At 42.4% G+C, this 130,757-nt stretch overlaps 4 protein-coding genes and 1 long non-coding RNA gene across 7 annotated transcripts; 3 read left to right on the top strand and 2 right to left on the bottom strand.

Annotated features, from left to right (window-relative positions):
* Nucleotides 1-11,481: 11,481 nt before the first annotated feature.
* On the top strand, nucleotides 11,482-14,616 carry LOC115652485 (histone H2A.Z). Its single transcript, XM_030564524.1, has 5 exons — nucleotides 11,482-11,664; nucleotides 12,185-12,262; nucleotides 12,916-13,029; nucleotides 13,903-14,032; nucleotides 14,205-14,616. Exons 1-5 carry the CDS (start codon nucleotides 11,662-11,664, stop codon nucleotides 14,264-14,266), a joined length of 387 nt encoding a protein of 128 aa, XP_030420384.1. The 5' UTR covers nucleotides 11,482-11,661; the 3' UTR covers nucleotides 14,267-14,616.
* A 2,261-nt stretch (nucleotides 14,617-16,877) lies between these two features.
* DNAJB14 (DnaJ heat shock protein family (Hsp40) member B14) lies at nucleotides 16,878-50,252 on the top strand. 2 transcript variants are annotated; one of them, XM_030564433.1, is made up of 8 exons: nucleotides 16,878-17,194; nucleotides 29,064-29,238; nucleotides 36,296-36,441; nucleotides 39,229-39,414; nucleotides 39,823-39,917; nucleotides 41,504-41,613; nucleotides 42,605-42,781; nucleotides 47,475-50,252. In XM_030564433.1, the coding sequence occupies exons 1-8, from the start codon at nucleotides 17,062-17,064 to the stop codon at nucleotides 47,512-47,514; spliced, it is 1,062 nt and encodes a 353-aa protein (XP_030420293.1). In that variant the 5' UTR covers nucleotides 16,878-17,061; the 3' UTR covers nucleotides 47,515-50,252. The 2 variants fall into 2 exon arrangements, with proteins under 2 accessions (XP_030420293.1, XP_030420292.1); XM_030564432.1 differs by having other exon boundaries at nucleotides 16,879-17,194; nucleotides 42,605-42,777.
* On the bottom strand, nucleotides 42,789-59,438 carry LOC115652433. The gene is made up of 3 exons (XR_004000645.1): nucleotides 58,741-59,438; nucleotides 43,362-43,406; nucleotides 42,789-43,019 (listed from the first exon to the last, which is right to left on the bottom strand). It is a non-coding gene; the product is annotated as an uncharacterized LOC115652433 (long non-coding RNA).
* Nucleotides 59,439-59,466: 28 nt separating this feature from the next.
* Nucleotides 59,467-68,243, top strand: LAMTOR3 (late endosomal/lysosomal adaptor, MAPK and MTOR activator 3). 2 transcript variants are annotated; one of them, XM_030564437.1, is made up of 7 exons: nucleotides 59,467-59,614; nucleotides 61,998-62,054; nucleotides 62,978-63,012; nucleotides 63,739-63,797; nucleotides 64,735-64,799; nucleotides 65,900-65,963; nucleotides 67,127-68,243. In XM_030564437.1, exons 2-7 carry the CDS (start codon nucleotides 62,046-62,048, stop codon nucleotides 67,198-67,200), a joined length of 306 nt encoding a protein of 101 aa, XP_030420297.1. In that variant the 5' UTR covers nucleotides 59,467-59,614; nucleotides 61,998-62,045; the 3' UTR covers nucleotides 67,201-68,243. The 2 variants fall into 2 exon arrangements, with proteins under 2 accessions (XP_030420297.1, XP_030420296.1); XM_030564436.1 differs by having other exon boundaries at nucleotides 59,471-59,614; nucleotides 64,666-64,799; nucleotides 67,127-68,235.
* Nucleotides 68,244-68,395: 152 nt separating this feature from the next.
* On the bottom strand, nucleotides 68,396-127,488 carry DAPP1 (dual adaptor of phosphotyrosine and 3-phosphoinositides 1). The gene is made up of 9 exons (XM_030564435.1): nucleotides 127,063-127,488; nucleotides 94,742-94,864; nucleotides 89,841-89,974; nucleotides 81,405-81,535; nucleotides 78,446-78,493; nucleotides 74,476-74,538; nucleotides 73,109-73,194; nucleotides 72,373-72,460; nucleotides 68,396-70,313 (listed from the first exon to the last, which is right to left on the bottom strand). The coding sequence occupies exons 1-9, from the start codon at nucleotides 127,164-127,166 to the stop codon at nucleotides 70,263-70,265; spliced, it is 828 nt and encodes a 275-aa protein (XP_030420295.1). The 5' UTR covers nucleotides 127,167-127,488; the 3' UTR covers nucleotides 68,396-70,262.
* Between the last annotated feature and the right edge of the window lie 3,269 nt (nucleotides 127,489-130,757).

Below are 130,757 nucleotides of genomic sequence, written 5' to 3'. Positions count from 1 at the left end.
TGCAAATGCCATAGTCAGATTTACTGCAGATTCTTAAAGAACTGTTTGTTGATGCCAAACTAATAAATGTATCAGTTAAAACCAACTATTTTTTCCATGCACCATCACACATGATACAAGAGTGCCAGCAGAGGACATATGATCTTCCTGAACTCTGCTGTATGAGTCAGCAGGGAATGTTAACTAATGCAAAGCCCTATCATTTGACAAAGGTTCTGTCTATACTGCATAATCCGCCATGTCAGGGGAACTGTTACAACAGCAAAGCCCCTCAACATATGCTTCAGCCTGGCAGTGAAGGCAAGATCAAACCATGCTACAGTTTTGAACTTTGCAAGGTAGAAGCACAAATCAGGAACAGAGTTAAAATACAGTTTGGTTCCCTCTCTACTACAAGACCAACATGTTTTATCTGTTTTCAGTGAGAGGAGGATGGGAGACCAGATTGCTCCCTACTCCCTGCCTGGTTGATCTTACTGTGTAGAGGGGCCTAGGCCAAAAGTACTTCAAAAGTATTGAAATCAGTGGGTATTAGGAATCTCAATACCTTTGAGAATATGGGTCTAAATGATATGCAAACAGAAGCGACAAATTAAATAATGAAGAATGAAATAATGCTTCCTTAATAAAGGGACTTATTGTTGCATGAACATAATATGTCTGATAGCTAGAAACCATACATCTTCAGAAAAGATATGAGTTTAGGTCAGAAGTGTACAGAAACAAGATAACATGAGTTTCCTCCTTAGAGAGGAAGGATATTCTTCTGGTTGAGGCCCTGCACTAGCAGTTAAGAGATTTATGTTCAGCCTTTCTCTGAGACATTAGCCATGTCAATCAATCTCTCTGTGCCTTAGTTCCCCAGCCATAAAGTGGAAATAATAATTATTTCTCTGATCCTTGTCTATTTACACTAAGATTTTGGGACAGGGCCTGTCTCTCACTAGATGTTTATTTAACACCTAGTAAAATGTAGCCGGCCCTCTTCTCAGTTGGGGTTTCTAGGTGCTACAAAGATATAAATAATAATAATAATGTGCTAATGACACCACATGTTAATGAACAAAGCAGCTTAGCTAATATGGAAATGGTCTCATAATGGGAAGCATCAGGCAACCTTCATAATAGGCAATGATACCAGCCCTGTCCTAATAAAAGCAAGCTATAAAAACTCTACCATCACTGGCATCACAGCCTGGACACAGGTGCCTTTAGGCAGGCTGCCCCATTGTCTTTGATAGTATCAATACCATTACACAACCCCAGTTACCAGCCCTAATCTCTTTTCTTTACAGCTGCTAGCATCTCTTAGGTCTTGTCTATACAAACACTTAGTTCATGGCAAGCGGGGTGTAAATCTGCCTTGCACTAGCGTGGCCTGCACCAAATGTCTGTGTGGACCTTACTGCCATGTACTAAAAGTTCCCTAGTGTGCTTTAATCTATCCACTCTGAAACAGAAATAAGTTAAAGTACACTAAAAATCCTTCTGTGTGCAGCAGCAGGGTCGACAAAGACACAGTGCATTGCAGGGTAGGACCAGGTAGATTTAAACCCCATCTTGCCACAATTTGTTTTTGTATAGATGAGCCCTTAGACTCAACATTTAGTACTTTACCTCTTTCCCCATGAACCTTTAATTTTTAAGGGCTATTTTGCCTCTTTAAAGGGACCTCTTCTAATTATTATGTGACCAATCAACACCCATCATTCAGCCATCCCCTTCAAACAGCTGAATAACTCTGCTCCATGAGGCAGTGTATACTCATTATAAAAAGGGAATCAAGCCAATTGTTCTAGTGTTGTGTAATGAGAGAGGTTTTAGGAGTGCATTTCTGTAAGAACATGGATGTGGTAAGGTACCCTTATATCATATCATATCATATCATACAATATATAGTGCTTAGACTTCATTTGTTCTCGTGCAACATTTTTGTTTACAAACTTTCTCTTACTCTTTATCTAATTAGTTTGGCCTTTCACCATTAGAATATTGCTAGTTCCTTTTTCAATGTATCTTAGCTTTTTGTATTATGGTAGCACTAACAGTACTTTTTTGAATAATGCACTAGGCTTCTATAGACATACTCAAAAAGAGACTTGTTGGGTAGCTTAGGCTTTGTCTAAATAGAATTACACTTCTTTAGGTACAAATTTTTGCATGGATACTCCTTTTTGGTTTAAACATATCTTCTAACAGTAAGAAAAAATGGTATGTTAGGCTTAAATGGAGTTGAGTGATAACACACAATTAACTAAATCTGTTCAAGATAATACCTTTAGTTAGATTGAATCATGTGAAAGCAAAAAGTTTGGCTGAAGTAGCTATGTAAACCACCAAAGAAGTGGAGGGAAGGGAAGACAGTTTTACCACAGACAGGCTATTTTTGTTTTTTCAGCTCTGTTCTTACAGAGCTCTCTCCTATACTTCCCAACCCAGACTTGTAGGAAGAAAACAAGTTACCTTTTACTATGCCAACTGTACTATTTCTAGAATGTCCTGTGGAGCCCAGTTCCCAATCACTCTGTAGGGAAAAGAGAGGAACTAATCCTTTGAGGCATCTCATATTTGTAACTCCATATCCAAATCACTTGGCAAAACAAATCTAAAAGGTACTAATCCAAGCCAACATATTGCAGAACACATGCTTATGTGAGTAGCCTCAGTTTTAGCTTTCTACACAGCTGCAATAATTAGTAATACTTAGAGTACTAGTAAGCACTGATATGGAAGTGAATTTCCAAAATGGTGTTTGGAAAAGCATTTTGTTGTCTCTAATTTTTCATTAGATCCTGCTATTGTAATCAAGTTTTGCACTGGGTCTCTCATTCTGATACAGTAAGATTGGATAAATCTAGCATTAGCACAAAATCCTAGAATATGATCCCATACAGTGTGGACTACCATGCAGAAACAGCATGAAGTGTGACCTCCCAGTATTCTATTAGTGATGAGTAGTGGCTGGTGCCCAAAATAACTGGGCTTCAGTTAGCAAGGTGTGTGTGTGTATATATATATACACACACACACACCCCTGGAAATTTCCACTACATGTATCTGACAAAGTGGGTATTCACCCACGAAAGCTCATGCTCCAAAATGTCCCTTAATCTATAAGGTGCCACAGGATTCTTTGCTGCTTTTACAGATCCAGAGTAACACGGCTACCCCTCTGATACAAGGTGCCCCTTGTCTCACCTTCTACTGTCCCCAGCGGGCTGAATATATCTCAAAAGGGTAGGGGAAGAAAAAACCCTAGGAGATATTGTGGGAGAAGGGGGGAGATGTTATAGGGAAGAATTATGGTGGGGGACAAGGAAGGATGGTTGGCAGCTGAAAAGTAAAAGAATACCCTCTCATCTCATCCCCTTTTGGAACAGGGATATTTTTAATCTAAATTGTAGACTGAGGGCAAACAGTACTTCTCCTGTTAATCTTCTTTCATAGTTCCATGCTGTCCCCTGACTGCCTCCTTGCTGCTATCACCACCAATCTGCCCAAATCTTCATTCACAAGCTCATAGACTCATAGACTCTAGGACTGGAAGGGACCTCGAGAGGTCATCGAGTCCAGTCCCCTGCCCTCATGGCAGGACCAAATACTGTCTAGACCATCCCCGATAGACATTTATCTAACCTACTCTTAAATATCTCCAGCGATGGTATCTATTCCCTAGGCAATCTATTCCAGTGTTTGACTACCCTGACAGTTAGGAACTTTTTCCTAATGTCCAACCTAATTCTCCCTTGCTGCAGTTTAAGCCCATTGCTTCTTGTTCTATCATTGGAGGCTAAGGTGAACAAGTTTTCTCCCTCCTCCTGATGACACCCTTTTAGATACCTGAAAACTGCTATCAGGTCCCCTCTCAGTCTTCTCTTTTCCAAACTAAACAAACCCAATTCCTTCAGCCTTCCTTCATAGGTCATGTTCTCAAGACCTTTAATCATTCTTGTTGCTCTTCTCTGGACCCTCTCCAATTTCTCCACATCTTTCTTGAAATGCGGTGCCCAGAACTGGACACAATACTCCAGTTGAGGCCTAACCAGTGCAGAGTAAAGCGGAAGAATGACTTCTCGTGTCTTGTTTACAACACACCTGTTAATGCATCCCAGAATCATGTTTGCTTTTTTTGCAACAGTATCACACTGTTGACTCATATTAAGCTTGTGGTCCACTATGACCCCTAGATCTCTTTCTGCCCTACTCCTTCCTAGACAGTCTATTCCCATTCTGTATGTGTGAAACTGATTGTTCCTTCCTAAGTGGAGCACTTTGCATTTGTCTTTATTGAACTTCATCCTGTTTACCTCAGACCATTTCTCCAATTTGTCCAGATCGTTTTGAATTTTGACCCTGTCCTCCAGAGCAGTTGCAATCCCTCCCAGTTTGGTATCGTCCGCAAACTTAATAAGCGTACTTTCTATGCCAACATCTAAATCGTTGATGAAGATATTGAACAGAACCGGTCCCAAAACAGACCCCTGCGGAACCCCACTTGTTATACCTTTCCAGCAGGATTGGGAGCCATTAACAACTACTCTCTGAGTACGGTTATCCAGCCAGTTATGCACCCACCTTATAGTAGCCCCATCTAAATTGTACTTTCCTAGCTTATCTATAAGAATATCATGCGAAACTGTATCAAATGCCTTACTAAAGTCTAGGTATATCACATCCACCGCTTCTCCCTTATCCACAAGGCTCGTTATCTTATCAAAGAACGCTATCAGATTAGTTTGACATGATTTGTTCTTTACAAATCCATGCTGGCTATTCCCTATCACTTTACCACCTTCCAAGTGTTTGCAGATGATTTCTTTGATTACCTGTTCCATTATCTTCCCTGGCACAGAAGTTAAACTAACTGGTCTGTAGTTTCCCGGGTTGTTTTTATTTCCCTTTTTATAGATGGGCACTATATTTGCCCCCTTCCAGTCTTCTGGAATCTCCCCCGTCTCCCATGATTTCCCAAAGATAATAGCTAGAGGCTCAGATACCTCTTCCATTAACTCCTTGAGTATTCTAGGATGCATTCCATCAGGCCCTGGTGACTTGCAGGCATCTAACTTTTCTAAGTGATTTTTTTACTTGCTCTTTCCTTATTTTCTCTTCTAAACATACCCTCTTCCTGTAAGCATTCACTATACTAGACATTCCTTCAGACTTCTCAGTGAAGACCGAAACAAAGAAGTCATTAAGCATCTCTGCCATTTCCAAGTCTCCCGTTACTGTTACCCCCTCCTCATTGAGCATTGGGCCTACCCTGTCCTTAGTCTTCCTCTTGCTTCTAATGTATTGATAAAAAGTCTTCTTGTTTCCCTTTATTCCCATAGCTAGTTTGAGTTCATTTTGTGCCTTTGCTTTTCTAATCTTGCCTCTGCATTCCTATGTTATTTGCCTATATTCATCCTTCGTGATCTGACCTAGTTTCCATTTTTTATATGACGCCTTTTTATTTTGTAGGTCACGCAAGATCTCAAGGGTAAGCCAAGGTGGTCTTTTGCCACATTTTCTATCTTTCCTAACCATCGGAATAACTTGCTTTTGGGCCCTTAATAGCGTCCCTTTGAAAAACTGCCAACTTTCCTCAGTTGTTTTTCCCCTCAGTCTTAATTCCCATGGGACCTTGCCTATCAGCTCTCTGAGCTTACCAAAATCCGCCTTCCTGAAATCCATTGTCTCTATTCTGCTGTACTCCCTTCTACCTTTCCTTAGAATTGCAAATTCTATGATTTCATGATCACTTTCACCCAAGCTTCCTTCTACTTTTAAATTCTCAACAAGTTCCTCCCTATTGGTTAAAATCAAGTCTAGAACAGCTTCCCCCCTAGTAGCTTTTTCAACTTTCTGAAATAAAAAGTTGTCTGCAATGCAGTCCAGGAACTTATTGGATAGTCTGTGCCCCGCGATGTTATTTTCCCAACATATATCCGAATAGTTGAAGTCCCCCATCACCACCAAATCTTGGGCTTTGGATGATTTTGTTAGTTGTTTGAAAAAAGCCTCATCCACCTCTTCCGCCTGATTAGGTGGCCTGTAGTAGACTCCCAGCACGACATCACCTGTGTTTTTTACCCCTTTTAGCCTAACCCAGAGACTCTCCACCCTTCCGTCTCCTATGTCCATCTCCACCTCAGTCCAAGTGTGTACATTTTTAATATATAAGGCAACACCTCCTCCCTTTTTCCCCTGTCTATCCTTCCTGAGCAAACTATACCCATCCACACCAACATTCCAGTCGTGTGTATTATCCCACCAAGTTTCAGTAATGCCAATAATGTCATAGTTGTATTTATTTATTAGCACTTCCAGTTCTTCCTGCTTATTACCCATACTTCTTGCATTTGTATAAAGGCATCTAAGATACTGGTTTGATCTTGCCTCCCAGCTTTGCCCTGACCCTCCTTCCTCTCTGCCATTATAGCCCATGCTCCCTCCTGTTTCCAACCCATCTCCCAGGTCTTGTTCCCCACTTACCTGTGGGCTTTGCTCACCTGTCCCCGTTGAACCTAGTTTAAAGCCCTCCTTACTAGGTTAGCCTGATCCCATTGCACACAGCAAACCAATTTGTTCCCCTCCAGTTTAGACCCACCCCAAGCATCTTCCAACCAATCCCCCATTTGCTCAGAATATCTATGCTTTCTGGTTGGAAGCCCCTCCTCACACCTAATCTCTCCACCATTCAGAATCTCCCCCACTCCAAACACAAAGTATAGGATGTACACCTCTCCCACATACACACAACACTCCAGCTCAGAAGAGTTACAGTATCTGAACAACCTGCCCTGCTTGTTGCTGCACTTGGAGAAATGGGGAAGGGCTCTGGCTGCAGAAAGCCCTATATCTTCTCTGAAGTTGAAGAAAAGCCTGGTACTGTACTCTCTTATCGGTATCTCCTAGACATGTTTCCCTATGAGTTTCTGCCTTTCCTAGCTTGATAGCAGCACTAATTTTGATTGGGGCTCTAGGCACTAATGCAGTACAAATGTATTAAATATGTACTCCCCTTTGTAGAAGGAAGGTCTTACATTTTATTAAAGCAGAGGAGTCTGAGTCACACTTAGATTCTATTCATAAGCTCACACAGACTTTGTGCTTTTTAGGCAAATAACTATTCAGGACCAGCCCTGTAGGTGTACACTACACTCTTATTTGGGAACAAGAATGCCTTGTTCACATTTCGTTTAACCAGTTCCTGAATATCTCCATGTGTATACAAGCCCATAGACAACAGTGTTTAGTGTCTTTCTTGAAAATCAGGCCATAAATATATTTTTCACTTATCTGTTGAAAATGGTGATACTTGCCTATCTCACAAGTGTGTTCTGTCTGTCCAGACTGTCAGACTGATCTCTGGATGAAAAGCTATGTAAATACAATAGAATTATTTCTAACACTACTTTGCATCTGAGAAATAGAATGTGGATCCCATTAAAACTAACATTATAATATAAAAAGGCAGGATTAAGGTTTGAGTTGTCAGGAAATGCAAGTTAGGTTTTAAGTACCTAACTGTGCAACATCAATGTTGCATGAAGATCTGCACTTGATGGGGTTTTTTGTTGTCGGTTTTCTTGGAAGGGAAAAAAGAACAAACTTGCAAATAACTCTTGCAATTGGGGTTTGAAACATGCACCTTACTGAGGTGGGGCTCAGACATGCTGATGCAGTCTACTTTGACACACTTACATTCTTGTGTTTTGGTTCTGTCTATAGTAAAATTACAATTGTGGGGCTCCTGCTATAACATAGCCCATCTATATGCAATGATTGGGGAAGGAACTGATTCCTAAACAGTTAAATAGTTTCCTTAAGCATGGTTTATTCTTGCAGTGTCAATGTGACCTTATCTATCCATATTTTGGAACATCATCAGCCAGACTGATTGCACTATGGACTAAATTTACAATGAAACTTTGGCAAAGTGATATTCAGCTTCACAAAACTCCTAGGCAATTAGAAAATCACTGGCATTCACATAGCCTGAGTTAGGTGCTTAGGCTGTCTGTGGGATGGATGGGGAGAAGAGTGGGCATGCTAGGCAGCTCAGCTACTACAATGCCATGAGAGATGCCAAGCTGAGAGGGAGGATGTGCTAAGCCCCACACCTCTGTTGGAACTAGATGCTAAACACCAGGCTGCAGGGAGGTGCTGCCTTCTCCCTGTGTGGGATTCTCTGTTGCAAACCTTCTTTGGTGCGTTAGTAAGAGGCCTGTGAGGGACCTGACCCCCTTCATTACTTTTAGTCCAGTAACTAGGTTTCCCACCCAGGATGTGGAAGACCTGCAGTTAAAGTTCTCCCACACACTCACTGTAGGGTGAGAGGATTTGAACTGGGCTAACTGCTGGGCAATGGGGTATTTGGATATGGGGCTCCCTCAGACTCTCTCTCATTAAAGCTGTCCAATGTGGATAGACAACCTTTTTAAAAATCACTGGAGCAAGAAGATTGGATGTTGGGGGAGGGTGTCACATCCCAGGTGAGTGCTACAACCACCAGGCTGGCTACAAATTCTCATAATTGGACTTTCTCTGCCAAATAGCCCAGTGATTAGGGCACTCATCAATTATATAGGAGATGAAGTTCAAGTCTCTGCTCCAAATCGGGCAGTGTAGGGATTTGAAAACAGGTCTCTCTCATCCCAGGCAAGTGCCCTAACCACTGAGTTATTAGCTCTAATAGATGTGGGTGCTGACACAAGAAAAGGCTGACCTGCCTTAGGCACCTCACTCCAGAAGAGGATTTGTGGCTATGAATCCTGAGCCAAGACAGATATTTAATTCCTTTGAAGAATTTAGGCTTTGCCCCTGGACATTTCCTACTAGAGAGTTTAAGCAACTCCTGCTCAGAATGCTGGCTCTTTTGTGAATCCCATTCATAGGTACTTAACTTTCCCATGCCCTAAATGCCTCACTAGTGGCTGAGAATTCCATTGTTTGGCAGGACAAACATTTATCTGTGGATCTAACCCTAGGTATCTAAAGAAGCAGACAGGGGCCCAGAGCAGGGATTCTCAAACTGGGAGTCAGGACCCCTCAGGGGGTCATGAGGTTATTACATGGGGGGTCACGAGCTGTCACCCTCCAACCCAAACCCTGCTTTGCCTCTAGCATTTATAATGGTGCTAAATTAAAAAAAAACATTTTATATATTTATAAGGGGGGTTGCACTTAGAGGCTTGCTGTGTGAAAAGGAATCATCAGTACAAAAGTTTGAGAACCACTGGCCTAGAGGGATTCTCAAAAGTACCTGGGTGCCCATCTCCCATTGACTTCAGTGGAAACTGAGTGCTCATCTTTAGACATCCAACAAAGAGTCCTGTGGCACCTTACAGACTAACAGATGTATTGGAGCATAAGCTTTCCTGGGTGAAAACCCACTTCATCAGACCCATGTGAAAACCCACGAAAGCTTATGTTCCAATACATCTGTTAATCTATAAGGTGCCACAGGATCTGTCTGGATCTGTAAAAAGCAACAAAAACAGCTAACCCTCTGGTACTTTAGACATCCAAATACCTTTAAAAATGTGCCCCCTTGTCACCAGAGACACTTAACACAACCATCCAATAGTCTTCTCCCCCTAAAATAGAATTTATTATAAAGTGCTAATGGCACACTCAAGATGCAAATACTTGTAATACCTAGAAATGCCACCTACGTTTAGATTGTCAGATAATTGCAACTTTCATTAAGCAAGGTATGCTCAGGATCCACATAGAGTAACTTGTTACAATAATAAGCAGCCCTGGTATTTATATTGTAACTTATAAAACCCACCCATCACTAATTCTTTGGGGTGTATGTTCATAAAAATATACTACAACTTTTGACTAATGTTAATGACCCCTGCCTTCTCTGTCTCTCAGGCAAAAGTCTGAAAATGACCTTATCTTGTACTCAAAAATAGAACTGGTTGACTTTTTTTTCTGTCAGTATACTGATTTATCAAAATTTTAACCATTCTGTAGAGATGGTACCATTTTGATAAAGGCCAGATGGAGAGCAGGCAGAGTTCTAATGGAATCCTGCCAGGTTTTCTGCCTGTTGCTTGGTGGACTGATGAGGAGCCTGGGAGTGCTGACTCTCAAGCTCATGGTTCCTTGACAGCTTGAGCTTCCAGTATCCAGGATACCCAGCCAGAGTGACTACCCCTATGACAGCGACTCTGTGATTTTCCTTTTCATGGAGAACTTCAAAATTTTAGCTCTTGTTTTATTTCTGAAAAAATCAAACTTTAAGGTAAATAATCCCATCTGAGGATTTCAGTTTCTCAGCATAGCTATAATAATCTAGTAGGATGGGAAATGAATTCATAAATCAAGGGTGCTTCACTGAGAATATCTTGCCGCCACATGTTCCAATTTTATGACAGCTGACTTAGGAATTGCCATACTGCATCAAGCAGTAATGTTTTTGGTCTCCTATCCTGACGGTGGTTCATACCAGGTCATGCAAAGACTATTGCAAGATGTCTAATGGAGTTATGGAAAAATCTGTCCAGGACGGATTCCCCCCCAGCTCCTGGCAAAATGTCTACACAAGGTTTTAGCTGAGTTTAGATTGCCAAATGATTTTAACTGAAGGTTTGGGGGACTTCTTGTGTAGACATACACAGAGGCTGCAATATGCCTTCAAAGGTTTGAGCTTGAGAAGGGTGAGCAGTGAGAACCCTTATTAATGATGTTAAGCTAACTCAATTGGAAAGATCTTCCTTGCTCCTCAACACATAACTGGAGCCCTTATGGCTATGATACCCTGTGGCTACAATGAGTAACTGTCCTGAGCCTCTTTGGAAGAAATAGGCAGGTCCTGAAGAAATCCACCCTCATGTCTGAGTCAGGGTAAGCAGGCATCTGGTGGGCAGTTGCTGCAACAAACCCTGCAATAGCTGGTATCTTCTTTAAAGTCCTGCCCCATGGATTTATGTGATTACATGAGACTCTCATTGGCTTTTATTAAAACCTGTTTCGAGCTGCCCTGTTCAGGGCAGAAACCTAAAACGTGACCTATGAGCACTCTACAAGCTCAAGCTCCAGGGAAAATGACACCCCCAGCGTTTGATGCTCCTGATCTTTAAAGCCTGCCCATGTGGGGGAAGGGAGGGAGTGTGACTCATGCTTTCTGAACGACAGAGTTTTTGGCAACGCTGCTAGCGGCACCAGCAGGCACCCCCTGTGCTGAGATAAGCCCGCAGGGATGCGGAATACCTGGAGGGAGGCACAGGGCAGGAGCCCCCCAGCCTCTCCCAGGAACCGGTGTTGATGGAACAACAGTAAAGGCGCGCTCACCAGAAGCGAAAGCCCGGAGGGGTGTGGGTGACGTCACCTTAAATATGGGCGGAGTCTCCATGAAGGACTGGAGTGAGCGGGTTGCCCGCTCCTGTCAGTCAAACAACACCGCCAGCCCCTCCCCGTCGTTGGCATACGATTGGTTCCGGCGCCTCAGCTAAGGCTCGTCTCCACTCTGGTGATTGGCTAGTAGTGGGATCCGGGTTCCCGGATGCGGGCACGTCCAGCGGTTATAAAGCGCTCACGGAAGGCGGGAGTGGGCGCAGTTTGAATCGCGGTGGGTGCGGGAGAGCTGGTGTTAGGTAGGCTCGGGGTGTGTGGGACGCTCGCTTTCTCCTATCGCTGTGTGGCGCTGCAGCAGAACTCACAATGGTAAGGAAGCCGCGGGAATCGGCCTCGGTACGGCGTGCGGCTGCGTCGCCTTGCTGGGGCAACGGTAGACGCTGAGGTGAACGAACCGCAGAGGTGGGCGGCGGCAGCGGCAGGGGGTAGAAGCATGTGAGGGAAAGAGGTTAACGAGGGGACGGTTGGGGTTGTACGAATGGGAGGCGCTAGCTAGTGCTAAACCTGTCGGGGGGCGGGGGAGGAGACGGTGGTGCACGCGCACTAGTGCCGCCGCCGGGCGGGGGGGGAAGAGTGATTGAGGCGCATGCGCTCAGTTCGTGCCCCTAAGCGTGGAGGAGTAAGACGCGCGCGGATCAGTGCTGGCTATAGGTTGGAGGCGCATGCGCGAGGTGGGCGCGTCTTGAGGTTGGAGGCGCATGCGCGCGCGCTCGGTGCGGGGCGCGTCTGTGGCGCCGACTGCCTTGGCTGCTTCAGTTCCGTGTGGGGCAGGATGGGGCACGTCACGCTGGTGGCAGGTGCTGCTGCTCACAGTCTCTCTTTGCATTAGGCTGGCGGTAAAGCTGGGAAAGACTCTGGAAAGACCAAGACGAAGGCAGTGTCCCGCTCACAGAGAGCTGGTCTGCAGGTGAGGACTGGGCGAACTGTCTGCTTATAGCCACCTGCCCCAACTGGGAGGGGGGTTGTCTGAGGGCCCTCCAAAGTTACAGGGGAACATTGCATTTATTGCAATTCTTGTGATATTTGGTGGTTTACTTTAAAAGACCCAGCTTCTAACGTGATTACATGATCTCATTTTCCTAACATCAGCTTGTTTTCCTTCTCTTGAAACAAGAGTGCCAAGTTTTTCTGTACTATCTGGGCAGAATCTCTAGTGTCCTTGTTATAAGTATGTAAGAATCTCTATTTTTGGAAGAGGTTGACTCTTGACCCTCAGGTGGCTGGGTTTGGCTGAGACAGGCCCTCAGCAAGTTTTGCTGGGGGGAGGGACTGAAACTATGCTATTATGCAGCAGCAGCCACTGACCTCATTATACAGTGGGTGAAAGGATAGTGATTTTAGTGTATTCTCATACGGGGTGGTGATCCTGCTAGAAGTACACTCAAACTCCTACTGTAAATGCAGACATACTTATGCCATATATCCAACATCGCTTAGTCTGTTCTTTTTTGCTGCCTGGGTGCTATACACAAGCAAGAGGTGTAAGGATTGCAGCTTTACAGGCACTCTTTACCCAAGTGATGTCTGGAACATAGTCTTATCCATTCTGATCTCTTGCAGTTCCCTGTTGGCCGCATCCACCGACACTTGAAATCTAGGACTACCAGCCATGGACGTGTGGGAGCCACAGCTGCTGTATACAGTGCTGCCATTCTGGAGTACCTGACAGCTGAGGTGAAGTTGATGAGGGGGAGAGGTGGAAGACAGCTGACACTGCTGGCATTGCATAATGACCAGGGCTGTGTGTATTCTGCAATTCTGTGAGCATGGAATTTGCTGTAGAGTTGTGCTCTAGAACCTCTGCTTCAATCTTTATTTTGTTTTAGAAATTCACTTCATTTAGTAAAAATGTAAACTGATGTCCCTAAGGGCCTGGTCTCTTTTTTCAAAAAAAAAAAAAAAAAAAAGTTGGGTTGAGACAGCTACATGGCTCAAGGGTGTGAAGAATCCATGCCCCTGAGCAGTGTAGTTAAAACAATGTAATATGTTGTGTACATAATGCTAGGTCAATGAAAGGTCTCCTGTTGGTCTAGCTGCTGTTTCTCAGGGAGGTGGATTAATTATGCTGATGGGAGAACCCCTCCTGTTAGTGTAGGTAACATCTCCACTTGAAATGCTGCAATGACAGCACTGTAGCTGTGCTGCTGTAGCATTTAAAATGTAGTCAAGGCCTCATCGACAGACCTCAAACTGGCTTTAAGATGTGAGCTACCCCAGTTAGGTCATATGGAGGGGCATGGACTCCCTGACTGCAGTTGTGGAACTTGGTGTTTTTCCCCAAGATGCCACCAAACTCTGCATTTTTGTTGTAGAATGAGTATCTTCAACTATAAGCTCTCTTGTAGAAGGGGTGAGAATGAAGAGTATCTTGCAGTGCAGTCAGTTACAGAACTTAATGGTGCATGCCGCAGAACTTAGTTACACAAAGCCCTGATAACACTCTATGTAGCTTAGCCTATACTGCCTGCCTGATACTGTTTCAGAAATGTCATTAACTACTGCCATCTGTGCTTGATGGGTAGGGACTGAAAGTGTTTTTGTCTGCAGGTTCTTGAGCTGGCAGGAAATGCATCCAAAGACTTAAAAGTGAAGCGTATCACTCCCCGTCACTTGCAGCTTGCAATAAGAGGAGATGAAGAATTGGACTCTCTCATTAAAGCAACAATTGCTGGTGGTGGTATGTAACTCCAACTCATTACTATTCAAACTAAACTTAAAGTCAAATAGGCTTTTTGCTACTGATTGCTTTTTACAGACATCATAATACACAAATAAAATATAGTCTGTTTCAAATGATACAGGGAACATCCACTTCAACCTTGTTTTAATTCTTGTATTTTTCATCTTAGGTGTAATACCACATATCCACAAATCTCTTATTGGAAAGAAAGGACAACAGAAAACAGTCTAAAGGATACCAGTATTCCTTGTTATCTCAGGACTCTTACTACTTAACAGTTGTCCAGTGTTGGTGATTCCAGTGGACTGTATCTGTGAAACACAATTTTGCCTTTTATAACTTTGAGAAGCTAAAGCTCACTGAGCATTCTAACAAACCAAATTTCTGCATTGAAGTCTTAACCATATTTAAGTGTTACCATGGCTTCAAAGAAGCTGTATCTGTAGGGGTTTTTGATTGAGGTAACTGTTTTTAGATCTGTTTGATTTTAATGTGAAGCAGAAGTTTAAGAAATGTTTGGTTTTGTACAGACTCTTCATCCACTGGAGTGGAAGTATTCAATAAATGTTATATCAATACTAGACTGTGTGCATTAGCTATTGCTAAACTTTGATAGCAACTCTTAAGACCCATCAGACCCAGTTCTTGACCAAGGAAATGTTATCCTACTGCTGCTATAAATGGTAAAATGCCTTAATTTGATTCAAGCAAGCTCTGTTGGCAAAATATCATTCTGCTTCAATTCTGATCATGCTTAGGTGACCCCTTATTATCTGTAACTGTAATCAAGCAATGTAGATTGTAAGCTTAAAGCAGTTTATGGGACATACCAGTATGTGGCGTGGAGCTTGATTGCGGGAGGTGGGGGGCAATCTGTATTACAGAGGGCTCCCTTTGCTTATTGTCTTCAGTACGGTTCTGTATAAATGGCCTCAAAGCCTAAAAAATACAGCATTTAAAAAAAACACACCTTTGTCGTAGATTACTCAACTGTGGCAAAGATTTCTAATGCTTATTCTCACTTTTTATATAAACTCATGTTAACCTTAGCAAAAACATGCAGTATCTGGCATGACTAACAAGTGGTGCCTTTCAGTATTGCACTTTACAATCAATAGTAATGCATCACTAGTAATGATACAATATTGCACTAACCTTAATGGGCCCTTGAGCTTGTTTAACTGTACGCTACTTAACAGGAATAGTTCTAAACTAGAGTTACAGTGCCTGGCTACAACTACTAGGTTTTTACACTCTTTTTTTGTAGTAGAGGCATCTTAAAGTATACTACATGAGGTGTAAAATAAGAACAGTATGAAGCAAAGTAGTACATCCATTATTTAGATAAATCAAGTGTTCAAGATTAGAGTATACAGCCTCCCTTGGTTGTTGGGGAAATCTTAAAACTACTCAAGCATTTTTTTTTCCTGCTTCCCTGTCCTAAAGCCTCATAGGGCTAACTGTTGAAGGTGTCCATTAAAGCTGTGGTCAAATTTAGGAAGATGACCTATAGCTGAATTTTTCCAGTCATTTTTAAACTTAGTATAAGTTTATTTTGAGGCAAGCTTCTGCTCGAGGTGGCAGTTGTAATTTAGGCCAAGCCTGAGTGGTTGCTAGCTCTAAAGTGTCATCTGATCTTGCTCATATACATGAGAATGAGCAAGTACAAGAACCTTAGTCTAAGTAGGGTCTGTATTGCCACCACATGTGAAATTGCAGCATGTTTAGGTGGTATGAATCCCTGCAGATGCAGTGTGGAAGTAGGTGCATTCTGGAGATCAACTTTTACAGTGCTTCTAGTGCTGCTGCAAAGTGTACAGTACTGTATTCTCTCTACTAGGACAGAAGTAGCATTCAGCAGAGGATCAGTTTCCTGAGATTGAGCAGGTCACTTGAGCATACAGGATAAAGACCTGCTTTGTGAGGATAATCTGTCACTATAACCTCATAGCAACTTCTAAATCCTATAGCATATTCTAGTAGCTACACTGTAAAATAGTTTGACCCAATTCCTCAATTTGACTACATACATATTAAATGACAACCAAGTACTTTATTCTTTACTTTTAAAATGAGATGCATCACTCTTGTAAGTTGGTCTCTTCTACATGACCAGCATGTAGTGGCAAATGAATGATTTCTGGGTGGAAGAAAGAACAATTTAAGGTTAAAAGATGGCTGTTGCCATTTTAAAGAACTACTGCCCCCAATCTAAAGAATAAGGGGAAATGGAGTACTCAACCTAGAAACTAATTCTGCTGCTAATAACTGTGTGGTGCTTGGAAAACTGCAGGAATCTGAAAGGTTTCCATAATTACTATTAGCCCTTATACACATGCAGTGTGTTAGTCATAGTCTCCTGTAAAGGGTAGAAGTCGGGGCTGCAGTGTAGTCATCAAACCCTTAAACGAGATTCAGAGGTGGGTCTCCGCCCGGTTTTCACACCACCCCAGGACCGTAGCTTGCTATTGTCCCTTGCTCTCGCTTTGGTTTGTTTAGGAGGCATGTGCTATGGAGGCGGTACAAGCTGTCGCAAGTTCATAGGGCGCTGTAAGAGCGGGCCACGCCGGTTAGAGACACTTATCCCCCGCCTCTGCACTCCTGCCACCAGGTGCCCCTCAGCACGGCTATCTGCCCGTTGCTCCCCAGGCTAGCGCCGGGGGAGCGTCCCTGCGTGATTCCACTAGGAGCGCTGCTGGAGGAGGATGCGGCCGGGCAGGGAAGCGTTCAGGGGCCCGTGCCACGGAGGACACGAACCTTCCCCAGGGAAGGGCCACGCTCTCCCCCAGCCGGGGGCTGTGTCTGGCGGCGCAGTGCGCACGCGCGCCGCCCTCGCGCAGTTTGGCCCGGAAGCAGCCGGTGGGAGCCGCGCGCTGGTGTTGCCGTAGCGGCGGGGAGGATGCGGCGCGCCGGGATGGCTCGTACGGAGTGAGGCAAAGCCCGAACCTCCCACCCCCGGCTCCGCTCTGGCTTCAGGCCCCTTCTCTCTGCGCTGCGGCGGGCGGAGGCGGCGCAAGGAGAAGCCCATGGAGGGGAACCGGGACGAGGCGGAGAAATGCATCGAGATCGCCCGAGAGGCGCTGGAGGCCGCCAACCGCGACCGGGCGCTGCGCTTCCTCCACAAGGCCCAGAAGCTTTACCCGACTGAGACCGCCCGAGGTGAGGCCCGGATTCCCTCCCCGGCTGGCCGCCCCGCCACACTCCTCCCTTGGGCCGCGACCCACCGCCGCCCGGCTGCCGCCCCCGAGGGGCCAGTGGGGCCGGAGTCCTGCCCGAGCCGAGCCCCCCAGCCCTTGGGCAAACCCCAGACTAGCTCTCCTCGGCCTAGGGTTTCTGAGGCTCCATCTCGCCTGTTTGCTACTTCCCCTCCTCAAACATGATACCTTGGGTAGGGCCTGACCACCGGAAGGGAGACATTAGTGACCTCTGGGCCAGCTTCACCCAGTGTGCCCTCTTTGTGGCTGTGCCCATGAGCCCTGGTGCAGCCTGGTGATCAGAACATGGCAGTGGACTTTATGCCTGTGAAATCGCTCACCTCAGATTTCAGGTGATGTGCACAGAAAATTTCACATGTGTGACTATACGTGTGTGTGTGTGTGTGTGTGTGTGCATGCGTACAGATGGAGGCCAAGGCGAGAGCCCTAGAAGTGAATGATTAGCTTGTTTGTTCAGCTGTATTCAGACTGGTCTGGCTGTACACATGTAGCAGGGAAACCAAACAGTAAGAGGTTTTTAACTGTTGGGAGATTGGCTGTTCAGGTATTTAAAAGGAGAAAGTGGAGTTGGGAAGAGAATTCTTTGCCTGGAATCAGGAATTGAAGTCAGCCTAAGACAAGCACAAGTTCAGCTTTGTTCTACTGCACTGGATCATAGACTCCTATTTCGTACAAGTTGAAAAGGAGTATTTCTACCCAACAGCTAGACAGGGCCCGTGTCAGCTGCCGGTGTCTAGTTGCTGTGTAGACATACCTTAAAAGGCTTGAAGAGCTAGTTGAAATTCAGAGAAGCACTTCACTAAAACACTTAATACTTGGCTAAAACAATTGGAAGAAATATAACTTTGATTTATCAAGTTCTCTTTAGAGATGTAAAAAGTTAACCGGTAAGCCTTAACTGTTAACCCCAGGCTGGCTGGCTGGCCGGCCGGCCCCAGCGTCCCCGCGCTGGTTGGAATGGGCCCAGGCGCGCCAACCAGTGGGATTGGCCCAAGCCACTTAATTGGTTAACCATTTAAATCAGCAGTTCTTAATCGGGTCAGAGGCCCCCTGGTGGTCTGCAAGCAGGTTTCAGAGGGTCTGCCAAACTGAGCTGGCATTAGACTTATTGGGGCAGGAAGCCCATGCTGTCCTGACTCCATCACCTGGGGCTGAAGCCACAGCCTGAGCAGCTTAGCTTCACAGGCCCCCCGTGTTGAAGGGCCTCAGGCAGTTGTTCTGTTTGGTTCCCCCTTGTCAAGGTCTGATTCCCACTTTGAACTTTAGCGTCCAGAAAGTGGGGACCTGCATGTACCGCTCTAAACTTAATTCCTAGCTTAGATCTGATAATGCTGCCACCAACCAAAATATAGTGTTTGCTACACTTTCTGTTCCCCAAAACTCTTCCCTGGGGAACCCTGAGATATACACTGATCCAAACTCCTTGGATCCTAAAACAGAGAGGAACTAACCTTTTTCCCCCTTTTCTCCCCCTCTCAGACTTTCCCTGAGAGAGAGACAGATCCAAACTCTTTGGATCCTAAAACAGAAAGGAATTAACCTTTCCTTCCCCCTACCCCCTCCCAGACTTTCCCTCAGAGGTACACTGATCCAAACTCCTTGGATCCTAAAGCAGAGAGGAATTAACCTTTCCCTCCCCCTTCCCCCTCCCAGACTTTCCCTGGTGAGTTCAGACGCACTCCCCTTGGGTCTTACACAAGAATAAAAAAAATCAGTCAGGTTCTTAAAAAGAAAAGCTTTTAATTAAAGAAAATTTTTATTTTTTCTATCTCTGTAAAATCAAGATGGAAAAATGTTTACAGGGTCTCAGCTTTATATAGACCAGAGGGACTCCCTCCCCCCTAGCCTAAGTATAAGTTACAGCAAACAGAGGTAAAATATCCTTCCAGCAAAATACACATTTGCAAATCAAGAAAACAAATATAAAGACTAATTCACCTTCTATCTAGTGCTTACTAGTTAGAACATGAGACTGTTTCAGAAAGATTGGAGAAACCTGGTTGCATGTCTGGCTCCTCTTAATCCCAAGAGAGAACAAAGAACAACCCAAAAAGCACAAACAAAGCCTTCCCTTCACCAAGATTTGAAAGTATCTTGTCCCCTGATTGGTCTTCTGGTCAGGTGTCATCCAAGTTCACTGAGCTTGTTAACCCTTTACAGGTAAAAGAGACATTAACCCTTAACTATCTGTTTATGACACCCCTAATGCGAGTCCTGGCTTTTATATGCAGAAAAACAATAATTGTGGCACAGGTGGGCCATGGAGTTTTAAAAAGAAAAAGAAACCTTGTTTAAAAGACATACTTTTAATCATTTAAACGGTTAACTTTATAAACGGTATTTACATCCCTAATTCTCTTGTTGAAAGAATTTATTGTGCATTATTGTTTGCACTTTTAGCCACCAACATGGCTGAATTGGGGCAAACCATTACTGCAGATGTGCTTTACACCAGGATTCACTGCACTAGTGCAAGTTTGCTCTACTCCATTGTGAACTAGGTCTATACTAGTCTTTGGCCAGTTACGCACTGACATTTTAAAAAACATTAGCATCTTTCTGGCAGTTGTTTAAAAGATGGTTCTTTAGAGGAAACAATAGCATGGTTTCAGATTTCATTATCAGCAGGGTCATTGCCTGTCTAAGGGTATGTCTTCACTACTAATGTTAAAGCGCTGCCGCAGTGCCAGCAGTGGGAAAGAGCTCTCCCAGCACTGTAAAAAAACACTCCCATGAGGGAAGTAGCTACCAGTGCTGGGAGTGCGGCTGAGAGCACTGTACACTGTCACTTCACAGCACTGAAACTTGCATCGCTCGGGAGTGTTTTTTCACAGCCCTGAGCGAGAAAGTTTCAGCGCTGTAAAGTGACAGTGTAGACAAGGCCTTAGGGTCTACTAGTCATGCTATGCCATCAGTTTATTTTAGATGTTAGTGCATGCAATGACTTGCTGAGTTTCCAGTCTCCACTTAAATTCCCTTTATTTTCTTCAAAGGATAAGTAAGTTTCCTTTTACTGAAATGAAGATTTCCACACAGAATTAAATACTGCAGCATAGAATATTTCAAATTAAAATTGCACTCTAGGGTGCTGCTCCAAAAATATCCGCTCTAGGTGCTGCAGGTTCCTACTGAAATATCAGGTATATATTTACCAAACACTTTCCCTCCTCCTGTGCTTACCTGTTACTTTTTGCTTGCCCACAAAATTTAAGGGCTTACAACACCTGTGTTTTTTGTTTTTGTTTTTAAATTACAGTAGATAGCTATATTAGGGATCATTACGACAAGGGAAATCCATTGCCTCCTTATCTCTGAGCAGAGCCCTATGCAGAATTGATAGGTCACATACTTTGCACCTCTTCCACTTTGCCTATATGTCTTAAGTAAGTACTACCACAAGCCTGTGATAATCCAAAACGCTTGCCATGGCTTAGTTGGATGGCCTTCATGAAAATACTCTTTGCCTATAAAAAGGAATATTGGGCTGGAAGCCAGAAGACTGAGTTTATCTCCTCTCTTACACTGACTAGAGTTAATAATATTATACATTTCACAGTCCCTATGGCAGTGGTCACCAACTGTTGGATCACGATCAACTGGTTGATTCTGGAGACTCTCCAGTTCAATCGTGATCTCTGATAGTGCAGTGGGGCTGCCACTAAGGCAGGCTCATTGCCTACCCTGGCCCCACGCTGCTCCCGAAAGCTGCCATTGCGGCCCTGGGGGGGTGGGAGGAAAGGGGGTCTCTGCATGCTGCTCCTGCCTGCAAGCACCACCCCACAGCTCCCATTGGCCAATGAGAGCTGCGGGGGCAGTGCTTGCAGAGAGGGGTAGCACGCAGAGAGACACATACCGGGCCACATTGGCCATTTCCAGGAGCAGTGTGGGACCAGAACCACCCAAAATAAGTGCTGCTCCCTTCAATGGGCAGGTTCTGCATGGCTCTGCAGCATTAAGACCAGGAGTAGCATGAGTACAGCAGGCCGAGAAGCCTCCCAGAGCCAGCCCTCTCCTGCACCCAAACTCCCTTCCATAGCTTACACCACTTACCCCACCCTCTGCTCACTCGGAGCCCCTTCCTCACTGTGAACCCCTCAGCCCCAGCCCAGAGCCTGTCCCAGCCCAGTGAAAGTGAGTGAGGGTGGTGAAGAGCAAGTGATGGAAGAGGGGGGAGGGTGGAGTGGGCGGGGTTTGGGGGAAGAGGCAGGGCAGATCCTGGATTGCCCTTAAATTCAAAAAGTGATTTTGGGTGTAAAAAGGTTGGAGACCACTGCCCTATGGTCTTATGCTCCTACTTTAGGAGGCAGGCAACAATTTCCATTTTGTTTTTATAGATGAGGTTTCTGGGACTTGTGCAAGGCCACTTTTGGGAATACAACCTAAGACTAATATGGCAGACCTAAATTTCACCCACTTTGCCACACTGCCTCTCAGAATGAAGATGCCAAAAATGTGCTTGACTGTGATGTCTGTAAAATGAACTTTTACTTTCTTTGTAAAGTGTTTGTTTCATTGCACAGAGTGGATGCTTAATGAGGCTATAATGTATGGGACCCTTACTTTATTCATTGTGGAAACTGATATGTGTGTCATGAATGAAACAAGGCATTTTTCAGGTATCCAACTTGAGACACCTAGAGCCTGATTTGTTTGAGCACCTACAGTTCTATTTGAAGCCAATGAGAGTTGCAAATGCCCACTGTCTGTGAAATATCAGGCCCTAAGAGTATGTCTACAGGTGAACCCAGGGTTAGTGGGACTTGAGTAGTTGACTTGTAAGGGAACCTTGGGCTTGAGCATCTACCTTGTATTTTATTCTAGGTTAAGAATTTTCTGACCCATGCTCAAACCTAGGGCTCTGTTGTCCACACTGCGGTGCACAGACCTGAGTTAAAGTAACCATATCCCAGAGTCCCAAGCACTCTCTCCCCCACCCCAGAAAATGTGGCCACTCTAGCCCTAGGACTGTGGTGCACTTTGGGAAGACTTTACTGCTGCCCTGTAGATTATTAGGAAGCAAGTCACTTTACAAAAGGCTTGATTGGTTCACTCTCCATTGCAAACCCAGAAGGCTCTCTGATAACACTGCTCTACAGCCAAAATGCTTCTGAAGTAAATGTAGTTCAACTTGACTAATTCTGGGTCACTGAGAACGAAAATTATGCTTAAAATTGTTGATTGGCTCTAGTTTTCAAGATATGCTATTGGGTCAGTATATACAACCCTTGACTTGGGAATGGCGGAGGATAAGTGAGTTATAAAGGGAAGGGATCTCAATTTAAATCAGAAATGACTAAAATACATCTTTGACTGGATCTATGAATAAATCTATGACTGGATTTGGACAGTACTTGCTTTTTAGGCAAAACAATGAATGATGCAATCTGAAGCTGGTATTGCGTCATACATGATATGAATTGCATCATGTTATTCCTAGAAGTCATGGATGATGCAATCATAACGAAGCTTACATCACTCTGCTGAATAAATTGCCCTATATCAGCTCTAGAAATCATACAGTGTCGTGCTCTCTTATTTGTCAGTGTTTGATTTTGCAAAGGGACACATTTCTGTTCAGCCAAAGTGAGCAGAGATGCCTCGTACTTGTGTGAACAGTGCGGATAACTTCTGCTATGTTTGTGGTGAAGTGACTTTTGCCTCACAAAAGCGCAGTATAACCACTATGTTTAAGAGAGCCTATCGCCTTTCTTTTGGCTGCAAAATTGGAGATCAGGACAAGAGGTGGGCCCCACGCATATGCTGCAACACTTGTGCAAGAAATCTTCGCCAGTGGTTGAACAGGAAAAGGAAATCTATGCCTTTTGCAGTGCCAATGATTTGGAGAGAGCCAAAAGATCGTACCAGCAATTGTTACTTCTGCATGGTGGCTCCAGTTGGGAAAGACGTGTCAAAGACGAAAAAGTGGACTGTGCATTATCCAAACATTCCATCAGCTATACGCCCAGTACCCCACGGAGAAGGACTGCCGGTTCCTGATGCACCAGAATCATTCTCACTTGAGTCAGACGAGGAAGAGGATGAAACTTCTGGTCCTGAACCATCAATGTCACAGGACCCACATTTTCTCCCATCCTCCTCCTCTGAACCACACCTCATAACACAAGGTGAACTGAATGACCTTGTCAGGGATTTGGAACTACTCAAGAGTAAAATCGAGCAGTTGAGCTCCAGACTACAGCAGTGGAATCTCCTGGCAGGCTATCAGGGCAAATGGAGCCCATCAATGCTTGCAGACTGTTGCTGGACGGTGACAAGAGATGCTCCATTTAATGAATACAAGAGACAAGCCAAGAAGCGCCGAGTAGACACTGAATAGGACTAAACTATTTACATAATAGTTTTTTGCCTTTTGTTTCATAATAAATTTTATTTATATAACCCTTTTGCTGATTTTTAAAGTGTCACATAAACAGGATAGGTGAAATATCATGTAAAGCAACCATAAACACATTAAAAGACCTAGGTTTACAATTTATGATTAAAACTCTAATATGTACACAATATACATAGACATAAAATGTAAAAACTTAAATATCTTAGAAACAGTAGCCAATCAGTTGTTTTAATTGTCATATTTGAATTCAGCACATCAAAATACATAATAAATACCACATTTTATCTCTGAAGCAGACGACGTCTCAAAAATTGTAGACCAGTGTAATGTTTTTGCAGATCGCTAATCAGAAGAAAATCCGTTATCACTGACCTGAACTACTGCTTTGCAAAGAAAGTGTGGCTTCCATTTTCAATAGAGTGGATTGCAGAATTTTGGGATAGAGAGGACTAAGGAAGTTGTCCCAAGGAATTGTGTGATACTTAGGGCACAGACCCTCCAGCCCTGGCTTGACAGAATGTCAGACTCTCCAGCCCTGTCAGGTCCTGGGTCCGAGTCCTGGGTTAGCACAGTTAAAGTGCAGACACAAGTGGGGCTCATGCACAGGCTTAGTTTGCAGTGTAGACATACTCTTAAGTGTCTTAAACTGGGTACTCACAAATTAGTGGGCTCTTCCAAAAATAGGGATAATATCTCTCTATCTCACCAAGGTGTTGAAAAAAAATTGTGAGGTGCTATTACAGTGATGAGTGCAAGAGAAAAGCCTTTGAGTAAAATTTAAAAAAAAATCTATATTCAGGTAAGGATTTAGATGATGTGCAGTAGATAAGGAATTAAATCACATTGAATGATGAGGATAAAATGAAATATGGAATAGCTGCTTCATTATCAGAGTACCATTCCTTCTTTGCAGTGAATGAAGCAGGGGTCCTGTTTGAAAAATAGTGTGTTATCACGTAATTTAAAGATAATGCACACATACACAAACAGGCAAAATTAAGATTTCATGGGCAACATTAGTTCTGGCTCTTCCTAACTCTAGTGCTTGATTTGAGACCTTAATAATGTTCTTTTGAAGTTCTTTTTGTATGGATTATACTATTTATATTCTTAATTATATTTGGACCATCAGGTTCATGCTCTAGAATCTTAGAAGATCTGGAAACTATTGAGAAGTGTTTGGGACTTTTTAGTATGTCTACACTATTATTTTTTAGGAGATTTCCCACTGTCCCACCAGTGCAGCTCCCTCTGTGGTAATAATGATGAAAATGCTAGTATGGACAGGCCTTAGATGTTTTTTTGCTACTAAGTCATCCAAGCCACCACTGTGTGTTGTGGCAAAAAGAATGTAGAGAAGTTTCTAAGAACATAAGGATGGCCATACCATGTCAGACCAATGATCCATCTAGCCCAGTATCCTGTCTTCAGACATGGCCAATGCCAGGTGCTTCAGAGGGAATGAACAGAACAGATAATCACCAAGTGATCCATCCCCTATTGCCCATTTCCAGTTTCTGGCAAACAGAGGCTAGGGACGCTTCAGAGCATGGTTTTGCATCCCTGCCCATTCTGGCCAATATTCATTTCTGGACCATGAACTTATCTAGTTCTTTTCTGAGCCCTAGGGGTTCTAGTTCTCTCTTCCCAGCCTCTTGGAGAGAACAGAGTTATTTAACGACATAAAACTCCAACAAGCTTAAAAAGTGAGTGGAATCTTTTTCTTCCAGAATGTATAAAGCATTGTGGTGTTGATAGTTTACAAAGTTATGTTGTCTGTCATCTTGTTCTATAAAGTGAATTTTCAATAGCTCTGGCCTCTAAATTAGCCCTTTAAGTTAGGATAAAGTTGCTCCCCATCTACTGATGGGATAAATACCCACTGACTACTTGAAACCAAAATTTGAACAAGTCACAGTGCATCTTTCATTGTGTCTTAAAAATTGGCAAATTTGAGCTCTATTGGAATTTAAAAAGGAGGGAAGGATATTTAAGGGCCCGGTATGAGTATGCCCTACCACTAGTGTCAAATGAGTTCAACCTTGGGGACAGCTGTAGGGTAGGTCTTTAGACAATAATCAATACTTTGAATTTCACTTGTGAATTGATTGGGAGCTAGTGCAGAGCGTGGAGCACAGAATTGTATTGATGTTGGCCCAGCCCAGGTTAGACATGAACAGCCATGTTCTTGGTAGCTGAAGAGTCAGAGTGGCATTCAAGGATACACCTAAATAGAGGGTATTACAACTTTCTAGCCTGGAAGTGACAAAGGCATAAGAACTACGATGTGGTCCATTTCTGTCTTTGCTTGTCTCTCGTCACTGTAATACCTGAGCAGCTTTCAATCATTAACAGTATTTAATTTCTGTAGATTTAATGATATTTTATTTATTTAAGAACTTTATTCCTAAAGGATTCCAAAACACACACACACCAGATTTATCAATTGCAGTAGAACCTCTCTCATCTCACTTTGATAATTCTTACAAAAATCCCTGTGTATCATCCTACTTTCCATTGATTTAATGGCAAGTGGTATTGTAATGAAATCTCATATTTCTGACTTCTGGTATGTCGTCCAATATGGTTATAATTAAATCTAAACAACACCCTTCAGAATAAGTCAAGTGCATTAGTTTTTTTTATCACATGGGTTCATTTATGTGCTTATTTGCAAAATGAAGTAACCTGCAGTAGGTCTTGTAGTCATCTGGAGTGAGCTAGCAGGTTTCTTTTGTATTCAGAGACTTTCTTATCCTCCACTGAAATGCACATCTTGTGGAGTGATTAGTCACAACTACTTAACAGCAGTCAGCAACACAACCATTCAGGACAGCAGTTTGTTAATTCTTTATTTAACACTTTTTGTTTTTTGTGATGTATGCCTCTTTATAATTAGATATAATTGTTAGAATCTTCAGTATAAATGTGTTTCTTTTGTGGCATATAAATATACAGTGGAATTAACTGTTGAAGATTATGCTTAAACCATATCTTAGCAAGCTTCTTACAGATTGCCGTCTTCATTTCTCCAGACATTCTTTAAATATCCCAGTACAAGAAGTGTCACTGTTTGGAAAGTATGTTAATCAAGAAGTTAGATGTAGATCAGGAAAGGCTTGTTCCTCCAGTAAAAAGTACAAGCAGTATCTATAGATTGTCAGGCATCTTGGCTTCTACAAAAGACATAGGCCCAGATTCTGCCTTGCTTTTTGGCTGCTTTATGCCACCCTGCCAGCACAACGCATTTCCAAAGTCCAAGGTGTAAGTCAGTGGCTCTCAAACCTTTGTACTGGTGATCCCTTTCACATATCAAGCCTCTGAGTGCACTGCGCCCCCCCCCCAATAATTAAAAACACTTCTTTATATATTTAACACCATTATAAAAGGTGGAGGCAAAGAGGGGTTTAAGGTGGAGGTTGACAGCTTGCGACCCGCTGAGGGGTTCCGACACCCAGTTTGAGAACCCCTGGTATAAGTGATCCTTCAGTGGCATAGAGACAGCTACTGGTCATAATAGATCACATGATTATGGAATTTCACTCATGCCCAAAGGGTTCTGAGTTACAGCAGAGAAATTGTATGCAGCGTTGCTATAGTTGAATCAGTCCAAGGATATAAGAGAGACAAGGTGGGTAAGGTAAATCTTTTATTGGACCAACTTCTGTTGGTGAGAGAGATGAACTGAAGAGCTTTGTGTAAGCTTGAAAGCTTGTCTCTCTCACCAACAGAAGTTGGTCCAATAAAAGATTTACCTCACCTGCCTTGTCTCTGTAAGAAGAGAAATTGATCAATCTTGTTAATTTTACTCTGCTTCTGCTTGTCATTTCTAATCAGCAAAAACATTGGAGCTGTTTGCAGACTCTGGAAGACAACAGTCCGGGGTGACTCCAGGCACCAGCGCAGCAAGCTCGTGCCTGGGGCAGCAAACCGCAGGGGGCGGCCTTCTGGTCGCTATGAGGGCAGCAGGCAGGCGGCTTTTGACGGCGCACCTGTGGGAGGTCTGCTGGTCCCGTTGTTTCAGCGGCAATTCAGCAGCGGGGATGGTGCAGCAGTGGTGGACCTCTCGCAGGTGCGCTGCCGAATCCACGTGACCAGCGGACTGTCCGCTGCCTGCCATGCTTGGGGCGGCAAAACACCTAGAGCTGCCCCTGCAACTGTCCATTGGTTTGTGTGTCACATTTGGCAGGGTATCTCAGGCATAAGTGTTGGAAACTTAATATTGTTATAAAGAAAAACCATGTATTCTTCTGCAGAAATTGGTGGCTTAAACCCCACAGTAGCCAGGGAAAGCTTCCTACTCGTTACAGTACTAGCAAATAAGTGAATGGATTTTTTATTTTTCAAGCCCTCCATATGCATATATTTTTAACGGACCATAGAAATGTCAGTGCCTGATGACTTCTGTTTCTGTGAATTTCTGCCTCTTTATTGGAAATGAAGGGTGTCTTTTGCATTCTTTTCAGCGCTCTGGGGATATATACTACTTTCACATGTCCTCACCGTCCACAGTGTACCCTTCTTGGCATATTGCTTTTCTTAAGATTAGTGTCCTTCTAGATAAAGAAGATTGGCTGAGACTCACTTTTTTTCCTCCAAGAACCATTCCTTAATCTTTCATTGTGACATGACACACTTCTGCTCTTTGAGTCTCTGCACTTTGCCTTGTATAGCACTTCCAGTCCTTGGTTCAGGAAAAAGGGCAAAGAATTAAGCCCAAGATTTCTGTATAAGTACCATCAAATCTGTTGTTGGGCCAGTCCTGCAGAGGTCCTTAGGAGATGAACTAAACACTAAAGAACCAATTTTAGTAGTTATCAGACTCTGTGTACTGCTGATGGTCTGTGGAAAGCTGATTCCTCCTTTCTCTTTTCAGGTACAGGCAGTCCTCGGACTTAAGACACAATTGATTCCTGAAAATTGCATCATAAGTCAAAATGTCATAACTTGGAACCGCAGTCTACTCCATTGCGGGACCGAACGTCATAAAGTCAAAACCAGTCGTCATAAGTTGAATCAGGGTGTCAATTCAGAAGTGCTGTTTGTCATAAGTTGAACGTCATAAAGTTGAGGACTGCCTGTACTTATTCAGGCATTTAGGGCTTTCATTGCAAAGAGATGGATGGATGCCTGTAAAACCAGCTGGAAAGTGAGGAACCAGCCCAGCTATCTCCACTACTCTATGTTGCTACATTAGAAGAGAAGAAGGAGGGGAGAATGGGGGGCACGAGTCGACCAGTTACCAATTTCTAAATGCTTTCCCTTGTAAGCAATTGCTTGCTATAGTTGCTTCAAGAATTTTGTGTTTGTGAATAGAAGAGGTGAGGGGGGATCCATAAGACAATCTCTTAAGATGTGGACCACATCTTAATGAAAAAGTTTCAGAGCCCTTACGCTAATAGGTCTCTTCCATCTGCAATGTGTATTATGATATTATGGTTATACTGTCTCTTTACAGTTTTGTTGGAAGCAATTATGAAGAATGGAAGTGCTGCTGGGAGTGCTCCGTACTGCCAAAAGCCAGCAAATGGCAAAGATCAAAGTAAGCCCAGTAGCACAAAGGACAGCAGTGCATCTGCTGCAGGTGAAAGTGGAAAAGGCTACACCAAAGATCAAGTGGAAGGAGTACTCAGGTATTGACTTGCATAAGCAAATCACCTCTTGTATCACATGCATGTAGATATTATTTACTTAAGCTTCCAGGTAAAGAATCTAAAGAAGCATCTCCTAGATCTAGCTCACCTTTAGGGTAGAGATGCTTGTTCTGAATGGAGACTTTTTTTTTTAATAATACAAATTGTGATGTACATTCATTCCTTGTGAGAGTATTATACCGACCTACATTTCAAATATCCCTACCTGTTACAAAATCTAAGGTAGTTATTGAGGAGCTGTCATGGCAAAATGACTGACTGTGGAAGTCCTGATGTGAAACATACAAGGCAGTGTTTCTAACTTAGATATTTATAAGATGTCTAAAATATACTTCTTCAAAGTGAGACTCAAAATCCAGGGGTTAGTATTATGAGGAAAAGTAGTAATACATTCACAGCGAACATTAAAATTTTCAGGACAGTCACACTGTGCATAGGTTTTAGATTAATTTGAATATTAAATCAGCTCCTTACTGGAGGGAGTTGTGTCTGAGGAACCCCTTGACTAAATGACCTCAGCTTGGACTACTAATTCTACCCCTGGGCCTAACGTAGCACAGCAATTTTATAGTGGAAGAGTAGAGCCACCACAGTTAAGGTTGCACCTTAATTTTCATTCTGTCAAGATTAATCTAAAAGACAGAATTTTTTGAGTATCATTTTAAAATTTTCATTGTAGCTTGAGCAATGTTTGCTTGATTTTTTTTTCAGCCTTATGGCAATTTGTGGGGGAGAAATTATCATTGAGACCTGCTATAAGAGTTTTTAAAAGGGCCACGTGACCTTTGGACCTTTTTCCCCCAAGGACAGCACTTTGAGGGATGAAAACAATAGTTGTCCTTTTTGGTTTGTGTAAATTGGATAAATTCTCTTAGAAAGTAAAAACATTGTTTTTTTAACATAAAACATAAGTTACTGTTTTGACTTTTGGCAGTATCCTGCACATTAGTCAGTATCAACTGTATGCCAGTGTTTAGAATAGGGCTCCCTGTTAAAGATTTGTTTCCTGAAGCTCAGTAACCCCTTTGATCATACCGACGTTGATAAAAGTTGCTTTTTTTGGTTACACCCAGTCCCATTGTTCAGAAAATGAGTGTGAAAGATGCATCATGATTACATTGCCCTAGTGCTGCTGCTTACTGGAGTTTTTCATCGTCTTTCTATTTAATGTCATTTTCTTTGACAATAATTGTAACAAAAAATGTGAGTGTGCATGAGGATTTTAGAGCACTTTGAAATCTCAGCTCTTACCTTGAAAGCAAAGCTTCCAGTTTCAAACTTCCAGAAGGAGCCCCTACAGAATGCAGGCAGCGAGCAACACATACAGTAGAACACCAGAGTTGTGAACTGTCTGATCAACCACACACTTCATTTGGAACTGGAAGTACACAATCAGTTAACTATAGTATAGTACTGTTAAACGTAAACTACTAAAAAAAGGAAACATTTACCAAAAAAAAAAAGATTAGATGAGGTAAGGAGATTTTCTGTTCTTGTTTCATTTAAATTAAGGTGGTTAAAAGCAGCATTTTTCTTCTGCATAGTAAAGTTTCAGAGTTGTATCAAGTCAATGTTCCGTTGTAAACTTTTGAACAAACAACCATAACATTTTATTCAGAGTTACGAACATTTCAGAGTTATGAACAACCTCCATTCCTGAGGTGTTGTAACTCTGAGATTCCACTGTACGGAGAAAGCTACCAAGGGCAAGACCTGAACTCTCAGTATATGGGTGCTGCCCATTTTCAATGGCCAGAGCATGTGCTTTGAGTGACCCATTAGTAATTCTAACATCATGCTCTGTGCAGGCACTTGAAGCGTGACCTTTAAGAACATAAGGCACAAATCAAAAGAGACCCCAGAGCTGCTAAGTATCATCGCAAGCAACCACATCATACAATCACACTCATAAACGTGTCCAGCTCTCCCTTAAAACTAATTAATTTGTTAGTGCCCACAACTCCTTTTGGGAGGCTGTTCCAGAACGTCATTCCTCTGTTGGTTAGAAACCTTCTACTTTCCAGCCTCCATTTGTTCATGGCCAGTTTATACCCATTAGTTGTTGTATCAGCATTGTCCTTTAGCTTAAATAGCTGTTTACCCTTCCCCCACCCCGTCAATGTATTTATATAGAGAGCAATCATTCATATCTTCTCTTAGCCTTCTTTTTTGTTAGTAAACAAATCAAGCTCTTATCTCCTCTCATAAGATAGGCCCTCTATTCCCCTGATCTTCCTAAGTAGTGCTCCTCTGCATCTGCAACAAATGGGTTTACTGCGTTGGTTTTCATCAGTGTTGCGCTAGTATTGTTGGTAGATAAAATATAAACAAGCACTGAGGTGCTGTGTTTTTAAATTTCTTCCATATACACAAGGGATGTAGCTCACCAAAAAGCTACCATTACACCATAGCTATAGAGCATTGCATGATAGTGCAAACAAGTTGCTCAATGGGGAGAAGTGTAAGATGCAATAACTTGCTGTAGATTGCATAAGTACTGAGTGATATGCTATGAATAGTAAGAAATGTTGAAAAAAGAGCTACTAGTTCAGCGCAGAAGTTTGAAATCTCACATACTGAGAAGCACTTCTCTCATGAGCTGAAATGTATTTGAAAATAAGTTATTTTTTAAAATGTGTGCATCTTGCTTGCTAATAGTGATCATCTTGTTCAAAATGTACATAGTGACAGTACTATAAGAGCCAAATGCAGGATAGATCAAACCAGCTCCCTCCTGTTTTAATACCATCTCCACCTTAAAACGTCTACTTTACTCTACTACAGAAGCTCTACTGACAGCTGAATTTACAGTAAACAAACATAACAAAGAAAGGAAGGGGCCATACAGCAGTGGGAGAAGCTTGGTTTTCCCCTGGCCCACCCGAGTTTTAATTTTTAATACAGACACACATGCCATCCTCCCAATTCCACAAAACTATAATAGGATCCTGGACAGGGTTACAACTTTTAGGAATGAGAATTGCTTGAAGATGGTGTGACCAAGTGTCTGAGATGGGCCACACTGTGAATGCTACACTCAGGGCAGACTGCAAGAAACAGGCATACAATACCCCCAAACTGTTGGTTTGTTCTGCAGTTAGAGTCACCAAACCAGTGTCAGAGAGTTCTTAGAGTGCTTGCTCATATCGATTCCAATTAGCTGTGCGCGTGCCACGTGCATGTTCGTCGGAAGATTCTTACCCTAGCCATGCTTGGTGGGTCGGCTGGGCACCCCCTGGAGTGGCGCCGCTGTGGCTCCAGATATATTCCCCTGCCGACCCAATTGCCCGTCAGTTCCTTCTTACCGCCCGTGTCAATCACTGGAACTGTGGAGTGCAGTTTTACTGACCTCTGCCTCCCTAGCTACTCGTAGTTCTCTAGTTACTTTTTGTGTATATAGTTCAAAGTTATATAGTTATAGTTAATTCTTATCATTCATAGTTAGTGTTATAGTTAAGAGGAGTTCGGGGATTAGCCCCTTCCCCGCACCCGGTGCCGGGGCCCATGCCCGAATCACCGGGTTTCAAACTGTGCTCAGCCTGTCACAAGCCGATGCCAACAGGAGATCCACACGACTCCTGTCTTAAGTGCCACGGGGAATCTCACCTGGCAGACAAGTGTCACATTTGCAAGGCCTTTAAGCCAAGAACAAAAAAGGAGCAGGACTTTTGGCTAAAACAGCTTCTCATGGAAGCGGCTCTTACCCCTCTGCCTTCGGCACCGAGCGCTGGACAATTGGTGGGCAGAAGCACTTCCTCAGCACTGGACTGCGCCGGTACTGCCAAGGCCTCTCGGCACCGGCCGTCGCCAGCACCGAAGTCGACTCAGCACCACTCCCTCTCCCCGAGGTCGAGAGAGCCTAAGACTCCTGCTGCTTCTGTGCCACCTGCACCGCAGCCAGAGAGCTCATTTAAGTCGGATCGCCCGGCACCAACACCTGCCGCGGCACTGACGATGTCGGCACAATCGATTCCGGTCCCACAAGGGCCGTCGAGTCCGGTGCCTGTCAGCTCCCCGGCGCAAGCCGTGGTTGAGCTTACTATTCCATCCACGCCAGAGACATTCTCAACGGCGAGGGATCTGATTGCCATGACAGAGTCGACACTGCTGTACTTCTTCAGGAGTCTGATTTGTCTTGCATACCCCCAAGTTACACCTCATTTAAAAACTATTTGCTTACAAAATACGACATAAAAGTAACAGCATGCTGTTACTGAAAAATTGCCTACTTTTTTATTTTTACCATATAATTATAAAATAAATCTACTGGAATATAAATATTGTACTTACCTTTCAGTGTATAGTATATTTAGAAGTATAAGCAGTCGTCTGTATTAAATTTTAGGTTTGTACTGACTTCGCTAATGCTTTTTAATGTAACCTGTTGTAAAACTAGGCAAATATCTAGATGAGTTTATGTTCCCCCGGAAGACCACTGTATACCCTCAAAGGTACACATACCCCGATTGAGAACCACTATTCTGAACAGTGCAAGCTAGAAGCTGCAATATTTGGCTTTCAAGAGAAAACTGACAGAGGAAAACCCTTCTAGCCTTTATGGAAAAGTTCCTGCAGGAGTTATAAATTGGTCAGGCATCAAAGTGTCCACCTGATTTAAAACTGTCCTGTGAGGGAGTGTCAGCTGTGATATCCTCAAAGTCCATCAAAGAACTCCATGAAATCTCTCAGAAAAGCAATCCCACCCTTCACCTCACCACTCTGTGTGTGGGTGGGTGGGTGGCTGGGTGGGTGGGTGTGTGTGAGAACCAGACTTCAGAGGAACATGAATTGTACATCTGTTTTGTTTTTTACTGATGAAGTGTTATTTAGATACTATTAACCTTAACAAGAAAGACTAAATTATTTAGAGTTAACTTGTGAAACAATTGATGTGCTAGTACAGACATCTTTGGTTTTGGACAAGTGTTTTGCAGTTGGTAATGTACAGTTTTTAATTTCTCTGTTCACCTCATAGACAACTGGTGTGAATTGAAGCTAAATGTTGTTAAACAATTTAACGTGTGTTTTTGCCTTAATTCTATGAGAATTTTTTGTATGCTGTAAAGATTTTTTGGGGTGAGTGATATTAGTTGGATGGCATTGGAGTGTTCAAATGTTTTTAATAACTTTTTTAACGTTAACAAACACTGTTAATTAGTGGTCCAGATACTGATGACTTTAAAGCAGGGGTCAGCAACCTTTCAGAAGTGGTGTGCCGAGTCTTCAGTTATTCACTCCGATTTAAGGTTTTGCGTGCCGGTAATACAGTTTAACATTTTTAGAAGGTCTCTTTCTACAAGTCTATAATACATAACTAAACTACTGTTGTATGTAAAGTAAATAAGGTTTTTAAAATGTTTAAGAAGCTTCATTTAAGTTAAAATGCAGAGCCCTCTGGACTGGTGGCCAGGACCCGGGCAGTGTGAGTGCCACTGAAAATCAGCTCACGTGCCGCCTTCAGCACCCGTGCCATATGTTGCCTGCCCCTGCTTTAAAGGAAACAATGAATTCAGAAATTAAGGCAAATGCTTTTGTGGTCATCATGCCTAAGCATGGACTTCATTACTTAAACACAGGAAAAGTGATCCCTCAAATGAGACACCACTTGATTGATCTGTGATCTCAACAGTACCTTGTAAAATGGTCTGGCCTGACTTCTTAGGCTAGCATACTTTTAATTGTAGAATTCCCTTTCCTGTATAAATTTTTTTCATTTCATGAGCTAGCCAAAGGTTTGCTTACCTTTTTACCTATTCAGCTTTGCTGATTGTTAGGGCTGGTCTTCGCACAGTTTTTGAAGCATTATGGCAGTATCACTTTAGAAACTGGCATATTTAAAGCAATACAAACTCCTAGTATGGATACACTTACAGACCAGTGTGAAGGTGCTTATTTTATTCCCATACATTATAGTACTATGAAACCCCTAAAAGCAAGCTTTAGTCTGTAATGGTAGTGTTAGCCATCTTGCTGCCTACTAGTCAGGAGGCCCCCTACTTGGGTGCTTTATTATTTAATTTCTGGGCATTAACTTTTCTATTTTTTGCTTGCACCAAATATTTTCTTCCAGTTTGCACCAAATGTCAATGTATTGCAACATTGGCAAACCCTGCTAGTTTAGTTATACAGGAGAATCCTGCAGTTCCAAAATACTTTACTTATGTTTCTGAACTCATTACCCCATAATTAAGTTTGGATTTAAAATTAATGTCCTACTTTTGATCAAACCTTCCTGTTCCCATGGATTTAGGGTGTTCTCTGTCCCCTGTGGCTTCTGTCTCCACCTCATTTCTGGGTGTTTTAAAATGCAGCAAATTATTACATCATTGTCCTGATATTACTGTTCCTGTTGGGATAAAACAAAGTTTCAAGTGTCAAAGTTGTTAAAGCTTTATGTAGAGTTAATGCTATGTTAAGCATTCTGGGTCATCAGAATATAGGATTAGTGCTATTTTATTTATTATTTCTTTGGATTTGTGCAAGCAGTTTATAGAAGTAAAATAGGTTTCTGGGATCCATGTGTATTCCTGTCTATAAAAATCTCTCACGTTGTTGCTTAAGTGCATTTCTTCTCTGAAAAGTGATTTTCGGAATGGCATTGTGAGGTGGCATTTGATATTTTCTACCACTGGATATCCAAATCAAATCTTCTGTTTATATATTAAAACATATTTGTCTTACTACGCATCCTGCTAAATCAAATTGGGTTATTTCTCATTCATAGCAGCATTAGCAAAAAAGATTCTCTGACTCTGTAGAAGCCAGAACAGAATCCAGTTCCCTCTTTTACAGTTGTATTAGCTTCATAGCATAAAAAGGATTAAAAAGTGTAATCTCTGAGTACACAAAATAAAGTGTACACAGTAAAATAACCTTTGTGCAAGAAGGTGCAATTTTTATAAATTAATTTCTAGAATATCTTTAGTTATATAAATATACTAATTTGATATCTGCGGTGACTTCTCTATTTGTAGTTAAGTTTAACTGTTATATTTAGATCATTGCTTGAAGTCTTTTTGCTTATTCTTTTCTGCAGCATAAAGAAAAGTAAAAATTATTATGAAGTACTTGGAGTGTCAAAAGATGCAGGTGAAGAAGACTTGAAGAAGGCTTACCGAAAGCTTGCTTTGAAATTTCATCCAGACAAAAACCACGCACCTGGAGCAACAGATGCTTTTAAAAGTAAAAAAATAAAAAAATTAAAAAAAAATAAACTTTGTACAGAGAGAAAGCCTTTTAGAATATAAGGGGCCCATCTACTGTACAGAACTCGCTGTGTTAAAACATAGTGGTTTAGTACTGATTAATCCTAGCTACATAGAATGGACCAAGCAACAGTTTGTTGTATAGGTCAGAAAAGGCCCTTAAATAACTACTTTTTCAGAAAATGATTGGTCGTATGTATGAATTAAGGGACATCTCATTGTATGCATGTAAATAAGACAAAATAGTTAATTTAATATGAAGACATCTTATATGATTATATATACTATGCCATCACAACATTTACATATTTACCATTGCTTTTGATCCATGGGGCGTTTGTAATAAGAAGGGCTCCATAGCTCAAGCAGAGTACTTACTGGTGGTAGCTGTTACAAAACCATGTTTTCAGATATTTCTATCTTGTAGCATCCTAGCTAAAAAAATGCAAAATGAGAAACAGATTTGCATTACTTAGTATATCTATACTAGCAATGAAAGTTTTATAATGTTAACATATAAGAGAAATTAATTAATGAAGACAAGTAATTTGTTTTCCAGTGTAAACATTGACATTTGCCATTCTAAGCATTTAGACTGACTATGCAAAATCACATCAAGAAAATTCATGCTTGGTTTAATGCCAGTGCAGTTGGATGAAATATAAATTTGATTGTGCCTTTGCTATTGGAGGATTTAAAAAAAAAACAAGCAGTTTGCATCAAAGTGCAGTTTTCACTCAGTCACATGATATGCTATGTTACCTTTTTCTTAGTTTTGTGTGTATAACTTTTTTCAGACAAAAACAGATTTGTTCAAAATGGGCCAAATTCCAACTGCCTTTTGACCAAATGCTTCCTCAATTTAATATCCAGAGAGCTAGGACTGCCAAGATTTGTCCTGGATCAGGCTAAATTGCTGATAAGAGAGCTTTTGGTGAAAAAACATCCTTTAATATTGCATGCATACTTGAAGGAAAATGTGAACTTTTCAGAAATAATTGTTTTTCTCAAGTGCAATCTAACTATAGTGTCTTTTCATTCTTTCATTTTACTTGGTCTTTTGTTGGGTGATGGAACAAATCAAAATACTATCAAGGCTCTTATTTCTAGTTTAAACCCTGAACAAAACTTTCTGTGTAGATCTCACCAAAAGTACTAATTATGACACATTAAGGGTTTAAGATGGGAAATAGATTACTCATAACAATCAATTTAATGCTAATAATTGTCTTAATATAGTTACACATGTTCTTGATAGCTAAACTTTATTCTATAAATTATATAATTTGTTTCAAAAGGTCACTGCCAAATTTAAAAAATAGTTTTTAGATTTTTTCATCTTGTGACTAGTAATACTTTCAAGTATTAACTTGAGATTTCCAAAATCAAACTTTCACTATTTCACTCTTCATTCAGGTTGGATGTTTTAAACTAAATTACTCGTTTTCTGGTTCTTCAGCAAATGCACATTACTTCAGTGTATGGGTTGAAAATGGTGCAGGGGAACATTGGAGTCCCAACTGTTTTAATAGGAGTGTGTATTTTTCTTAACACTTCAGAAGTATCATTTGATCAGTCTCTGGAGGTACCGCCAGACAACTTGTATTTATAATTTACTAATCAAGAGGGTTGTTTTTTGTTTTTTTTTAAGAAAATCTACTTAATGTAGTGCTTGAGACTAGTAGATCACATGGTATGAAATAAGAATGTAAGACTATTTTCTCAATACAAAAACCAGATGAAGATTAAACTCACTTTTCAAATCTCTTGGAACATATTTTACTAAATTGTCCAAGAATGTCGTCTTTTTATTTTAATAACATTAATCAGTCTCTTTTTATTTCCTCTAAATTCTGTTTTAAAAAAAAACTTTTTGAATTGCTATGATATTATTAGCAGTTTGTGATCTTTCTTGGCATAACATAAGCAAAAAAAGATTACTTTTAAAAAATCTTGTGTAAAATATTTTTTGCAATAGGTTTTCTTCATGTGTATTTGTTATGAGCTGACTAACTTCTCTCTAATTTCTCTCCACTACTGAGGATGTCAAACTCTCACCACCAACTTTACCCTGAGGCAGAGTAACCTTGATAACTGTATTCGAAGTGTATGGTCTATAGCACGGTTTCCGTGTAATCTCTGTAGCTTGGTCTGTCATTTAAAAGCAGCACTGCTAGCAGTGTCACATGACAGTTTAAAAAATATGGCCCTCGCTGCACCTCAGTAACCAAGATCAAGCACACACAGGTCAGGTAATTCCAAAAGTTAAGGTTGATTCACTAATATTAACTCTCATGTTGTATGTGTAGTATTTTCTATATGTCTTTCTCTTATTGAATGTAAATCTTAATGTATTATTCCTATTAATATAACCCATAAAATATACAGGAGACACTGCATGGTAGAGCTAATGTTGTTGGATCAAGCCAAACTTTTGCAATTACCTGACTTTTGAGTTCACATTAAAGCTATGGGTTTTTTTTAAATTGCAGTGAGGGGGAAATATTTCAGCAGATTCCTTTGAAAATATAAGCATAATTGTCCAGCCTTCTCTAGCTACTTTACCATGATACAGGGCCTTGGAAGGAGTAGGAAACATAAGATGTTTCTGGACACCCTGTTCCACTGCAGTTAATTTTGTAACGTACAGTATCACCTATGAATGATGCTAATCTTCAGCAAGTTCTTGACTGAAACTACAGCTGTAATTACAGAACAGCTCTTACGGTTCATTTGTGTGAGCACTCTTTGTTCCCTGTTTCAGAGATTGGAAACGCATATGCTGTGCTGAGCAATCCAGAAAAACGAAAGCAATACGACCTTACAGGCAGTGAAGAGCAGGCATGCAATCAACCTGGCAATGGTAGATTTAATTTCCACAGAGGCTGTGAGGCTGATATTACTCCAGAGGATTTATTCAATATGTTCTTCGGAGGAGCGTTTCCATCAGGTATTTACTCATTAATATTTCATGGGCATTTATCAGAGCTGTACTATAGAGTTCATATGATTTTTAGAATATTTAATCCAAAATATTATTTTCCTAATCTACTGTAAGCAAGTTATTTTCCTCTGTGTATTGCTACATATTAAAGTTGTTAGTTTCCTTTTCTGATTGCTATGGTAACCTCAGGAGAACATGAAATCATAAGTTCATAAATATTGTAGGTTTTCAAAAATAAAACCTTGTTTATTTAATGCACCTTTCAAATATAAGATGTTTAAATAGGAGCTGTTTTAAATGTCACACTCTGTATATTAATTCCCCTGTCTATAGTCATCAAGGCATTTTAGTTTCACACTCATCTTGCATGTTTATAACTGGTGTTTTCTTGACTATTGATGTTTCTTTTTGTAGGTAGTGTACATTCATTTTCTAATGGTCGAGCTGGCTACAGTCATCCTAATCAACACCGTCATAGTGGACATGAGAGAGAAGAGGAGAGGGGTGATGTATGTTTGAGTGTTTTTGACCTGAAACTACTGCTAGAGAAAGAAGATTGTAGTCATATACATGGCATGATTGCAGGGGAATCTTTTGCTCTGTAGGAACACCTAAATTTGCAAGTGAAATATTTTACAGGCCTAGTGTGGGGCAGCCTAGCTCCTTTGGTAAACAGACATGAAGATTTGCATAAAGTGAAGTACACGGAACAAAAGGTCCCAAACTAACATCCTAAATTATTTAAGTTAGTTTCTGGTCACTAAGAGCTTGTCTGTACTTGAAAATTAAATTGGATTAAGTAGGGCAGATTGATTTAAATCACCAAGTGGAAACCCTTGATTTAAATAATCAATTTTAATGAACTTTTCTATCCGTAGTTCAGTTATTTTCTAAAGAAAGTTTGCATCTTCATTGGTTGATATATAACTATTAACATATGTTGATTTACAACTAAATAGTCTTTACACTAGAGGTGGTACATCTTTTTGCTACCTCGGAGGGTACACTCTAACTATATGAATTTATTTAAGCAATTATATATCATAACATTTTCAGGTTATTAATTTTACATTTCACTATTTTAAAAATAGTGACTGGTATCGCTTATATACTACGTAAATTTTGCTCATGATTTGTGTCAAGCTGAATTAGGATGGTAACTGGAATTTAATTAAACAGCACAAAACTACAGAATTTATTTTAATTAAAACACTAAATGTTTTGGATATATAAACTTCTTTATCAAAACATGTTGCACATTTACAACTAAATTTTAAGAAGTTTAGGCATTAACATAGTTTGTATTAAATTGAGATTTCATTTTTAAATAGGTTTATTTTTAAAAGGGAACTTCTTATAATTAAATAACAAAACAAAAAAAATCCAATTTAAGAATCCGATTTTTTTCCACTTTGATATTAAGGCAGGAAGTTAATTTAAAACACAATAGCTACTCCTGAGAATACCTTCATAGGTGGATGCTGCTGTTCTGGAGTAAGTGTGCCTTATTCCCATTTATATTAATTTAATCCACTTTTAAAGTAGATTAAGAGCATTCACACATGCAGTTACTTAAGAATAGCTGTTCTGCACTAACTACAGACAAGCCCTAGGTGTGGCCTGTTGTGTACCTGCATTTAGCTACTTATTTGACGTCTGCATAACCTGGTCCAGTCTTTTGTCAGTTAAAAGACTTATTGACTTCAGTGGGCGTTGAATTACATCTCTGGAATTTTGAATGCATCTTTTCAGTGTTGTATGATGCAATATCTATTGCATTCCTGTTTACTAATTAATGCCATTTATACTTAGATTGTAAGCTGCTTGGGACAGGGAAAGCCTTTTCCTTGTGTATGTGCAGTGTCTAGCACAATGGGGTTCTAATTTTTGTTTGGGGTCTCTGGGCATTATTACAGTACAAATAATAATTATTAGCAGCTTTGGGGTAAGGATATCTGACAGTGCCTAAATTTTGTAGTTGGTTTGAAAGTAGTTGGTCTTTTGGATTTTTAGATTATTAAACCCTGCCAAATTTGCATACTATCTTGATCCTGATTTTACGAAATGTCCAAATCTTATCTGTTCTGTTCCATAGGGAGGCTTCTCTATGTTCATCCAGCTGATGCCTATTATTGTATTGATCCTTGTCTCTTTGTTGAGCCAGTTGATGGTTTCTAATCCTCCTTATGCCTTATACCCAAGATCGTAAGTAACGCTGATTAAATTTGTTTAAAAAATACTTCTCCATTTTTAAAATGCCCTTTTTATTTCTTTGCATGTCTTTTTAACATCTCCATTGCAGAGTTATCTTCCACTTGCATCAAGTCAGGAAGTTGACAAAAACAACCTCCTGACCTGTGTTGTTAAGGTCTGAATTATAATGAAAGCTGGAGAAATTCTCTATTCTCCCTTTCACCCCAGAGCAGACTTTTGTTAGAATATTTTATCCCTGCCTGTCTGGAAGGGAGTAAAGGTATTGAAACTCATGGCTATTTAAGATGGAGGGGTATCTGAAACTCCATTTTTTTTGTTAAAAGAAATAACTCCCTTGACAAATCATCCAGGAGGTATATAGTGAATAGATTTAGCCTACTTGCTATCACTGCTTGAAGGGTTCTCACTCTCTTGCAGAACTGCTGAACTTCACATAAGGAAGGCTCCTTCTCCTGCAGAGTTTGAGCTCCACAGGAGAGAGATGTTCTTACCTTTTGAGACCAAGCTCCTGTGATACAAGCACCATTCCCCCAGAGCATGCACAAACCATGAGTTTTTAATCCACAGTATGCCAGCATGCAGGTGGATTTGTCAAGGGCTGCAGTAAAACATTTTCGAGTGCGATGCTGCTAGTTTTGATTGCTGCAGGGTAGGGACCTAATTTTTTATTTTGCCAGGTTCCAGTGTTGTTTGTCGTTATATACACTTTATTTATTTATAAGGTTTTTAAAACAAAGATGACTTACTAAAATGACTTTTGGAGATGGAAAGAGGTAGAAGGCAGAATTCTATTTTCATATTAATGTAAACATTTTCTTCTGCTAAACATGACATTCACACTGCTTTTCATTACAACTCTGACTTATCTGTACCTTGAAATAGTGTACTCAGTGAAACCTTATTGCTGCTCTTCACCAATGGCAACATTTGAAACATACACATTGTGTATATAAAAAGAATAACAAGCACATGTATCTTACAGTGGTACAGGGCAGACCATCAAAATGAAAACAGAAAACCTGGGTGTCATTTATTATGTCAACAAGGATTTCAGAAATGAATACAAAGGAGTGTCATTACAGAAGGTGGAAAAGAATGTAGAAGAGGACTACGTGTCTAACATTCGAAATAACTGTTGGAAGGAGAGGCAGCAAAGTAAGTTTACCCAATGAGTAATGTTTGGCACTTCTCAAAAACATGTATTACCATGAAAAGCTTATTTCTGCATTAGAATAGAATTAAGTGATGATTTTTATTAAAAAGCATTTACATGTGATTTGCATGAAAGAACCAATACAAAGGCAGTCTTTCACGTTCATTGCATTTTAAAAATACACCAAGTAGTCTGTGTTAATTCCCAAGGTTTTCATTTGATGACTGAAGGAAACAACTGCCACCTACAAAACGACAGATTATTTGTTCTGTTACCTGTGATCGTTTCTTAAAAAGTGAACTGCTGTAATTTTTTGGCATTGAATGACAGACTTATTAATTTGACTGCTTTGGTAATGGAAAATCAATACTCTTCATTACCCCTCTCCTGAGACAACTCACAGAGCAGTTCTTAATCTGTTTTATGTCCTCCCTGTTATGGCAGAATCACTTCTATTCCCACACATCCACTTCCTTGTTAGCCATGTAGCTTAGCGTTTGTTCCTCAGTCCATACATGGGGGCAAGAATGCTTTTTTTTTTTTTTTAAATAAACACCCAATGAAGGAAAGTAGAAGGAAAACTTACTCTGACCTGACATCTGGAACTTTCTGTATTTAGTCCTGGACCAGACTAAAAATGACAAATTGAAATTTCAATATCATGTATATCTTTGGGGCCCAAAATAAAAGTTCTATCATTTTATCTCCCTCCCCAAGAACTAGCAACTTGTGCAATACCAGATCTTAAAAATAAGGTTGTTTTGCCTATTAATTTTTCTCTTACCACTTTAATTCAGATATAATTTAAACTAGCTACTTTTTAAAAGGGATAGGGCTCAAATCCAGTCGTTTAATACATGCGAGCGATATAAAACATTGTCAAATTATGAAAGTAGGGCTGCAAAAAAAATCACATCAAAACTGAAGTGAGAAAGCAAAATGACCTGTTTTTTAACATCTAATATCTCACAACCTACAGGGACTAGATATTCTCTGGACCAGTACAAAAGTTTACAAAACCATAAAGTCTTCCACTCACTGGTCATGGACCAATCAACAGAGATAAACAAAAATTAGATCCCTATTTTTTGTCTCTTCAACATAAATTAACATCCTTTAGAGTAAAACTTAGAGCTCATCCTCATTAGTACTAGCGTTGGACAAAATAATTTTTTTCCCATGGAAGATTTTGAACAAACAATTTTCATACACACTTTTTGAGAAATTTTGAAATGAAATGAAATTTTAATTTAAAATTTTGAGTTTTGAATTCTGATATTTTTTCTCCTCTTCCCCTCTTCACATTCCCCTTTTTTTCCCCCAATTAGAAACACTGATGCGATAGAGGTGTTTTTTTTAAGTGTGTGAAAGTAGGAGGGGGTACACTTCCTCACTTGTTTATGGAAAGTAAATACAAATAGTACTTTCTCTAATTCGTTTTTACTTTTTTTAATTCAGATTTTTTTAAAAAGAGTATATTCTCCACCTTTTCTCACTAAAAAAACCCACACTTCTATCCATCATCATCCTGAGGGGAAAAGTACAAAAAAGACAGAGAGAGAAATAGTTTTTCCTGCTTTCTGAGGTTTGTTAATCTCTGTTGCCCCTTATCCTTGCTTTTTTCCAGTAGTAAAAGGTGGGAGGAGTAAACAAGGGTGAAAAGGAGGTGAGTGAAGATTCCAAAAGTAAAAATCAAAATAGTTCGGTTTTGAAACCTAAAGCAGTTAGAAATGAAAACTTTCATTTTGAAATTTCCTGTCATAAAATGTGGTCAAATAACATTTTCCTGCTTAAAAAAAAAAAAATGGTTTTCAGCTAAATCCTATTTTTCTACAGGATACTTATGCTATTTAGAATAGGAAACATACAGATTTATTTGTAGATTTTTAAATGTCAATGTGACTTCTCTTTAAAATATTGCTTAAAAAAATGAGATGCTCGGGTACTAAGATAATAAGAGTGCATAGGTAGCATCTCATAATAGATGCAACACAATCTTTTTGTGAAGTAAAACCATAACTTTACACACCAAATTGGGTTTCCTGCTTCAGAATTCTTAGGCAGTCCATTAAGTCCATTGTTGTTTCTCCTTGATCTATTTTTTCATATTATCCAATTTATGCTACATTTCTCTCTCTCTGCTCTAGCAGTGCTGCGCTATCACTTGTTTCTCCTAGGCCAGAAGTTTCTAACACAGAGACTCAATATTCCACATCAGTAACTTCCTTCTTTACTGCTCCAGTCTTGGATGTCTTATCATGTCTTGTAGTCAGACTCAAAGATCTGCTCCCTAATGTCCACCCTGGTTGGTAGTTTATTTTCTTCAGCCCACTCATTCCTCTGTTTTAGGTGCTGTGTCTTCAAAATGAAGTTAGAGGCCTCTCCATACATAAATTTGGGAATGTTTTTGAATGGTCTTTCCTCTGCAACCCTGTGGTCTGCTTTCTGGGGTGGGATTAGCAGATATGGGGGATGAGGGATCAATAGGGGCAGATTACTTTGCAGTCTCCTTAGAATTCGGACTACAGCAGCCATTTAGTTCAGCCACATGCTGATCCCCTACCTGGGTTTGCTATTTTAACCATATTATAGTGAACTAAATATTCAAATTTACATGTTTAAACCTGGAAGAAAATAAAACCCCAAAGCCCGCCCCTGCTTTGATGGGATATTTTTTAAATCAATTTTTGATTTAGAGAACTTCTACAGAATTCCTACCCTCCGCATCCCTCCCCACCTTCTTTTTTTTTTGTCCGCATCTTGCATTATGCAAAAACCACTGTAAAATAGAAACAAAGGTGTTAACAAAGGGACAACACAATAACTTCAGTTACAGAGTTGATCAGTCAGAGCTCTGGGGTGCAGAGAGCACACAGGGGGCTGCTTTCTGCACCTGGGCCTCTTTGCAGTTCTCACTGTGACATTTCATCGCTATCAGCAGAAAGATTTAATTATGAAAAAAGAGGGCATCTGCAGCTTGTACTCAAAGGGAATAAGCTGCAATTTTTCCAGAACCTTTCTGTCCTAACTAGAGCTGTATGCAGCAGTTACATTTGCAAACGCTTTCAAGGTTTGGGAATTAGGCTTCATTCTGAATCAGAATGGAAGCCTAAAACTTTACAATGATCTGTGAAGGAAAATTCCTGAAGAAAATCATTTCAGGTTGAAATGTTTTGTTATGACAATCTAAATGTTTTGTATAACACAGTACAAAAAATCTAAAAAAAATCAAAATAGTCATTTCAAAATGAAAAATCTAAATGTTACGTTCCAAAAAGTTGAAATGTGATGTTTCAACATTAGAACTTTTTTCAGGGTTTTTTTCTGAAATGAACCTATTTTTGCAAACTGTTTCAGTTTAGACAGAACCACATGTTCCAGTGGAATATGATTCCATCAAAATTCTCCAACCAGCTCTAGCCCAAGCTTTAAAAAAAAAAGAGGCGGGAGGGGCTAGGGGAGATTATAGCAGCTGTCAGGATGACAGAGCTCTGCTAAAGATGGGGATTCTCACTTAAACTCTCAGCTTCAAAAATCAGTATTATATAGTTAGAGTCTTGAAACGAGGGGAATATACACTCCAGTTTCTTAGAAATCCACATTTCAGACATACCAGAGGATACCTCAGAGGTAGAAAATCTGATCTGATTAAAAAACATTGGCAGATTCTGAAACCAAGGAAAGGAGGGTAGGAAAAGACAATACTCTAGAGTACGTACTGGCAATGGCAAAAGTGAAGCTGAACAAGAGTAGAGTCAGAAGTCTATTTAATAAATACATCGGAAACAATATGTCCTAGATGGTGTAATGAGGCTTACTCTAATATGGTAATGCCCTGTTAAATTGGAGGGAGTTGATGATAATTTCTCATTATGCAGTAATATAATCATTTTGTTTGTGGTGTTTACATGGCATTGATGTTGTAAACATATTAAAACTTCCTAAATAGCTTTTAAAAAGAAAAGAAATAACAAATCCTACAAATTAGCATTTCTGTATGTGTAATAAGTTATTCCTGCTTTGTATTTTATTTATGAAAATATTTGCTCCATGTTCAGTGGTGGTTTTTTAGATGTCATTCTTTGCTATTTTAAAATTTTCCTTCCAAAGCTGTTTGTCTTTTAATGAATGATTTATTAGTTAGAATTTTAACCTGAGGCCAAAAAAGAGATGTTATACAAATCAGATACTCCACAATGTAGGACTGGTAGGCTCTCCTATAAAACAGAACACAGGGATTATCTTATGCCTGAGAAATTGTATATTTAGTGAACTGGGCAGTTAGATCTAAAAGGCATTTAACTCTCAGAATGGATTTTGAACACTGCCAGGATAACTAGAGGTGCATTATTAAGATCATACATAAGATCATTGACCACAGAGGTGAAATGGTCAATATCTTTAATTAAGCAAGTAATGGGGGATAGGGAATCTCTCTGAAATCGGTAAGTATGGATTGAAATATAAGAACACTGAAAGCCTGTTACCAGCATTGAACTTCAAACTAGCAGCAACGTTGAAGCCTGCAATAAAACTACACATTGATGTCCCTATGATTATTAGTTGGGAGCAGAAAACAGAGTGATGCAAGGTGTGGGGAGGATTTAGATGTCAGATGCTTGGGGTAGTTCTGAGTGAGAGAGTCCTACATACATGTACAATTAGCACTTTAACCCTAAAAATCTTTTTCTTTTTTAAGAAACAGATTTGCTGTATGCAGCAAAAGTATACCGAGATGATCGCCTCCGAATGAAAGCAGACTCCTTGCCAATGGACAACTGCAAAGAACTAGAAAGGCTGACCAGTATCTATCGAGGAGGATGAACTAGAATTTTAGCTGTGCATCCTTAAGTATGCTATTATATCTCTCCTGTCAAGTGAGAAGAGATTTAGTTTCATCCTGAAAGCTGAAAAGAGGGTGGACGTAAAACTCTACTGTGTAGCTGTTTCCAGAATCCTTATGATGAAATTTCATTTAATGGCTTCTTTACCTACTATGAAATATAGAACAAAGTCAGTTTACATATTTTAATTGTTTAGATTTTATTTCAAAGGCTTCCGTGAATTCTTTCAGCAGAGAGAGTAGCTCAGAAAGGATGCCACACTTGTAGAGACTTAGTCATAGTGGTTCTCCTCTAACACATTTGTCATGTAAATATCTATGGAAAGAACACTGTGTATATACAAGTTAAATGACTTTTTATTTAAAATCTCAGAAATTTAGCTCCATAAAATATTTTGTTTCACTGATGAAATAAATAGTATGACTACATCACTCCTTATTCAGATGTCAAGTGTGAGTAGTTTAAACAAAAAAATTTAAAGACTTTATCTGTAACTTTATGTACAATCTTCAGGTTTTACCAGCTTAGAAGAACTTGATATTTTAAAAATATAGCAGTATATATTCCTAAATATATGTTGGGATAAATTGATTTGGCTTAGAGTAGCAGTTAGCTGTTGTTTTTAAGAATTTCTGACCAATACTAAGAAAACCAAGAGCTTCACTAATCTCTTTTAAAAGTAAATATTTGTGAAGTGCTGTACAGAAGTTATGAATGTTGCTTTTAGGACTTGGAGTAATTTACAGCAACTCTGCCCTTTGGTATTTCAGTAGTATACAAGTCCATAAGCGTGTTGAACATGCATTCCCAGGTTCCTTATTTTTCACTGAAAAGGTAGAAGGAAAACCTGCAATAGTAATTAGAGTTTAAAAAAAAAAGAAAAAAACAATATGTTTCCTCTCGGGTGATTTGCAGTTTCTCATTTCATGCTAGTATCCTGAAACTAATTCCCTTTCACTCATCACAAGTGGAACAGGAAAATCACTGCTCAAGTCAAGATTTGTGCCTTTTAACACTTCTGACAACTAACTATTAAATGCTTAGCTGGTTTGTAATATTCTGCTGTGATCAGAGCCCCACAAATTTGATCAAGTTCAGGAACAAGAGGAAGTTACAAGAGAGAAAGTTGTTTCAGTCCACAGTGTTGCTGGATGGACTTCCTATAGATGAGAAAACATACCATTTAATTATTACATAGAATGAAGTATAATTTAATTCCATGGACTGAACATGTAAGTTATATGTATCCTCACATGGTGTCACAAAGTAAGGGACATTTTGAAACAGCTGGATACAGGGTGTATGCTGCCTATAGAAATAAATAAGTGCTTTGAGTGTAATAGATGAAATTTCAGCATTGTACTGTTTGTCAACGCAACATAGCAAAATATTGTGTGTTTCATATGCGAATTCTGGCTGTTTGGTAATAAGGGCAGTACATTGTTAGAGAATTTCTCTCTTTAAATTTATCAAATTGCGAGAAGACAAATTCTACTCTCAGGTTATAACAGTGTAACTACTTGAACAGAAGTCACTGCCTTATTCACTTCATTGGGCTTACATTAGATTTACACTGGTGTACTTTATGAGCATAGTTAATCCTTAGAGCCACATTAAATGCTGCTAATTTGAGTGGCCCTTAAGCCTTTTGTGTGTACCTTTTCTGAAGTGTCTCACTGGAAATGCCCAATATTGTATATGGTTGTGTAACATATGGAACAGGCTGGCTAGTGATGTAAAAAGCTAATAGCTAAACCAAGTTGGTCTTTTGAAAGAAGTAGTCTTCATAGTACAAATCAAAGGTGAACTTCAAAGCGAAGAGCTGAAAACTGAAATGAAGCAGGGTTTCTGTGCTGAATGTCTCCACTAACCAGGTTTTGGGGCAAGGAGAGGGGAATGATGTATCATCGCATTCATCTGTTTATTTTAGAGATCATCCAACTGTTTGCAGTTTTCCTTAGAAGTAAAGCAAGCAAGCAAATGTGGATTCCCTCAATTCTAAAAGTATCCTGAAAGCATCATAAATATGCTAATTTGGACATCAAAATAACAAAGAACTTGTCAAATTCTCTATATTGTCTTAGTAGAGGAATTTTTTCAATGGTCTTGAACAAATGCACTGGCCTCCTGTTTCATAGATACACCTGTATGCTTGTGGGTGCCATTTTTTCAGTGAACACAAAGGGAAATGATTTCATAGTGTGTTTATAAAATACTGGGGCTGTGAAACCACAGTTAAGAAATGTGTTTAATAAAGCTGCTTACAATAAAGTTATAATTACTGCACAGTTAGAACTAGGTTGCTACATTCCATTGAATTATAAATTATTAGAAAAATAATTACCTTTCTAAGAATATTCTGTTTAAAAAACATGTTTTGATTGGTTGAAAATTGCTGCTTAACACTTGCTAGATTAAGTATTTGCAGTCTCTCTTACTGAAACCAGGGTATGAGGACTGGGGAAGTATGGGTGTTGCTTCCCATATCTGCCTACCTTAAAGGTGATCTGGAAGGATTCTTTTAAAGTTGCACAGAACCTGAATTTCTCAACCAAAAAACAAGATGAGAAAAATCATTTAACAAAACAGATCCTTGTAGGCCAACTTGATATGTAATAAAGAAGCAAAACCAAGCCCATTTATTTCCTTTGTAAAAGTGACCTTTTAAAAAAAATCCTCACAAAACAACATTTCTGTTTTAGTCAGTTGAGAACCCTGATTTGTTACGAGTTTAAGGTAATATATATTTTGCACATATGGTAAACATTTCTGTGGATGTTCTGTTTGATTAACTAAAACCAAACTTAAAAGTGAATTTAGGACTTTTAAAAAAACTTTTTTTTTAAGATTAAAAAGACAAAGTTTATAGCCATTAAAATATAGTTAGCACTTTATTTTAAAGTGACAGAGTCAACTTAAAAACTTCCCTCTGGAAATCTTTGACCTATTATTGTTACAAGTAACAAGTAAGAGTGCTATTATTGATAGATTGAAGAGGAAAAACAGTATCTATTTTTCAAGATTATTTTGTAGTAGTTTCACTGACTGACTCACCATTCAAGGGAGTCCGTGTCCTCTGTGTGGATCTTTCACACAGCAACAAGCAGAGGAATACATGGGAAAATGCGATAGTAAAACCAAAAACTGACAGGGGAACTCAAAGGTAGGCATCATTACCTGAAACTTTCACCCTTTTTATTTAATTCACCAAAGTGATCATAAGAACGGCCATACTGGGTCAGACCAAAAGTCCATCTAGCCCAGTATCCTGTCTTCCTACAGTGGCCAATGCCAGCTGCCCCAGAGAGAATAAACAGAATAATCATCAAGTGATCCATCCCGTTGTCCATTCCCAACTTCTGGCAAACAGAGGGTAGGGAAACCATCCCTAGCCATCCCGGGTAATGGCCACTGATGGACCTATCCTTCATGAACATAGCTAGTTCTTGTTTGAACTCTGTTGTTGTCTTGGCCTTCACAACATCCTCTGGCAAAGAGTTCCACAGGTTGACTGTGCGTTGTGTGAAGAAATACTTCCTTTTGTTTGTTTTAAGTCTGCCTATTTAATTTCATTGAGTGACCCTTAGTCCTTGTGTTATGAGGAGAAGTAAATAACACTTCCATATTTACTTTCTCCACACCAGTTATGATTTTATAGACCTCTATCCTATCCCATTAGTCATCTCTTTTCCAAGCTGAAAAGTCCCAGTCTTATTAATCTTTCCTCATATGGAAGCTGTTCCACACCCCTAATCATTTTTGTTGCTCTTTTATGTACCTTTTCTAATTCTAATAGATCTTTCTTGAGATGGGGCAATCAGATCTGCATGCAGTAATCAAGATGTGGGCATGCCAGAGTTTTATATAGAAGCAATATGATACTTTGTCTTATTATCTATCCCTTTCCTAATGATTCCCAACATTGTTAGCTTTTTTGCTTGCTGCTGCACATTGAGTGGATGTTTTCAGAGAACTATCCACAATGACTCCAAGATCTCTCTTTTGAGTGGTAACAGCTAATTTAGACCCCATCGTTTTATATGTTGAGATTACATTTTCTAATGTGCATTACTTTGCATTTATCAACACTGAATTTCATCTGCCATGTTGTCCAGTCACCCACTTTTGTGAGATCCCTTTGTAGCCCTTGTAACTCTTTGGAATTAACTATCTTGACTAGTTTTGTATCATCTGCAAATTTTGTAACCTCACTGTTTATCTCTTTTTCTGGATCATTTATTAACATTGAATAGGACCAGGCCCAATACAGGCCCCTGGGAGACACCACTATTTACCGCTCTCCATTCTGGAAACTCACTATTTATTCCTACCCTTTGTTCCCTATCTTTTAACCAGTTACCAGTCAATGAGAGGACCTTCCCTCTTATCCAATGACAGTTTACCTTGCTTAAGAGCCTGCACTGCAGCCTTCTCAGCTTCTTTTTCAAAGAGAACAAACATCACATTCCATAGATATATTGTAAGTGTGATCAAACTATTTCATTATTTAAACCCCCTATTTTCCTGTCCCTTTTAGTACTTGTAGTGTCACTCTAGCAGAAACCAGAAAATGTGGAGCTCAGATTTCTCAGGCCCTTGGAAGTAATTTTGCTGAAGATATAGTGCTTAATAACAATTTTACATAGCCAAATACTTTTTCCCCTCTTAGGATCTGAGTTTGCAAGCAGACTTCTGTATACAAACACCGTGAAGCTGCTTTCATTGAAATCAATAGCAAAATTCCATTTAATTGAAATCAATGGCAAACATACCATTTATTAAATACAATACAGTATAATTTAATTCCATGAACTGAGTATGTATGTTATATGTATCCATGCTGATAAATTAAGGGACTTTCTGAAGCTGTGGGATACAAGGTACATGATCCCTGTAGAAAGAGTGAGAGTGTGTTGAGTTAAGTAGGTGACAGTGATGCAATTGCTCTTTGGGGACTTTCAGTAGGGCTCAGTGTATGTGGCGGGGGGAAGGGGGAAACAAGTGGAATTAACCAATTGCAGGATCAGGCTCATAGCCCTTAGCAAAGCCATTGCATTTTACTTTTAAATCATTCTTGGTGTACAGTAAGGAACAATGTAATCTTAAACCTCTGTTTACCATTCACATTTCCCGCCCCCCATGAAGCCCTTTTAATTATACCAGAAGCTCCCATGATCTGTTAATGAGGCCGTTGATTGCAGTTGAAGATTTTACATGGATCTTATTTCATTGGGAATCTCTTTAGGAGTTACCTTAATAGCACCAAATTCATTATCATATCCTATGTTCCTATTATTATTTTTGGTAGGAGATGCTGCGTCCTCAACTTTCATAAAAACTAATTGCCCTTTTTATATTTTGCAAGAATGATTTGTTTCTCTTTATGCCTGACCTGTTGGTTGGTTTGTTTTTAACACAAGGCCAAATGTTCAAAAGTATTCAGAATTCGTTGTGGAGCTGGATTTTTCAAAAGTGCTTAGCTCCTATTTAGGCACTTAAAGCAGTCAGGTTTTCAAAAGTTCCCAGCAGCTCCTATTTAGTACAATATGAGCTGTTGGGTGCTGAGCTCGTTTGAAAATCTGCCCCTGTGGCCTTGGGGGGTTGAAATTGTTCTTTATGTTACAAGCATCTGAACAAGCAAAATACTGAATATTTAGAACCACTATTTGTATGTTATAAAAATACAGGCAATCTTGCATTATGTGACACCATATTCAAAAGGGGAAATGAAGTTATGTTAATACATATATAGTATCATGCAGATCCATTGTCATATAATCCATTCACATGCAAATACTAATATATGCATACACATATATATCTATCAAAATGCATTTACAGGAAATGGGCCTCAATGGGGAGGAGCAAGTAAGTCATGAACTCTCTTTACAAGGTCTCTGAACATTTCAGTCTTTCACCTTCTACCGTTACCTTTGAGAGTAACGTTGGCATTCAGTTAAAAAATTTTTTTTGAATCCATTTTGTTTTTGAGGTATTAACCATCGTAGCAGAAACATTTATAATCTGAAAATGGGTAAAATTCCCACAATGCTTGATTATTGTTAATTGACAGGCTTTCAATTTTGATCTTTCAGAATCTTCACCTTTTTTCCTAACCGAGTCAGCCTACCACTTGAACTGTGTGGATTGTAATCCACTGAGTAACCACGTGGTAAATTTAGGTTCGTGATAATGAACCAACACAAGAGTCCCTTTCGTCCATTAAATCTGCATGAGCCATGGAGATAGAGGAATGAATGAACACAGTGATCAGCATGTCCAGTTTTGGGCATTTAACAGAACAGATGGCTGCATCTACATGTCTAATCCCATTAGTTTCAGCTGTAGAAGGCGGGAGGGGGGGAACTGATAAGAAAAACTTGGAGAAGGAAAAAGAAACCCATCCTTTAACCTTCATGCAGATGTGTTTAAGGGAAAGTAGGTGGAATGAGGCCTCTTGGTATAATCTTTTGGATGATTTTGTAATCTTGAAGGAAAGCTTCAGGTTTCAGGCTCCCTTTTCAGTTTGGTTACTCACTATTAAAGATATGAATTTTTTCCAATGTATTTAAATAATTTCCTTTTTAAGCATGTTGAACAGAAACCTAAATATTTCTTATATTAAGGGTTATGTGAAATGTGGTTTTTAAAGTTTCTTTGCATGTATAATTTCCCGGACAAGTACATGATTCCTTTTCACTCAATACCAAGGTTTGCTGGTCTTGGGACCACTAGACTTGTGAATTCTGTGTGTGCATATGTGTATGGGTGTATATATTTCTTTTCCAGCTAATACCTCAAACTTGTGATAGTTTAATATTGTGCTACTGTAAGTTTGCACAGAGCAGAGCTTCCATTAGGAATTAAAATTATCCATCCAATTTTGAGGATTCTGGTGTCACTGATCTTTAAATGATTTTTTTTCCCCAGTATGTAAGCATTCCCATTACAGCCAAGGTGGGCAAACTTTTTGGCCCGAGGGCCACATCTGGGTATGGAAATTGTACGGCGGGCCATAAATGCTCATGAAATTGGGGGTGGGGTGCAGGAGGTGAGGAGAGCTCCAGTTGGAGATGTGGGCTTGGGGGGTGGGGCCAGAAATGAGGAGTTCAGGGTGTGGAAAGGGGCTCTGGGCTGGGGCAGGGGGTGAGGGTGCAGGATGTGTGTGTGAGGGCTCTGGCTGGGGGTGCAGGCTCAGGTGGGGCTGGGGCTGAGGGGTTGGGGTGCAGGAGGGTGTGCTGGGCTGGGGGGGTTCAGAGGGTGGGAACAGAGCTGGGATGCAGGAGGGGGTAAGGGGTGCAGGCTCCGAGTGGCGCTAAGCTCAAGTAGCTCCCAGAAGCAGCGGCACATCTCCTCTCCAGCTCTTATGCAGAAGCGTGGCCAGGTGGCTCTGCCCTATCCGCAGGCGCCACCCCTACAGCTCCTATTGGCTGTGGTTCCTGGCCAATGGGAGCTGCGGGGGAGCTGTGTGTGGGGCCTCTTGGCTGCCCCTACACATAGGAGCCAGAGGGAGGAACATGCCACTGCTTCTGGGAGCTGCGTGGAGCAGGACAAGCCCCAGACCCCACTCCCCAGTGGGAGCTCGAGGGCCAGATTAAAACGTCTGGAGGGCCAGATGCGACCCCCAAGCCGTAGTTTGCCCACCCCTACATTACAGGGTCCATTCTTAGAAAATTATACTCTTTTGTTCTGCTCAACAATCTGAAATCTGACACGGTAAAAAGCATTTCTCAACATGAATAAATAGTGAAATGTGGTTGGAAATGGCTTACATTTCAAATGACATTTCTGAACCTGCTGCTGGCATTGGCTGTTCTACTCAGTTCTGACTGATATTTTACAAGTGTGTGTTGGAAAATGTAAATTCCCTCACCTGCTTTAAAAATCTGAAAGAATTTAAGTGCTTGTTCTTCAGACTTTTAAAAAAACAGTGCAGGAGAGAGTATACAGTCTTTGCAAATCATATTCAAGACACCTAATAAATTTAATGGAAGCCTTGCAAATGAAATCTGGTGAAAAGAAGGTAGTATCTTAACAAAGAAGATCTTGTTTTATTTTGTCTATGGCATTTTCAAGATTTAAAGGTTAAGTTTAAAAAAAGACATGTCTGATTTATAATATCTAATGTAATATTAGACTTATCAAAATAAAATTATTTTCAGTGTGAAAATGTGCAAAAATCTTACTTTTTTTTACATGTTAAAGAAAACCTCGACGACTATTCATTGTAGTTCTGTTTTAAATTCAGTGGCTTGCATTTAAAAGGAACAACTATTTCACTTATCAGAGGGGTAGCCGTGTTAGTCTGGATCTGTAAAAACAGCAAAGAATCCTGTGGCACCTTATAGACTAACAGATGTTTTGGAGCATGAGCTTTCATGGGTGAATACCCACTTCATCAGATACTCATGCTCCAAAACATCTGTTAGTCTATAAGGTGCCACAGGATTCTTTGCAACTATTTCACTGTATGCTCAGCTCATGTAGATATTGAGAACTAACAATAGGAACATACTTATCTTATAAGATCAATTATTCCTTTTTAAGGCAAAGTGTTCTAGCTACTAAAATGGTGTCTAATCTTAAATTATTCTTATATATTTTGAAAATACTGAATTGTTTTATAACTTGACTCTTCTACACAGCTATTAATTACCAAAATGAAGACTGCCAACTTGCAGTAAACAATTTTTCATTGTTTTCATGGGAAAAAACAACTACTAATCATAAGCAATATTCTGGTGCTGCTAACTCCCTTTAATCAAATGACTCAGCAGTGAAAGTGACAAGTTCGTACCATCTATTAGTTTGTAGTTAGTTTAAATGTAGTTGAGACATTGGGTGATGGTGATGCACGCAAACATTAAGGCTGTGGACTTTGGCAGACCTGAAACAGGTTCTGTGATTTATATCTGCAACCCTAAGCTTAAGGTGAAATCCATGCCCCACACTGCAATCAGTGGCAAAACCCCAAGTGATTTTAATGAGGCCAAGATTACACCACTAATCCTGCGCACAATTATTTGGGTTTATGATTTTGTTACACGTTTCTGAGATTAATATTAAAAATGGGCATAAGATTTACTATGGTTATATATGTATGATGACTTTAAGTAACAAAAGTTCCTCTTCAGATTGAAAAGAAGTTGAGTAGCAGAATTAGAGCACATACACACACCTCTGAGTGTGGAGGTAGGAATCAGCCTCAACCCTTACAATGTATTAGAGACAGGTGGGGATCTAATATAATTGCATGTCTACAGCTTATATAATTGGATGGCACATAAACTGCTTTATATAAGAACGAACAAACTGCAATGATAAAGGAAATAAGCTATGCAGAAAGTGGTGTAAAATTAAAATTCATCATTTTGGGGGAGATTTTTTTCAAAAGATGACTGGACATTGCATTCCTGTGAAGGAGCATATGAACAGCAAAAGTCTAAACTTATCAAAAATGAAATACTTGAACACAACCCCCATTTGGATAATCTGCCTTTTAGTGCTAAAAGAAGAAAATGATTTTTAAATCTTGGAGAGAAATTCATAAAATGATACTAAATTTCCACTCTTGTCCTGTTTAATTATATAAAAATCATCAAGGACAGCACTTAACTTTAATAGCTGTTTTTAAAAATACAGCAATGTGACTTACTAGAACAAATGCTGCTTTCCTCCTCTACATGCATAATGGCAAACACAGCAGGTGAGCCTCTGTCACTAGTTTTTACTGAACTATATAATAATTTTTTAAAATTACAACTTGCTTGGTCAGCAGCACAGTAGGTGGAAACCCCTCCAACAGGAATAATTGATAAGACATTTGAAAATTGCCCTTTGAATTGCAGCTGGCCTGTCACACCCTCTTGTTAGAGAATGTGAAAACAACTTGGGATTGCCAGTTATTTTGCTGTCCAAGAACTATTTTTTTTATGTTAGATAAAAAATTTAGCATAGGTGACAGATTAGAATAGAGGGTAATTCTAGCTGCATTTCAAGATAAAAGCTTAAACAATTCATTCTATTTGTTCTTTATCCTTTTTGTTCCTGAATTGATTGGTATCTCCCCTCCAGCATCACCCATGGGCCAGGCACCTCTAAATATGTATATTTGGCAGAACTTTTTTCCCTCTTTAGAATTTATTATGAAAAGAGATTGTCAAGCTTTATCCCTAGTTAAACTGAATAGTTGTTGATACAATCCTTTCCTAATGGTTAAGATCATGCTTTGCACTATAGTATGTGAGCACATGATTTACATTAGTGTAACACCTTTCACCCAGAAGGTCCTAAAGCATTTACAAAATACGTTAAACATTGTGCAAATGAGATCACTTTGCCAATCTGTAACATGATACTAATTCTAATATCAAATGTTGGAACTGTTCAACAGTGTAAAGCAACAGTATATCATAATTTAGGACATGAAGTGGAGATGTCACTTGAAACCACTGGCAAAATTATAGCTGGGATTTACATAACATGAATTGGGCCAGGAATTTGGCTTAATCTTAAGAAACATACATGACCTTAACTAAATAGCAGGACTTCAGTTTTGCATTTCTTGCAAAAGACAAGATCTTCAGCAGCACATTGCCATCTTGCTGGGAGAGTGACCTACCAAGTTACCACACCATTTTGTGCAGCATCCCTTTCCTTAGAGGCCACTGGGACTCAGTGCAACTATTTAGGTTTACCAGAGCTGAACAGCTCAGCAGGATGTGCTTTTTTTCTTCTCAAGTCCTTCTAACACGTGTGGTGTAAATATACATAATTTATCCTGTATAACAATTATGCATAATGTCATTTACATCTTTTTCTAGAGGATGGCTGTTAGTGATGAATAAATATTAAAATTTGGAGTTGAACAGGACTGCACCTCTAACTCTGCCAGATTTTCAGTGTGATCCCCTTCCATTTTCATGGGCCAGTGTCTCAATGGTAAACCAGTTACCTAACTCCCCAAATCAGAAAACTTGGAAGAGCTGGACTGCCCTTAGGAGAATGAAAGCAAACTACCTGCTAAAGAGGGGATTATTTATATTTTTAAAATGGTGTGTCATCATTTTACTCCACAGCTGAAAGGAACTTCAGAGGAAATGCAAATAATCTCTAACCTACTTTTGCCCTGAAATATCAAATTCTCTGAGATTCCACATTGCAAACTATCAGCTGTTGTATCTTCCTATTATTATGTTGTTTGCAGCGGTGTTGTAGCTCTGGTAGCCCCACGCTATCAGACATACAACGTGGGTGAGAGAAGTTTGTCTTTTCCACCATCGTGGCCCAACACAGGCCGATGTCACTATGAGAAGGGCTGTCCATAAATTGCATCGTGCATTAGGGTCTTTTCATTGTCTGTGTGTGTCAGGGTTACTAAGTGTTACAAAGGGTGGCAGGCTGCGCACTGAAAACCACCTCCCGAACAATGGGTTAGGGCAGGCAATTCAGGGACAGCCCCCAGGGCCCTTTGCAGCATCCCTGCCAAGCCAGACCCAGCAGCACCTGCCTCCGGATCCCGCTGGAAGTGAGTGCTGGGGCCCACTGCTCAGCACCCACCCTGTGCCCCTGGGCAGGCGCCCCTACAGCACGAGCACTACAATAGGGCGCGCTGCTCCTGAGGCGGGCCCACGACGCGACCACGAGCCCCTCCTGCCACCTCCCGCGCCGCGGTCCCTACGCCAGTGCAGTCACATGACCCTCTCTGCAGGATTCCCCTTGGGGCGGCTTGGCCCTTTGCTTGTCTCCTCCCGCTCCCACTAGCGCAGCCCTTTGGCTGCGCTCACTGAGCAGGCGCAAACATAGGAGCATGCTCACTAGGTACAAGGGAGACAGATCTGACGCTACACCGGAAGTGAGGACGGCGCGCGGGGGCAGAAGCGATCGTTCGGGTGGGGAAATCATGTGATTGAGGGTTAAAGGGAAGCGGCTGCTGTCATCTGTGGTATTTTTGTGAGGAATTCCGGAAGAAGCGGGCGGCCTCTTGGACGCTGGGGTAAGGGGGGGGGGCTTTGGGGGGAGGTTGGATGGGCGGACCCCCCGGCAGAAGTAATGTGTTGTGGTAATTGTTATTATAGGCCTCCGGCTCTCCCCCCCCCCCCCGTTCAGGGGCTGGGGGACTCGGAGCTCCGCAAACCCCAGCCCCTTGGCAGGGCCGATGGGACAGTTTGTAGGGAGCGGGGGGTGCTAAGCGCCACAAAAGCAAACGGTGACCCCTGGATATGATGGGAACCGCTTCAAGTCAGGGGGTGCGGGTGCACCCCTAGTTCCAACACCTGTGCTCCGTGGGCCAGGGAGCAGCCCAGCCTGTCCTTGGCCACACCGTGCACAGCTGTGGGAGCCCTGTGGCCTGTCGGGTGCCAGGGCACAACCCAAGGAGGGGTTGGGATTCTCGGGTAGCCAGACCTGCTCCTTGACCTGCCTTGGGAGCAGGTGCAATCTGCGCCCCTGCCGGCTGGCTTCCCTCGTGGAATCAGAGACAGGTAGGACTTGAGTGACCCTACTCTACTGCACCCCTGCAGAAGCCAGCAAACCTAAACTAGCCTTGAGAGGTGTTTGTCCAACCTGTTCTAAAAACCTGCAGTGAGGGGGATTCCACAGCCTCCTTTGGAAAGCTGGTCCAGTTCTCAGCTATCCTTACAGCTAGGAAGTTTTTCCTCCTACTTAACCTAAATCTCGCTTGCTGCAGGTTAGGCCCCCTACTTCTTATCTTACTCTTAAATAGACACAGAGGACAGTTGATCCCTCTCTTTCTAACAACCTTTTACATATTTGATGACTGTTAGTTCCCACCTCAGTCTTTTCTTCAGACTAAACATCTCCTGTTTTTTTTAACCTTTTCTCATATGTTGAGCTTTTTAACCCTTCTGTCGTTTTTGTTGCTCTTTTTTGGACTCTCTCTCCATTTTGTTCACATATTTCCTAAAATGTTATACCCAAAACTGGACCCAGTACTCCAGCAGAGGCCTCACCAGTGCAGAGTAGACTGGGACACTTACCACCCCTGTGTTGCGTATGATGCTGACAGCAGTCTACGTTAGTTGAAACTGCCTTTCGAAATAGTCCATGTGGAGGGTGTTTCCAGTGGGATGGTGACAAAAACAGAGATGACTGACTGTCTTTATGACCAAAGGAACAGTGTATATAGGCAGCTGAAGAGTCAGTGGCCAGGGTTTGCAACACTGACACTCCTGCTGTCTGGACATCGAGAAACAAACATGGTTTCCAGATGGCAAGCTCTGGTAACAAACCACTGGGAGAACTCCATGCAAGGCACGGACAGTGCTTTCAGTTACTTCCCCTGTTGTGCTAGTATTACAGCTCTCTTATCTGGATTGAGTTTAAGCTGACTGACTCATCCATATACCCCACTCTGTCTGATGTGATTCAGTGATTGTAGCAGAGGCAGGAAAGAGAGAGCTCTCAGAAAATATCTAGACTAACAACTGCCTAATGTTGTCCCATTGAAACATACAAACTTGCTGGCAGAGTTTATTGTAGAGAGTATCCAGGAATAACACGTGTACATACCTTCACCGTACAGTCATTCCTCTCATTAGCGCCCCATCACTGAGGCCAGGTCTACACTACAAACTTACGTCGGTATAACTACATTGCTCAAGCAGCAAAGAATCCTGTGGCACCTTATAGACTAACAGACGTTTTGGAGCATGAGCTTTCGTGGGTGCATGCATCTGACGAAGTGGGTATTCACCCACGACAGCTCATGCTCCAAAACGTCTGTTAGTCTATAAGGTGCCACAGGATTCTTTGCTGCTTTTACAGATCCAGACTAACGCGGCTACGCCTCTGATACATTGCTCAAGGATGTGAAAAATCCACATCCCTGAGCAATGCAGTTATATCAACCTAACCCCCGGTGTAAATATTACTGTGTCAAGAGCGTCTCCTGTCGACATAGCTACTTCTCATGGAGGTGGATGAATTACATGGACAGGAGAAGCATTACACCAGTGCAGCTGAGCTGCTGCAGCTTTTTAAGTGTAGATCTGCCCTGAGATGCCCTTTACCTAGTTTATGCAGTTTTTAACCTATGTTTCCTACTGAGACGGGTGAGAGAGTTGCAACAGGTCTGCTTGTGGGGGAAGGCCCTCTGGGGAACAGCTTGTGTTTAGCTTGTGGTAAGTCAGTTTCTTTGAAGAGCAGTTTAATGCCAATAATTCATTCTGTTGGGCAGGGTAGTGTGAGCTTTATCCTCTTCACGTTGGCACCAGAAGGAGAGCCATAGGATGCTGCAAATTAATAAGGACACTTCTCCCTTCTTAATTTTGTGTGAGAGTAGGCAAAAAAGAGAGCAAGAGAGAGAAGGAGGTCATAAAAGCTTATATGCTTGACTAATGTTGACCCTTATTTTTCAGGAACTTTGACAGTACATCTGATCACTTTTTTTCCAAAAGTTTCTAACCATGGCTGACGTAAGTATTTTGAAAATACACATTTCTGTTTGAAAATATTTTGTCTTTGTAATTATATGGTTTTGTTTGTTTGTTTGTTTTGTTGGGGGGGGCGGGAGGGGTTGTTTCACTATTTGTGAAAGCTATCAAACAGGAAGAAACTATAGACCTTGTCCAAAAAAGCTTACGGCCCCAATCCTGTAAACAGATCCATGTGGACACACCCTTATGAAACCTCATTCAGTTCAGTGCGAATACTGATGTCAGTAAAGTTATGCATGAGCTAAAGTGTTTGCAGGACTAAGGCCTTAGAAGACTTTGAAAGGGGAACAGGTCTTGATTGATTGAGAATGACATGATTATGAAAAAGGGGAGAGAATCTAATCTTTGTTCAGTAACTTGTAAAGTGATTATATTTGGAAGACACTAAAACAAAGTTCACATGTGTCTGGGATATGCATTTGTAGCTGCGACTATATTAAAATATTCAAGCGCTTTGTATTTAGTGTGTTAACATGAAACATTATATTTAAAACACTTAGGGAGGACAGAGAAATGCAACAATATGCTTGCTGCCACTTCACTAAATGTATTGGACGCATTTTAGGTAGTTAACAAATATCAGTATGTACATTTTCAGCCACTGAAATGATTTACTTATTCCTTTAATTCTGTTATATGAGTACTATAATATGTAAATTCTGGAACTCAAGACTATTTTTATATACAACCACCAAAGAGTAGGGTGCGGGAGCTGATCAGTTATAATTCAAAATACTTCACACAATGCAATTTAAAGTAAGTGTTTTGTGGTAGAACAGAAGAGGAAGTTTTTTTTTTTAAATGACGCAAATGGTTTCTACTGTGATAAAATTGTGGAAGTTTCATATATAGGATTATTTTGAAAAATAAAGCATATTTCATACTCTTATTTTTCTTTGTAGGACCTGAAAAGGTTTCTGTACAAAAAATTACCAAGGTAACATAGCTATCATGCTATAGTAAAGTGTTCACTTCACACTCTGTGCTGCTTCGCAATTAATGTATGTTAATATTTACCTGGATTTTAGTGGGCTCTAGTGAAAGTAATCCAACAGACTGTCCATACTGTCTGAACACTTTTTTAAAAGAATCTATTACATTTTAGATTGCAGGTTCGTATATGCTGAATAATATTTATTTGGCTGCAAAAACTTAACTTTTGCTAACCTAGCTTTAATATTAAGACACAGTTATCTTGAAACTTAGTACACTGTCGTTTTTGAATGAGTTAAGTCAGTTCAGGTGGAAATAACTCAAACTTTTCCATCTGTCCACTCCAAAAGAAGTACAGTACTCTACTCTTCACTTCATTTTAAGTGTTAAATAATAGGGTTAAAAAATGCTCCTGTTACTGGAATAATTTTTCTCGAATTCAAGCAACACTTCATACTGGCTTTGTGAAACCTGCACTAAGGGACTACCTCCAATAGCAGTCCCCTTACTGAAGCTGAAGGACCTCCACAATTTCTAGTAGAAGTCTGCCTGTGGTCCCTTGGATATCACATAATGAAAGCTAGTTTAATGGTGGGCACTCGTTGCACTATCACATCTCTCATTGCTACCTCTCCTGTTTTCATTTTCGTATGGGTTTGCTGAATAAAATGAATCTCACTGCCAACATCTAAACTGGGTAAAAACAACAGTTTTATTTTGTTTCCTCTAGTGTTGAAGGTCTTCATGCTATTTTAGTGTCAGACAGAGATGGTGTGCCTGTTATCAAAGGTAAATCACAACATCTGATCCCTAATGGACATCTTTAATTGAAAGACAAAAAACTGGCTTCCTAATGGAGAGAAGACTCTTCCTCCTGTCAGGCTTTTAGTTTACTGTAAAATATTGGAGGTTGATCTAAGCATTAAGTCAGACATGCTCAAATTTGGGACATTTTAACAAGGATTTATTGAACACTAAATTATCTCTTAAAGGGAGCCCTCTATCTAGGTACATGCAGCGTGTTTAAAACCATAGTCTGTAGGCACCTTACCATGGCATCAGTGAAGAGAGCTGGAATCATGTAACGAGTTTATACCTTAAAGCTGCTTTGAGATTGGTAGGCAATACCAGGTTTGGTTTAGAAATCTGATATGACCAAGTGCTGCCCACAGATAGATGTACCAACTGCTGTTGACTTAATTCTGAATTTGTTTGCATCGGGGTTGTGCTATCCTTACCTTACTTTCCGGTAGTAGTGTGAGACATCTAGTGCTACAGGCACAGGAGTTGCCTGTATGTGTGAATCTGAAGTTGCATGATATGGGTGAAATGGGATGGGTCTTGCATGCTGTTGCAAGTGACACAATAAAACAAAACAGCATCAGCACAGATCATGGTGCAACAAACAAGCATATAGAAAATAAACCATCCTCAGAACGTTAGGAAAGCTTGCTGCTGATGTGGTGATAAAGATATACAGAGTAAAACATCTTCCAAGGCACATCAATAGGCCTTCATTATTGAGGGAAGGTGGGAAGCAGGTAGGGGCAGTTTGATGTGTATGAGATCTAATCTAGTTTACTGTTGCCTCAGATGCAGGATGCCCTTCCCATATGTACAAAGATCACGTAGGAATGTAAAATATGTTTTGTTCCAGTTGCCAATGATAATGCTCCAGAGCATGCACTTAGACCTGGTTTCTTGTCCACCTTTGCACTTGCAACAGACCAGGGCAGCAAACTAGGGCTTTCAAAAAACAAGAGTATCATCTGTTACTACAACACATACCAGGTAAGAGTCTGTTGGCCAGAGCTGTCCTACATGATTTTTGTTTTGTTTTTTTAAACTCTGTGCTGGCTTTACACTGGGGTTCGATTATATTTAAACGTGTGTTTTGTTTTCCTAAAATATGTAAGAGCTGGTTATGCTGTATTTTTGCGATATTCATTGGAATTAGCTTTTGTTTCTCAGCATCAGTAATGAGTTCCTGGTTCAGGACAGTACTTGAAGGTCACTGTGTGCTCCAGCAGATGGTGCCTGTTGCAAATCTCTTAATATCTACCATTCTAAATTTTGTGCTTATTGCTCACCATTTAAAAATATTTATCTTGGAAAAACAAAATGTGCATATTTATACATGTGATCAGCGATACTGCTGAACAAGCTGGGGTTTCTGTCCACTTTAACCTGTGTACTCATTAAATCCTGCTTCAGGAAGTGTCTGGGCAAGGAAATTTACATAGAACAGTTCACCGTTTATAAACTTGATATTTTTTTTTCGTGTGTCTGCATCATCCTTCAACAGATTCACACTCCTGCTCAGTTCACAATGGATTGATGAGCAGAATTTTACAGACGGGCGTTGATACAAACAAATGAAAAAAGCATAACTGTTTAGACTTGCTATATTCAGCTTTGTTTGATGGAAAATAAATGCAAAAAAGTAGCTGTTAGACCCTGACTGCATTGGCCTGACATACTTTTGACAGTACTAGCATATGTTCAGCATTTCTGAATTATTCTTTGTCACTCCTTCCCCTGAATAGTATTTATTTATTTAATCATGTAACAAGAGGGAGGAAATAACATACACACTATGCTGCAGCTTTTAAATTTGGTTAGATTTCACAATGGGTACACAATACTGTACATATCTGTGAGTCACAAAATGGGATTGCCGTCTATCTCTGCTAGCACCTTTAAACTCTGAATCTTTAAAACATATACATAAAAGCCAGTCCTTTTTCCTATTTATAATTTAAATTGATGGGACCAGTTGCATGAATAAGGACTGCAGGATTAGGGAATGAGTATAGCAAATTTTACACTGTATTTTTTGACAAGCAGCATATTGATTTTTGAGGAACTTCTTCTGTTTTTGTGTTTTTAAGGTGGTCCAGTTCAATCGGTTACCTTTGGTAGTAAGCTTCATTGCTAGCAGCAATGCCAATACCGGTACGTTTTCATTATCAGTAATTTCCTAAACTGTTATGACTAGAGTGATATATTTTCAGTAAAAGACTTAAAATAATTCATTTGAAAAATGAGTTACATAAACTTAGGTCCGTATTCATTACACAACTGCATATTAACTTGTTAGCAGCATGGACTCTGATAAAAAGGGCATTGGTTGATTGGAAAAAAGTATTTTCAGTAAAATTTTCAAAACTGTGTAAGTCCTAATGGGTCTGATATTTGAAACTTTTGAAAATAGGAGTTTGGCAAAATTTTCAAAAATACCTATGATCTTTCTTAGAAGCAATTCATTTCCCCACATGTTCTAATAATGCATTACCTTAAACAGGATGTGAAGCTCACTTATTTGGAAAATGCACTGGTAATGACCCCACAATACAAACAGTTGACAATCTTTCTTCTCCCTCAGTGCGCACAAACATGAAAACAAAAACAAACAAAAGCCTCTACATTATTCTGTCCTCCAGGCTTCACAGTGTCTAGTCTTCATTTTTGTCTGTTGGATGCTAAGGTCTGCAGGGAAGGTACTGTTTTGTCTTAAACAGCTTAGCACATTAGTGCTTAATACTTTTTGCTAGTGATAAGGATGATGGTACAAAGATTCTGCAGGCCAGATTTTTGCCCTCTGTTGATCTGTGCAACACCTGGTCTCAAAATTATGCCCTTCAGATATGCAGGACTATGAGTTGGGCACTCCAATGTGTCCACTTGACTCTCTGCTTGTTCCAGAGGAAATCCTCTTTTGTAGTCATTGTTCTCTGACTTTCCAACATACACGTTCTCCCACTACTTCCCAGAACCCGCATGGTGTGGAAGCGATGCTGCAGCTGCCAGTGAAGAGGAAGACTGCTTGCATTGGCTCTGTTCCTGTTCTAGGGACTTTTCTGCCCTGTTTTGTTCTCATTTGATTCCCCCATCTGTGACTCAAAGAGGAAGAGATGAGAGGGCACTTAATTACAGTGGCAATTGCTGGTCACTGCTGTGATTAGTTCTCATATGCTGCTTCCTTGCAGAGTGATAAGCTGAAGTGAAATCAGTTTAGTTTTAATAAACACTTTCATTATTATTGACTGCTTTGGAGAGAGGCTTGATGGATGCTGTGTAGTGTAACTATTTTGTATCTCCTCTTCTTATTGTTACAGGATTGATCGTCAGCTTAGAGAAAGAGCTTGCTCCCTTGTTTGAAGAGTTGAGGCAGGTTGTAGAGGTTTCTTAACCTGATGGTGTCATCAAAGTGCGGCATCTCTTCACTACCCAATGGGACATAAAGATTCAATAATTCTCAGCCTACAAAACAACAAATGTTTGAGAGGAAATATCACTTCCCCCATTGTACTAAATATTTAAGATTAAATTTGTACATAGTGCTGAACTGGAAATGAGATACTAGTGTCTTGTAGATAGACTCTTTGGCCATGTATTTTGTATTGTGCAGTACTGGAGAGACCAGCAAATGGCTCCAGTGGAGCCCTTACTAAGGATCAGGTTTAACAGAGTTGACCGGTATCCGCATACTGTCGGTCCAGATAAGTGACCCACAGCTCCCTTGCTGTACAGGAAATGAAGTATTGAAATAGGGTTTACCCTCTCACTAGCCACCACTACACAGTGGGGAAGTAGAATTAATTTTCATTGTCTTCATAGGGTTTACCCTCTCACTAGCCACCACTACACAGTGGGGAAGTAGAATTAATTTTCATTGTCTTCATTGCTTCTTTGCATGTGCTAGGAAAAAGAGAAAATATGCTGGCAGTCCTAGCAGTACAATCAATAACTAGTCCATATTTTTTTATTTTTGTGACGCTTCGGTAAAGGAATACTACTAATCTGAATGTGTGAGCTTCCTTGGTATAGGAGAAGGATGCTGCTATTTCTATATAAGTTACAGCTTCAAGCGTTTTCCTTATTACTGGGTACAAGTGCCCAATCAGTGTTGCACTTTCTTGTATTTCTTTTGTACAGTGTAGGTGTGATACCCATGTTTTGTCTTTTGTTCTGGTATTTGTGGCTATGTTAGTGGTAACACTTGATCTCATCTATTTTTAGGTTTTCCTAAGTAGATGTCGAAATAAAACAATATTTTTAAAAATGTTGTAACCTGATCCATTTTATAACTGTCCTAAAATATTGCTGGTAAACCTGCTTTTCCATGCAGATAACTGTCTTCCTTGTTGCTTTATAAATGTACAACTTGGATAATTTGTGGGCTGAAAAATAAGGTGTGGATCTCATCTAGAGCTCATCGTTTTTGAATTTCTATCAAAACTTGCATCATTTGCTGTCCAATGTCAACCTCTACACATGTTGGCCTTCTATAAGTAAAAACACTTGGGGCTGTATAATGTCTTTTTTAAGATAGATTTTTCAGATAATCTAGTTCCAAAACATCTGCAAATACTTTAAATTCCATATAGAAACTAATCAGCCAATGTAGACCCCTGATCAACCAGTGTAACATCCTATCTGTGTGAAGCTCCATTTGAAAAGCCGCGAGCTGTATTCTAACCTGGCTTCAGTTTGTGATTGTTTGAGAGAGGTAGTGTATATTCTGCAATCTGGCCTGTTCTCATAGGAAGAAGCTCTGATTGTGAGATGATTTGACTTCACACAGGATTTCCCATCCGTTAGTAGAGAGGCATGACTACTGTTGGCTTACCAACAGGGTTGTATCAAATATTTCTACTCTATTGCAGTTATCTTATAATTTCTTTGGAGGAAAAAGGAGAGGGAAATCATTGTTAAAACTTCGATTGTGATGCATGCAGTCAACGAAGTTAGCAACAAAATTTTATAAAACAGAGTACCTTTTTAATAGTATGGTGAAACTGTGTTTACTCAGACATTTTAAAATATTTAGTCTATACAAAAAACATCAAATACTGTGAACATCTAAGTTAAAACAAAATACTATTCCCGTAATTACAATTCTGAATTCTTCCTCTATCATAATGGAGTCTCTTGTTTTTCCAGGCTCAGGTACCTCTCTTCACACAGTAAAGGCAGCTATGGGAAATTAAACCGGTTGGTGTGCAAGCTTTATTTTAAAAATGCCACAGCAGTTTATATGGCAGGAGAATATAAAATGTCCTTGTCTCATGTAAAACATTTTTGAGCAGGTACAATTCAAGCTAATTTGATATTTAAAAACAACTGCATGATCCCTGCTTTCTTTGTCTGGATAGCTGCCACATGCTGTACAATTAATTTTCAGAATATAACTTGTTTCTTATCCCTTTGCCCCAATTCCCAAAACACACAAACCTAATCAACTAAAATGAATAGCTTCTGCTTGTAAACTCTCAGTACTAACCAAGGAAAAGATCATTACGAGCAGATGCTGCTAGCAGAAATGTGTAAAATTTAACAATCATCTTCATGTGGGTAAGTGAAGGGCACACGCCTCTGCTAGAATTCCACTACACACCCCATGGGGACCAAGGACTTTGCTAGCTGTAGAGCATTCTCTCCTCATTCCATGGCCACCTATAGCTACTCCTTCATGAGCATACTGGGAATGGAGAAGCTGGGGTCCAAGTGCCCTGTGCCCTTATCACCTCAATGTATAAGCAAGGATGCTCTCAATATAGTACGTCTAACAGAGAGAGCGGCAATCTACGCACTTGCAGCTACCACTGCCAAAATGTAGGATCAGACCACACGCTAATAGCTTTCACCAAAACCAAGTATTATTTATCAACCACTTTGACACTGGGCTTTAAAAATATTAAGTTTATATTTTCCATGTAACAGGGACTCATGTTAATAGCAAAAATATACTCTAGTCAGTTTCACAGTGAAAAAAATCCATTCTGGAGCCATAATTTTTCTCTAGGATTTAAACCCTTAAACCACAATGCAAAAGCACTATTTAAGGTTTCCAGAATATAGCTGATTTCAAATGAGTGGGCTAACCCCTGTTGCTAGTAGTTAGTTATGTATTTATTACAGAAGCTCAATGAAGCTAACATGAGTGCTTTACTACTATACCAAAAGTGTCAAATACTGACCACTTTTGTGATCCATAAGTAAACAGCCTAGGTGGTTGAATTAAATGTGCATTAAGAATGTGACTGGGTAGGGAACCAGCACTGTTAGGATGCAACAGTTTTCCCTGATAACATTTCACATTCTGAAAGTGTCCATCTAGCATTAATCCTACATATGAAAATATGTAGCTGTACACCGTAGGTAATGCATGTGTTGAAACTGCCCTCGTGTGAAGTGACAAACTCAATGTTGAAGGCTGAACCTTGCTGAGGAAATTACTTTGAGGAATAACTACGGAGTGGAGGTAGCATCACGCTGGTCCTGTTGTTTTCTTATTTGTGACTGAAACAAAAGACAGTCCATTACTTGTTCATATATGTGGCTAGTTAAAAAGAAATATCAAAGAAAATAAAAATTGGGCAGATAGACAAAATACTAGCTGCTGATTTTTAAGCAAGTTAGATTTATAACACATTGCCCTGCCTTCCTGACTCTCACCTGATCACCCAATGTATGCTGTTTGTGTGGTCCTGTATTATCTACAGTCTAGGTAAAAAATTCCCTTGGTGCACTGGCTATTTCTCTTCCTGTGTTCTGTACAAGATTAGGAACACAAAAGGCACTCAAGACAACAGTACTGTAGAATATGCACATTCAAAATGCTGAACCAGTTTTGTGTGTGTGTCTCTTAATGCAATGCTTATAAACTGTAGATCAAGTCTAGTTAGTCTCCTCTGTTGGGGATTTACAGACATGCAGGGGAATTCCAACAAACAAGATCCTGGGACAAACCTAATGCCCTTCCCATATGGCAGATGCACTTTTAAAGGAACTATGCTGTATATATGCTTTAGTATCTTCTTATTAATCATGTTTATTACAACAGTGCCTAGGGACCAACCAAGAATAGTGAGCCACATTGTACCAGGCACTGCACAAAACATAGTAGACACACCCTGCACTAAAGAGTTTACAGTCTAACTAGGCTAGACACAAAGGATAGTAGTAAGGGGCTGAACGTGTAAGCGGAGAGATCAATGTGGTGGTGACAAATGTCATGTAATGTACTTACCATTATGGAATGTATACAGGGGTGAAAGTAAAATTGAACTCTTACCGGTACAGGGGCTGGCTTTTCTCCCCTGCCCCGGAAGGGGTCAGGATGGGGATCAGCGTCGCCCAGCCAGCCCATCTGTCCTGCCTGGCCCGCGCTGCTTGGGGCTCAGCAGTGATTTAAAGGGCCCAGGGCTCTGGCTGCTGATGCATTAGTGGTGGCCAGCGCCCCAGGCCCTTTTAAACTACCGGCCCCAGGGCAGCTGCTCCTTTTGCTGCCACCCCCACCCATTGGCAGCCTGTGGGGGCAAAAGGGGCAAGAGCATTAAAGCACTGCCCTGGCAGCGCTTTAAAGAAGGTCCTTTGCCGTGGCAGCACTTTAAAGTCAGCTGTACTGGTGGGCACTTTTTATCAGTACACTATACTGCCTTACTTTCCCCCTGAATGTATACCTCATAAAAAGCAGTCTTATTCACTTTATAGGCCTCACAAAGTATATATGTATAGGTTTCATAATGTGTTATACATGTAGTGGAATAGATCCCAAGCATGCAGTTCTCACTGAAGTCAATAGAAGTTGCATGCTAATCTTCGAAGGTTCAGACTGGCTCACTGAAATTTTAACTTAGTGGGACCAAAACTTTCTCAATTTGTTCACAGCATTGCCAACCCTAGCCAGTCAAAAATGATCATGAGTTGGGTCCCTAAAATCATCAATTAAATATATAGGAATTTGGGTTCTTTTTATGTTCCTTCTAATTTTTCAAGCTTTTCTTTGCTACCATGATGGCTAGAAAGTTGCTTTTCCCCCTCATGAAAACAGATTTTCACATAACAACATGATGTCAGGTGTTTAAGAAAAACACCAAGAATCATGAGATTAATGATAAAACCATAAGAGTTGCCAACACTCTGTTGGAGATTGCTGTTTAATGTATTTTATATACGCAAGCAGAGCCCTTTTGCTTAGTGTACATTTGGATGGTGTATACACATTAGGAAGGAGAATTCCTCATTGTGCAGAGAATCTCAGACCAACTCCACAATGATATTTCTGTAGCACTGGAAATAAATCCATCATTTAAGAATTAAAAAAAAAAATATCTAGGATGACAACTTGGTCTATGGTAGTTCAAAATGGTGAAGACTATATAGTTTCAACAAGGGCATGGCAATGCAATCATACCTTGCATTAATGCATTGTTTGGTAAATACATCTATCTGTTATACATGTACATATAGGAAAGAGCCAACAAATGCTTGTCTGAATTATTTTTTTTTTTTGGTGTGCTAAATCCTAGGGACTAGCCTTCTGCCCACACTGCCATTTAACACACTATTTCCTTACCAATTTCCATCGCAGTATCTTAATCCACTCATCGGCTTCTATGCCAGTCTTTGCACACAGGTAATATGTCCTTAGTGGGAATACTAAACTGTAAAGACAACATAATCCATTTGAACAATCAGTATTTCCTCCCATAGCCTTGCTTCTTCCCACATTGGCACTGACCATTTTTGTTCAGACTTCAGCTGTTGGAGTGATGCTGCATTTGTGTGGCTAATGTCTCAGGTCCTGCCTACAGTCCGGTTTAAGCTGTTTAGCCAGAACTATTTTTTAATTCAGCTCTTGATAGTGAGAGTCTTGTGCCTAGCTAGTATAGACAAATGAATTGTGTTTTGCAGAATTGTGCTGGGGTTGGCTTTAGCACACACCACAAAAATAACCATGTTTAAATTCACTGGTAGTGGTCTCACCTCACTATGAGTTATACCTACTTACCCTGGGGCTGAATTCAGTTTTCTGAGTGGAAGTGGGAATCAGTAATGAATGAGCCCCAGAGCCCAAGCAAGAGTTCTATCTCCAGCATTGACTCTTTCAGAGCTATGTGGAACTGATCAAGAGAGCTGGTTGAGATACATGGATAAAATAAAGAGTGGGAGAGACTGTATAATGCTCACCCATTATCATCAGGTGTCTGTCAGGAGTGACTGGCAATAACAAATCAATGTTTCTTGAGTATATTAGGGCTTTCAGAAAAGCTTGGCAAAAGAATTAAGAGTTCATTTGGACTGCAACTTACCAGAAACAGTTGACTCGTTCCTGTGAGTAATCAAATTGCACTGCTGAGCATTCTGTTAAGTCTAATGCCCGGATTGGCTCTGTGGACTTGAAAATAACATATTTTTAAAATGAGAGTGTATGAAACTGGAAGAAAGACAGTAGCTGACCTCACTCCCAAGGCTTCGCTTTCTTTCCATGCGCTAACAGTGACAAGGAGCCAGATTCTGCTCTCAGTTATGTTGGAGTAGTAAATGCAAAGTAACTACATTGACACCAGTGGAGTCTATCCAAATTTACAGCGATATATCTAAGAGCAGAATTTGGCTGAATAAAAAAAGCAGGAAAATATCTTTAAATTTAGAGTTGGGCTGATGACAGCATGGTACTGCTAGCTGGAAGATAACAGATTAAGGGCAGATTTACAAGGATATGATATAGCTGATGAATGACTCTGCTACCAAAATAGCGAGGCTTTTCATATGGCTTTCCACTAAAGTGGGACTTCTGGTGAAGAGGGTGTGTTGGTGGCTATATATCCCATGATGGCAGGAAAAAGGTTATCCAAGCTCTTACATCTGAGGCAAAGTAATGTAAAACAGAGCAACAGAGCGTAAATGCTTGGGAAGGAATGCCAAAAGGGGAAAAAAGGCATTGTGTAACTCAGAATAATGGGGTGAAACTGAGGAAAGGAAAATAAACCTGAATATCAGGAAAAATATCCCAATAATAATTCAGTTTGGTTGTGGAACAGCATCCTCCCATGAAAGTTCCACTGTGGTGTTCAGTGATCACTCAGTGATTAAGGGCTTGTAAAAGATCTGCTTTAGTCTGTGTCTGGTTCCAACTGGCTGTGCATAAGAACACGAACTTCACAGCCTGCTGCCCAGACTTTCTCTGTCTCTCTCTCAGAAACTCAGCCCTTGAAGGCACAGTCCCCAATATCACAGATCGCTTCTGTCATTTAAATTAGATTGAATAAAGCAATTTAAAATATACTGTAAAGAACAGCTTTGTATTGAGTTATGACCAAGATATTAAATACCTACTAGGTTATAATATTAATAATTATTCTCTAAAGTCAATGACAAAACTACTGTTGACGTCACTGGGAGCAGGATCAACCTGTCATCACCTGGCATGCGATGGCTAAAAATATGCATGAATTCCACAAGTGGAACCATGGCATCTGGGAAAAACATGAGGTCAGGGGAGCATGGCACTGCAGGGATTTAAATACTGGAACTGATGTCTATTGGACTCAGCCTGAGAAATGCTAGGGCACCTACAGCTCCCACTGAATTCCAAAGGATTTGAATGCTCTTGGGATCAGGCCCTACCTGAGAACTGATCATTTTAAACCAGGTCAAATTACAGTTTGCTACTCACCATCTGGTCTTTGAAATATTTAAGTTCATTCCTATGCAATGTAAACCACCTCATTTTCCAATTCTGAGAAATCAAGAAAGAAAGCAAATGGTTTGAGAATTTTAAAACAAAGTAAAAAAATACAGCAATCAAAATCAAACAACCTTTTCCTTGAAACCATTTTGTTTCTTATAGATGAGAGGTTCTGTTATAATCAGAAGAACACTTTCCTTTAACAGGAAGTGTCCTATGCTAAACTAGACTGGCATCCAAAAAGATAATATAGAGAATTATATAAAATAAAATAGGAATTAGATGCATTAAAATGAAGACCTTACCATGAAAGGCCTAAGATTGGTTATAAGATTAATCACTACCATACACTTTTTACCTAAGGATTACAAAGTTCTTTACAAAGAAGAATAAGTTTTATCACCATTGTACAGATGGGAAAATTGAGGTTCAGAGAGATTAGATGACTTGCCCCTGACCCTTGCCTGAAAAGGCATAGTATCTGCCTCTCAGATCAAAGTTCCTAGGGAAGCCCAGACCTTGAGACTTCAAGTCACAGGTTGCGTTGTTCTGATAGATGTTAGGGTCCAGATTGGTATATTAAGGGACCTGCTATTGTGAGGTTCTCTGAACAGCCTCAAGGTTGGAAGCTGAGGGCACTCAGCACCTTGCATAATAGGACTGAAGTCATGAGATACAGAGGATCAGACTGACAGAGAGCTTTTAAAAAATCAATGAAACAAATGTGTATATATTACAGCATTTAATGTCAAACCAATTAAATGGATCTTTGTGCAACTGACTGACAGAAAGAGATCAAAGACATAAGAACAGCCATACTGGGTCAGACCAATGGTCCATCTACCTCAGTATCCTGTCTCTGACAATGGCCTGTGCCAGATGCTTCAACAGGAGGGATCAGAACAGGGCGATTTATCAAGTGATCCATTCCTCATCATCCAACCCAAGCTTCTAGCAGTCAGAGGCTTAGGGACACCCAGAGGATGGGGTTGCATCTCTGACCATCTTGGCTAGGGACCTATCCTCCTAATTCTTTTTTCACCCCAGTTATACTTTTGGCCTTCACAACATCCCCTGGCAATGAGTTCCAAAGTTTGATGGTTCATTGTGTGAAGAAGTACTTCCTTATGTTTGTTTTAAACTGTGGCCGGGGGGGCTCTATGTTTTTTGCCATCCCAAGTACAGCAGTCAGGCAGCCTTCAGCGGCGTTTCTGCGGGAGGTCCGCCAGTCACACAGATTCGGCGGCCAGTCCCACACCTTTGGCATACCCACCGCTGAACTGCTGCCAAAGCCACAGGACCAGTAAACCTCCTGCAGAAACACCACCAAAGGCTGCCTGCTGCCTGACTGCCACCCTCACAGCCACCGGCACGCCGCCCCCTGTGGCTTGCCACCCCACGCACGCGCTTGCTGCGCTGGAGCCTGGAGCTGCCCCTGACCGTGGCCTATTAATTTCATTGTGTTACCCCTGGTTTCTGTGTTATGTGAAGGTAGATAACACATCCTATTCATTGTCTCCACACCATTCCTGATTTTACTGACCAATATCATACCCCCGCCCCCAGTCATCTCTTTTCCAAACTGAACAATCCCAATCTTTTTAATCTCTCCTCATATGGAAACTCTTCCATCTCCCTTATCATTTTTGTTGCCCTTCACTGTACTTTTTCCAGTTCTAACATATCTTTTTTGAGCTGGTATGTCCAGAACTGCATGCAGTGTTCAAGGTCTGGGCTTACCATGGCTTTATATAGTGGCATTATGATATTTTCGGTCTTTTTATCTATTTCTTTCCTAATAGTTCCTAACATTCTATTAGCTTTTTTGATTGCCACTGTACATTGAACAGATGTTTTCAGAGAACTATCCACAATGAAGCCAACATCTCTATCTTGAGTGATAGCTAATTTAGACTTCATCATTTTGTATGTATAGTAGGGATAATGTTTTCCAATGTGCATTACTTTGCGCTTACCAATACTGAATTTCATCTGCCATTTTCTTGCCCACTCATCCAGTTTTGTGAGATCCCTTTGTAGCTCTTCAGAGTCTGCTTAACTATCCTGAGTAATTTTGTATCATCTGCAAACTTTCCCACCTCACTATTTACCCTCTTTTTCCAGATCATTTATGAATATGTTGAACAGCACTGGTCCCAGTACAGATCCTTGATGGATCCTGCTCTTTACCTCTCTCCGTTGTGAAAACCGTTTATTCCTAGCCTTCTTTTAACCTGTTTGTAGCAGGGTGATGACCCACTCCAGCCCTGACAGGGTTGGAACCAGCTGAGAGGGCTGGCAGGCCCGGAGAACAGACCAGGCTGAGTGGGGAAACAGCCGCAGCTGTGGCCACGCCCCAAATGGACTCAGCTGGCCCTATAAAGGGACTGCTGGGCTGAAGCAGTCTCATTCTCTCTCTGCCTTTAGAGGGAGAATGGCCTGGCTGCTAGGGAGCGTACCAGGATATCTAAGGCGGAGCAGGGCTGGGGGAAGGCAAGAGGAGCTGGGCAACTCTGGCCTGGAAACCCCCCAGGCTGCAGGCCTAGGGTAAGGCTAACTGGGTACTGGAGTTGCAAAGGGGCAGCCCATGGGTAGGCAGAGGCAGCCGGTCCACACCCCCTTGCCTGTGATGAGTGGCTGATACACTGCAGTCTGCCCCAGGGAACGAGGGCTAAGTGATGACTGGCATTAGCCAAGACTGAGGCGAGGTGTGGATAGTGGGTTGGGGGTTCCCCAGGGAGGGGAGATCCAGATTGGTGGGGTACTGCCAGGAGGCAGCACCCTAGTTAAAGGGGCACCAGGGTCCAGGGAGGGACATGGGGGCCAGAGGACAGGTGGATCACTGGCCTGCAGAGGGCGCTCCGGAGCTGGAATGAGCTAATTCCTGGAAGTCACTAGCAGGAGGCGCCGCAGGGGTGAGTCCATTCCTCTACACTGTTACTGAGCCATGAAAGGACCTTTCCTCTTATCCCATGACTACTTAGTTTGCTTAAAAGCCTTTGGTGAGGGACCTTGTCAAAGGTTTTCTGAAAGTCCAAGTACACTATATCCATTGGATCACACTTGTACAAATGTTTGTTGACCCCCCTCAGAGAAATCTAATAGATTGGTGAGGCATGATTTCCCTTTACAAAAGCCAGGCTGACTCTTCCCCAACATATCACATTCATCTATGTGTTGCTAATTCTGTTCTTTACTATTGTTTCAACCAATTTGCCTGATACTGAAGTAAGGCTTACTGGCCTGTAACTGTCAAGATGGTTTCTGGAGTCTTTTTAAAAAAATTGTTGTCACATTAGTTATACGCCAATCATCAGGTACAGAGGCTGAGTTAAGCAATACATACCACTGTTAGTAGTTCTGCAATTTCATACACGAGTTCCTTCAGAACTCTTGGGTGAATACCACCTGGTTCTGGAGACTTATCACTGTTTAATTTATAAATGTGTTCAAAAAAACTCCTCTATTTACACTTCTATCTGGGACAGTTCCTCAGATTTGTCTTGTAAAAAAAAAAATGGCTCAGGTGTAGAAATCTCCCACACATCCTCTTTAGTGAAGACCAATGCAAAGAATTCATTTAGCTTCTCCACAACAGCCTTGTCTTTTTTGAGTGCTCTTTTAGCACCTCAATTGTCCAGTGGCCCCACCAACTGTTTGGCAGGCATCCTGCTCTTGATGTACTTAAAACAAAATTTGCTGTAAATTTTTGTGTCATTTGCTAGCTGCTCTTCATATTCTTTTTTGGCTGGCCTAATTATACTTTTACACTTCACTCGTCAGAGTTTGTTTCTATTTTTCTTGGTAATGATTTATTTCTCATTTCACTGGATATAGCATCTCTGTGGTTTAATATCCTAAGTTAAACCTGGGCTTTTCTCTTCCTCCTCAACTTTCATTTCTTTCTAGAGGCATGGGATGGAAGCGAGGAGTATGAAAGCTCTGAAGTTTTTCTTACCTTTACTATTTTGCCTTGTTTTACCAAGTAACCTTCTTTTGTACCGAGCTGCAAAGAAGCAAGGAAAGGGATCAAAATTAAAGGCTCAGCTGTGTTTATATTCTGTTCCTTTTTATTATGAGCAAAACAAAATCAAACTATAGCTCATTCTCCTCCAGATATACCTCCCACAACCACTCATTTTATACTTATCCTTGTGCAGCTTCTGTACTGTCCCCACAGTGTGGACCAAATTCCCCCCAAAGTCATTCCACTGACTTCAAAGGAGTGGTAATCTCTCACACCACGGTAGGCTAGAATCACAGAGTTCTCCAAGTATGTAATGACCCACATTCAGTAAAATGTACACAGCAATTAAGTCATTTTACTTCATTTACCTAGATGCCACTTGTCATAATACTCAAGTACTGTAATAGATCTTACCAGCCAATGGGGTTATCCATTTAAACTGTTCTGTAAACACTTAAAAAAAACAAAAAACAAAAAACGAAGAACTGGGACATATTTTAATTTGCTTTGCTTAAGTACTCTCTATACGTGACAAAAGCCCTTCCAACTAAAGATGAGCAGAGAACAAACAGAACATTATGAAACACAAAAGCACGTGCTAGGGAATTTTTGGTCCAGTTAGGCAAAAACACTTGTTTGACTACAGTTGGAATGTTGGATGCACAATTTTGGTCTTGATTTTTAAAAATGATTAATGATTTGGGTGCTTAAACTTCTTGGGTGCGCCCCTTGAAACTTCAAGAAAGGCCTGACTTTTCATCATCTTCACCAGACACATCTGGAAATCACTGAATCATAGACGTCCAGAACTGGGAGGGACCTTAGTAGGTCATCTACTCCAGTCCCCTGCACTCAAGGCAGGACTAAGTAATAACTAGACCATTCCTGACAGGTATTTGTCTAACCTGTTCTTAAAAATCTCCAGTGACAGAGATTCCACAACCTCCCTAGGCAATTTGTTCCAGTGCTTAATTACCCTGACAGTTAGGAAGTTTTTCCTAATGTCCAACCTAAACCTCCCTTGCTGCAATTTAAGCCCATTGCTTCTTGTCCTATCCTCAGAGGTTAACAAGAACAATTTTTCATCCTCCTCCTTGTAACAACCTTTTATGTAGTGAAAACTGTTTTCATGTCCCCTCTGTCTTCTCTTTTCCAGTCTAAACAAACCCATTTTTTTCAATATCATCATAGATCATGTTTTTCTAGTTCTTTCATCATTTTTGTTACTCTCCTCTAGACTTTTTCCAATTTGTCCACATCTTTCCCAAAACGTGGTGCCCAGAACTGGAAACAATACTGCAGTTGAGGCAGTATCAGCGTGGAATAGAGTGGAAGAATTATTTTACGTGTCTTGCTTACAACACTTCTGCTGATACATCCCAGAATGATATTTGCTTTTTTTGCAACAGTGTTACACTGTTGACTCATATTTACCTTGTGATCCATTATGACCGCCAGATCCCTTTCTTTAGTGCTCCTTCCTAGGAGTCATTTCCCATTTTGTATGTGTGCAACGGATTGTTCCAGCCTAAGTGGAGTACTTTGTATTTGTCCTTATTGAATTTCATCCTATTTACTTCAGACCTTTTCTCCAGTTTGTCCTGATCATTTTGAATTTTAATCCTATCCTCCAAACCACTTGCAAACCCTCCCAGCTTTGTATCGCCCGCAGACTTTATAAGTGTATTCTCTATCTATGCCATTATCTGAATCGTTTATGAAGATACTGAACAGAACTGGACCTAGGACCCATCCCTGCAAGACCCCACCCAATACGCCTTTCTCGGTTAACTGTGAACCACTGATAACTCCTCTGGCCACGTCTATATTTACAGCACTGTAGCGGCACAGCTATACTGATACAGCTGTGCCACTGCACCACGTCTGGTGAAGACACTCTATGCTGATGGGGGAGAACTCGCCCGTCAGTATAATAAAACACCTCCATGAGCAGCAGAAGTTATGTCACCGGGAAAAGCTCTCCCACTGACAGCTCTGTGCTCATGAGCATTTATGTCAGTGTAATTTATGTCACTCGAGTGGTTTTTTCACATCACTGAGTGACATAAGTTTACAACCTATGTTGGCATATGTAGACATAGCTTCCCTGGGAATGGTTTTCCAACCAGTTATCCACCCACCTTACAGTAGCTCCATCTAGGCTACATTTTCCAAGTTTGTTTATGAGAGGGTCATGCAAGACAATGTCAAAAGATTTAGTGAAGTCAAGATCTACCACTTCTCCTATCAACAAGGCTTGTTGTTCTGTCAAAGAAAGCTATTAGGTTGGTTTGACATGATTTGTTATTGACAAATCCATGCTGACTGTTACTTATCACCTTATTATTTTCTAGATGTTTGCAAATTGATTGCCTGATTATTTGCTCCTTTTGTCTTTCTGGATACTGAAGTTAAACTGACTGGTCTGTAATTCCCTGGGTTATCCTTATTCCCCTTTTTATAGATGGGTGCTATATTTGCCCTCTTCCAGTTCCCTGGAATCTCTCCCATTTTCCATGAGTTTTGAAAGGTAATCACTAATGGCTCAGATATCTCCTCAGTCAGCTCCTTGAGTATTCTAGGATTAATCATTAAATTATTCTGGCTGTGATTTTTTTTTTTTTTTGTAAAAACTAACTAGTTTAAAAACTTTTTAAAGTTAATATTCTAAAGGGATAGCGGTGGAGGTCTTTGGTTCTTCAATAATCAAAAATAATTTTAGTTCATATGGAAAGATTTGCATATGACAGCTCTCAAGATTTTCTAATGCTCAGCATTGCTGATCTCCTGAGGAGAATGGTGGAAAGGTTCTTACTCATCACATGACTGTACTGGTAGGATTATTTTCTTGGCTATAACCATTTTAAAAGGGTGGCTCATCAGTGCATGCTCCAGGGCTCTCTTGGCTAGCTGTTACACCCAGACCCTTAATAACAGAAAAGTAACTTACTGAAGGCGCATTCGGGACAAGATCATTTTCAGTTTTTCCTGTCTGCATTGCAGTGTGAACCCGGACAGACTCATAAATAGAAGGTTCTTCCACTTTCCGGGGATACGGATGTTTCAGTACAATTAGAGTGCCTGAATAAAAGAGTACTAGTGAGTGACCTGGCAAGGTGGGTAATACAAAATGATTGTCCCAGCTGTCTGTGTGTGTGATTTTAAGACATATTTCCCTTTTAAATCTAAGAATGCACAAGAGCCATAAACAATATCCCATGGAGTTCTGGAGCACTCCTGTGTTCTCAGGTTCCTAAGACAAGAGTAGGATTTTGGCCACACACAGGTCAGAGACAATCAGATGTTATGTCATAAATGACAAATTATTGATGAAATAAGGCAAATCATTTTCAAAGTGCACTGCCTAAATAACTGAACTGTACATCAGGTTTTCCACAGGGGACAAGAATCCTTCCCCACAAACTGCAGAGCGGCTATGGGCAATGGCTAATGGATCAGGTAGTGGCAGTTCCACCTGACTAGAGTGGACCTTTCACCCTTGACTCTACCTTGCCCTGCTCCCAAGAAACCTTGGACCTCTGTTTCACTGTGCATGTGGAGTCAGGATTTCCTGTATGGGTTACCCAAATCCTGCCCCTCTGCTGCCTCTGAAAATTTCTGCTCTCCTGTGCATGCCCAACTGCACCTCTTCTCTTCTATTCCTTCAAGCAGGTGCTACAGTTATGTCTACAATATAGAGCTGATGCCAGCATAGCTATGTTCATACAGCCATACCAACATACCCCCCTCATATAGCTGGAGCGCCAACAGAAGGAGGAGTTTTGCTGGTTTAGAAACACCCCCTCCCCAAATTACATAAGCTAAGAAGCCCTTTTTTCTTGGCATAGCTGAATCTACACGGGTTTTGTCAGTACAGCTTTTATAGTAGGTGGGTTGTTTTTTTTCCAGACCCCTGACTGACATAGCTATATGTTTTAAGTGCAGACCAGGCCTGACTTTCTGAATCTGCCTTCACGTAAACCTCCTCCCTAATGTGACATGAGTGGAAAAGCCAAGAAGGCAGTGCCACAGAACTTTCACACCTGCATGAGGCAATAGAAATATGTTTTCTTTGTTCCCTTGAGAGCTGTAGTTTGAATCTGCTTTTGCTCAGGGAATCATCAGTTATTATTAGGATACTTGGCTTAGACACACAGCATATGGCTTTCGTGATTATCAAGCACCTAATCTGTGTTTCACAATTGGAAGCCACTTCTTGCCTCACATAAATCTCTGCCATGGATAAACATCATTCTCATTAGAACTACATATCTATGCCCAGTATCCTTGAGTTTTCATAGTTGTATATAAATACATTGTGCCTTTTCTAAGCATCCAAACACAGAGTATTGGATATAATGACCCAAAGTTTTTAAGTCTAGTGCAAAGATGGAGAGATGTTCACTTCAGTCTTTTATGCACAATTAAGAGAGGGGCCAGAATGGTCCAGTAGATGGGGCCCACGATCAGGCACCAGGAGTCTTTAATTATCTGCCTGGCTGTGTCCCAGACCAACTGTGTGACATTGGTCAAATCACTTCATCTCCCTAGGCTTTCATTTTCCCATCTGCAATAATAAAGCTGGGAATAATAAATCTGACACACCTTTGATAATTAATCTATGGATGAAAAGTGCTTTCTACTGTAAATGCTTCATGTTTGCTACTAGAGAAGATTTACAAATTCTATTTTTATAGAACTTCTTCAGTAAATACAATCTTGGCTGTAGAATGCATGAGGTAGTACCTAAAAGACAGCGTGTTTTTTGTTTTTTTTAAACACTCATTTTCTATTTGTGAAAGAGAAACAAACTACATGAAAATGACCTTTTGAGGCCTTCCCTCCATTTAGCATGTTAAAATATCTGTTATTTAATTTCCATGATTGATTGAAACTTGACTAGTTATGTCCTCTTGAGCTTGTGATCATCGGCTCTCACAAGCTAAGCAATGTTAAGACTAATAAAGACTTGGATTGGAGATCCACAAGGAAAACCCAGAGTGCTGCAGGAAGAGGTACTGCTGTCAGCTGAACCAGTGACTTGGATAGGGTACTGAGGGACACTGCTGCTATCTAAGGCCCCAATCCTGCAGACACTTATGCACATGCTTAAGGTCTGGGGGGACAGGAGTCACTCAGTGTTTAAGATACTTTCAAGAGATCTCTTTATTCTGTGTCCAGTTCCAGCTGGCTGGGCATAACAACAAGAGCTTCACAGCATCCAGACTATCTAGTAAGCTCAGCCCTTAAAGACACAGTCCCCAATGCCAAAAGATCCCATCTACACTAGAAAAGGTTTAGTGGTATACCTATATAGGCAAAGCCTCCTAACATAGCTGCATCTTATTCTGGCAACAGAGTACTTTACCATAGGTTGTACCAGTTTCCAAGCAAAACAAGCTGTACCAGCAAAAGCCCTTTTTTTGCTAGTATAACTGTGTCTATTTTGGTGGCACAAATATTGTGTACAAAAATTAAACCCTGGCCTAACAATACTAAACTGGTAATGTTTATAAGAATAGACCTGGCCTAATTTTATGCACTGCAGTTGACCCCATTTAAATCAACAGGTTTATTTTGTATATAAAGTTAACCATATAATTAAATCTTTGCAGGATCAAGGCTTAAGAGAGCCATCCTAAGAGGTACAGTAGCAGCCCTGAGCAGTTGCGATCAGCTGATGGGGTCTGTGTTTGTGGGTGTGATGTTAAAGAAAGGGGTTTTAAGGCTGTTGTCTTTGCAGTATTCTGACTCGGCACAGTCTGTCCACTTGCAAAGTGCTAAAGTAAAACAAAAAAAACCAGGAAACCAGTGATGAAACAAAAATAAATCCCTTCCAGCTGGTAAGTAGTTGGCTCATGTTTAGTTTTTCTTGGCTTTTTCCTTTCCTTTCCACGCAGAGAAATTCCTTTCTGGGTAATTTTTAAGCCACACTCCAAGCTTCTCACACAGACTCAGCTCACATAATTAATTAAACCCCCTCACCAAGTAGCTGATCTGGTAGTTAATAAGGCTACAGGCATCCCAGATAGAACCTGTCACCTTCCCTCAAAGTAATGAAAAGACTAAGATACAGCAGGGTCCACGATTGATGAATCAAACATGCCTCTATTTGTCTGAGCTTACTCCAGTAGGCTATAGAACCCCTATATCTAAAGAAGTTGCTGAGCTCAGCCAAAGGGACCAGTAACCTTTGGTAATAAGAGAAAGAGCTACCATTCTCTTCTCTTACTCTTTGAGTAGGTGGCTGCTATGTAAATGTAAGACAATAATAATACATTTCGAATTTTTATCTATCTATATATCTCAAAGCACTTCATAAAGGTGAGTAAGCATTATTATCCCCATTGTACAGATAGGGAAACTGAAGCACCATCATACACTGAATCAATATAAAGTCAGGAAGAGAAACCGGATTCCTTCCCAGTTTAGTAATCTGGTGAGTCACACTACCTTATTAAAACAAGAACATATTATTCTGTTGTTGGTCAGTTTATTCCAGTTAACACTATGACTTGGTAAAAATGTTGTAACATTTAACTTGGTTTTTGGGTAGAAGCAACACCTTTTCTGAAACAAGCTATTAATATTCTTGCTCATTATGATACTGCTTGGTAAGAGGATGTTTTATGCAAGTGTCATCAAGTATGTTATCCGCATGTCATTCAGACTAACCTTCATGGAGCTCTGATTAAACAGCGGAGAGTTTGTTTGCAGCAAAACACTAGCAAAAGAGATATCTAAAATTAGATTGGTGCTTCAGATCCAACCTTCCTCACTACCCATATGCATTTTCTGATACTACAAAAGCTCACAAGCCTAGTTGAAAAAGGAGATCAAAGAGACAACACAAAATAAACTTTCAAAATGATTAATAATGTATTCAATTGTGCAGATGAGTTATATTTTGCAAGGGGGGTGGGGGAAAAAGAATATTTGAAGTAAATAGCTGACATCTGATCATAGAAACAGGGAAGCATTCAAATGTGATATGCTTAACTTGAACTATGTGGTGTAGGTCAAGGGTCATAGTCAGTTTAATTCTCCCTAGCTCTATGGAAAATTTCTTTTGCATTTAATAAGGATGGAACCAAGAGGCCTCTATTAGCAATTACTCGAAATAAGCCTATAGAACTGAACAGAGAATGATATCCTGTGTATTAAGTTCCATAGACAATTATATACTTACTGCAGAATTCCATACACTAGTTTAAACAGTCTATAAAAATATTATCTTCTATTAATTTCTGTAGGATTTTTCCATAAGGAATATTTATGTAGAGTCATTCATTAAATACACAAGAAATAGAAATGTCCAGTTTAATCCATAGCAAGACATTTTTGCAGCGTGGTTTTAGTTTTTGGGGGGCAGAGAGGGTGGGGGGGATTAGTATATACTTCTGCTTTCCAATTAATAGGGATAGTGTGAAAACTAACAGAACAGGAAAATATCAGTATGTGACTGTATTCTTGGAAATTTAATCTGATTAAAGCCACAATTTGGTTTTCATGTCTGGTTAATGATTCAAAGCTTACACATAGTTTTAAAAAACATTAGCTGAGAACTCGTAAGAAAAAAAAACAAATAGAAAAAAAATAACCTTTTGGCTACGTTAGTTTGGCAAGAAGACAGAAATATGACAGTATATTGCTTCTACCCTTGTTACTGAAGTGAACTTTTATAACAGTCAGTTGTGTATTCAAGGAACTGCCTTACAGCAAATACTAGCCTGAGTCACACTTTTGTTTGTTTTAATTTTTTGCATTATCTGAAGTAAGGGAAGAAGTACGCACATTGGAACTCTGAAGTACAATCAGCATTAACGTGTATAGATATTTGCAATGACTAACAAAGCTAACTAGCCCTACTTTGGTCTATAGAATCCTAATGCTTAGGTCCCAATCCAGCACAAAAGTACCCCTGCACCCATATGCATCACTTCACAGGATCTCAGGGTAGGGTTGCCAGGCGCTGATTTCTAGACCCTAGTGGCTCCAGTCAGCACTGCTGACCGAACCGTTAAAAGTCCAGTTGGCAGTGCAGAGGGGGCCTGGGCTAAGGCATGCTCCCTACCTGCCCTGGCTCTGCATGGCTCCTGGAAGCGGCCACCAGGTCCTTGCGGCCCTTAGGTACAGGGGTGGCCAGGGAGGCTCCATGCGCTGCCCTCACGCCAGTGCCAGCTCTGCAGCTCCAATTGACCGGGAACCATGACCAATGGGAGCTGCAGGGGTGTCACCTGCAGGTGCAAGGGTAGCCCATGGAGCTTCCCTGGCCACCCATGCACCGTGGGGCCGCTGGGATCTATCTGCTGCTTACTGGGAGCCATGGGTAAGTGCCGCCAGGACCCCAGTTCCCGAACCCTCTCCCACACCCAGCCCTCTGCCCCATCCCAGAGTCCCCTCCCACACCCAAACTCCCTCGCAAACCCTTCAGCCCCAGCTCAGAGCCCCCTCATTCACCTCCTCCCACACTCCAAACCCCTTGTCCCCAGCCCAGAGCCCCCTCCTGCATCCCAAACCTCTCATCCCTATCCCCATCCCAGAGCCTGCATCGCTAGCTGGAGTCGTCACCCACCCCTGTACTCTAACCCCCTGCCCTAGCCAGGAAACCCTCTTCCTCACCCTTAACCCCTCATTTCTGGCCCCACCCAGAGCCCGTACCCCAAACCCTATCTCAGGGCCTTATGCAACTTTTCATCCACAGATCTCCAAGCGCTTTACAAAGGTTGGGTTCGTAGTCTCCTCATCTGACAGATAGGTAACTGAGGCCCAGAGCACCTAAATGACTTGGCTAAGGTTTCACAGAAATACAGTAATGGAGTGGGAGGAGAAATAAACTCTCTTGACTCAGTGCGATGCCCTAATCACTTGAACTACACTAAAAAACACATAGTATTTAAAAGTGAGCACAAAACAATCATTAGTGTTGTAGACAAGTTACTAGAACTGGTCAAAAAATGAGTATGATAAAATATTTCATGTTTCCATTCTAAATGGGTTGAAATTTTAACCCATTTTTTATTTAAAAACATATTTTCCACATCTTTTTGCAAAATGTTTGTCTAAAACATCAAAAAAGGTGTTTTTTTTCATTTAGTGATTTTATTTTTTTTAATAAATGAAAAAACATTTTCATTTACTGAAAACCTGAGTTTTGGTAAATGGAAATTTTTTAATTAAAAAGACTTTTTAATGAAAATTTCTGATAATGACAATTGATCACAAAAGTTTGCATTTTCAGAAGTTGTCTATTTTTAAATAAACTTTTTGTTGAAAAAATGTTGACCAGCTCCACTACGTTGTTATACTCTCCTTTCCCAGTAACACGGAACTTAGGCTTGAGACCCATGAGCTTGTCTGAATTTTTTTCCTGCACCTCTGCAACCTTTCAGAACCCCTACTAACTGTAATTTTAAATGTAGCAAAATGAAAATTGGATGGGGGAGCCTTTAGAGATGATTTCTATTTCTCTGTTGGTGATAGTATGTTCTTGTGAAGTCCTTTGTTTATAAACCAGCCAGAGAATAAAATAATTCAGGTTCCTTGTTTATTCCGTGATGTGTCTGAGCTGCCAGTTTTACCATATAACATTCCATGCCACTATTTAAAAAAACAAAAACAAAAACATTGATTATACAATTACTGTCCACTAGTGCTTGAGACAAACTTCTCACGTTATCTATCACTGAGTGAGAGCATGGACTGGGAGCCAGAACCAGATTCTGTTCCCAGTTCTGCCACTAATATGTTTTCTGACCTTGGGCCAGATATTTTACCTCTTTTGACCGAATGACATTTACCTTCTTATGGATAACAGCTAAGTATTATAATTCTTTTAAAAGGCTGTGCTTGAACAGACAACTTATTGCTCCTGCTCCATTAAATTAGCCGTTACCCCATAGGCAGCTATTATTATTAATCATGTTTATTACGGTAGTGCTCGAGGGGTTTGACATCAGGATGTGAAATCACCACTAGTGTTCTCTCTTCCTGTATATTGCTGCATATAGGAAAGTAAAGTGGAAAGGGAACAAGCTTGCTGGCGAGATACTTTAATACCCATTTCCAGCCTGTAGCTCTGTCTGATTTAGACAGATGAGAGGGGTTTCACAGAGCTAGCAGAATCTCATTAGGGGGCCATAAGCAAACTGCCATGCACATCATTCATCATGCACATCATGCACATCATGCGATCTAGCTTGCAGAGATCATATAGCACCAAATCCTTACTTACTAATGGATGTCACACATGGAGTGAAGGAAGGAAAAATCATAATTTTCTACATGTCATCTGAAATATTGGAAAGGTTAAACTTGCTGATATATTTCTGACTTCAGATAAGAATCTTCTCATAGCCCAAAATGGATATTTAGATTGAAACATTTTTATCTTATACTTTAAACCACAACAGTTCTACAAACTAGGACTTTGAAGCATGGTTCATAGTGTAGTTGCATTCTGAAAATAAACCTTTTTAACCATGTGGTTGGATTAATACTTATGTCCCAAATACACAGAAGTGCTTGAATGCATATTTATTGATGTATATGCCATCGCAGCAATTGCACCTGCAGATAGATTCCTAAATGACTATCTGATCATTTGCGTGTACAAATACCACTACTGCACATACAAATTATTTGCACATTTTTTGCACGCACAAACTATTAGCAGTTTTCTGCCTTACAAATGTTCATTAGTTCTAGCAATTTCCACTGTGGAGGTAGGTAAGTCTTAACGTTATTTTAGAGATAAGAAAACCACAACAAGAAAGACTGGCCGAAGGCCCCAGAAGCAACAGTGCCAAATCTAGGATTAGAACTGTGCATAATGAGCACAGGTATTTCACTGGTAAACATCATGTGACCACGCTCTGTTCTCAATCAGGTCTGTTCTCAGTAACACTAGAATAAATCGAAACTAATTCTATTGACTACACGGCTGAGAGCAACTTCTATAGTTCTGTGCCCCATCAAACTGCTCTAACCTGTTTCAGGCACCAGCTGACTCTAATAGATATAAAGTTCTACCACAAGGCTCCCCAAAACAACTACTGTTCCCTCCTTCATCCAGAGTGGATCCAAGCAAAGGCCTCTGCCTCAGGGATTGGAGACAAGATCCTGTTACTGGCTCTACCCTGACACCAAAATGGGCTTGTGTCCCAGGCTGGTAAAATCACAACCTGCTTACTTTAGTTTGTGTTTAGATTAAGCAGAAGGCATCCCTAACCTAAACCTCTGGTACGTTTATCATTGGCACACACAAAATAATATCTGAAGAGGTACATCTGGGCAGGTTTTGAGTAAAAATGTCTGTCTGGTGTAAATAGGAAGTGGATTCACTAAAACTATCTTCACACGCACACATATGACACACATTGTTTACCTGTCTCGCTTCCAATTAAAGGCTGGTTTGCAAAATGCATGACTAACTCCTTCAAGCTGGGAAATTCATTAAAGCCAAACTTGAATGAAGACCCCATGTGCTCCACATGGAAATGTTTCACAGAATCTTTTGCTCTAAAAGGAAAAAGAAAATTGTCCATATATGTAAAGTTTGAAAATTTCAGAAATGTCACTGGAGGAAAATATAAACACTTATTGCTTTGTGCTTACAAAGCACCAACCACGTTTAGATTTTGGAGCTTTATGAACATTGGGACTGATTTCTTCAAAGATACAGCATGTTCAGTGCTCCCATTCACTCCAGTAGGAGTTGTACGTGCATGGCGCCTCTGAAAGCCAGGCCTATTAATTAAGAGTTGCAACACCACTATGAGGTAGGGTAAGTATTATCACTATTTTACAGATGGGGTAATGAAAGCACAGAAAGTTAAATGACTTGTCCAAGGTCACATTGGGAGTCAATGACCGACTCAAGACTAGAACCCAAGAGTCCTTTCTCCTAGCCTCCTGCTGTATCCATCAGGATACCTGTCCAGTTAGCAGCAATATAGACGCTCCCCGACTTTACGCAAGCATTCCGTTCCAGAACGCCTTGTGTAACTCAAATTTTGCGTAAGTTGGAAACGTATACCCGACAATTATGTGCAAAAAACCCTCCTATTTCTAGCTTACGGAACTTTTACCGTAAGTGCGGATTTGCGTAAATTGGGTTTGTGGAACCCCGGGTGGGAGGGGGTGTCTGTACTGCTAATTATTAAAATATAATCTCTCCGTTCAGTGTACACATTTTATTATTGGATAACATTTTCAAAATTAGGCACTTTTAAAGATGGCCTGATTTTTTTTTTTAAGAAATCTCCCTAATCTCACTTTACGTTACAGGTGCTCAGTACCTTTTCAAAATCAGGCCTCCTTTAAAAGTGCCTAAAGTGTAAGTGTCTAAATATATATTTAGAGCTTAATTTTAGGCATCCGGGTTTGAGAATTTTTGGCCTACTATTTATACTATCACCAACAAAGGCTCCAATCAAGATAGGGGGTCCCTTGTGGTAGGCACTGAAATTCACACAGGAATTTTATCAGTACAATGCCGTTCAGGAGAACTTGTTGATATACAAAGAGCTATACAAGTCCTGACATCCTTGCTGGATGTTATTCATCCATAAGGCAGTGAAGCAATTCATATAAGAGGCACTGGAGCAGGCATTTCTTTTCTGTTAAAGTGGATCCTGTTAACAATAGCAGTAAGGTAGTCCAGAGAATCTTTAAAAGAAAAGGTTAGGAAAAAACAAGAAACAAATATAGTGGCGAAAGGGAAGAGGTTATGAACTCCCATTATTTTCTCATCATTTAGTAGCAACTACTTTTTACAATGGATGCTTACAATCCCTGATACATTTTAATGGGTTTTATTAATTATATTTAATTATGTTAAAGAGCCATGTTCTAAGCACAGCTGGTCACTCCAGAGTGTGCATTCATAGCCTTTAGAGCAGCACCCTTGTGGTTGAAAACACCGCCTTCCTTCAGCCTCCCATCACATACTGCAGGCAAGACAGGTGCCAATAGCATACTAGGGTGTATGTTGTCATGGCTTCTTGGTACAGTGAGGTCATGTTTTATCTCTTCATCTAATTTCACAGGAAATAAAGTGTGGCAATGAGGATAGAACATTGCTTAGTTCCTCTTCAAAGTTAGTGAATTTAACTACTCATTAGCTTCAAACTGCAAATGTCCATCAAAATATCAAGGGATATCTGAGCATAGTTTCATACTAGGGTGACCAGATGTCCCTATTTTATAGAGACAGTCCCGATATTTGAGGCTTTTTCTTCCATAGGCACCCCCACCCCCCCGTCCCGATTTTTCACACTTGCTGTCTGGTCACCCTATTTCATATTGAAACAAGCCACTAATGATGATTGATAAAGTGTGTGCGTGTGTGTGTGTTAAATAAAAGACAGACAGAAGGTATTCAAGAGAATAGATCAGCTATACCAGGGGTTCTCAAACTTGGGATTGTGACCCCTCAGGGGGTCGTGAGCTGTCAGCCTCCACCCCAAACCCAGCTTTGCCTCCAGCATTTATAATAGAGTTAAATAAATATTAAAAAGTGTTTTTAATTTATAAGAGGGGGTTGCACCCAGAGGCTTGCTGTGTGAAAGGGGTCACCACAACAAAAGTTTGAGAACCACTGAGCTATACACTAAGATATAGAGCTGGCCAAAAAATGTTATGTATGTTTCATGAAAAATATCTGAACAAAATTAAAACTTTTCATTTTGTAATGAACATTTTTTATTAGTTTCATCAAAAAATCCAGGGAATAATTTAGAATGAAACAAGCATTTTTCATTTTGTTTGAAAATACTCATGGGTTCTTTCAATTAACCAAATTTTTTTTTCAAAATTTAAAAAATTCACTTTTCCTCCCTTTTTCCTCTCCCACCCTTTATTTCTGTGGGGAAAAGAGGAGAAGGGGGCAGTATAATGGAATGAAATGAAAATTTTTATTTAAATCAAACTTTTTCAATTCATTGTGCTGAAAAATAAAAAATAGTCAAGGGGAACACAGTTTTGCTAAAAATGTTCATTTCCTTTGACAAGCCATTTTTTGTATTAAAAAAGTTATGATTAAAACATTTTGACCAGTTCTACTGAGGTATCTTCTGATCCACAGCATCAAACAATGGAAGCAAACATTTATACCAGACTGTAAAGCATTCTGAGGACTACATTTAATTACACTCATTGACCCTGAGTTTTGGATACTAATTTTTCACAAGAAACCTATTTTCATACATCCAAAATGTCATCTTTGGATGCTGTATATAAGAATTTTAAAAATGCTGAGTAATTAAGAAAATAGATTATCACTCAAAGACTTACTCTGATTTCATCTTCTAAATAACAGGAGATACATTCCCTCAGAGGGAATTTGTAGATTTGTTTTTATGCATTACTTCCTCTCCTTCACAATGCAGTCAGCTACCTCACAACAGTTGGGTAACGAGGAAAGCATTTGCTCTGGCTGATAGGCACCATGTACCTTCATAATAAGTTGTTATAACATGTATCTCTGAAGGAACTATCACTGGGCATCTAAAAGATCTGGGCAGTCTGAGCTGTCAGTGAAACTTAATATTCTCTACTCCACTCCACTCACCGGTCTTGTGCTGGAGTAACTCCACTGACTTCAACAGAGATAAACCAGCATAAAAGTGATGTAATGGAGTAAAGAATCAGGGCCAAGGATCCCAACCTATGATTTTTATTTCAGCTAACAAAGTAACAAACCAGAGACACTATGTCAATATTCACTGCACAATTTTCAAGGATGAACAAACACTTCCAGCATGAACCTTAGTCTTGCAGATATTATAAACTGACACTAAAGGAGCAATTTTCTTTTTATCAGTTGTTTACAAATATTTAATTTATTCTTAAGTTATTGCAAGAAGCAACTCTTTTAAATACATTTTCTGGTTTACTCTATATAACTTTCAGATTGTCATGCAAAACTGGCCTGGGTTTTGTTTGAGAAATTGCCAGTGGCAGAGGGTTAGTTCAAACAGTGCTTAATTTTTCCTGCTAGTGTAAAAATATTCAGGCCACTGAGAATTTTTCCTGCTAGTGTAAAAATATTCAGGCCACTCTTTAAAAACTAAGAAATAAATGTTTGTTTCTAAAAGTTTTCCTTTTCATGTTTTTTACACTAGGCACCTGTCATCGATACTTATTGTTTGTGTTGCTGTACTTCCTAGAGACCCTATGGTGCTAGGTGCTGCATAGATGAGGATTTGTGTGTTTGTTTTTAAGGCATTCCCTGACCCACAGAGCTGACGGTCTGGGAACATGTCTGTACTGAAGATATTTATGCTGATGTCTATACACTGATGAAAACCACTGGTGTTGATGCTCTGCACCAGTGTGAAACTGGACTTCACAACAAGTGCAACTGACCTTGGTTTCAAAGTGCAATATATTACAGTGACCTCAGACAATGCATAAATGGCAAGTTATTAATTTAAAGGGTGTGTCAAATGTTCTTGTCTGCAAGTTATTCATAGCAGTTCATGCAATGTCCTGAATACGTCCCCTTTAAAATCCTGTTGTGCCCTGGTTATTGGGCACTAAAGCTCCGTAAATCAAGACACTGACTCAACAGTCAAGACGTAAACTTTGAGCATGTTTGCACTGTATGGGTTACATCCTCAGCTGGTATAAATCATAACTCCAATGATGTCAGTGGAGCTACACTGATTTACCCCAACTGAGGATCTGGCTTTTTGAGCAGTCACACATTGCTGACTATAGTACTGGCCCAGCATACTGTAAAAACCTCGGCTAGGCCCCAGGGGGCAGTCCTAGGTTTCCCTAAGCCGTGGCCAGGATGCAATCAGGAGAAGTTATCTCCAGGCTACTAGAGTTAACTGTTGTGTTTACTACCATAAACTTCTCATCATGGAGTCTTTCTGCTCACTTCAGTCTGCCTCCCTTTATTATCATGGCTGCTAATCTAATTGGTTTTACCATTATAGAGGTTTTGAGTGACTGCACAGTGTTTAATTTTAAAGCAGTTCATGAAACGAAGCATCTCTCAGCAAGATGAACTATTATGGACCTCTGAAGTTGGGCAAAAATATTAGGTGTTATGATGTTTGTTTCTTCCTGGTATGACATTCAACAGTATTTCACTCTGTCACAGCTTGCTGGTCAAAACTTTTTTTTGATTACCAGATCACAGAAACTATTAATGTGATTTTTATAAATTAAAGCGCATTACTATTGCAAATAAACATGGTAGTAAGTGAAGGATGCTTATAATTAGTAGTAACGTAAAGTCATGTAAGTTAATTCAGTTTTTCCCCCATATTGTACCTTACTGAGAGAGAATATAAGTCGTTCCTTTCATTACTCTTCCTTAAGAGATAGCTTCCATCACATCCATTGGAAAGAAGAAGAGCCTCTGCTGCATGGCGGGTGAGATTATCGTGGTACCACCTAACGAGATATAAAGGTTAAAGCTTCATTCAATTTTGGTTGACATGTAGTGAGTTGTGAAGCAGCAATAACTCCATAGTTGGGGCTGCAACCAGCTCTCTCTTATAATCCTGAATATTCGCACATGCACGCTCTCTCTCGCACACATACATGCACACATTTAGCAGGACAACTCCTTTTGGCCTGGAAATTTTGAAGAGGAGTCTCTTTTTGGGAAGTTTGAAAGAAACTGGCTCAGTAAAAAATTAACACAATTCTGACTTGGGGGCGGGGGGGAGGAGGGGCATGGAAACCAGCTATTTTGTTCAGTTATATCTCAAAAATGGGATGGTTTTAAATATCCAAACTTCTCCTTCATCTAGATCGTCCAAGGAACTAGTTCAGACTTTATTTGAAAACCCCAAATATTATGATTATAAAGCCGCTTGTTTCCTTCCTTTGAATGATGCAGGGGGTAGCAAATTGTGGCATATTATGGGAAAAATTCCAAGTTCTCTCAACTTAGTCTCCTGATACTACTGCAAACTGGGCCTCCAGACACTGTAGTGAACAGCAGCATTGTGCGGGATAGACTCAAAGCAAGGCAGGGTAGGAGCTTGTGAGCACCCTGGTTTCTGCAGCACGCTTCCTTCAAATCTAGGTCCATTTCTGATTGGAAATTCACCCACGAGTTACTGCTGTTTTCACCAGTAGTTACAGTCTCTCCAGGACTGTGAACTTCCACCATCAGAAAGGGGGATTGTAGTGATGTGTCGCTTTAAGCCACTATACCATAACTGAACCATTCCAATGCTTCTTGTGCAACATGGTCCTTAAGCTTAACTACCTCTTCACCTCTCAGATCAAGGGGTACGCATCAATCTATAAAAAGCAATCATATCTCCTCTCAGCCTTCTCTTTGCTAGGCTAAACAAGCCAAGTCTACTCTCATAAAAGCAATGCTTGTACTCTAAAGGCATCAATAAGCATTCAGAACTGGACAGTGAAAACACAGGTGGTGAGACGTGCAGCCTGACTGGATTTATTTACATTAACAAGGGGTTAAGGCTGGATACACAAATACAATGCAAATAGTATATAAAGTCACAAGCCAATCTGCCACCTGTTCTGCTCCACTGGTGTTCACAACATTGGGAGCCTGATGTGATGAGCTGCTAGAATTTTAAGCACTATGTCATACAGTTCTGCTCAGTATCTTGTTCACTTAAAAAGCTCAGTGGCAGCTGCTCTATGCTGGGACTCCTAATATCAATCTGGTGGGGCTGAACCAGTGGTAGCAACTACATTTTTCCTCCAGGGCCATAGAGGAATAAAGGAAGTGTGGAGCCAGACAATATTTAATGCATTTGATTATGTAAATCACAGTTTTATATTAGATACATTATGAAAAACAGCCTTTCAGCATGGATATTAAGGAGGGAAGATCCTCCAGTGGAAAAGCTAATAATTGTATTCTCCTGGAATAACAGTATTGTGTGTCTCTTGCTCTTTTGACTCAGGTAATGCTGAAGATTATTTAAACTGAAAGGGAACCACAAATGACACTCTATTATATTTTTTCAGTTTGTGCACTTTATGCATTTGACAGCACTTTGTGTTTAGAAACTAAGTGAAAAGACCCTTTCAGATATCAATAGGCAAGCAGAAAAACCCATTTAAAAAAATAAGGTAGACTGTTTAAAAGGTGCTCTCTCAGAAAATGAATTTTAATTAAAAAAAAACAATTCAGGTTGACAATGTCCCTCTAAATACTTCTTCACAGCTCATTGGCTGTTGTAGTTTCTACAAAAATCAGAGTTTAGTTTTCTATAATTTTTTCTTCCTTTCGTCCTGCAAGAGACATTGATTTAGGTGGAAGAAATTTCTTTACCCTTTTCAAGCTCTGTCTACTATTTTCTAAAACTGTATTTCCTGAAATGTTTTTTCTCTGGTATACTTCCTCTTTTGGGCAAATGTCTCATGCAGTACATACTATTGTAACCAAAAAAATAATGGTGTTAAGAAAAACCCTGTATATTAACATATCATCTCAGCAACAAAGTTCATCCATATCACTAAACAAACTGCAGACGAATAGATCTGTCTTGAGTAGAATCGTCAGTGGAGGAAATATAACTTTTTGCAGTAGAGGGAAAGTGAGTGAAATTATTCTGTCATTTAAAAATGTTAAGTAGTCCCTTATAGCCAGGACTCCGTCCTGCAAAGTTCTGAGCGCTATTTGTGGGATGTAGGTTACCTGGCTTAATTTCTAGAGGAAGGTAACATAGAATAGAGTAAATCAGAATTAAAAAGGGCATTGAATAAATGGGAAGATCTCACAGAAATTGTCCTGGTATAACTTAAGGGTAGACTGGATACCAGAAAGGGCACAGACCACACTGGCCAGACTACCAAACCTTGTTAAAGGTCCTGTCCCTATATAAAAAGTCTAAAAATTAGTGGGAGAGGAGAGAATACAATATCTGGCAGTCACGTGGTCGACTGGGCCCTGTAAGAAGGAACTGGTCCAGACCACCTGTGCCTCATTAACAGTTTCACATAGCATCTGATAGAGAACAGCTAATCTCTATAAACATAGCGAAACAGAGAGAGGAAGCTGTGACAGGGACTCTAGGGTGGCAGTGAGCAGGAGCTCCCTGCAGAAGACTCTTGACCAGTGAGGGGGGACTGGAAGCACCAAGCAAGACAGAAGCCTGCGATTTGGGAAGAATTTCCAACAGCAGATTCCAGGGGAGAAGAAAAGAACTCCCCAGCTTGGAAGGTCTGGGAGTGGTCTGCTAAAAGCAGGGTATTGTGTTGAACTTTGTAGAATCTGAGTTTTGTTCTGAACTATGATAATAAACCCAGACCCTAAGGAGAGGTGTCGAAGAGAGAGAAGTCTGTTTGTGGACTTTATTGAGGATCCCTGGTGAGAGGGAATGAAGCAAGGTGCTGCAGAGCCACCCTCGCCACAAGGGGGCCCTCAGGTGGTAGTCAGTCCATATACCCTGGCAAGTGAAACTGTACTCCTGCTAATAAATAAATTACTAGTGCTACTGTGCGTGTCTTAAGAGACAATTGTGATTTAGAGGACATGCTAGGAATGAACTGAGTTAGCATTTTGTTTTGACCTAAGGAAATCTGAGAATAGCAGGGCTCTTGTTCTTATTTTTCCTTTCTTTGGTCTGTGTGTGTGTGTGTGTGTGTGTGTGTGTGTGTGTGTGTGTGTGTGTGTGTGTGTGTGTGTGTGTGTATGAAAAGTTATTAGGACAAATTCTGCTCTCTGCTACACCAACAATGCATATAGTTTGAATTTAGACCAATGTAACTGAAAGCAGAAGTTGGACCACAGCATTTCCTGGCATTCATGATACAGCAGTCACTAAACTGACACATGGTAACAGTGTGTCCCCCTCTTCTCCTCATTCATCATTGCAATTCAGTATTTAAATGGACACTTCCTATGAAGTTTTAATGATCATTTAAGATTGCTGCTTGAAGCCCATTTAAGAAGCAAAGGCCAGTTAGTCTGTATATCTATCTCCTTATTAAAAAAGACTTCACAATTTTAAGCTCTGTGGAAGACAAGACCCCAATGAAACCTAATGCAGATAGAAACTTAACACTACCAAGATTGTTTGGGTTTAATATCTGCTCAGAGAACCACCTACACAATATGCAGTAAAACATAATGCACATTTAAAGATCAAAGCATCATCCTGTAAAACACCTGTTAGCCAAAATGGGCTTTGTAACCAAGCCCCAGAATAACTAACAGTCAAAAGTCAGATTTGTGTTGTTCCAAAACCATGGTGATGAGCCCAGTACAAACAAATAGCCAGTTCTAGGGCTGGAAGAAAGGGCAACATGTTTTTTAAAAAAATTTCATATAAAATGTTATCTTACTTCATTCTGTGATCAAGAAACAATGGTTTTCCCCCTAAAATTTCCAGAAAATATTTATTTTCATATTGAAGGCATGTTAAACTTGAAGTTGTTCATGTACACTATTGTTCCTTCAAACGAAATGAGACATTTCAGAAGGCCTATTTTTAAATCTCAGAAGTATTTTGAATAAAAAAGCCATTTTCATTTTCAAATACAGTTTCTTTTCAAGAACAAAAATTAAAATAGTTTTGATGAAACGGGACCTTTTTAAAAAATTCAAAATTAAATGGGGTTTCTAGTTTTTGTTCAAAATGTTCTCACACCTTTGATTGGATGTATTTTAGCTTTTAGGTTGAGGGGTTATTTTGGGAAATGTTTTTATGCCAAGAAAGCCCCCACACAAACAAAAATCCCTGAAATCCTGGTCAGCTCATAAAGTATAAATGGATGTGGCCATATCAATTAGCTGTTGCTACCAAAGCAACTGTGTCAAACTTAGTAGAATTACTTTCTTTCTTCTTTTGCTCTCTGACACAATTAAAGGTCTCAGTAATCTGGACATTTTTATTATTGACTGATCCTTTTATAATAATAATCCTTTTATTATTGACTCAAAATCTGTTTTCTTTGACCTACTGCATATATTTAGGGACAACCTTTTTATTTTATTTTGGTTAAAGCCTGCAGACAAATCAAATATTTTCGTGCAAATATCACCAGGAAAGTCTGTAAATGGCCATTTATGCATATAAATAGATGGTTTGCTCTCAGTCATAGTAATGGTTTTCCTCAAGTCAGCAGTGTGGATGTTCAAAAGGTCAGAATTCATCTCAGTACAAATCTGCTATGAAATGTACTTGACGAACAAGTTTTTAATTACACTTGGCATTGCTGCTAGTGCAGGTCATCTGTTTGCAACGGGAGTTCATGTATGACACGAGCCATGGGGCTGTCCCCCTGTAAAAGGGTTAAACATCAGTTTCCGACCTGCACTAGCCTCAGTTTAACAATCTGTAGAAATATTTTAATGTTAAATATATAACTAAGACATATTAAATACATTGACACTCTACATTTTTATATTGTTCTTATATTCTTATATTGTTCTACTGCATTACTGCCTAGGAGTCTCCCTTATCCCATTGTGGTCGGCACTGTGCAGACACAGTCAATGATAGCTGTTGGTACAGTATTGAAATACGATCCAGACATCTTTTTACTGGCTCTCACAGTGAACGCCTCTACTTCTGCACAATTTTAACCACACACAAAGCTCATTAAAGCAGCCTAGATTAACCCGAGGAGCCACCCAGAGCCTTATTTATCGACAATACTAGGGTATGGCTACATTTGGAATTTCAAAGCGCTGTGTGAGTGTAGTCAGAGCGGCAGCGCTGGGAGAGAGCTCTCCCAGCGCTGCATGTAAACCACATCCCTTACGGGTGTAGCTGCCCTGATTACACTGACACTTTACAGCGCTGTATCTTGCAGCGCTCAGGGGGGTGTTTTTTCACACCCCAGTTGCAGTGCTGTAAAGTGTGAGTGTAGCCAAGGCCTCACGGGTGTAGCGTGCAGCGCTGGAAGCCGCGCTCCCAGCGCTGCTGCCCTGATTACACTGACGCTTTACAGCGCTGTATCTTGCAGCGCTCAGGAGGGTGTTTTTTCACACCCCAGTTGCAGCGCTGTAAAGTGTGAGTGTAGCCAAGCCCCAAATAACTGGCAGCTCGATTTGTACATCTTCAGGAAAACCCCATTTGAAAATAAACTGTTAACCAACCCCCTTACATTTGACTGAAGAAAAGCAGTATAAAATAGTCATGGTTATGTATAACTGGGTTCAAAAAAGAAGTAGATAAGTTCATGAAGGATAAGTCTATCAATGGCTATTAGTCAAGATGGGAAGGGATGGAACCCCATGCTTTCTGTGTCCTAAACCTATGACTTTTAGAAGCTGGGACTGGGTTTCAGGGGATGGCTCACTCTATAATTTCCCTGTTCTGTTTACTCCCTCTGAAGCAGCTTGGACAGGATACTGGGTTAGATAGATCACTGATGACCCAGTATATCCATTCTTATGTGAATAAACAATCCATTCTAAACATGTTTGAATACTACAGTACACTTGTTATTCACACATTGACGATAAATAAAACTTCTGGGTGTGAATATAGCACATCCAGCTAGGAGACCTGGTTCAAAAGAACTTTACACTGGGTAGTCAACTTTATCTCTGGTTTCATTCGATGTGATGCCTGAAGCAGACAGCTGTTTGGATTAGGGAATCCCATCCAGCTCAGTGGCTTCTTAGGGTATGTCTACATCTGCAATTTTGCAGCGCAGGTTGTTACAGCTGTGTTAGTACAGCTGTATAGGGCCAGCGCTGCAGAGTGGCCACACTTACAGCAACCAGCGCTGCAAGTGATGTTAGATGTGGCCACGCTGCAGCGCTGTTGGGAGTGGTGCATTGTGGGCGGCTATCCCACAGTGAATCAGACGATGATATTGAATTGCCTCACTGTGAAGACAGTACATTGCTTGTGGCAGTAACAGACGTGCTCAGCTCCCTGGACCGGCGCGTTTGGGCTCAGGAAACCAGCACTCAGTGGTGGGATCAAATCGTCCTGCAATCCTGGGATGACGAGCAGTGGCTGCAGAACTTTCGGATGAGAAAAGCCACTTTCATGGCACTGTGTGCTGAGCTCGCCCCTACCCTGCGGCGCAGGGACACGAGATTTAGAGCTGCCCTGCCTGTGGAGAAATGGGTGGCTATTGCAATCTGGAAGCTGGCAACTCCAGACTGCTTCAGATCGGTGGCGAACCAGTTTGGAGTGGGGAAGTCTACCGTTGGAATGGTGCTGATGCAAGTTTGCAGGGCCATTAATCGCACCCTGTTAAGAAGAACCGTGTGTCTTGGGAACGTGCAGGACATTGTAGATGGCTTTGCAGAAATGGGGTTCCCTAACTGTGGAAGGGCAATAGATGGGACTCATATTCTTATTCTGTCACCACCCCACCTGGCATCAGAGTATGTTAATCGCAAGGGTTATTTCTCCGTGGTTCTGCAAACGCTTGTGGATCACCGTGGGCGTTTCATTGACATTTACTCAGGATGGCCTGGAAAGGTGCACGATGCACACATATTTCGGAACAGTGCCCTGTTCAGGAGGCTGAGGGCCGGGACTTTTTTCCCAGACTGCAAGATCACAGTAGGGGACGTGGAAATGCCCACTGTGATCCTTGGAGACCCCGCTTACCCCTTAATGCCATGGCTCATGAAACCATATACAGGGAAGCTTGACAGGAGCAAGGACCGGTTCAACTATAGGCTGAGCCGGTGCAGAATGACTGTGGAGTGTGCTTTTGGCCGTTTGAAAGCTCGCTGGAGGTGTCTTTATGGGAAGCTAGATTTGATGGAAAGCAGCATCACCGCTGTTATATCCGCGTGCTGCACCCTCAATAATATTTGTGAAGGGAAGGGTGAAAGATTCAGTGAGGAATGGACCTCCGAGGTTAGACGCCTGGAGAATGAGTTTGCTCAGCCAGAGAGCAGGGCTAATAGGGAGGCCCAGGAAAGGGCTTCAAGGATTAGGGATGCTTTAAGGGAACAATTTGATGCTGAGAGCCAGCAGTAATGTTTGATGCATTTGATGTGCTTTGCTCTACCTCATTGTGTATTATTTACCACTTCCAGCAGCAATAAAACGTAGTGAAAGAAATAGAAAAAAAAAAACTTTATTCAACATACAGTACAAAACATGCAAGGGGGTAGGGGTGGTTGACAGTACATTTACACGTTTTACTATGTCCTATTTTGATCAATATTCACTGTCTGTTGCACTTCAGTATTACTATGCTGCAGAATGATGGGGGTGGAGTGAACAGGGTAAGAATTATAGTTATCAGGGCTAGTAGGTGATCTTATAGGTGCTGGGGGCAGCTGGGGATAATAAGGAACTGGCTGCTGGAGAAAGCTGTTTTGTGAATATACAGGGTGACAAGGAAGAGGGCTGTGGGTTAGCACGGTACATATTTGTCTGCATGGCTACAAGAGACTCGAAAGACTCAGTTTGGCGAGACAGGAGGCTTATCATCTGCTTTGTTGTTTTTTTGGCAGACGATTCCTTTCTCCTGCTTTCTGTTTGCCTACACAATTCCTTTCTCCTGCTTTCTGTTTGCCTCCATTCATGTACAGTCTTTCTCCACTCCTGTACACTGCTTCTCCATTCCTCTGTCTTCCTACTTTCCCTGTTGTAGTGGCTCAGAACAGACTTGATCAATTCCTCGTTTGATTTCCTAGGATTGCGTCTCAAGTTCTGCAACCTACGTGAGGGCAATGATACAGCTGCAGTAGTCAAGGTTCCTAGAAAACAGAGAGATAGAAACATGTAATACACAGAGGCATCATTGTTTATTATCAAATTTTGAAGGACTTTTGAGACTTTAGGTAGCATCCTTCTCACATACCTCACATAACACAGAGAGGGCAAGCAAGCTAAGTCATGGTGAGCAATGGGGTGAGTGTTTTTAGCAAAAATTACCCCTTGGGAGTGGGAATTGACCACTGGGTCGCTGGGGTTTATCAGCAGTGGGTACAGGGGGTAGCTGGTGTCCTGAAGAAGGGACAGTAGTGAACAGGAAGGTGGTGAGCTAGGTGCTTGGGGGGTTGGGGTTTTTTTTGGTCCGCTTTCAACCCATCCTGATACTGAGGGGGGGGGTGTGGAAACGCGGTGCTGGATGCCTGCACACCGCGTGGCTGCCTCCGTGCTGGGAGGGTGGCTGGGGAACACGGCAGCACACCGCGGGGCTGGATGCCTGCTTGGGGGAGGGGGGACACCAGAGCAAACCGCGGGGAAGGATACCTGCTTGGAGGGGGATTCGGGGGACACCAGAGCAAACCGCGGGGCTGGATACCTGCTTGGAGGGTGGCTGGGGAACACAGCAGCACACCGCGGGGCTGGATGCCTGCTTGTGGGGGTGGCTGGGGAACACGGCAGCACACCGCGGGGCTGGATGCCTGCTTGTGGGGGGGGGGAACCAGAGCAAACCGCGGGGAAGGATACCTGCTTGGAGGGGGGTTCGGGGGACACCAGAGCAAACCACGGGACTGGATACCTGCTTGGAGGGTGGCTGGGGAACACGGCAGCACACCGCGGGGCTGGATGCCTGCTTGGAGGGTGGCTGGGGAACACGGCAGCACACCGCGGGGCTGGATGCCTGCTTGGAGGGTGGCTGGGGAACACGGCAGCACACCGCGGGGCTGGATGCCTGCTTGGAGGGGGGGGGGAACCAGAGCAAACCGCAGGGAAGGATACCTGCTTGGAGAGCGGGTTCGGGGGACACCAGAGCAAACCGCGGGGAAGGATACCTGCTTGTAGGGGGAGTGGGGAACACGGCAGCACACCGCGGGGCTGGATGCCTGCTTGGAGGGGGGGTGGGGAACACGGCAGCACACCGCGGGGCTGGATGCCTGCTTGGAGGGGGGGTGGGGAACACCAGAGCAAACCGCGGGGCTGGATGCCTGCTTGGAGGGGGGGTGGGGAACACCAGAGCAAACCGCGGGGAAGGATACCTGCTTGGAGAGGTGGTTCGGGGGACACCATAGCAAACCGCGGGGAAGGATACCTGCTTAGAGGGTGGCTGGGGAACACGGCAGCACACTGCGGGGCTGGATGCCTGCTTGGAGGGGGGGTGAGGAACACGGCAGCATACCGCGGGGCTGAATGCCTGCTTGGAGGGGGGGTGGGGAACACCAGAGCAAACCGCGGGGAAGGATACCTGCTTGGAGAGGGGGTTCAGGGGACACCAGAGCAAACCGCGGGGCTGGATGCCTGCTTGGAGGGTGGCTGGGGAACACGGCAGCACACCGCGGGGCTGGATGCCTGCTTGGAGGGGGGGTGGGGAACACGGCAGCACACCGCGGGGCTGGATGCCTGCTTGGAGGGGGGGTGGGGAACACCAGAGCAAACCGCGGGGCTGGATGCCTGCTTGGAGGGGGGGTGGGGAACACCAGAGCAAACCGCGGGGAAGGATACCTGCTTGGAGAGGTGGTTCGGGGGACACCATAGCAAACCGCGGGGAAGGATACCTGCTTAGAGGGTGGCTGGGGAACACGGCAGCACACTGCGGGGCTGGATGCCTGCTTGGACGGGGGGTGAGGAACACGGCAGCATACCGCGGGGCTGAATGCCTGCTTGGAGGGGGGGTGGGGAACACCAGAGCAAACCGCGGGGAAGGATACCTGCTTGGAGAGGGGGTTCAGGGGACACCAGAGCAAACCGCGGGGCTGGATGCCTGCTTGGAGGGTGGCTGGGGAACACGGCAGCACACCGCGGGGCTGGATGCCTGCTTGGAGGGGGGGTGGGGAACACGGCAGCACACCGCGGGGCTGGATGCCTGCTTGGAGGGGGGGTGGGGAACACCAGAGCACACCGCGTGGCTGCCTCCGTGCTGGGAGAGTGGCTAGTAAACAGGGCAGCAAACCGCGGGGCTGGATGCCTGCTTGTAGGGGGGGTGAGGAACACGGCAGCACACCGCGGGGCTGGATGCCTGCTTGGAGGGGGGGTGGGGAACACGGCAGCACACCGCGGGGCTGGATGCCTGCTTGGAGGGGGGGTGGGGAACACCAGAGCAAACCGCGGGGCTGGATGCCTGCTTGGAGGGGGGGTGGGGAACACCAGAGCAAACCGCGGGGAAGGATACCTGCTTGGAGAGGTGGTTCGGGGGACACCATAGCAAACCGCGGGGAAGGATACCTGCTTAGAGGGTGGCTGGGGAACACGGCAGCACACTGCGGGGCTGGATGCCTGCTTGGAGGGGGGGTGAGGAACACGGCAGCATACCGCGGGGCTGAATGCCTGCTTGGAGGGGGGGTGGGGAACACCAGAGCAAACCGCGGGGAAGGATACCTGCTTGGAGAGGGGGTTCAGGGGACACCAGAGCAAACCGCGGGGCTGGATGCCTGCTTGGAGGGTGGCTGGGGAACACGGCAGCACACCGCGGGGCTGGATGCCTGCTTGGAGGGGGGGTGGGGAACACGGCAGCACACCGCGGGGCTGGATGCCTGCTTGGAGGGGGGGTGGGGAACACCAGAGCACACCGCGTGGCTGCCTCCGTGCTGGGAGAGTGGCTAGTAAACAGGGCAGCAAACCGCGGGGCTGGATGCCTGCTTGTAGGGGGGGTGAGGAACACGGCAGCACACCGCGGGGCTGGATGCCTGCTTGGAGGGGGGGTGGGGAACACCAGAGCACACCGCGTGGCTGCCTCCGTGCTGGGAGAGTGGCTAGTAAACAGGGCAGCAAACCGTGGGGCTGGATGCCTGCTTGTAGGGGGCGGTGAGGAACACGGCAGCACACCGCGGGGCTGGATGCCTGCTTGGAGGGGGGGTGGGGAAAACCAGAGCAAACCGCGGGGAAGGATAGATCAAATCAATGGGCTATTCCACGTTTAGGCATGCATGCAGGCAGCCATAACCAGAATCCTCCTCTCCCAAAACATTGAAATCTACTTACCATGAGCACGATCCTCAGCTTCCTCCTCACCATCAGCTTCCAGCTGCTGCGACTGGCTAGCCTCCTCCGGGCTGGAGAAGAGATCCTGGCTGCATGTGTCCTGGGACTCCGGGGTGTCTCCCTCCATGCCAGTAGCCTCACTGTCTCCGTCCTCTACACCATCCCCCACTTCTCCCTGCTCTGAACTCTCCATCATGCTCCTAGGATTCGCGGTGGGGTCACACCCAAGTATGGCATCCAGCTCCTTGTAAAACCTGCAGGTTGTGGGGGCAGCTCCTGAGCGGCGATTTACCTCACGGGCTTTGCAGTATGCACTCCTCAGCTCCTTAATTTTTACTCTGCACTGCAAGGCGTCCCGTTCATGGCCCCTCCTCATCAAGGACTGCGATATCTGACCATACGTATCATAATTTCTCCTTCTGGAGCGCAGCTATGTTTGCACAGCCTCTTCTCCCCACACACTAATGAGGTCCTGCAGCTCTGCATTGGTCCATGCTGGGGCTCGTTTGGTGCGTGGAGGCATGGTCGCTGAGTGATTGATAGATTAATTGCACTCCACACCTGGCTGAGCAAACAGGAAGGGGATTTTTAAATTTCCCGGGCCATTTAAAGGAAGGGTCAGGTGAGCACAGGGCAGTGGAGTTTGCTTGATTACCAGAGAGGCTTCCTCAGGTATGCTGGGATACCTGCTTATGCCACGGAGGTCAACAAAAATGCTGGTGAGTGTCTACACCTAATGACCAGCGCTGGTGATCCAGCGCTGGATCCTCTACACCCGAGGTTCGACCGGGTGTACGGCCAGCGCTGCAAACAGGGAGTTGCAGCGCTGGTAATGCCCTGCAGGTGTGTACACCTCCTAAGTTGCAGCGCTGTAACCCCCTCACCAGCGCTGCAACTTTGTGGTGTAGACAAGGCCTTAAATACAGAAGGGATTGGGAAACAATGGGCAGGCGGAGAAAGCGATTTATAGTCTTTACGGAAGGAAAGGACTGTTCACTGTTAAAGTATCTGCCTCTTTGAATGCATCGCTAAGATCAGCCACATGTAATTCCAATTCTTTGCTTTCTTTGAATACACTGAAAGCCGTCCTATGTAATATTTGTTGGAATTTAAACCGTGGTTTGGATTCTATATACCTCTGAGATTCACCAAAGGAATTTTGGGAAGGTCCCTCCAAAAATAACTCCCCTACTTTACACAGAATAAATAGTTTGCTTCTATGAGTAATGGTCCAAAAACAGAGCGCTACACACTGCAGATGTATTGTACTGAAGGTCACCCAGGGACACACAGCCTGCTTTGGGTTCTTGGGAGAGCTTTGTGTGAATGGAAAGATTAAGGCATTCTAGTGCCATAGCTATCTCCACTGTCATTCATTTATGTAGTCTTGATATTTTTACAATGAGTTCCTCTTTGTCGGTGCTAAATCCTACATACAATATGATGAGAGAAGGAAGGTTGTTTGCAGAGAGGAGGAATGAGGGACCATGCAATCTTATTTATTTGTATCATCATTTCCACAAAAGTCATTTCTTGGAAATATAACCAAAGAGACAGGTGATGCTCTCAGACAAACAAACTTATATTGAGTCCTGGTAACATTAATACTTTGCTCCAGAAATTTATTTTAGGCTTAATTGGCACGTGCACACACAAACGCATATGCTCTCATGGGATCGCTGTGTCTGACCAGGGCATGATCCCCAAGGAAACCCAAGTAACAGTCTCATCACCATCCTCCATTTGGGGAAGGCTGCTTTAAATTACAACCTTATCTACACAGGGCCCCTCTCCTGTGCTGAACCAGTGCCTCTCCTGGGCATGTTCACCCTGACTCTTTGTCTTTGGAAGTCTTCCAGTAGGTCTAATAGATGGACATTGTTGGATGTTACTGTTTCTCCAAAAGTTCTCATTTCTCCCAGAAAAGCCTCAGCTCTTCAGTTAATTTTCAATTTCTTGATTCCTGCTTTATTTTTCAGTCTGGGCTCTCCACTATTTGTCACAGCTTCTGTAATTCCAAACTTCATTTTTTGACCTCTGCCAGAAGGACATTCTTGTTTTCATCTGTTTATTGCCTCAATTACTTGTTGCCCTGGGTAACCTCATTTCTTTATCCCAGGCTCGTAACCATGGTACAGTATGTGAGTGTCTAAGAGCACTTTTAATGAATTTACTATTGGAGGCTCATCCTCTGATAGGGTATTTTCCCTGCTCATTCAGGGAGGGAACAACATTTCTTTTTGATTCTGGTCAAAGATAGGGCTTGTCTGATGCTGGCTTTTTTTTTCTTTCTTTTTTTTTTTTTTAGTATGTACATAGCAATAATGAGCACTGACTTCTCTTGCTTCAGAGGAGAATAACTTTCAGGAATTAAAGTCACCGTCTGCTAGCCTACTGTTTTATTGACAGATTAAATGAGTGATAAGATAAGCTTTACTGGAGCTGCTGTTCACAGAAAAGGTGACAAGAGATAACTCCCCTGAAAGGCAAGAACAGCCTTAGGCCATGTCTACATCTAAAATTTTGCAGCGCTGGTAGTTACAGCTGTATTAGTACAGCTGTATAGGGCCAGCGCTGCAGAGTGGCCACACTTACAGCAACCAGCGCTGCAAGTGGTGTTAGATGTGGCCACACTGCAGCGCTGTTGGGCGGCTTCAAGGGGGGGTTCGGGGAACGGGAGAGCAAACCGGGAAAGGAGACCAGCTTCGCCGCGGTTTGCTCTCGCGTTCCCCGAACCCCCCTGCAAACCGCAGGGAAGGAGACCAGCTTGCTCGGGGTTCGGGGAACGAGAGAGCAAACCGGGAAAGGAGACCCGCTTCGCCGCGGTTTGCTCTCGCGTTCCCGAACCCCCTGCAAACCGCAGGGAAGGAGACCTGCTTGCTCGGGGAACGGGAGAGCAAACCGCGGCGAAGCTGGTCTCCTTTCCCGGTTTGCTCTCGCGTTCCCGGAGCCACCCAGCAAACCGCAGGGAAGGAGACCTGCTTGCTCGGGGTTCCGGGAACGAGAGAGCAAACCGGGAAAGGAGACCAGCTTCGCCGCGGTTTGCTCTCCCGTTCCCGGAGCCACCCAGCAAACCGCAGGGAAGGAGACCTGCTTGCTCGGGGAACGGGAGAGCAAACCGCGGCGAAGCTGGTCTCCTTTCCCGGTTTGCTCTCTCGTTCCCCGAACCGCCGAGCAAGCGGTTCTCCTTCCCTGCGGTTTGCAGGGTGGCTCCGGGAACGAGAGAGCAAACCGCGGCAAAGCTGGTCTCCTTTCCCGGTTTGCTCTCTCGTTCCCGGAACCCCGAGCAAGCAGGTAAGGAGAACCGCTTGCTCGGCGGTTCGGGGAACAAGAGAGCAAACCGGGAAAGGAGACCAGCTTCGCCGCGGTTTGCTCTCTCGTTCCCGGAACCCCGAGCAAGCAGGTCTCCTTCCCTGCGGTTTGCAGGGTGGCTCCGGGAACGCGAGAGCAAACCGCGGCAAAGCTGGTCTCCTTTCCCGGTTTGCTCTCTTGTTCCCCGAACCGCCGAGCAAGCGGTTCTCCTTACCTGCTTGCTCGGGGTTCCGGGAACGAGAGAGCAAACCGGGAAAGGAGATCAGCTTGATTACCAGAGGCTTCCTCCTTCCACGGAGGTCAAGAAAAGCGCTGGTAAGTGTTTACATTGGATTACCAGCGCTGGATCACCAGCGCTGGATCCTCTACACCCGAGACAAAACGGGAGTACGGCCAGCGCTGCAAACAGGGAGTACGGCCAGCGCTGCAACTTTCTGATGTAGACAAGCCCTTATTCTAAAGCCTTATCTACACTTGGCTTTTAGCCACCAGTACAAACTCCTCTTGTAGAACAAGGTAAGCTTTGCAACAGCACAAATTGTGTTTATGCTACGAGTTTGCACTGGTGCAACTACAGTGGTGGTTAAAATCCCAGTGTAGACAATGTGTTACTCGTATAGCCTCTTATTTTACAATATTCAGATGTACTTAGCATGGTGACAGGCACTGTACAGACAAATATGAGACAAAGTTTTTCTTCCAATTTTTTTTTTAACTCTCAGGACTGATACTTGTCTCAGAAAGTGTTATCAGAAAATCAGATAACATTTTTTGCAAGAATGAGCTTGTCTATACCCCTATCACATTTTTGTATCTTGAGCAGAATATCTACCTCAGTGATAAGACTTAACGGAGAGAAATAGTGGTAAATCAGAACATCCACATAGTTCCACATCATAAGAATTTAGGCAACCTTCAGTGTCTCCTTAGCGACACCAATCACTATTCACTTGGGTCCTTCCCTATTTTATTTTATGAAGCTGCAAGTGAATGTAATATAGCACTTATAGATGGATCATTGGCAGCAGGGAGTGAACCTGGGACCTCTAGATCTTAATGCATGAGCCTCTTCCCTAAACTAACAGAGCCTACTTTGTTAGTTGAGGCTTATGAATCTCTATATGTGGCCCAGCCACCATGTGAAGGGGAAAGAGCACTGCACTGAGTGGATGTAGGTTACACATGGCTCCCCATCAGGGATCGTTTTTTTCCCCTCATCAGGTGAATTTTCACAGCTATACTCTATAAAACAGAATTTGAATTGAAAACGACATTGTGTGGAGGTGTCCTCCTCCTAGCCCCAACCTATACCAAGACTGACCAAAGATTCTCTCCTGTCCCCAAGATATTACCAGCCTGAAGATTCTTTCCATCCCCAGTGTAAAGAGTCTGGCAGCATAATGTAGTAAAATCTAATTCTCTGGGCAAGTTAGTGAGAGAAAGGTAACGGAGCTGTCATTTGATTTGTAAAGATCTACAGAACCACAATTTCAATGGTGTCACCCTTTGCAATGTGGCAGGGGGGACTCACTGTCCCACCCACTCATCCTCTGGCTCCCAGCTCCAGCTCCTCCAGTTGGTGGAAATTTTGATAATACAGTGTCATCGGAAATGGGTCCAGTTGAGTATCATTTGAAAGCCCTTTCTCCCACAAACACAATGGTACCGAATATGACAAACATAGAACAATTATGTAGATGTATATTTGAGAAAAAGATTTTAAAATCAACATTTTAAAATTGTACTTTAACATAGAGATGCGCCCTTACACCAAAAAGACATTGACCTTTGGTAATCCTAGGGAAGCTAGCCTTGACATGTAGGAATGAAAACATTTATTCATCAAAGCCATCGTCTGTGTCACTTCCATCTAGGGCACCACTGCTAGAAACATTACCACATAGAATCATAAAATATCAGGGTTGGAAAGGACCTCAGGAGGTCATCTAATCCAACCCCCTGCTCAAAGCATAACCAACATCAACTAAATCATCTCAGTCAGGGCATTGTCAAGCCGGGCCTTAAAAACCTCTAAGGATGGAGATACCACCACCTCCCTGGGTAACCCATTCCAGTGCTTCACCACCCTCCTAGTGAAAAAGTTTTTCCTAATATCCAGCCTAAACCTCCCCCACTGCAACTTGAGACCATTACTCCTTGTTCTGTCATCTGCTACCACTGAGAACAGTCTAGATCCATCCTCTTTGGAACCCCTTTCAGGTAGTTGAAACCAGCTATCAAATCCCCCCTCCTTCGTCTCTTCTGCAGACTAAACAATCCCAGTTCTCTCAGCCTCTCCTCATAAGTCATGTGCTCCAGCCCACTAACCATTTTTGTTGCCCTCCGCTGGACTCTTTCCAATTTTTGTACATCCGTCTTGTAGTGTGGGGCCCAAAACTGAACACAGTACTCCAGGTGAGGCCTCACCAATGTCGAATAGAGGGGAATGATCACGTCCCTCAATCTGCTGGCAATGCCCCTACTTATACAGCCCAAAATGCCATTAGGCCTTTTTGGCAACAAGGGCACACTGTTGACTCATATCCAGCTTCTCGTCCACTGTAACCCCTAGGTTCTTTTCTGCAGAACTGCTGCCTAGCCATTCGGTCCCTAGTCTGTAGCAGTGCATGGGATTCTTCCGTCCTAAGTGCAGGACTCTGCACTTGTCCTTGTTGAACCTCATCAGATTTCTTTTGGCCCAATCCTCTAATTTGTCTAGGTCTCTCTGTATCCTATCCCTACCCTCCAGCGTATCTACCACTCCTCTCAGTTTAGTGTCATCTGCAAACTTGCTGAGGGTGCGGTCCACGCCATCCTCCAGATTATTAATGAAGATAGTGAACAAAACCAGCCCCAGGACTGACCCTTGGGGGACTCCGCTTGATACCGGCTGCCAACTAGACATGGAGCCATTGATCTACCCTTTGAGCCCGACGATCTAGCCAGCTTTCTATTCACCTTATAGTCCATTCATCCAGCCCATACTATTTTAACTTTCTGGCAAGAATACTGTGGGAGACCATATCAGAAGCTTTGCTAAAGTCAAGGAATAACACGTCCACTGCTTTCCCCTCATCCACAGAGCCAGTTATCTCATCATAGAAGGCAATTAGGTTAGTCAGGCATGACGTGCCCTTAGTGAATCTATGCTGACTGTTCCTGATCACTTTCCTCTCCTCTACACTTGCACGTCTCCATACAAGGCAGGCTGTTGGCCAAATATTTGCAGGGTGAACATCTAGTCTTTGCACATGAGCATTTGACTAGCTGAAGGATTGACTGGGGAAAGCATGGTATTGCACACACAACTGGTGCAGTCAGTCCATCCTCCAAGACCCATCTATGCCTGATAGGGAGGACAGCTTTGGATGTGCTCGATCATTCTGGAGCCATTCCATTGCTTGTTAATTTGCCCTCTTGATAGCTGGTATAAATGCATCCCTTGTGGGTGGTAATTTTTCCTCTGTATGCCTGTTTGTTGGAAACCATTCACCAATGTAGCTCTGCAAGTGTCATAATATCGGTCTTCATAAACCTAAACTCAGCATATGAATGCCTCTAGTGCATTTATGACCTCATCAGCAACTGTCTCAGCCATTCTGAACACCTTCAGAGTGAGGAGAGAAAGTCTTTAGAGACTGAATCAAATGCCTTCCAGTAGGATAATTTGGTCTTTCTAGCCAACCTTCTAGTAGTGTCACATCCTGCAAGGGCATGGAAACCTGGCAGTGGGGCAGCTTTTAATAGTCCAAGTGAAAGGAACACATCTCTGAAGGATAAACAGCAATGTTGTCCCCCAACAGCAGGCACAAAAATAGAATCTGGCAGAAGTCTTGAGTAGTGTCTCAAGCAATCATCTGATGTTATTTTATATTACATTTTTGTTCTATTATTTATATTGTTCCTGCCAAATTTCTGGGTTTTTTCCCTTTATAAAGTTTAAATTTAAAGTTATATCTGTTGTATTGGTTTGCCTCTGCCTCTCCTCATAGTAGGCATGACCTAGCCAAAGCCTGGGTCACTGCATTAACAGTTTCTGGTTTGTCACAAGCTTGTCCCTTATCTATAATTGCTACAATGAAAGCCCTCTGCTGGCATAAAGTACCAGTCATGTTGTAAGTAAGTGCTGGCTTAGGAACACCATGCAAGATGTGCATTAGTTAGCTTTTTGTCTGGCGCACATACATTGTTCTGTTGCATTCAAACATCAGTTGGGGTATTTTCTCAAAGACTCATGGAGATCAACATCTCGTTGGAGTGTGGACGTGACCAGGAGACAAGCAAACAATTACCTTTCTGCAGTGAGCTCTGTAATAGGATCTGCTACCTTCACTTTGACTTTCTTCTTTGCGTTCGAGTACAGCTTTTGTCTGTTCTTCTTGATTGGAGCCCATCCATTGATGGAGCCTTGGATAATTCTTTGGGTTTTGAAGGTTTCATACAAATAATGACCCAAAGTATCCATTCAACTACCATTTTTAGCTAGCTCATCACTGAAGACTGCTTTTCTCATTATATTAATGAGTTCCGGTTCATCATATGCAAATGAATTGCCAACATGACTAAGCTCAACCTGTAACTTTAAAATTGCCCCTTCTTGGCATTAAACACTCAACGAGTCTAGATTGAGTTTGGTTATTTCTAAGTAAATCATCCCAGCCATGATTAATGTTTCATTCCAAATTCAATGGAGTTCTGGGGCTGTAAGAAAAAACCAGGAGAGAGTATTTGGATGTTGTGTTATGCCCACCAGCCCCCAATGACCTTCACTGCTCTGTTTTCATGTTCTAAGGCTTCATCTGAGACAAGAGCACAGAACAGAACTGGTGGCATTTTAACAACCCAATTTCCTTTTTGAAATTCTTCCCATATGTCCAGGTCAGACCTTTCTACACCTCTTACTTCAGTGAGGTACCAGGCAATCATTGCAGAATAGTTTATGTAAAGCAAAAAAGTATTTCATGAAGTCTTCCAATGCTGCAAGGTGCAAATTCCAATTAGCAGTCATGACAAATTGAATGACAGTCAACAAAGGCTCAGCCATCTTCAGGTATTGCTGCACCATCCCAAAAGTTGGCTTTGTCACCAATTCAACCTGATGAAATTGCTTGATCTGTTCTGTGATGTTTCAGGTCTCCAGGGTGCTCAATAGGTCATGGGGAGTGGAATGTACACTAGGTGTGTGGAACTGGTTTGGCGAGTCCTGTACACTTTGGAAAATGACTTCAAACACATCAGTCAGCTTTTCACATAAGACGTAGAATTATGTTATGTAATATACAGTAGAACTTCAGCGTTACAAACACCTCAGGAATGGAGGTTGTTTGTAAAACTGAACAATACATTATGGTTGTTCTTTCAAAAGTTTACAACTGAACATTGACTTAATACAGCTTTGAAACTTTACTATGCAGAAGAAAACTGCTCCTTTCTTTTTATTTTTGCAGTAGTTTACATTTAACATAGTACTTTTTTGTTTGGTTGGTTTTGGGTTTTTTTTGTCTCTGCTGCTGCCTGATTGCGTGCATCTGGTTCCAAAGAGGTGTGTGATTGATTGGTTAGTTTGTAACTCTGGTGTTCATAACTCTGAGGTTCTACTGCAGGGGTCGGCAACCGATGGCACGTGTGCCAAAGATGGCACGCGAGCCAATTTTTAATGGCACGCTGGTGCCTGCCGGGACCCCAGTTTGTCATTAAAAATCCTGCCGACGCAGCAAGCTGCAGGGTCCGCGCTCCTGGGCTGGAGCGCCTGGCCGAGCACAGCAAGCCGCCCGCCCCTCCCCCGCCTTCCCCTGGAGCCCTGCCGCTGCATACAGCACTCTGGGGGTCGGGGCTGCGTGCTTCTGCGGGGCAGCATTTGGCTCCGTGGGGAGGAAAAGACGCTCCCCACTTATCCGGAGACCCGCTGCCTCACGCAGCTCCGCCCCTCAGAGCGCTGTGCACGCGGCAGCAGGGCTCCGGATCAGCGGGGAACCTCATGGTAAGGGGTCCGGGTCCGGGGTGGGGGTTGGATAAGGGGTGGGGGCAATCAGGGGACAGGAAGCAGGGTGGGTTGGATGGAGGGGTGGGATCCCGGGGGGGGTTAGAGGCAGGGGAATCTGGAGGGGGAAGTCAGGGAGCAGGGGCGGTTGGATGGGGCATGGGAGTCCCTGGGGTCTGTTAGGGGGTGGGGGGTGGATAGGGGTCAGGGCACAGGGAGCAAGGAGGGTCCTGGGGAGGCAGTTAGGGAGGAGGGGTCTCTGGAGGGGATGGTCAAGGGACAAGGAGCTGGGGGGGGTTGGGAGTTCGGGGGGGGCTATCAGGAGGTAGGGGTGTGGAATGGGCAAGCAGGGAGCAGGGGGCCGTTGTATGGGTCCAGAGTTCTGGGGGTCCTGTCAGAGGGCGGGGAGCGGTTAGATAGGCATGGGAGTCCAGGGGGTTCTGTCTGGGTGCAGGGGTATGGATAAGGGTTGGGGCAGTCAGGGGACAGGTAGGGTCCTAAGGAGGCAGTCATGGGACAAGGGGCAGGGAGACTTAGATAGGGGGTGGGGTCCCAAGACGGGGTAGTTGAGACAAGGAGCGGGGGGGGAGTTCTGGGGGGGGCAGTCACCCAGCCCTCTGCTCTGAACCCTGACCTCCCCCCCCCCACAGCCCTCTTCCTTGAGCCCTGCACACACTCCCAGGCCCCTGCCCTGAGCCCTGTACCACCCAGCCCTCTGTTGACTCCACCCCCCCACATGACCCCAGCCCTGACTCTGGCACTCCCACACATACCCAGCCCCCATACCCTGACACCTACACCCGCCTCACATGTGCCTAGCCCTCTACCCTGACTCTTGCACCCCCCATATCCCATGCACTCCGCACATCCACATCCCCACCCTGAGCACCAAACGGGAGCTCCTGCACCCCCACTCACATTCCCACCTGCACCTCTCACACCAAATGGGAGCTGCCCAGGTAAGTGCCCCCACACCCAAACCTCCTGCTTCAACCCTGAGCCCCCTCCCTCATTCTAGCTCCTGGCCAGACCCTTCACCCCCAGCCCTGTGCTTGGTCCACTCCCACCCTCAGCTCAGGGCAGACAGAGAAAGAGAATAGGCCAGAACCAAGGAGAAGGTAGGTACCCACTGTATGTGGGCAGGCCGGGACCCCAGACCAGTCGCGAGCTGAGCGGGTCCGGTAGCCGAGATCCTGGCTGGCAGGAGCCGGCGGATGGAACCCCCGAGCGGCAATGGGCTGAGCCGCTCAGCCCACTGCCAGTCTGGGGTCCCGGCTGCTAGCCCCGCACAACCTGCTGCCGGACTGGGGTTCTGGCTGCCAGACCCTTCCCAATTGGGATCCCGGCTGCAGGCCTCACTCAGCCCATTGTCGGCTTACATGAACAGAACCTCAGACCAGCAGTGGGCTGAACGGGCCGGCGGCATAAGATCAACATTTTAATTTAATTTTAAATGAAGCTTCTTAAACATTTTGAAAACCTTGTTTATTTTACAATACAACACTAGTTTGTTATACAATATATACACTTGTAGAGAGAGACCTTCTAAAAAACATTAAAATGTATTACCGGCACGCAAAACCTTAAATTAGAGTGAATAAATGAAGACTCGGCACACCACTTCTGAAAGGTTGCCGATCCCTGTTCTACTGTACTTATATACCAATGTGCATACCATTTGCGGATGGAATCCAGTAATTTCTGGAAATGCTGACATCTTAACTAGTGCCTCATTACAACTCTTTTGACATAATAAACAAAGCTAATAATCAATACCACTGAACTACTACTTTTTTTTGCCAATGATGGTAAATTAATTTGAAGCACTGCTTCCACTTATAGTAATCTATAACATCAAAAAATTAATTGGGTATTGGTTTCTGAGTATTAACCGGTAACACAGTACTGTCAGTCAAGGGTCACATTTTAACTGTGTGAGGGCTGCATGTTTGACAGACTTGTCTTAAGTATAATTTAAAAATCCTATTTTAAACACTTTCTTGAATATATATCTGCATAGAATCATAAAACTGGAAAGAACCTCCCCTGCACTCGTGGCAGGACTAAGATTATCTAGACCATTCCTGACAGGTGTTTGTCTAACCTCTTTTTAACCTGCATAATTGTTCTAGGTTTGCCGTGTTTGGTACCATTGTCCTTGTGGGATAAAGGGATTTTGGATAATACCCAATTATGATTCTGTAGATTTTTGCAAATCAAATGACACCTCTCTTACCTTTCTATTATGCTTGTTCCCTGATAGAAAGAGCCAGATCCAAAACCCACTGAAGACAATAGAAAAGCCTTTTATGACTTCAGTGGGCATTGGATCCGACACAAAGTGGACCACTACTCTGAAAGTGATTTTGCAATATGGCATCACTGGTTCCTATATTTATTGTCTCACTGATTTCCAGATCAATTATGCTGAGTTACTAGTTTAAAAAAAAAAATCTTTTTCTACCCACCAGCCCTGGAAACTCCATCTGGTATCTGAGAGTCAAACTGGGTTCTTTCTGCCTCACATGTCACTGACAGTAAGGATTCTGCAATCAGGACATAGCTAATAATTCTGCTGATGGAGTGTGAACAGAAATAGCATCAAACTTCCTCTCCCTCTGCAGGGCTAAAATGAGTAAAGGATAGCAGAAAATTACTTTAGTCAGTAAACAGAAACAAATATCCACGGGGAGCAGAGCTACTGGGTAAGAAGGGGCCTACTTTGCAGAACAAAACCAAACTTTAAGGTCAGATCCTCCTCCATAATTTTGTTCTGCTACAGAAAAAATAATAAAATGTAGGAACATGAGTAACTGAAACTAATTTATCCAACCTTAAAGGCTTACGTCTTTTCTAGCTGTATTCTTTTTCTCCTTCCGCTTCTTTATTCTCTTCCACTCTCACTTCCATTTTCTTCTCCCCGTCTCTCAACTGATTATCTATTTCTGTGTGTCTCCAATTTCCTTTCCTTCATCTTTAGATCCTCATCTGCTTTTTAATATAATAACCTATTTCCATAAGGATCTAATTCTGACTTTAGTTAAACAAATAGATACAGGAGGACAGAACAGGACCCTAAGCATTTATCCTGTGCTCATCACTGTGTCAGAGCACATAATAAAAATGTACACCGCTAGCCCGCTATAACGCTACCCAATATAACACGGGTTCGCATATAGCATGGTAGCAGCAGGGCTCCGGCGGCACTTTAAAGGATCTGGGACTCCAGCTGCTGCAGGGAGCCTTGGGCCCTTTAAGTCACCACTGGAGCCCTGCTGCTGCTACTCCGGGGCTGCAGCACTGGGGCTCGGCTGACAATTTAAAGGACCCAGGCTCCTTACAGTGGCTGGAGCCCAGAGTTCTTTAAATCACCGCCGGAGTCCTGCTGCTGCTACCCCAGGGCTGCAGCAGCAGGGCTCACCGATGATTTAAAGGACCCGGGGCTCCGGCTGCCGCAGGGAGCCCTGGGCCCTTTAAATCCCGCTGGAGCCTTGTCGCCGCTACCCCGGGGCTGCAGCAGCGGGGCTCCTCGCAACCGAAGCCCTGGGCTCTTTAAATCACCACTGCAGCCCTGCAACCACTACTCCGATATAATGGTGTTTCACCAGGCGGTAGGGATTTTTGGCTCCCCACAGCCATGTTGTATCGGGTAGAGGTGTATCACTATAGTACAAAGGCCTGAATGTGGTATAGTTTCCTCCCTCCTTCTACCTAAAGAAATGTGTTGTTCAGTATAACATAGCATACTACTTACGTATGGATAAAACACATCAGTGTGGAAAAATGAGATGAACTGTATACATATTACAAAAAATAAACTCTTGGCATGTACAGAAAAACACTTCAAAAATAATATTACACAATGTTGCTGTCACCTCCATACCAGAAAGAACAGAAAATGAACCAGTAGCACTGCAACTCACACTTACTGAAATTACATTGCAGAACTGGCCTCCTGCTTCTCAGATGACAAGCTGATCCACATTCTAATCTCTTGCACAAATATGTGAATTACAAGAGGATGGAATTCCCCTAAATCCCCTATGCCACGTGATTGCATCAAATGTATTTCTAATCGCAACACAAACAGAAGTCAGCATATATGAACAGAAACAGCTATAAACATTGTAAGTAGATCGTAGGAGCAACAAATACAGAATTTTTAAAAATTGCCTTTTTTCCTTCTTTGTCAGTAAGAAGTCTCGCTAACAATCTTTTGCAGACACCTCTGTGTATCTCTCGGTAAATTTCAATGCTTCCCTTTTAATCTTTTTAGTAATTTCAGGGAAGAGAGTTTTAACTGATGACTCCAGTCTCTTAGGCTATTCAGGATGTTTCAACTTTTTCCTTTTCGCTCCTTTTGCCAGACACCTTCTCAGTGCACCAGACACCTTCCTTGTGTCGTTAGCAACATTTGAGTTTTCACACTTGACTCATGATTATTTGACCCCCCAAAACTCTTGGCTATCCAAAGAGTTCCAAACATTTACTGCCTATACTGGCCATCATTCTTCCACCCCCTCCCTGACCCCCAAGATTGGGTGGCCAAAGGGAAGAGAATGCAAAGAGGAAAAACTTCTTGTGGTGGTGGGATTCTCCAAGATTGTATGGTGGCTAAACAAAAGAAAGGAGAGAGTGACGCATGGCTAGTTTCTGGTTTTGATTTGAAAACTTCCCAATTAGAAAGAATAAAAATATGTCTCTTGAAAGCAAACTGAGATTATGGAGAAAAATAACCCAATCTGACGAAAATCTGCAGTCAGACCCCAAAGAACTAGATTTACATTGCTTGAGATTATCTCTGTTTAAAATTTTCAGGGAAAAGTCTTACTTCCTGGTTGTTGACATTTTGAGTGATATATGTTTTTGAGTTACGTTGGAAGTGGGAGGGAAGAGGTGCTTTTGCAAACATTGGTTTCAATGTTTTGACACAACAGGAATACAAACAACTGTTGTCAAAATTAGTGCATAGAGTACATGAAGTTACGGCATTACTCTGGGTGTCTAGAGAAGGATTTCACCATGGGTTCTAGTTATTTCAGTCATTTAACGTTCCTGACCACTTCTGATTTGATGGCAGGCTGACACATGAGGCATTTCCTGTAGCCTCTCTCCTTTGTCTCAAACATGAAGAAATTTTTTTCCTCACACTTCAGTTGACATGGTTTCCCATATCTGATGGCTACTTCTACGAAGCCTCTCCAACTTCTTTGTTTCTGTACAGTGAACCAGAAGGTATGTCTGGTGCAGTTTCTCCACTGGCACATGAATTGCACACCTCTTTTGGAGGTGTAGTGTGCCTTATGTCTAATGGTTTTCAGTTTAGCAACGAGCCACAATTGCTTGGTCCCAAGTTCGTCCAGGTACCTTCAACAACCCAAAGTTTGCCAGTAACCTATACTGATTTTGTGCTATTAGCTGTGGCTCATTGACTTTACAGTTAATTTTAAAAACACATTACTTAAGTGGTGTTTACGCAGTGTGTATCCTTCCACTATGAAAACTAGTTTCTACTCAAAAGCTGATACAAAATAGTTGGGGAAAGGTTATAAATGCCTGTTCTAAACTAATCTAATTATATTAATTTTTTTTTAATTTCCTTCTAACATTAACTTATTTTTCCAAAGTTCCTGTGATATTTGTGTTCCTAGCTCCCCTGTCCTGTGGCCCAAATGTCTAGCTGCCTTTTCAACAGCAGTTTATGGCCTAACAGCCAGTTTCAGCTCACTTTCTTCTATTAAAAAAACAAGTGGAATAATGAACAACTCAGTTTTAGCTTTTATAGTAGAAAGTGGGTTAAAAATAGCTAAAAGGCCACAAACCACTGTGAAAGAGCAGACTGGCACTTGACCAAAAGGAACAGTTAAAACTTCACTTTTTCTCCTCTTGGCCTTCCTCCTTTTTGTTTCAATTCAATCTAACCCTTCCACCTCTTCAATTAAGGTGTGACAGAACTCACAATAAACATCTCACAGTACCCCAATAAGACCTCCAGCAAATCAAGGGAAGACCAGAATTGACATTCCTGATATAAATAACAAGCAGAAAAAACATTTCAAGTAAATGAACAAAAAGACAACCAACCATTCAGGCCTCCTTTATACATCCTAAGGAAACAAAAAAGGGTTATGGAATTAAACTAAATCAAGCCTGAAACTGGTTTAGATGTATCTATAGTAGGGGTTTGCACTGCTGTAACTAGATTGATTTTTAAATCGTTACACTGGTCCAACTTTTCTAATATAGGCCAGGTCTAATCCAACGTATTACAAAAGTCCCAGCATCTTTCCTTTTATTTTTTTCCCCTTAGCTATTTTCCCATTTGATTCTCATATTACACGTTGGAATAAATGCACAGGCATTTCTTTCAGTGTGTGATCACTCACTATCTATTTTTCCTTTAAAGAATTTCAATTTAAAAATTTACATTACTTATATTAAAGTAATGCTGAGAGGCCCTGATAAGGTTCCAAGTTTTGTTGCACAAGGAACTGCACAAATGTATGGGTAGTCATTTGTCCTTGTCCTAAAGACTGATGTTAACCGGAAAAGCCTGTATTATAGGTGAGAATTTAAGGCTGTGATCTTGCGAGATGGTCTATGTGGATGGCTCCCCATGTCCAGTGTAGGTGAGAGGCTTCTAGGAGCCAGCTCTCAGACCCAAGAGATAACTGGTGAATCCTATTAACCAGGAGAAAAAAGGGGAGACTTACTCTTCTCAGATTGAGATACCCTTCCTGTACGCCCCCGTTCCCCCTCATAAGGGAAGGGGGAGAGCATTCAGAGATGGGCTGAATCCTAGCAATTGGGCTGAAGGGGACCAACTCTGAATATTGGTTATTTGGCAAGGGGCCTTTTAACATTGCACTGCACTCAAGTAGATGCCAGGTATTTGGGGGTGGGTGGGGTGGAGCCCCTTCCATTAAAAGTAAAATAAATAAAGTTGCAGCCCTTCTCCTTTTCAATCCATCCCTGCATCTGTGTTTCATTCACCTGCGTGTCCTGATCTGCTATGTCAAGCTTGAAAATGTGAAGCTGTGATTCTGCAAAATTGTCTCTGAGGATGGATTCCCACTGAAGTCAGTGGGGCTCCACATGGGCACAGGTCTCTGCTTGCTCAGACTAACTTACTGGATCAGGGTCTAAGTCAGGTAATGTGAAGTTATGATTCTCACAGCAGCTACAACTCAGCCTATTTGCACATGGCTAACGTGTACCTTTAACATCTTGACCAGTAATATTACAAATGAAAAAGAGAAATAAGTTACAGTTGCTGTGTGAACCATTACTCAGTGCTTTCATTTCACTTTTGCCATGAGCGGATCTTCCAGCCTATACACTTTCAAATGGGAATGGGGGGCGGAAAATCTGTTGGGAGGAGGTTTTAATCCTGAGTTTCTTCAGAGTGTCCAATTTACTTTCTTCATTAATTAAATTGGTCACCAAAAGAAATACACACAATCTCCACCCTTACATTAAGCATTTTTTTCCTTTGTGGGTCTTCTAATCTTCACCAACTTCCTCGGAAATTATAGATGCCCTCCCAGTCTTTCTGCTTCTGTGATTTTATTGATGGTTTTCTCCTTCCTTCTTTGCCTCTTCTGCTTCACTTTCATGACTTCTCTCCTCTTCCTCACTCCCATCTATGCTGTTGCTCCCATCCACAGGTTTTGCCTAGAGTAAGGGTCGAAAACCTATGGCACGCGTGCCAAAGGTGGCATGCAAGCCGATTTTGCCTGGCACACGGCTGCCAACTGGGGTCCCAGCTGCCGGTCCCACTCAGCCCGCTCCTGGCTGAGTGAATGGAACCCCAGGCCGGCAGGAGGCTGAGTGGGGCCGGCAGCCGGGACCCCAGACCAGGAGCAGGCGCGCCCCCCATATCCCCCGTCACCGCGCTCGGGTTCTGCGGCTCCCGGGAGTGTGAGCTGCCCCCCCACCCCCGCAGCTTCCCCCTCCTCCCGCAGCCTCAGCACTCTGCAGAGGAGGGGCTGTGCGCACAGCAGCCCAGCAGCGTGTTTTGCCTCCACGTGGAGCCAGCGTCTGACCAGCATGGGCATGGTAAGGGGAGTCCCAGGGGGCAGTCAGGGAGCAGGGGGAGGGTTGGATGGGTCAGGAGTTCTGGGGGTCCTGTCAGGGGGTGCAGAGTGGTTGGATGGGGTGTGGGAGTCCCAGGGGGCTTTCTGGGGGTGGGGGTGTGGATAAGGGTTGGGGCAGTCATGGGACAGGTAGGGGATAGGGTCCTAGAGGGGCAGTTAGGGTGGGCGGGTCTCAGGAGGGGGCAGTCAGGGGACAAAGAGCAGGGAGGCTTAGGTAGGGGGTGGGGTTCTGGGGGGCAGTTAGGGTCAGGGGTCCCAGGAGGGGGCAATCATGGGACAAGGAGCAGGGGGGAGTTGGGGGTTCTGACAGGGGCAGTCGGGCTGGGAAGTGGGAGGGAGTAGATGGAGGCAGGGATAGGGCAAGGCTCTCCCCTCTTTTTTGATTGTTGAAATATGGTAACCCTAGGCGAGGGGGGAGTCAGGGGGCACATGGGGGCTGGCGCCAGCATACATCCACTGCAGCCTGCAGGAGCCCCCTCAGGGATGCCAGGCCGCAGCCTGGGCAGGAGGGGCAGGGGACGCAGCTGTTCCCCGCTAGCGGCGCCACTGCCTTTGCAGGGCTGCTGCCCCCCTGCACTGCGCCGGCTCCTCCATGTCTGGGGCTCGCTGCTGCCGCAAGCAGGATGCTCTGGCTCTCTGGTGCCTTCGAAAGGCGGCTCCTCCCTGCCAAGCTGCTGCAGCGTCCCAAACCCAGCAAAGCTAGTGAGTGGACTCGGGGCGGGGACCACCGGGGTGGGGTGGGGAAGGCTCCCGGGGGGGGACTGTGCACCCTCCAGGGAAGTTCGGGGGCGGGGAGGGGGGAACCTGGTCTGGGGAGCAGCCTAGGGCGCAAAATATCCTTGTGCCAGCTCTGCCCCAGGGGGTGCATGCACACAGGAGCGCTGCCAGCTTTTTTGGTGCCCTAGGCGGTGGAAGGTCCCGCCCCTGAAATACAGACGACGAGCGTGGCAGCCGAAGACCTGGCCGCTGCGGTCGCCACCCTCCAAATGTTAGCACCCTAGGCAACTGCCTAGGTCACCTAATGGGTTTCGCCGGCCATGCGTGCACCCCAGGTGTACTAAACTGATAAGATCTGCATTTTAATTTAATTTTAAATGAAGCTTCTTAAACATTTTAAAAAACTTGTTTACTTTATATACAACAATAGTTTATAGACTTATAGAGACTTCTAAAAATGTTAAAATGTATTACCGGCACATGAAACCTTAAATTAAAGTGAATAAATGAAGACTCAGCACACCTGTCTGAAAGGTTGCTGACCCCTGGCCTAGAGCAACACAGCCAGCCTGAAACTGATACAAGCCTAGCCAGTTTCACTTTCTTGGCATGATGAAAGAACTGTAGGCAGATCTTGCAAAATGCACTCAACCAATTATCAGCAGTGCCTAAAGAACTGACCGTTAGTTTAAACGTGTGTGTTTGTGTGTGTGTGTGTGTGTGTGTGTGTGTGTGTGTGTGTGTGTGTGTGTGTGTAGCTAACATTTTCAACAGTGACTAGTAATTTTGAGTGACTCCATTTTTGAGCACCCAATTTGTGACACATTTTCAGAAGTACTGTGCAACAAGACTGAAACCAAACCCCATTAGCAGATGACGATGTAGTGGGGAAAGTGTTATGCTTTTTTTGCTGAACTCCCTGTTGTAGATGTTTTGCTAACTCAGTTGGGTATTAAGGAGAGAAGAGTGACTCTCTAGAGATGACGTGTGCTATGCAGTTCTTGGACAGGAACTTGGGGAGCCTGGTGAAAAGGCTTTGGCTGGATTTTGTGTTTCAGCAGGAGTTATTCCAGTGAATAAAACCAAACTGCAGGAAGATGGGTAAAGTTTTGACCTGCTGAGACTACTGAAAACATGTTCCCATCACTTTTGTTCTGCTGCTGCTCCTTCTGTTGTCAGTGTGGGGAAGTGTGTGTAGGGGCAGCAATGTCAGCACAAACACTGCCTTTGGGATTGTCCTGTAGGAGAATATTTAAATTGTGAATAGACTGTGTTGGGTATCAGTGGGATACTTGCAATCTTCGGACGGCCTTGAATCCCACTAAATTTTAATTTATTGACCTTTGAACATTTATAATTACAAACATAACTGCCTCAGCATTGCAGTGGATCTAGGGCATGATGGATGGAGTCAGAGGAAGAATCTAGATAATTATCCTTTTACCATTGTGTGACAACTGATTTCAACAGAAATATGTAATTATGAAATATGTTATTCAAAATGCAAGAATGAATTTGCTGCAGTCCAAGATACACATGATGGACCCTCATTCCCTGAGGAATTACAGTCTAGAAACATATTACAAAATCTAGAATCTAACTTAGTTCTAAGACTTCACATACATTAGATCAAATCTGAACCAAGAATCATTAGGAACCATTGCTCCAAATGCTGTGGTCAATGGTACCCCATGCAACATTAGAAATTAAAGAAATTGCAAAGGGTGTAACTCAGCACAGAATTTGCCATATGGAGGGAGGCCAAATTCTGCCCTGGGATGCACACATAGAGCTTCCTTTAAAGTTAACTAGAGGCTAGGGTGTAGCTGCAGAACAACATTTGGTCTATGTAATTTGCCAGCTACTACCATTTCAGTACAGTCATATTCTCATTTCTGACCAAGTATAAGGACATGTTTTAACTCCTCATTATCTCCCAGTTCATAATGATAATAGCAAAGGTACCAAACACAAGCAAATAGTAATTCAGAACCCTCATATTATTGGGTTGTTTTTTTTTCTCTCTCCTCACCTCAGGGAAGCCCTATTTTTTCAGCTGTGCATTCAAAATAAATAAGTCATCATTCTGTTAAAATGTTCTGAAAAAATGCTAACTCTCAGACTATTCAGCAGCAGCAGACAAATTCAAATCCTAACAGCTGCTGAAATGTCCCTCTTTAATCTATAACGCTTCCTGCAGGCTTTTCTGCATTTTTTCATTCATTCACATTTTGGATGATTTAACAGATCATCCTCTTTAAAAAAAACAACAAATTCTCAAAGAGCCACTTGCAATGACCCCTTCAGGCTGACTCCGCACACATACGCCCAGCTGCACTGAGATCCGCACACAGGCAGAGACCCAGAGCTGGTGACAACAACTTCCTCATTCCTGGTGGGGAAGGAAGGGGACAACCATCACAACCGTTTTCTTGGGCTGGAGGTCCCAAACCCAGCTGCCCTGCTGCAGCTGCCGCCGTTGAAGCAGCCCAGGGCATTCCTGTGATTGCTCACCATCCACACCATGCCGAGCGATTCCCGCTTTCCCTCCGGCTTCCAAGCCGAGGGGGGGGGGGGACATGCCAGCAGGAGGGAGGAGTGACCTGCAGCTAGGTACCAGCTGGGCCAGCAATGCGATTTCTCGGGGGAGCGCTTCAGATAGTGGCTTGACCCCCCGCGCGGGCTGCAGGGAAAGGCCGGGACCGTGCTGCCCCTTACCCTAGGCTCTGCAGCTCCTCTAGCACGTCCTCTTCTTGCTCCTCGGGGAGGATCCTCATGCCTCGGCTCATCTTCGCGCCTCCTCCCGGCTCTGCTTTTCCCATCCGCACCTGCTGCTCGCGCCCCGCCGCGCGCGGGAAGGGAAGGCAGCGATCGGGGACTCCCGCCCCGGCTCCCGCTCCCCGGGCAGCAGCGGCGGAGACGCTCCCCAAGAGCAGCAACCTGCTGCTGCAGGGCGAGCGAGCCGAATGGGGAAGTGAGAGCGGGTCCCTCCCTGCACCTAACAGGGAAGGAAGAGCTGGCCCGGGCCAGCGCGCGCTGGGCTGTGTGCAAGGTGTTGTGCCTCTAGCGAGGAGGCGGAGGAAGGCTTGTGGCTAAGGAGCAAGCCTAGGCAATTCTCCGCCTCCTGATTTTCTGTGAGACCGCCCCGCCGAAGACCTGGAGCAGCCCCTCCAGGAACTGAGTAAGCGATGGGCTGGTCCTAGGCTCAGAGTTAACGTGACAGACACACCTACTTGTCAGCTATGCAATTTACGTAGCTCAGCGTGTAGATCTCGGTTGCAATCATTGTGCTTGGGAAGGGGAGTATTGACCTTCCCCTGACTCCAATGAGTTGTCTCCCTGATGGAGCAGATCATTTTTCAGATAGTTTGTGGTTTGGTTTGGCAGTGGCCCAGCTCCTTTATATAAACTGTGCTCTTAGGTCAGCAGAATTGCAAGACTGGGTCAGGCCTGACACCTAGTCCATCTCATAGACTCATAGACTCATAGGTCAGAAGGGACCAATATGATCATCTAGTCTGACCTCCTGCACAAGGCAGGCCACAGAACCCTACCCATCCACTTTTATACAACCCCTAATCCAGGACTGAGTTATTGAAATCCTCAAAACTGGTTTGAAGACCTCAAACTGCAGAGAATCCACCAGCAAGCGACCCATGCCCATGCTGCAGAGGAAGGCGAAAAACCTCCAGGGCCCCTGCCAATCCGCCCTGGAGGAAAATTCCTTCCCGATCCCAAATATGGCGATCAGCTAAACCCTGAGCATATGGGCAAGACTCACCAGCCAGCACCCAAGAAGGAATTCTCTGCAGTAACTCAGTTCCCATCCCATCCAACATCTCCCCGCAGACAATTGAGCAGACTTATCTGGTGATAATCCAAGATCAATTGCCCAAATTAAACTATCCTATCATAACATCCCCTCCATATATTTATCAAGCTTAGTCTTGAAGCCAGATAAGTCTTTTGCCCCCACTACTTCCCTCGGAAGGCTGTTCCAAAACTTCACTCCCCTAATGATTAGAAACCTTCGTCTAATTTCAAGTCTAAACTTCCTAATATCCAGTTTGTACCCATTCGTCCTCGTGCCTACATTAGAACTAAACTTAAATAATTCCTCTCCCTCCCTAATGTTAACGCCCCTGATATATTTATATAGAACAAGCATATCCCCCCGCAGCCTTCTTTTGGCCAGGCTAAGCAAGCCAAGCTCTTTGAGTCTCCTTTCATAAGGCAGGTTTTCCATTCCTCGGATCATCCTAGTAGCCCGTCTCTGGACCTGTTCCAGTTTGAATTCATCCTTCTTGAACATGGGACACCAGAACCATCTGACAGGTGGCCAGTACCTGGATGTTTCAGAGGAAGATGTAAGAACCCGGCAGTAGGTAGATGGGGGATAATTTCGCCTCATTTCCAGGGCTGGCTTTATGACCTGCGGGGCCAGATTAGAATACTCAGCGGTAGAGCATCCGCTCCAAGTTTTCCATGGCACCGAAGGACCCCCCGCCGCCGAAATGCCACCGAAGACCCCTAGAGTGTACCCCCCACAGCCAAAATGCTGCCAAAGACCTCCAGAGCAGACCCCCTGCTGCCGAAATGCCACCAAAGACCCCCAGAGCAGGGCCCCCTTAGGCGCAGGGACGGGGCCCTTTTCAGTGCGGGGCCCGATTCCGGGGACTTGGGTGAATCAGCTTAAAGCCGGCCTGCTCCTTTCCCCCCTACATTAGGTGTCATCCCAGTCTCTAATAGTCAGAGATTGGCTTAATCCTAAAGCATGAAGTTTAATATCCTGTCCTAAATTTTTGCAAGACTTAATTATAACTTTGTGTCATTCCCACTGGAAACAAAGTATAAAAAATGCAGCTGAAAGGATTCACGCTTACTGTATTATACAGCCCTTCCTGAATTTTTTTCTATTGTGTATGCAAACGCATGCTTCCCAATGTTTATCTGACTTGTGTGTCATATAATAATCTGTAAACATTACATAAATGTTTGCAGCTGTCATAAAAATGAGTAAAAATCTTGGTTTATATACAACAGTCTTTTATTTAACATGCTAATGTAAATGCTGATAACAAAATGACAGACTTTTCCTTACCCATAGCAGCTGTGATTGACACTGCTGTGTAAATTGCAATTGCTCTTAAACTGATTTTAAAAGCATTACACACCTAAGAATTACATCATATTGCTGCTAATACATGGGCATATACAAACTTTTTTTTCTGCAATGAAAAAAGGGGATGGCCTTTTACAGGGGATGGTACATTCACAGACAGTAAATCTAAGGCTTGATAAACCAACAGTTAAATTCTTCTGTAAATATGCCTTTTTTACATGAGTGTAACGTGTCAATGACAGCATTTGCAGATCCAATAATAAGATTGCTAGCTACATTCTTACCATGTGTATTAGTTGTTTTGAATCCATGCTCATAGAATGTCTAGATTTAGAGTGCTGCCCTGAGGGTGGGACACAGTCACCCTGCTTCATGGGGAGGTTCCAGAGCAACTGTGCCTCAGAAACACAATCCTTCCATGAGTGACAAGTGTGCAGGGGATGTATGCAGGCTGCACTATCCTTGACAAAGGTACAGCTTGATAACCTGCACCTGACCCACTTTGGCTGCTTATTGGGGAATTAGAACGTGTAATTCACCACCAGTGTGGCTCCCCAGGGGGTAATGCCATCATGTCACTCAGAGCTTGGATGTATGATGTGGTGGTAAAAACACCTGAGGCCTCTCTATGCTATATCTTCTAATGTTACTACCACCCATGGAGAATGGGCAACAGGAGACCTGATGATTACCTGTTCTGCTTATTCCCTCTGGGGCATCTGGCATTGGCTAGATGGACCTTTGGTCTGACCCAGTATGGCTGTTCTTATGTAGCTGGTCCAGTGATGAATTACAAGTTTACATTTCCTAATGTAAATAAGCCCTGTCGGGTGGTTTCTGGGGAGAGGTGGGAGATGGAAATAGTCTGGATTTATCTCCTTCCTGCCCATCATTACTGCTCCATTTGCATGATGTGTATCCCCAGCAATGCACAAAGGGAGCAGTCTTTTTTCCTGCTACCGCTACTTCCTTACCTTCCCCATTCATACCCATCACCAGTATATCTTCTCAAGGCTATCCTGAAGACTCTTCTCCACACACAATTCCACACCTACCTATTAACAGATTTGTCTTGGGATTTATGCCCTGAAGTCTGCACAGAAAGGGGCAGGCTTGCTGATTGCCTCCTGAAGATGTCAATGGCCCACTGGGTTTAGTAGACTATCAGGCCTCCTCCGTCTCCAGAAGATAATATCAAGTAGTGAGAGCCACAGAGTGAGGGGAGCTGTGTGAGGACTGAGCCTTATGGGATGTGGTTTTCATAGCCTCAGAAAATCAACTACCTGATGTT

This window comes from Gopherus evgoodei, chromosome 5 (assembly GCF_007399415.2).
Source record: "Gopherus evgoodei ecotype Sinaloan lineage chromosome 5, rGopEvg1_v1.p, whole genome shotgun sequence".
In the NCBI taxonomy this organism is placed as follows: domain Eukaryota; kingdom Metazoa; phylum Chordata; order Testudines; family Testudinidae; genus Gopherus; species Gopherus evgoodei.
This window is presented reverse-complemented; position numbering and strand designations above follow the sequence as displayed.

What these genes read in the sequence shown, in the direction of transcription:
- LOC115652485 (XM_030564524.1), top strand. An exon ending in CACAGAGAGCTGGTCTGCAG is followed by an intron (nt 12,263 to 12,915) that starts GTGAGGACTGGG and finishes GATCTCTTGCAG; the next exon opens with TTCCCTGTTGGCCGCATCCA. An exon ending in TGGAGTACCTGACAGCTGAG is followed by an intron (nt 13,030 to 13,902) that starts GTGAAGTTGATG and finishes TTTTGTCTGCAG; the next exon opens with GTTCTTGAGCTGGCAGGAAA.
- DNAJB14 (XM_030564432.1), top strand. Translation starts at nt 17,062, where the DNA reads ATGGAGGGGAACCGGGACGAGGCGGAGAAATGCATCGAGATCGCCCGA. An exon ending in CCCGACTGAGACCGCCCGAG is followed by an intron (nt 17,195 to 29,063) that starts GTGAGGCCCGGA and finishes GTCTCTTTACAG; the next exon opens with TTTTGTTGGAAGCAATTATG. An exon ending in TATGCCTTATACCCAAGATC is followed by an intron (nt 41,614 to 42,604) that starts GTAAGTAACGCT and finishes TGTATCTTACAG; the next exon opens with TGGTACAGGGCAGACCATCA.
- LAMTOR3 (XM_030564436.1), top strand. An exon ending in CTGTACAAAAAATTACCAAG is followed by an intron (nt 63,013 to 63,738) that starts GTAACATAGCTA and finishes TGTTTCCTCTAG; the next exon opens with TGTTGAAGGTCTTCATGCTA. An exon ending in GTTACTACAACACATACCAG is followed by an intron (nt 64,800 to 65,899) that starts GTAAGAGTCTGT and finishes TGTGTTTTTAAG; the next exon opens with GTGGTCCAGTTCAATCGGTT.
- DAPP1 (XM_030564435.1), bottom strand. Translation starts at nt 127,166, where the DNA reads ATGGGAAAAGCAGAGCCGGGAGGAGGCGCGAAGATGAGCCGAGGCATG. An exon ending in TTATATTCTCTCTCAGTAAG is followed by an intron (nt 89,975 to 94,741) that starts GTACAATATGGG and finishes TTTTCCTTTTAG; the next exon opens with AGCAAAAGATTCTGTGAAAC. An exon ending in GAACGAGTCAACTGTTTCTG is followed by an intron (nt 72,461 to 73,108) that starts GTAAGTTGCAGT and finishes TTGTCTTTACAG; the next exon opens with TTTAGTATTCCCACTAAGGA.